Genomic DNA, 121,116 nt, shown 5'->3' with positions numbered 1-121,116 from the left:
GTGCCTCCTCTACCATCCCTGCAGCAGTCCCGCAGCATATTTCACCCACTGCAAAGAATCAGAGCAGAAGCCCTCTCCCAGACTCAAGAAATAGCACCTGGTTCCCAGACTGAACTCTGCTGGGACACTGCTGTGCTAGCAGTGGAGGAGAGCAGGACACTGAGGGCATGCTAGCTGAGCCTGCTGACAGTCTGGCTGCGGGTGGCAGCTGAGTCAGGGCCCACTACTGCTATGATGCACTCTATCCTTGGCCTGATGCTGTTGCCAAAACAAATTCCCAGTGGGTTTCCCACTAAAGTTTAGCTTTTACCAGGCAGGTTTGTACTGCAGGTTATAGAATGGAAACCACCTCAGAGGTCTCTGTCACAGAGCAAAGTTCCAGATTCAGTTCAAATCCACTGCTCCTTTCATTTTCTCCTCAGGGCCATCCAAAGAAAAGCACTGTCAAAGTTCTGCTGATTTCCTTTCCAGATTGCCTGCTGGCTGCATGCTTCAGGGGGTCAAGTCTGAGGGAGCATTTCCCATTCTGCTGAATCCATATTATTCTAAAATACGGATTTCAGAATCCATCCTGAAAGCACTCCTATAGCACTAAATCCTGTAGGGGTGAGCAGCCTACATGGCAACTCATTTGTATGTTTGACACCATCAGACGTAAAAAGTAGTGCGTGAATATCTGCACCAGCTGTTGTGTAGGTCTGGGTAAATACGGAGAAGTAAAATGGACACAATGTATTTAATTGAACATCTGTTTGATTTTTTTGTTTTTTTCTTTTTCAAGGATCTGTTGAAAATCTGTGTTACTCTGTATTTAATAGAGTGGTAACTTTTAAATGTATCACATGTTGAGAATACCGCACAAAGTTTTTGAAATTCTGTCACAAGCTCTAAAATAATATTTTCCTTTCCACATAAACAAAACATCAGATCATTATCTTTGTGAAACAGAGGCAGTGTTGTTTGCCAAATATAATTTGTGAGCTATTTGGCAGAATATGCAACTGTAAACCGATTCTATCATTATGACTGTAATGTCCCACCAACAGTCAAGAGACCCTGGGAACAAGAAATAGTGGTTCTCAAGTTCTTCTAGAGTGATATAATGTGTATATTTGTAGAGTCCAACCAAATAAATTATATGCTACATGGTACTTTTAAAAAAGGAAAAGGATTTTGTGGTTTTATTTTAATTGAGGCACTGTATACTTGAGATGACCACAAGGTTTCCAATAATTGTCAGTCTCAGTTCAGAAGTCTACAATCCAGTATTTATCAGGATTAAATGATGAATATATTTACATTACAGTGATATTTACGTATCAGCAATTTTTGATTCTGTTTAGCTCTGGGTAACTCAAAATGCCTTTAAAAATATGTATTTATATATACACACACACACATTCTTTGGCCATAATTTTTAAAAGACCAAGCTTACTGTTTCAGCATTCACATTTTGGATATGCAGTAACCGGATTTTCAAAACTGATAACATTCAGTAGCTTTCAGTCAAATTTCTAGTAGTTGCTGGATGCTAATGACTTTTGGAAAGTGAATTCTTTCCCTGTAGAGCTGGAAAACCGTTTTCAGCAATTCTCTTTATAAATCTATCAGACTGAAGTAAGTACTTTTATCAAGTACACTCTGGATTTCTTTGTGGAATGAACAAAGTCTCCAAGAAGTTGTGATTTTCAAGTGTTTTTCTCCCTAAGAGCTAATTCCTGGTATGGAGGGAGAGTGGGGTGTTGCGTCTAACTCAAACTGAAACCCCCCAGGCTTATTTGCCTGTAATGTTGAAAATCTAGCCACTAAGCTTGGGTCTCCCTTAACTATGTTTAGCTTTTGCCAGTGCCATATATTATCATTACATATTATTAGTTTGGTGCCTACAGACTTTGGTCATGGGCCAGGATCCTGTAGGTCAGATGCTATAAAGACACAGCACAAAATGACAGTCCTTTCCCTACATGCAGCTTTAGTTCAAGAAAATATAAAACAACTTCTGTCCTCATGTATGAGCAGCATGCACAAGTATTGGTCATCCCATCCTGCCTCATCCAAGGCACAAATAAATGTGATACCTGATCTACATGGACAGGTAACACCATTTCTCACACAAAATTGCAACTGCAAGGACGGACTGTGCTCTGACCGAATTCAAGGGCAGCTTGCATTCCCACTTCTGAATGTGCTTTAGGAGCCCAAGACTGAAACAAAAGCCCATGCTCTTAAAGGAAATAACAGTGTACCAGACAAGCTAACCTGTAGGCCTAAGAGTCAGCCAACTTTACTGTTTGAGCCAGATTTTTCAAGGAAGACATGCAGAAGGCCTGCACCCCCAGAATTCCTATTTCTACAGTCAAATGGGAAGGTCACCCCTTTTCATCAGGTTTGCAAGGCTGTCACACTCAGGGCAGCACCAGCTGTTGTGCTCCTCAGTCTCACCCTGTCCTATCCACTGATTCACATTTACTAAATTCAGAGGGGTATGTAGAAGCAGAAATTCTGTCTCTGCCTGTCTTGTAGGTTGGGGGCAGGTGGATTATCAAAGTCAGAAATCAAGCATTTCATTAAATCAAATGAACTGGGCAATGCTGAGTGAGGCAGTCTGTTTCTGTGTGCTGGAGGCTGCAGAGAAAATGCCAGGACCTGAGCTCATGCTTTGTGGATGCAGGCCTTGGTTTGCTCTGCCCAAGGCTGTGGGCAGAGTCCTGGGGTGTCCCAGTTCCTTCCCAGCTTGTCCAGAGCAAGCTGCGGGGTTAATACAAAAAGTGACTTTAGTTACAGCTAAATACAGCTTCTCTCCTCCCCATCCAAGGGAGCCTGATCTCAGCTGAGGTCTAGAGACAGTAATGCACTATAAAGAGCACCAAAGTTACTTATGTTTGTTCTTTCCACTTTTCTTCAAAGATGTGTGATGCTTTCTTGTCAGGCTCGTTAGCAGGAAAGTTCAACATACTAAAAAAGCAAACAAAAAGCCTCAACTTCATAAGAAACTGCTTAAAATCCCTCTGAAACCATGCTTAATTAAATGTCTTTTGTCATGTTGCATAAGTGACTTTTTTTTTAATCTCTGTTAGTGGTTTCCACAGTTCTGTGCATGGGTGCCATCCCAATTTAATGACCTAGAATTATGTCTAATTGCTATTCTATCCTCCTTTCCCACACCATGTGGGGCAAGGAACTTTTCTCATGACACCAGTGCCTTAGGGTTTTTTTTTTTTTATATTGTCATTTTCACTCATATTCTTTTATGTCCTGATCTAAGGCCTCTTAAAATGAATCTGTTCCATACTATGAAAAGAGAAAGACCTGGAATGTTGCACAGTGAGAACACAGCTCCCCGAAGGATAGAGTTTCCTCAGGCTGATTAGATATCTGCAAAGCAAGTGCCATCCAAATGAGGTGTCTAGACTCCTTGCACTCAGTAAGGGATCAGAGCAATTCCTGGGCACAGGAGGTGTGAATCTGAATTTGACAAAGGTTAGGTAAATCACACCCTAAAAATACTTGGGTTTTCCCTCTTTATTGTCTTATAAAGGGTGAAGATAGAAAACCATAACACAAGCACATACCCCAAATACATGCTGAGCAGAGGGACATGGACCATGTCATTGACATCTAAATTGTAACAGTTCTAGTATCTGAAGGGAGCTATGGCAAAAGGAAGTACCAGGGGCAGAGGTGAATAGAAAGAGGCAGAAGGCCCTAGCAAAAAGTACACCTAACCTCTCATGTAGCTCAAACGTTCCACATCAGGCATTAGGAGAAAAGTTTGCATCTGTGTGAGTGTTAGAGCAGCCTAGTTTACCTGCATCTCAGTAAGCAGCTCAGAAAACTTTTCAAGGTTCTGAGCTGAAACACTTGCTCTGCCAAAGCATAATCCTTGAATTGTGCTTTTTGGCAACAGCAGCATATGGACCATCAACATATGGACCATCAATTAAGCTATGTTATTCCAGCACCTGAATATCCAGCAATTCCCATTTTGGTACCAAAAAAAAAAAAAAAAAAAAAAAAAAAAAAAAAAAAAAAGTCTTTCAGAAAGTGTCCTTTTGCTCTTTCTATTTTTGACAAATTTAAACTGTCACACGTAGTTCCTATGTGAAAAGCAAGAGCTCATGACAATCTGAACCCCTTTTTTATTTTTGACACCACACACTGCAGAACTGCATTCCACATAATTCCACTGAAAAAAGCAGCAGCCCAGCCAGCTGACTCCTCGCCTGCCAGGCTCCCAGAGCCGCTCAGTTCACACTTCTCCGGGCCCACACCAGCTGTGCCTTTCCCTTGGACACTGGCACTACAAAACCAAGGGATTTGTTATATATCCAGTGCCCCTGGGAGAGAAGTGGTCCCCTCTGCATGTCCTCTCCCCAAGGGTCTGGTAGCTGGAGATGTCGGATGAAAGAAAAGAAAGAAAGTGTGGAAAGGCACCCCAGGACCCCACGGTGCCCACTCCAGAAAAACTGTATTTGTTACCCAGCGTGCCACAAACCAGTAATTACACACCTGAAAGAGACATTGCTTATTCTCTCCACAGCTCCCTGGAAGGAGCTTGTAGCCGGGTGAGGGTCGGCCTCTTCTCCATGGTGACAAGTGACAGGACTTGGTCTTAAGTTGTGCCGGCATAGGTTTAGGTTGGACATTAGGAGGAATTTCTTCACTGAAAGTGTGATTTGACACTGGAATGGGCAGCCCAGGGAGGTGGTGGAGTCATGCTCCCCGAGGTGTTTAAGGAAAGGCTGGATGTGGCACTTGTCTGGTTGACAAGGTGTTCGGTCACAGACTGGACTCGATGGTCTCAGAGCTCTTTTCCAGCCTCACTGATTCTGATTCTGTGATTTATTTCAGAGTGCACAAGCCCAGGTGGCGCCCCACAAACCCGGCGCGCCGACTATTACAACTTTTTTCCTGTGTATACATTTTGGCAAACAGCGACATTAGTGTTCCCCGGCGCAGTTTGCTAATTACGACTGTCAGCGCTAACTACGACGCTCGACGCCCCTCGGAGCCCCCCCGCCATGGCGCCCGGCACCGCCCTGACGTCACTTCCCGGGGCCGCGGGGCCGCCCCTGCCGGCCGCGCTCCCCATGGCGGCGGCTGGGGCTGGCGGGGCGGGCGGCGGTGGCGGCGCCTCGGCGGCGCTGGGCGACGGCGGCGCCATCGACTACTCGGTGCACGAAGCGTGGAACGAGGCCACCAACGTGTACCTGCTGGTGGTGCTGGCCAGCCTCGCCCTCCTCGTCTACGCGCGGCGGTGAGAGGCGGCCCGGGTGGGGCGGGGCGGTGGCTCCCGCGGGGCCCTCACGTGGAGGGGCGAGCGCCCTTACCGCCGCGCCCTCACCGCCGCGCCCCCCTCCTGCTCGCAGGAACAAGAGGAGGATCATGCGCATCTTCACCTTGCCCCCGGCCGCCGAGACGCCGCCCGAGCCCAACTTCTACGACAGCATGAAGAAGATCCGCTTGCGGCAGCAGCTGGAGATGTACTCCATCGGTAAGTTGGAGGCATAACGGGGATCCCCCGGGCCTGCGGGCTGCTGGGGGCCGTCCCTAAAGGGGCGGCCTCGAGCCTTGCGCCGCGGGAACGCCCCCGGTCCTTTGGCACCCTCTGAGGAGCAGGGCCTCGGCAGCAGCCCGGGCCGCAGGACTGTTGCGTGAGGAAGTACGGAGCGAGGGAGCGGCTGTGCAATTATCCTAAAGCACATGTCAAAACGAATCCCATGTTACACTTTGAAGGAGCTAGGAAGGCCTGGGTGTTGTGAAAACCTGGACGGATTTGTAAAAGTTGAGAGGACTGTGGAATCATGAGTAAGACAACCACATAAATTGAAAATGAATTAGAATTTTACTGTACCAACAAGTGTTGCTGCTCCGATCTCAATGCTGATGATCAGGATGGAGGCAGGAAAGAGCCCCTTGCCCCTGATATTCCAGTGGTCCAATTCAGAGAAACACAGCCTGGCTTCACATCTGCCCTACAGGCATGCCTAGAGGAAATACCGCAAAAAACCCCATAGTGATCTGAAACCACCTTTTAAATGCAAAGACTTGATGTAAAGATTCTTACACCAGGCCATTGCATTCTGTAGGAACAAAATTGGATGTTCTTCCTACAGTGGAATGCCTGCTGGCATTTGCTGATGGTGTTTGTACCACTGCATACAGCTCTTTGATCTCCCTTTGCCTTGCTAACCAGATTCATTTTGAAGTCAGTGTAATTGTTAGCTTGTGGCTTGTATATTGTGGAGGAGATGAGAAATGTGGACATCAGCCTTGTGACTGTTGAGCTGTTCAGGTCATCGCTAATAAAACTGCTGAAGCCATAGCCTTTTATTTATTTATTTTTATTTTAATAAAAGAACACGAATGAAATCATAGTTCTCTGTCATTGATTCACTGACATTTTGCTATGACTCTACTGTTCAGCATTTATAAGGCCATACACCAAAGGTTAGTTCCACATGGTGACTGAAACTTCCCCTTGTGTGGCTGAAATTAGGTTCTCTGATGCTATGTCTGTTTCTGGATTGTCGTCATAGTTACATGAATATATATATATAAACATATGTGTGTACATATATATATATATACATGTATGTAATAAATAATACACTAATAGTAATGATAATATAAAATAAATTGTATAATTGGTGTTGATTGGTGTTTCTTTTTTTCAGCAAGGAAGTATGAACAGCAGCAGCAGCAGCCACCAAAACAGACTGAAAGTGTACAGCTCTCAGTGGAATGAAGCCCACAGTTCTGTAGGAATTTAGGACATATATCCAGTGCTGATTTTAAGAGTCAATGTGGAGCTATTTTCAATGCTTTTTAATTGACACATAGCTGAAGGCAAGGGGGAAAGGGAGGGAACTGTCCCTAAAAGTTTGTTCTTTGTAGCTTTTCTCTGAGCCCTTGTGAGGTAAAGCAAGTGCCCACTGGAACATTCAACATGAAAGTACCCAGCACAGGGCAGACCTGCTCAGAGGAACCTGAGGGTAGGGAAGTGCAGTCTTAGCAGTGTCTGAAATTATTTTTCTCTGCTAGCACCTTGGAAATCAGCTCCTACCTTCTCTGACAACAGCACCCTGGAGAAAGCAAGGCAGTACCTGTCTGCCTGGAAAGCCTGGTGTTCCCTGATGATGAGATGTTGAACTTGCTGAATACAGTCAGTAAGTGTGAATGAAGGCACTGTGGCCATACTGCCTGGTGGAGGTGAAGCTTTGAGAGCCCAAAGTGTCACTGGTGGTAGCGCAGAAAATTCTGCTCTCTGTTTATTTGGGAGTTGTGTATGCAATACTGTGAACCTTTCCTGGAGAAACTTTGAGAAGTACACAGTGAACTACACATCTAGAAGACACTTAAAGCCACTACTCTAATGTTAATAGCAAAGGTGGTTAGCTTAATTTAGTCAAATTGCTGTAAATAATGAGTCTGTCTGTAAAAATCGGTATAAGCAGGTCATAGCTTGTCCAAAAGAGACTTCACACTGCAGTTACTTTTTCTTTCTAGGTAAATCTCAAAATCAGATAATTGAAAGGATTCTGCAGAAATTACTTTTTAATAAAAGCATCTAATAATGAAAACTATTTGGAGACGTATCATGCTGTAATTCCTAAGGTTACGCAAATTGAGTTGGCCAAGCGGTGAACAACCAGCACAGTGCTGGGAGTTTCTGTCCAGAGGTTTTCACCTATTCTGTGCTGAAATCTATTAAGTCTTGGAGCAGCGGTGAGCACCACTGCGGTTACATTTGGATATTAAGAAACTTGGCTTTGAGCATCAAATTTTACTATTTTGAAATGATCTGTACTTCAGTGTCTGTAGGGACTGTAAAACGTGACCTGGGCCGAACTGACAGTGGCAGGAGGGGTTTGCCCCATGGAAAGGCTCCTTTGGGTGAAGGGTGGCCCCCTGTAACAGCTTCCTCGCTGTAAGGAACCGCGGAAAACAGCGGGGTCATTCCGCGGGGCCGAGGGCTAGCGGCCGCGGGGCCGCCGGTGCCGTGTCCTCCCCACGTTACTGTGCCCGTGTGATGACCCCGCTCCGCAGCGCATCCCCGTCATTCGGCGGGGTTTGCGAGGCACAGAGATCCACGCCCGGCAGAGCTCTCCGTGCGCGGGGGAAACCTTCGGACCGCGTCCACCTCCCGGAAACGGCGCCGCTTCCCCTTCGCGCGACCTCACTTCCTCCGGCGCTTCCGTCTCCGGGACGCGCCGGCTCCCGCTGCTGCCGCTGCCGCCGCCGCTGCTGCTCGGAGGCCGGAGGCGCCCGCCGGGCGGTGAGTGGGGCCGCGCCGCCTGAGCCCCCGCTGCCCCCCGCCCCGTCCGCGCCGAGGGGAGGGCATGGGGCGCCTCGCCGAGGGCCATGGCGAGGCGGGAAGGGGCCGCCCGAGGAGAAAGCACGGTCGGGGGCGGGGAAGGGGTGGCCGGGTCCGGCTCCATTCCCGCGGGAGGGCTTGGTGCCGCCGCCGGGCCGGTACGGCCGTCCTCCGCGGGAGCGCTCCCCGCGTGTCCCGTGCCGGCGTTCGTTCCGCGGGCTCCGCAGCGATGTCCCGCATGGGGTCCGGACAGCTGAGCCCTCCCTACTTCCCACCGGCCCTGCCCACCCGGGCGGGCAGGCAGGGAACGGAGCCTTTCCAATGGCGCTTCTCCGCCGGCGCCGCTGCCCGCCGCAGCCCCCGCTGCGGCGCCGCTCGCTTCAATGGAGCGGCGTGGCAGAGAATGAACCCGCGTCCTCCCGCTTACCCAGCACAGCCGTCTTTCGGGCTGCAGATAATCATTTCACGGTTTGCCTCTCAGCTTAGCTGAAAGCACCGTGAAGGGCTTAGAAATCTGGAGCAGCTTGCGGCTTCGTTTGTATTCATGGACCTGGGGCGGTGGCAGGAGCATCTCAAACTTACTTGTCCAGAACAAAAAGCTTGTAAGGAGAAGTACCAAAAGCAAAAGGTTTTCTAAGGCCTGTGCCTTTTGCGTGTGCTAGGGTGTTCGAAGTGTGCTGCTTGAGCCATGAGCAAAGGGCAGGTCGTGGTTTGTTTTCCCGGCAAGTGCAGCCACGGGAGTTCTGTCCCAGTGAAACTATACCCTGTTCTGCAGGGGCGTTTATGTTTTCCACTGTACAGTACAAGTATGTGTTGGGACAGAAGGTGTAGTCAGCTTTTGAAATTTTACCTTAAACATCTGCACTGATTTTTACCTGTTAATTCATAAAGCAAAGACAGATAGGGTAGAGAGACAATAGATTTTTATTTTTGTTTTTGCATCCATTTTTAGTAGTCAGGCTTATAGGCATGCACGAGAGCAGATTCTCAAACTCTCATGGAACTTAGTTAATGCAGAACTTTGGATGTCTCAGATGGGGAAAGTTTATGACCTAACAAAAATTGGGCCAAAGTTATCTTCAGTTACATTTATTTTTGAGAATGCTGTACAGAGGGAACTGTTTCTAGCTTACCCAATACTGTTTAAAAAGCTGTTATGATGTGTAGATTTAGTGGCGTCTGATCACATGAAGAATGTGAAGAAAGGCTTTCTAAGCAGTTAAAACTTTACATCTGTAAGATACTGCAGAAAGTCATTAACAACTGCTCTCAATTATAACTCCAAAGTTTTTGAGACTCTGACCACTCTGTTGTCTCCATGTGAGCTGCTGAATGTCAGCAGCTTTGTAACTACATTCTTCAGATGGCATTACAATCATGCCTCTATAATCTTATGTGAAAACTATAATCTTCTGTTAAGTGGTGGAAAAGTCATCTCTCTCCTCGTAACCCAAAATGTGGCTGGCTAGGTTTTTTACTCAGCACTGCATAGAAGATCAAAGGTTTTTTGATAAAGCTGTATAAATTCTATGACAAGGCTCAAGAGGATCTTAAATATTTGAGCTATGAGTATGTCTGTGTTTAAAGAAGACGTTGTAAACTCTGAGGGCCTTGTAGTGAAAATATCCTCCCCTGTGCCACGAGCATTTTGAGTTTCAGTCCAATGTTACATGCCCGGATAGTATGAACTGGTATGTGCAAGCCGAGCCCAGATGAGAACATATCCTGCAGCAGCTGCCATGATGCCTTCTAGCCAGCCACAGGATTTAGGAATTTCAGCAGAGTGATGCTTGAGTGGTCCTAAACTTGCTCTCAGACTTCCCTTCCAAAACTGCTTGACCCATTGACAAGACCCACAGAGGAAGCCTTTGCTGTACCACTAGTACTGATGATGCCGGTAGAAGCTCTGAGAATGGGGAGAAGATCCCAGTGCTTTTGTCTGAGGACAGTTCGCAGGGAAGCTTCTTCAGTGCAATGCAAAATTATTAATTGTGAATATTCTAACCAGTGATGAATCTTTCTGTAATTTATGTTTTGCATATATGATTAAGCAGCATTGGCCAAAAGCCTGGTGACAGCACAGGGCTCTGGAATGTTTCCCTGTTGCCTGGGCAGTTTATTCATGTTAGCTTACTTCCGTGAGCTTTAATCGCTCCTTTTAAAGTCCTCCTGAACTCAGGAGTGCCCATGCTATTGAGCAAGCTGAAATTATACACGCTGCAGGGAGAAAGGTGGGGATGTTGCAACTTAACATCTCTTTTGGAGGAACTGAAAAGATTTTGCCCCAGCCCTAATTTCTGCATTAAAGAAATTGAAAATGTCATTGCGTGCCTTCTTCAACAGGGAAGCAGCACGTTGTTAGAAAAGTTGTTATTAAATCTATGATGTCTATGGCCTGTTATGCCTAAAGAGCAACAGCAATTGGAGGAGGCTTGCTGACAAAGTGGAGTCTTCAGTCATGGTTGCTTATGCTCCAGATCAGAAGTAGTGATCAAAAGGCATTTCCTTTCCCCTCCAAACACTTAAACTGTGCTTTAGTCATGGTAAGGAACCTGGGTGTTCTTTATGAACGTAGTCACTCAAACAAAAGGCAGCACTCAGTTTTGTCCTTGAGACAGGGGTGCTGCTGAAGAGCAGAAGGTTTCAGTGCCTCAGGCCCTCGAGAATGGAGGTAAGATCCTTCACTTTGCAGCCCCGTATCTGTTGTGGCATGAGATGGGCTATGATCCAGTTTTTTGTAGTCTAACAAGCTCTACCAGAAGTTGGCATTGCCTGGGTCGAGGGGCCTCCCTGCTGGCTAAGGGAGAGATATAGAGGATGACCAGAGGTCCTGACTGCTGGCAGAGCAGCCCAGAGCCAGCACAAATGTCTCATGAGAAATCTGGCATCAGGGAGTAGAAATTGGTGCTTCTTCTTCTTCTTAACAGAAGGCAAGAAGAGAAGAAAAAAAAAGAGACACGTACTGTTAGGAGCAAAAGGCTCACGATTTTTTTAGGCAGAAAAATCCTGCCTTAATTACTTTTTTCCTCAAGTCTCTGATAAAAAATGGCTGATAAAACTTCACAGTGCTCAGCTATCTTTCTGAAATCTGTGTTTGCATTGAAAAGACTAAGAACCTTTTTAAGAATGAAGGTGCTTCGCCTTATTTTTGAAAGAAATGTCTAAGCTTTGGGTGTTACTTTAATAAAAATAATTCCTGATCTTTTTATGGAATATCTAAACTCTGGGCGTTACTTTAATAAAAATAACTTCAAACTCCAAGATTAACAGAATTGCTAAAAGGAATTAGTTCTCAATATGAAAAACAATAAACTAACTTTGGAATTTCTGAACCAAGCCCTCAAAGGCAATTTGTGGCAAAACTCCAGGAAAAAAAAAAAAAATCTCATTTTTATAAAATTATATCTAGGCACTGCTTCGAAAAGTGATTCTCCCCTTGCAGATGCCTAGGAATGAGGTGTTTTAAGATAATTTGGTTTAATTTTAATCTAGCAGTGAAATGAATTAATCTTGAAAGGGGGCTGTTCAGATTTGGCGTTTACTGAAACTGTAGTCTGAGGAAATACTTTACATTTGCATATCTGAAGAAGAACTTAGATCCTGAGTCTGCGAAGGAGTAGTCCCCTTCAGTTTCTGCCAGGCTGTCAGACTTGCTGGAACTGGCTTTGGACATCCACGATGTATAAAGTGCACAGGTGGATCTGCAGCTTGCTCCTGAGAAAGACCATGGTTTTGATAAGATGGTAGCAACATTTGTCATTTTCGTAATGGAGTAGAACAGGTATTTTGAAAGACTCAGCCAACAGGAGGGCTGTATTACTTTCCAAAATATCCTCTGGATCATCTTGGAAACATGGTTTGTAAATGCTCTTGAGTGACAGCGAAGGGTGCGAGGCGTGAATTCCTGAGCAGGGAAGATGTATGTGGGTTGTGCAATGGGAGACTCCATGTGATGTCGTTATTTATGGCGCTTCTCTCAGATGTCTTTCTGGGACTTAAACAGCTGCTGTGAACTTTACCCAGCACTGAGCACTAGGTATGTTTGAGAGACTATTTTGCTGTTGCTTGGATCATGGTGATAAGCAATACAGAGCCAGGTTCTGTGACGCTGGTTGAAAGAACAGAGCAGAACTTGTACTGGTTGATGAAAACCTTGTAGAGGGGAAAAAAAAAAGAGATTATCATCTTCCATGGCTTTGGTTGGTGGACATCAGGGAGTGGTAGTTGAAGACAGCCCATTTCTTTCTGCTGTAATATGGAAGGAAGTGTGGACTGACAGAAGAGGAAGAGTTGCTTTTTCAGGGAAAGGTTGGAAGGAGAGAGGCAAAGATGCAGGTTTTTCAGTCTTACTTCTTTTCTTCATGACTGTGTTGTTAAGTAGCAGAAACCATTGTTTGCAGGAACTTTTCCTCGCTTTCCTAAAAGAGGTGTGGGTTGTCATGGGTTTTGATATGTGGCAGTGCTGTTGTTAACAGATCCAAATCTACAGTCAGATAAGGCTCGGAATAATTGATGTTTTTAGCTCAGCTAAATAACTGGGTTCACATGATCTGTAAGTGGCCAGCAGATTTTTTCTTAGGCAAAGTATGTACTGCTTGTATTGTACATTTATTTAAAGCTAATTTTATCACATCAGATTGAGAATTCTAGCAACCAAAAATACCTGAGTTGAGTCCGTTAAAAAAGTCTCCTTACCCTAAGTCTGCTTTTGTGTGTGACAAACAGAAAATATCACTTCTTTTTGACTTCAAAGTCAGTAATGACCCCAAAGTGGTGAAAGCATTGCACTCTGTGCCTCTGAGATTACTTTTGCCACTGCTGATGGGAGAATTGTTCTGTATCATTATTGTCTTCCCTTTCAACCTCAGCACATTCTGGAATGCCAAAGGCAAACCACTCCCTGGCTGATCCGAGGTCCTGGCGGTGCTGGTATGGCAGTGCTCTGAGCCTTGTGGCTTGGACCACTCTTTCAGCATTGCCCAAGATCATCGTACAAGTACCCAGCTCAGTGTATTGCCTTTACACATGTGAGACAGAAGAACAGGAAAACCTTTATGACCTCTTGGAAAGAAGCCATCAAGATCCTTGCTCTGAAACAGAGTTTCTAAGACCTGTGTAACTATTAAACGGCATGGAGAGGTCCTTGAGAAATATGCAGAAGGACAATTTTACTGCCATTATGAGTCTTTATTGACTAATCAGTCTCTGATACTCAAATAGAGAAAAAAGTTGCATATGTTTGGATTATTTAATGAGGTAACTGTTGACAAAGTGGGGCCTTTTACCAGTTCTGTTAGTGCTGTTTTGATCATTAAAGAACTTCATTTGTTTCTGAACCATAAGCTGGAACAGGCTTTTTCTCTCACCCCCTTGCTCGCCTGAAGGTTGTTCTAAAGAGAGATGAAATGGTGTAATTTTCATTTTGGTTGAGGCAAAGAAGTATTCTCTTACCATAACTCACCAGTTCCAAGCCCATAATCACAACATTTGTGGTCAAACAGTGATGACTGTGTGGTATTTCTCACAGATGCTGTAAAAACTCTGTCATCTCCTTGGGAGGCCATCTTCCCATGAGACACCAGCCTTTCTCTCTTTATTTTCTGAAGACTTTGGACTGAGAACCTGTGGCCTGGAGTCCAAAGTTTTAGCTTCAAAGGCTTGGAGAAGAAAATGCAGCCCAAGTAATGACTGAAAGCAGGTCTGTGTTTCGGGGAGACAAGAGGATTCAGAACGTCAAGTGTGCTTTAAGAGTCTCCCTTTCTTGTCTGCTGCTTGCATACATATTTTTTTTCCCCACCAAGCTTTTGTTGAATGAAGGTGTGGCTTTATCCATTGATGGATAAATTGTGTAAGCAGAACCAGCAGAGAGCACTGGAGCTTTAATAAGTACTTGGCACAATAATCATGATGAATGTGCCATGAGCTCATCCATGAGGAACCAAAGCAGCAGCATAGGCTAAAGTTATTGCGCAGGGGAACCTGCAGCCCACAAGAGCATCAGCCAAGAGCAAAATGGGATTGGTGTTGCATGGTTGGGCCCTGTTTTTCTTTATTCAGTTATGGAGATGAGAGGGCAGTTCTTTGTTCAGAGAGGTTCCTGTACAACTCTCTGTTCTAAGTAAATTTATCAGAATCTTGACGGGGGGTTTCAAAGTGCACAACATAGAGCAAAGCATCTTGCTTATGAGGGTGGCATCCCTGGAGTGGAAAACGACATGAAAGTGAGCTTGCAAGATCTAGAAGAAGGTAGGGCCTGCTGAAGTCTTGGTGCAACTGCCAACTTTCCTGCAGATCCCAGAAGTGTAGCTTAAATGTTGCTAGATATCTGATAGAAGTTGCTCAGTAATTTCCTTGAAGATCCTCAGATTGTGTCCTGTCACAGGGCATAGTGTGGCATGGAAATTTATGCAAGGCAGGCTGGAGCTCTTGGAAGGGGAGCAGAGGTGGTTAATGCTATGCTACTTCCCATAGTGCAAGAACAAAGGGATATTTAAATGACATTAGGCATAAATACACCACACAATATTACTGAGAGCAAAAGTTTACTCGGATTCCAAGCAGACTTGGGCATTTATATATATAATGACAATGTCCAGAGTTGCTGTAAATAGGATTAAAAATAAATTAAGCACATAAACCTTCATGTTTATTGATGAGGTCAGGAAGGAATTTCCCTTTTGGGGGAATTACATCATTGCTCACTACCTGAACTGTTCTACCTTCTGTAGCATCTGGTCCTGATCACAGGAGGCAGGATTCTCAAACAAATGGACCAGCAGTCTGACCTGTTGTGCCAGTGCTTAGCTTACCCTGCCTGGGTAGGATCTCGTTGAAAGGGTTTGAAAAGCATTTTTTTGGGGGGGGGGTTTCTGAGGCCACCTGTGCTGCAGTGTATGTCTGCTTTTCCAGATTCCCATTGGTGAAACAGGACAGCTGTTGTCCAAGTGCCTTTAATGCATCCTGAGAATTGCCTGTTGACATGTCAGCAGCAGCCCACATAGAGATGGAAGATGTGATGGGCTCATAAGGCATTGCTGTACTGCTCCATAGATTCAAAGGTAGCTCTGTGAGCAGCTGAACTAGGGAAGATAAATCTTTCCTGCAGCTCTCTTGGTTTTGGTGGTGCTGCCGTACCTTACACATTTTTCCTTCTTTCTCTCTTTCCATTACACAGGGTGCTGTTAGCATCCCTGATTTTCCCCACAGCAGTGTCTGAGCAGCTTTTCACTGCCTTGTAGTTAGTTCTTGGGTATATTTAATCAAAACATGCTGTCTCCCTGATGTTTGAGAACCAGACCTTTTGCTCAGGGATCTGCCTTGGTTGCTTCCTTTGCAAGTCTGCTGTAGGAATTAAGCACCTCTGAAATCTCCTAGCTTTTGCATAAGATTAGGTTGAAATTGGCCTTATAGTTTACATTTCTGTGCATGGAACAATCAGTGGGGTTGTATAACCATTGTTTCTTTGGGAAACAAGGAACACTTTCAGTCTTTCAAGCAAGTTACTGAAGAATTTTTTTTTTCTCTCAAAGCAATTAGGTGAATGAAGAGTTACACCAAATAATTGAGGCGTGTGTACTTTTAAAACATGCACTGTTTAATCTTTTAAGATTTTCCCCAAGGTACAAGGGGAAGGCTTCCTTGCCAAAATACTGTTATTGAGTTAACATTCTGGGAGGTTTCTGTGTTTTGTTACTGAGCTACAAAGCTTCAGAACTTCTGTTACTGAGCTTCTGCTGGTGTTGGAAGGAAGGAAGATCAAAGTTAGAAGTACCAGCCTGCCAGTAAATTGTCTCTTCAAAAGAAAACTGAAAATTCCTCGGTTGTTTCAGGTGGCAGCCAGCATCAGACCTTTTGGACAACTATTAACCTTTTCCTGCAGTGCTCTTTCTGCATGCAACAGTGAGCAGCCTGGATGTCTTGTAGCCTGTATGGTGTATAAGCTGACTGTAGACATCTGATTAACAAGTGAAGATGTCAATAACAGATTGAATTACTTGTCCTCAGGTAATTTCTGCTGCTCAGAAAGAATATGGAGTTATGATGACTATGGAACAGTAAAATTATGGTTTCTGCTTCTTGTATACAGTGATCATCGCGATAAAAGATTAAGAATCACTGTGGTATAAAATAATTGGATGGTATATATATTATAAAATAATTCTGGATGTCCTGACAGCTGGACATCTGTGATTGCCTCAGCTTTAGTGCTCTTGAAAGCTTTTAAGCTCTTGAAATCTGTGATATTTACCTTTCCTGAGTAGGCAGTAGCATGTCTCAGTAGCAGGCATGATCCCTGAGGCACGAGCTTTCAGGAGTGTTTGCCTTCTGAGCACTTTTGAGGGTAAGGACTTAATCAAGAGTTCAGAATTGGGGGAATATGTATTTTTCTTTGACATGTAATCCCAGCACAGCAAATACATTTCTGTCCAGCTACTTAAAAGATGTTTTTCCTGCAATAGCCAGAGCGCTCTCAGAGGGCTTCTTGCTTTGACTGTCTAAGGTACAGTTATCTTCTTGACTGTGATGTGCAAGAAGCAAAGCCAAAACTTTGTGCTCTGGTGGGACTCTGTCCCTACAGCTGTCCCTCATTTCTGCTGTAAGAAAGCCAAAATGAGCCCTGTTTCACAGGGAGGAGTTGGGAAAGGACTACACTGTCTTTCTGATTCATGCATATGGAACACGTTGCTGTCAACTGTTTTTGCAGAATAAAGAAGGATTTTAGATGGGATGTGGAACTCTGAGAAGTTTAGGTGATGGCTGATAAGATGTAGGGTCTGCTCTGCTTCTAGTACAAAGAGGTTTTCATGCTAATGTTTCTTTAAATATGGCCTTAACCCTAAAAGGGAGAGATAAAATGGCTTTCATGCTTCTTTTTCACTGAGAGCTGGCTGGCAGAATGGTTTTGGTGCCTGCTTATCTGCTCTGAAGGCTTCATGGCTGGGGAGGCTGCAGAAATAATTCTCCTGTACCCCCTTATTCAGCATTCAGGCAGAAACATAAAGCAGGCAGATGGTTTAAGTTGCATCTTTGGACACAAGAGGGTTGTGTCTCCCTTTTGCAGATGAGTCATCCCTTTGCTGTTTTGTTGTTAGACTCTAAACATTTCTGCTCTTGGCTTTGGGCCTGCTTGACCCCAAGTTTTGGATGGCAGAAAAAGGCAAGTGCCCTCCACCCCAACATCAAATTTTATGGTGGGTTGAAAATACCTTAGGCTTTGTCACCTTGTAGTTAAGCTGCTGTAATGCAGAGAAAGCTTTGTCTTCTCTTGTACCTGATAAGTATATAAAACCACAAACTGTGTGCTATGGAGGTTGTGCAGATTAGGGAGCAATGGGAAAAGTAGAGGAGAGGCTTACTCACATCTTTGTTTTTCATCTAACTCATGGGCTAGAGCTCTACTTGGACAAGTGAGTCCTGGGTAAAGATAACTGGCATTGTTTTCAGTAGCGGGTAAGTCAGCAGATGGGTCAGCAGTTTCTTTTAGTTGAGCTGCCTGCCGCAGACTAGTTCTGCAAGCTTGGCACCAGGTCATATTTTCCACAGTGTGTAAGGCTAGCTGGTACAGGATTTCTCCTGCTCATTGTGCAGGAGGTGCAGATTGGGAGATTGGTTACCCCGTTTTTGGCACGCGATGTTTTGCCAAACTAGGTTTGTAAGCTTTGCGCTTGTCAAAGGAACTCTGATTTCCTAAAAGGAACTTGAATGAAAGTTGGGATTTTATTAAAGACACAGAGGCATATTATTATTCATCTTTCATTGCTTCATCCCTGTGATGTTTCCTGTTTTGCTTCTTGAGATACAGGTGTCATGATGAGGAGCTTCTCAGAAACAGAAGTGGATGATGAGTGGAGATGAAGAAATCATACATTTAAGAAGTTGGCTCAAGTTTCCGTTACAGGCATGGAAAGTTTCTGAGACCAAGCCATGCGAGAAGAACATGAGTAAAGAAGAGGGAGATGTAGACCCAGACTTTCTAGAAGGGATTGCAGGATTTGAGAGGACGCTGCACAAACGTCACGTAGTTTTCTTGCTTATTCATTTACCTGCACCCCTGAACTGTAATACTTTGTTTGCATGTCTGTTTGGAAGTTGAAAAATCCCCTCACATCTGTGTCTTTAATATAATCGTGGCTTCAAGCTTGTTTTAGGAAGAGCAGAACATCGCTGTAGTTTTCATTTGTGGATGAGATAGCCGCTGCTTTGTACTTGAAATCAATTTGGGGTTTTTCTTGTTGAAACATACTTTGAATATGGAAAAGCTCAGACCATTACAAAATAGGAAGTTAGGGGTTTTGCTTAAGTTTAATAAACAGCCTTTGCATAGAAAGTATGACGACAGGTGCATAGGTAAAAGAAAAACAAATAGTGCTAGCCCTCTAATTTGAGTAACCTTATAATGTATTGTTCTTATGGTGTCCTTAGGCAGATGCCAGAATCAAATATCAATCAATTTTATCTTTTCTATCTGACTGTTGATCAGAAAAATGTTCTAGGTAAGATTTCTTGCCAGGGTTGTAGGGTTATAAGCGCAGATTACTTAGTCAGGAGAGAGCTTTTTGGAGAGATAGTTTTTGAACATCTTAGCTGTGCTGGGAAGTATCTCGAAGGAAGTACTGGCCATGCAGTCCAGCAACTTAATGATGCTGCGCACAGATTTGATTGTAGTAAGTCTCTGATACAAAGTTATTAAGACTTTGATGTATATGTATTTAAAATTTTAAAAGTAAATGTGTTTTCCTGTATTGAAAAGTATTGCTGGTAGTGGCAGGCAAAGAACATCTTTATTTTTCTTACGAACTCCTATCTGGTGTCTTATCCTTAATAAAAGGCTATGGTTATTTTTGTATACTGACTGAATATTTGGCCTTTAAGAGTATATAATTAGATAGAAGAGTAAAAGCAGTTGTTAAAGGACTGGGTTTTTTAATGAAAATAGTTTGAAATCATATAATTTTAGTTTCTTCCGAATAGATGTGATTAGTGTGTTGGAAATAGTTTTACAGTGGATATAAAGGGAACAGTTGAGAGGCAGTGGCTGAGAATGTGTCCAGCTATTTATGTAGTTATATTTTTCCAGTTATATTTTTTCAGTCTCTTTACTTAGATATTTCCATATAATCAAGCTTCTGCATCACAAAGGGATACAAAAACTATTTGATCTTTATAATATTTACCTTTTAAAATAGGTTTTATTGTACTAATTGATAAGTAAATTGCAATGACTGTGAGAAAATCCTAGCCTATTTTATTACTTTGATAGAAATTTGAATATGGGATAGTATTGTCTGTATCATATAAGAATGTTTTCTTGGATTTTTAGCTGCTGAAACTGAAATCAATAAACTTTAGCTACTGTTGTTGACTGGAACAAGTAAATCTGCACATTTGTTTTCTTCGTGTTACCTGTACCCCTGTGTTCACCTAGTATTTCTCCCAGCGTTACTTCTTTCATGGTGTTGGCCCATGAGGCACACTCAGTATGGGTTCCTGCATGTTCTTGTGGAAGACTTTATGAAGAACTCTGCATTCGAGTCTGTGCAATTAATCTGTTTTCTGAATAAACCTTAGAGACACTCAGTCAAAGCAGAATCCCAAGATTAGAGTAGCCAGTGGATGAGTTTGGAATTTTTTTTCCAATTTTAAATAGATTTTTCAGTAATTGATGATAATGTTTGCAAGTAGAGAATGGTCTTTTGCGCCCCTGAATTTCACATATGATTAGTGCATCCCATCAGCGTGTCCCAGATGGAAAGTACATTAGTGAATAATACAGTCCAGGTTCTGGATTACTTTGGAGAATGGAAAATACTTTTTGCTTAACTGACAAATTTTTAAAACTGAAAAGATTGTTTTTCTTGTAAAACCATAGTACTTTGGATTTGAAAGAAACAAACTTGTAGTATAGACCAAATTTATTGTAATCTATTTAGCTATTAGTATTAAATTAAATGGTTAAGATATCTTCATGCCTGCTGAAGTTTTAAAGAAAAAATCAAATTGTGAAAGATACCGGTTAAAGGCTTGGAGACAGTGTTGATTGAAATATTAAGCCCATTTTGGGAGTAATGTATTCCACTGTTTCAGAGCAACTTTTTTCCTCACATAATTTTATTAATTGGATTTAATTAAATATCTGCTTAATTCAAAGTGGAGAAACTGATTGATAGTTGAAGAAATGGCATAATTAATTTTCCCCTTTTTAATTTATGTGTAGAAGAGATGGAACAGGAAATTATTTATGTGACTTCTGAAGGTCTTGGTGACAAGAAACCATTTTTTATTAATTATAGGTTCCTTAATTACTTCCTTAAAGGAAAAAATACTTTATATTCTTTTTGCCTGTGTATTCAGTGTTTTTTGTTTATATGATTATCTACTTGCTCATTTGTTTTATGGCTAACAGTGGGTAAATTTTCCTTATCAGTATGACAGAGATAGACTTTGATCCTTTCCAGGTCTTGCAAGAAATGTACTCTGCATGTTCTTCCATATTTCAGAGGACTCTTGACACGGTGTGATTGTCGTGCGTGGCTGCCATAGACTTAATTTTATTTATTTTTGGGGGTTATTTTCTCCTTCTCTGCTTGATTTTTTCAGCTGATTCAGGAATTTGCACCCTTCCTTGCAGTGGTGTGTCTCTTCTCGCAGTGTTTGTGTGGAGCAGAGAGGTCTGTGTCAGTGCCACTCCCATTGTTGGGTTGGTCATTTTCTGCGTGGGGGGTGCATAGTCTAGAGAAGTCCCAGCCTGAGCCATGGTGGCCACAGCAGGATCCTGGCATGGCCAGCTCTGGTTCTCACACCAGAAGGCAGGGAGGAGGGGAGGGTTCCTCATGGAATCCCCTTTGCTATTCCTGACCTCTCAGCAGCATCCATTCTTTTCTCCTCTGGGCAGCCATGGGGCTTCTGAGATATGTCACTGTCATCATGGTGGCTTAGCTAGGAATGCCTTATCCTGAGGATGAGGCACAGAGGCCACCGGCCCTGTTTGCTGGTGCCAAGTGCTCAAATACATTCTGCTGCCTAATAACTTCCTCTTCCCTACAGCCTGTGCGTCAAGCAGAGAAATTTTAGTTGTTCAAGCTCTCTTGGAAGATGAATACGCTCATCAGTCCTTGTGTCCTGTTATCTTGCCCAAACCTTTAGGAAGACTCTGTACTCCACCTGGACATTGGCATTGGACCACTGGCTTTGCTCCCCGGCCTTCCATGGGAGATAAAGCCTAACTTTTCTCAACCTGCTTCATATGACCACACACCCTTAGTAAGTCCTCTTGGAGGTGTTTGCTCAGCCAAGAACCCAGCTGTGGGACACTCTTTGGCATGTTGCATTGACAGTCATTTAATCTGTAGCCCATGTCACAAGTCTGTTGGCCACTTCTTTGCTTCAGCAGTATTGTCAACCTACGGTGAAGCTACCAGGAGGTTAATGCTGCCTGGTAGGTGGAACTCAAGCTATTTGCTTCCCCATCATGCTCCTCATGCCTCTAGCAGCAAAGGCTGCAGGAGACAGATGTGGATATTGCATGGACTCAAGAACAGAGATCAGCAGCAATTGGGCTTTGAGGGGACAACAGGCCTATTAATTGGCAGATGCCATGCTTTGCATGGTCACCAGGCAGCATAAGCATAAGAATATTTGGCTCCGATTCCTGTGAAATGAAGCCAAGGTCACAGCTTTCATTGCTGTTTCCCCCTTTATGTCTCTATTACTGCAATGCTCATAAGGGAAAAAAAGGAGCAGCAAAATTTCCAATTGCCAGAGTGTACTGGCTTCATCTATTTCCATTTACCCCCATAACCCTGGTTGACACCTCTGTGAGTGTTGTCCCTCCTCTGTTTGGTTATAGCCCTGGTCCTTTCCTCCTTTTGACATTCAGCTAGATCAGGAGTGCTTGGTCTTCTGTCCTGCAGGCCACACCGATTTTGGAGGTTGGCAGTGAGAGCCAGATGGTGTGGTTTGGCATATTGATAGCTACTCACTCACTCCAGCTCTGTTTGAAGAGAGGGGGTTGCTGGACTCAAGGGAGCTCCAGCCATCTCTTCTGGCTCAAACAGAAGGCTCCACAGTGGTTGTTCTCTGAAACCCAAACCAAAATGGAAATGGCAGGCAATCTGGGGCTGGACGTGTCAGGTTTCCTTTATCTGAAAAATTTGCATTGTTGACTTTTGGCAACCACACTCTGGCTTTTCACCAAGGGCATCTTTACATATGCCTCTGAATTTGCAAAATGCATGTTTTTGGATTGCCTCAGGAGTGTTTCGTGGGCAGTTTTTATGTTCTGTGTAAAGTCGGTACAGGTCTGTTTTAGTATTTTTGGATAATGCTCCTTGAGCTGTCAGCAATAGCCAGGGCTTTTAGAGTACTGTGCCCGTGCTGATTGCTTCTTTTGGATATGGGTCTGGAGAGGGGAAGGTTAAGCTCAGGGTCGCTGTGAACAGCAGCTCACCCTTTTCCTTGGTCTTAGTATGGACATGGGTGTGCCCTAGTCTCTGGTCCATGGGCTGGAGTCACAGGCGATCCAAGTCCAGTTCCCAGCATTAACTGGGAATGGACCATTCCCAGCTTGAATCAGCACTGGCCAAAGCCTTGCTCCTTCAGAATTGCTTTGCTGCCTTTGAACTCCTCCTGGCTGGACATGGGCTTGTGCTGTGGTAGGGGTTGGAGTCAGCATGGCTCTCCCAGGCCACACAGCACCCGGAGCCTGTGTAATCCTCTGTGCCAGCCTTGGCCTCCAGCAGTTCCACTTGTGGGTTCCTTCCTTTCATTTCCCAGGGCTGGCTCGCTCAGTAGACAAGTGTGATCTCAAGCAGAGTCACATGCTGTAACATGGCAGCTCTCCATGCATGCCTGTGCAAGCACAGCTAATTCACCTCGACCACTGGGAATGGAAGTCCCCTGACTGGGGTGGGATGTCCTCTTTGAGAGCCCACAAGCTTGCTGGAAAAAAAAAGTGTTTGGATGACAGGGTGACAGAGTTCAGAACCACCAAGAGAGCTCATCCAAGGGGTTTGATTCCTTAGAGCAGAGGAATTGCTCCATCCCTGAATGCCAAATGACTTCTTAATTCTTATGTTTACTGCATTAAATTTTCCAGAGAGTCCCTGAGATAGTTTTCTTACAGTGAAACATGTATGCATCTCTTTTGGAGATTATCCTGATAGATAACAGAATGTTTCAGAACTTGCTATCCAATATGCAAAAGCAGATGTGCTTTTATTGGGTCTTTTAAACTTAAACTGTGTTTGCAGCTCTCTGCAGAGCAGATGCTCAGAGTTTTGTTGGTATTCATTGAACATAACAGAACTACTAGACCTCCAAGAAGAGGTGCTGTGTTTGGTAGAGCAGGTTTGGTTAAATCTCTTAGTCTGAAGGGCCCCAGGGCTGATTTCCAGGTAATGATTGGCCTGTGGTGTCCTTCAAGGCTCCCATGGTGGAGATGGTCATGGGGGCCTTCAGGCCTTCAGTACCAGAGAGAAGAGGGCTGGAGATTTCTTCGAGGTATGATGGGCTGCCATCTGCCACCCGTTTTTATTCCTCCTCATTAATTTAATTTCCTTTGTTTATAGATTGAGGGGGAATAAGGGTTCCCAGGCAGGGTCAGGGTCTCCAGTTCCAGGTGCTTGTAGCTCCCAGTTTTAGAGTACCAGCAGGTATGTAAGAGCCCAGAAACTCCTGTAGCTGGTCACTAACCTTGCAGCTTTTGGATGTTTTTGTTGTATTTCTGTTCACGTGTAAATGCATTTTACAGGCATTCAGGTTCCAATTCTTAGGGGTTTTTATGTTAGAAAATTATACTCATCCCCCATTATTTTCTACTCAAAATGTATGTGTTTTGAAATATGAATAATCATTTACATATGTAGTCTTCCAACCTGAATGGCAAAAAAAGCCAGTTACCTTTGATATAAAAGTTACCCTTGGTTGCAAAATTAACTTTGTTTTAGTGGTCACTGGGAAATGAGAACCTGGGCATCTTTCAGAAAATAGCTAATGCAAAATGCAGAACAAAGGGGGTTTAAAATTAAATATTTAAATTGGCTTGTCCTATTGCTTTATTTAAGCCTGAATATAAATCTGCCTAGCATGAGTTTGTTGAATCAAACAAGGATCTATCAATTGTGGATTTATCAAAATAAATTACAAATAAAACCAAATTATGATATCTGATGGAGATTGTAATTTATCATTTCTACAAATATTTGATTTGATGGGAACCAAACTGGTGCTGCCATTTCCAAAAACCAATCCTCGTAATTTATTCTGTGGTCTTATAAATTTTCCTTTGCTTGCTTCTTTAGTGGTGTCCCAAATTATAACTCTTTCTAATGGTCAACCTATCTTGGCTTGAATTTTCCCATGCCTGAAGTCCACAATGCTGATGTAGCAGAACAAAAACTTTGAAGATATTTCCTTTTCTCTGTGCTGTTTATTATATCCTTTGCTTTGCGTGTAGACCGAGCTCTGAAGCTTAGGTCAACAAGAAGCCACCGTTGTGGCCAGGCTGGTTCGTGGGAAGCAGCACTCAAATGGTTCCAGTTTGCAGCTCTCCTGGGTCTGAGATGCTTCCCACAGGTCAGGCTGGCAGCTTCTGGGGCTTGAAATTGAAGTAGATACCTCTCAGATGACACGTGCCCTCGGCAGTGTTTTTACCTGCACGCTGGTGGTGGTTGCTCTAGGCTGGGGAATGGTCCTTAGCTGCTCTAAAGGAGAATTAGGATGGATTTAGTGCTTACTGGGAGCGTTCGGGTTGGAGGCAGACATCAGCTATAAAGAGAACATGGAATAATATTTTGCCCTTTTTTTTTCCTTTTTACTTTATAAAGTTAAACAAGTGCTACAAGAAGTTTCTGTGCTTATTTATTCACTTTCTTAAAGCTTTGGAATCCAGATCTATAAATACAAGCTGACTTAATGTTTACGATTATGGTCGCTCTCGCTTGAATTGATTGATGCTACTTGTTAGGAAAAAAAAGTTAAAAAAGGTATTAAGATACATAATCTGCAGGAAAATATTAACATGCTTGTTGTTAAAATATGTTGCTTTTGTCCATAAGGGAAAACCACTGTGAAAGTCTTAGCCTCTCAGTTTTCTAAAAACTGGAAGCCTGTTTGCCAGCTATTACAGAAGCAAAAGGAAAGACATCACAACCAGACTTAAGAGATGTAGCTTTCATCAAGGTAGCAGCTGTATCTCAGACTTAATTGTCATAGGGTATTGACCTTAAATAAAGAATCACCATTTCTTAAAAATAATCATGGCCCAATAGGTATAATTATATATATTTTTTTGGGGGGGGGGGGGTGGATTTTAGTGTCATTTCTTCATTGCAGATTTCTAGTTAGAGTTTTGCCCTAATTCTTTTTAGAAGGCGATGTAGGCTTTCTAATTCATGTGAGTTTTCTTAAGAAATGTAAAACACTTTTCAGTTTTACCAAATAACCCATGCAGATGTGCAGCCGAATTTAACCAATTCAGAAAACTTTTGACTTCTTGTTAGGAAATATTCTTTATTCAAACTTGAACAAATAGATCAGGAAGGATTATGTTTCCAAGTCTGTGTTTACAAATCTGAATTAATTTGGTTTTTCTCAAATGTTCAGGATGCGGAAAATTTACAGATTTAATTATATTAAGTTGTAATATCATTACGCACATTTAAGTGACTCTGAATGGAGTAAAACCTAGCAGATAAATTTATAAGCCATAAATGTGTCCAAATAAATTTTTGTCAATCAGATTTTTAACTGCGACAATGCAGTTTTGATTTTAATTCCTTTTTGCTGAATATGATAACTTTAATGCATTATATAGTCTTAAAGCAATTATTTTATATAAAGCTAAGCTGGGTACTTTTAGGCAAACATTAGTTTTGCCTTGACTTATGTGCAAAAATGTTTCCCACTTAAAGCGGTTGAAGGAATCTGGATTGGGTAATTTAGGCTGAACTGTTGAAAGTGAAGTTGTTTGCTTAGGCATCGATCCAGTCAAAACTTGTGCACATCTTTAACTTTCTGCAGTCTGTGTAGCCTGTGGGACCTCTACTGACATGGATAAAGTAGCAGGCGTGCAACATCATTCCCAAATTGGATGCACATACCCTACTGTCACATGCACTTGAATTAAAAGTGCATTTAAGTGTGCTTGCAAATAAAAGGTGTGGGACTCCTCAGAGATTACCTGGTCTCACCAAAACACCCAACTGACAGTCAAAAATGAGATTTCCTTTCTTGTCTATGCCTATGCCTGGGGGTGGGGAGGGGGGAAGGGAACGTTTTGTTGCTTTTAATACAAGCTTCATTGGATTGGTTTGTCTCTCTGGTGCAGTCGTGACGCAGTGTTGTGTTTTATCAGTGCCCACCCCCAGCAGAATTCTTTGCTTAAGAGGAGGCAGATTTTCACCTACTGAATAAGAATCTGGACTCACATTGATGCTTCTCAGTGTTGTCTTGTGTGCTCTCCTGTGCCGGAGTGAATTTTATCCCCGGACTGCCTGGTGTAAGTTACAGACCTCTTTCTACCCTCTGAAAGTTTGCATGCTCAGATGTGACTGTGCTGAATGATAGCATGTCTATTTTAGACTTCAACCTGTAATTCTGATCAGGAGGGAAGGTTGCTAGAAGAACTTAGCTCATTTTTCTCTTGAAACAACTTTTAAATACTGGGTGAGTTTTTAAAGACTTCTCTGCATGGTTTTCTTTTATAAAACATGTTTTCTGTAACCATGAACACTTGTTTTCCCTGAATGGATCTTGAAAATCCCTAGTATTGAGTCATAAAAGCTACTTGCCTGTGAGAAAGACTTTATTCAGTCACTGAAGGATCAAATTGTCCTTTAGTTAGAGAAGAATGTTTATCAGCAAATGCATGAGAGTTTGTTGATACTTCACCTTTCTTACTTGTTTGTAGAATTGCTTAAAGTGACTGCTGTCTGTGTTTTTAGTGAATGTTTTCAGCAACAAAATCTCTTGCTAGATATTTTATATCCATTTTTGACCTTTCAGTGGTGGGAACAGAAGGTTGATAGGGACTAGGAAAAGGAAGCATCCTCTGGAAGTTTTGAGAGCTGACAGTGACAGTCCCTCTCTGCAATGTTAAACTGGACAGGAATCCTTGGAAAGCTATCAACTTCAGTCTTGTTTCCATATCAAGTAGCAGCATGAAGTATGCTTAAACACATTGTGAATGTGTTAAAATAGGAACTGATTGATACAGAACCTGCTTCTGCCGATGTGGTAATTGATTTTTTTTTTTATAGTAAGTTCAGAGTGCTTTTTGTGTACTGGAGCATTAAACTTGCATAATGTTTGGCCTTGTGACAAGTCCTGTGCATGTAATTTAGAGCCATATAGGGATGTTCTCAGTCTGGAACTGCTGGATTCAATACCACCTTTCATACCGTGAATGTAGCGTTAGTAATTGAAAGTAAATAATTTGTGAGCCTTGTGGCCTGAGCATGAACTGGAAATGATAAGGACTATTGATAAGAACGATGTTAGTAGCTCTGGTTATAAACCAGGCTTGGTTTCTATGCAGTGCTGCGTTCAGTACCCGGAGACTGGAATGCCAGATCTGGCCTGAGTTTATACATGTTGGTGGGAACCTGACAGATTGGTTTTATATAAAAAGCACAGACAGAAGTAGAGAGGATATGGACTAACCTCTTAGGAGCTGCTGTCTGGTAAGCATTTTAGACAGACTTTTCCCCCACTGGTAACTAGAAGTGAACCTGCCTGTCAGTACAAATCCAGTGCCGCTGTCAATCATTAAACATCTACTGTTTTCAACACGGCAGAGGAAAAGAAATTGTCCTCCCTTGTCTGCCTTGCCATAATGCAAAGTGGAGTAGTCATAAAAATTATTTTGGGAAATGCTACACTAGCCGCTGTCCTTTGATTTTTGTTCATACTTGGGCAACAACAAATCAGTTAAATCTGGGATGTTGCAGAATCTCTGTCCCATCCAGAGCAGAAGAAAATTTTCAGCTGCAGCATGGGGGAACTTCTGAGAGTAGGAGAGCTGCATGCAGCATGATTTATATATGGTATGAGCTGCATACCTTTCAGTGCCTCACAAGTGCTGTAGGTTCTTCCCTAATTATCAGTGAAGAGAATATTAAAGGACATTTATGGGATCTCTGTTTGTTCCTTTATGTCACACAGTTGGATTGCTAGAGGGTAATGCACTCTGACTACTTCCTTAGAATTTGAACTTAGTCCTGAGCTTTTATTTATCCATTCATTCCTGCTGTTTGGTACTTCTCTGTTCTCATTAGCAGCAATTCTTTCAGCAAAACTAAAAACCCCCAAACCCTGACATCTCTGATTTTCAAATTTAGTATTTTTTTTTTCACTAACACTTGTCTAGGCTCAGTAGTGTACCGTGAATAGCTTCCAGGAGACCTGTCTTAGTAAATGTCCATATATAAACATGTCCTAAAATGATCTCATGCTTAACACGAGATCCAAACTTTTTCCTGAGGATTCACTTGTCATTGTGCATGAATTGAGGTGCTTTTTTACCTAGGTTTTGTTCTCATCTCTCCCTTAGGGAAGAAATAGCACTCTGTGTTGACAGAGTTTATAACAAGCTGTTTAGTGAACAATAAAATACAGTCCGAGGAGGGTGTCTGGATCATCTGCCAGTGAGGCAGAGGGATGTGCTTAGCATTTCCAAAAATCAAACTTTTCTTGCTGAGGTGCAAGCTTCTAAGTCCATTTAAAAGGCTTCAACTTGAACATTTTAAGTATGGTCCACTGACTATGGACCATAAGAAAACTCTGTTAACTAAAAAACTTGCCTTAATGCAGAATTAGCTTCTTCCAGCTTGAAATGCCATCTCTATGCATTTCCCTCCAGCCATCAGAGATGCACGCTCCAGCTTCAGGTCCTGACACAATTCCTCTGCCCTGCTAGTGCCCAGGTGTGAGTTTGCAGCATGGCAGAACAGGTTGGGCTGGTTCAGGAAGAGTTATCCAAAGCCTAAATAGGAAAATGTACATTTCCAGAGTCTGCTGTGGTAGCACAGCACAGCTGACTGCACAGGAGGTATCAGTCCCAGAGGTAACTGGGAGGATCTCCCAGCACCCAGCAGGTCAGGTTGAATTGCATTTGGGTTGCATCGAGGCATGTTGGTGAAATATGAGAGCAGGAGACACGGGCTGGTGACTTCCAGGTGTCACACATGGAGCAGATCACCTGCCATTCCCTCCTGCATGTTTTTTTTTTTTTTTTTTTTTCCAGTTTCTTTTTCATCCCAGTAACAATATGATATATCACAAGCTCTTGGGTTACATTAGGTGATGAGGGGCATAGTTCAGCATGTCTGAGCATGCCAAATGTATTTTGGGCTCTAGAAAGAAGCAGACTAAGATTTAGTCTGTATTTAGTCACTGGCCTGCTTTGCAGGATATTTTGCATTTCTGAAAACTTTCTCAGCAGAGATGTGCCTTTTTTTTCTTTTTTTTAATAAGCATTTAAAATCTTTTACCGTTTTTTAAGGCTGAAAGTAGTAACACCTAGCCATTCAAAGGCAGCCTACATGTTAATTTTCAAACATGTGCTTATTCCTTTTTTCCTTTTGATTTCCATCTTGTTAAAGACACAGATTGGCTGCTGCTTGGTGCTGTTGCTTGTGCCAGCACAGTGGACATCAAATTGAGCCTCTCAAGTTTTGGAGGAAGCTCTGTTTGGAACCATCACCTTGCATAAAATGACAGGAGGGGTGACTTCTTCCTTAAGACATCCTTTTCTCCTGAGGCCATGTATCCTATTTCACAGGGAGGGAGTTTGTGTAGCTGCCTCTCTGAGCCCTTTGCCAGAAGCCCTGCTGACAGTCTCCTGGAGGCTCTCTGGCCTTACGAGGCGATTTAGGAGCGCACATACGCACTCCTAAAGTCTTCATTTCTTTGGGACCATCTGGAGGAGTTCACCCCACCCTCTCCCAGGGAAGCTAATAAAGGCAACCTTGTGACTTAGTGGTTTATTTTGGAAGCTGCAAGAACTCGCCGTGGCTGGAGGAGCCAGATTTGGCAAACATTGTTGCACGGATTCTGTTGTGGTGGGGGAATGTCACAATCGCCCTGCTCTTTCCCTCACTCCCAGGAATTGGGTCACCAAATAAATTGGTAGGTTGGTTGATAAGTGGAGAAAATACAGATCTCTATTGGGAATAAGGGTGTGCTTTTATCTAGCTGGTCCAAAGAAATGGGTCTTGTACAATCACAGTCTGTGGATGCATGCATGGACCTCAGTCTGCTTTGCCCGTTTTCAGGAGAAGAAACTGGGGCACTGAGGCTAACTTGGCAAAGGTACTGTGGAAATCCATGCAGGATGAAGAATTTAATCATTAATCTCCAGGATCAAGGAAGGACCCTAGTCCAGTACTTCATTTCCTAGCAAAAGTCTGATGTGCACAAATGCTTTTAGTGGGGTTTTGTCTTCATTCACAGGCAAACAAGTGCTAACTGTTACTGTTTCTTCCAAGTATCATTAGCCTGTTTCAAATATCATTTTCTGTTTCTGTCAAGTCCTTTTCCACTCAATGGGCTGAGTGCTCATGAATTATAAAAAAGCAACAATTCTTCAAACAGAAAATGTGCTTTGGTGCTTCGTTTTCTCATGTTATCTCATAGTATAAAAATCCTTATACAAATGTTTTTAGCCATTAAGACCTTCTGAAATGTTATTTTAGAGTGTAAGGCATTCAAGGATTGATGTCTGCTCCATGTCTGGAAAAGACTGGAGCAACAGTTGTTCAGCCAGTTTGGAGCCTGCAGAAAAAAAGAGGGACATCTTTTTTTGCTGAATATGTTTCTGTAGAGAAAGCATCAATCCTTGACATCAATTTTAGAGTTTTCTAGGAAACACTCATGGATAGATGTTTTATTTTCCTCTTGGTTGTTCTCAAGGATCCAGCACCTCAGGAGTGTGCAAAATCTCTTTTAATTTTTTATCTTTGCTGTTATTTCAGGGGTTTCAGAGACCCTTCCTCCCTGCTGCTGCAGGACCCAAATTGCATTTGGGTCATTGAAAGAAATTAAGCATAATCTTGAAACTGTCCATGTGGGAATATTGTATTGAAGTGACTTGGGGAAATAGAGAGTGAGCAGGAGGTGGGCTCAGGGCTTTAATTTGACATCCCCTGCTCTCTAGAAGTGCTTCTTCAAAGAGGTGGAGTTGGCTGATGCACATTTGCTGCTAAATGTTCATTTAACCCCAGGATGTCTTTGTGGTGGACAATAACAGAAGAGAATTGGCCCTTGGAGGAGGCAAGTAGTTTGGGAAAATTTGCTTCTAGCTTTTGGCCATTTTCCTGTCACTGTTATCACTCTATTTAACAGTCTTTTGGATGATGAAGGTTTTCTTTTTTAAACTCCCTTTCTCCGTGTCCATTTTTTGCTTTGAAGAAGCTTACTCTTTTATCGGACTAAGAAAGATGTAATTCAAAAGGCAGTCATAAAACTGAAACTGTCAAAATAAATACTCAAAGATATCTGTGACAATAGTTTGAATATAATAACTGTTAGTATTGGTAACTATCTATAGGAAAAAACAGAGTTCAACGATTTCGTTGCACCTTTTTCATAGACTTCTCTAAAACAGTAGGGATACATGGAAATATTGAAATTACTGTGCTGTTTCACTGACTGAAAAGCTGTAAGGAAATTGTATTCTTACAGCATGGGATGTGATAGCAGCAACAGATGAATATTAATGTTCTTCAGAGTAATTTCAGTGGTATTTCCTAGACAGACATGCATATAAAATAATTTTTCAAAGGAGCATACCCAAGGCTGCAGCTGATAAAATGTTGAGAGCTCTGCTGAGGTCAGTGGAGCCAGGTGTTCTGTATCAGCCGGGAGTCAGGCTGTGTGGTGTGGTCCATGTACCCTATGTCTTATATTCTCTGGGTGCATAAAGCCAAGAGGAATCCTCCTGCTAGAAAGAGGGCTTATTGCTCTGCTTGGTAAATTCAACACAAACAAAATTGTCACACTTTCTAAATCCTTTTAAATTGCTCAAAAAATTTTCTTGGTCCGTGATATTGCAAGAAACATTTTGCTTTGGAGGTGACCTAATTTGAATCTTTTCTGAATTGCTTTATGATTAGAGCAGTCACATGCTGAGGTAGGACCCTATTAGTGGGTTTAAATCATCTGTTTATTTCTGAAAACACGCGTTGTTATGAGCTCTGCTGAGTATTCTCCCCCCCCCCCCCTTTTTTTTTTAATTTTCTTTTTTCTTTTTTTTTCCCTCTGTTGCAGGACAGAACATCGCAGTCCTACCGGTTTGGAAGCAAAATATGGAATGTGTTTCACTGCTGACCGAAGGCAGCCAAATGAACAGTATTTATAGTAGTTCGAAAATCAGCAGTTAGCAGTTTCTTCACATTCTAACACTACCCAGCACTTTCCAGAGAGAACTCATTGTTTACAAGAAATCTGCTTTCCAAATCCGTTGCGGTGCCCTCCAGCCTTGACTATTAACTATTTGCAAAGGGGAAGCTAATCTACAGTTTGGGGAAAGATGGCAATGGATGAGTACCTGTGGATGGTCATTGTGGGTTTTATCATTGCTTTTATTTTAGCTTTTTCGGTCGGTGCGAATGATGTTGCAAATTCTTTCGGAACGGCCGTGGGCTCTGGTGTTGTTACTTTACGCCAGGCTTGCATTTTGGCTTCGGTTTTTGAAACCACTGGCTCAGTGTTACTGGGAGCAAAAGTAGGAGAAACAATTCGGAAAGGTATCATTGATGTTAACCTGTACAACAAGACTGTCCCACTGCTGATGGCAGGAGAAGTGAGTGCAATGGTTGGTAAGTAACACTTTCCTATTCCAAGTAATGTTTGGTCTGTATTTGTCACCCTGTTAATTGTGAGCATTGTTAATTCGGTCTTCCCATCTTCTGGACCTGCACATCTGTTTTTGTGTGAATGTAGGGGCCTGTATTCCTTTTTAAGTCTACTATGTTTTTTTAAAATGCTTCTAACAATTTACATTTTTCAGTAGTTCAGCCACTTAACTAATAGACAAAAAGAAATGTTTAACACAATGGATCCTATATGTGTATAAGACACTGAAAAAATATTTTGGTGATTTTTATGATGGTAAATGGAAATTATAAAAGTCTAGCATTTGTGTCAATCAGCAGTTTGCAATGTGTGTGTATGAGAAGGAATCCTTTTTAAAAAAGTTTCAGAAAATCCAAACACTTGTGTAAACTGATTGCCCGGCTGAGTGACTGCAATTAGTCCCACATTTCACCCTTGCCCACGGCAAAACTAAGGGAGCACTAAAGAAAATCACACATTTAAGGTCTTTTTAGTTTTTCTGACCCAAACGGCAGCAGGTCAGCCCTTAGAGTCTGCCCCCTTGCTTGTGTTTGTAGCTAACTAAAGCTCTGTTCAGAACAAACAGCATATTCTGAGGTAAGTAACAATAAGCCACGGAATTCACTCTTTGTTTATGTGCAAGAGGCTTTGTGAGCTTTTAGAGAGCTCCCTCAAGGAGCAAACCTGCTCTTAAAGGGCAGGAGGCAGCAGGAGGAAACCCTTTATCTGTGGGAGAGGCAGCCCTGGCAAGGGGCCAGCCCTCCCACCTCAGCTTGGCAGCTTGGTGATTTACACAAGCATCGCGGCATCCTCTGCTTGAGAGGGATGTTCCACTTAAAGATTTTCTTCCTTAAACCTACTTAAACCTGACCTAAATATTATTTCCACCTATCCCTTCTAATCTCCTCCCACTTTTTAGGCCTGCGCAGGAGTTAGGTGAGTCTGGGCAGAGATTTACTACATGTGGCTATTTTCCTGGTTCCTTTGGGAAAAGAGAAAATTGAGTGCCTTTAAAAAAAAGTTTCTTTTATTTTTATGGTTCGAAATGGACATTGGGTGCTTTGTGTGCCTGAGAGTGTGAAGGTAGTTCCTTTGGTTCTGTGGCTGGTTCTGAGCCTCCTGAAGATTGGCCACCTTTCCTTGCCCCAGGGGAAGAGGGGTTGGTTCCCAAGAAATCACTGGAGCGGCAGCTACTTCCACAGATGGTCCCCTCTAGCCCACCCCAAGTGCTCCTGCCCCCCCACCCCATCGGTTCCTCTCTCCTGATACCTTGCAGGGTCAGCTGTAGGTGTTTGCTCTTCCCCTCAAGGTGTAGGGTGGCTTTTTAGCAGCATCCCAGTTGCATCTGTTATCCTTGTGCTTGCTGAGATGGCTCTGTCTCTCCCCATGGGTAAGCCGGGAGCACTGCACACCGCCTGAAGTGTGAGTGACCCGCGTGTTCTTGAGTCCCTTTGAAGGAAGGGTCCGTTTTCTTTTCTGGATCTATTTCTGGTATCCTGATCCTGGCAGGGCAAAGTTTTAAGTCTCAGATACCCCCTGCAGAGGCAACTGGCCAGAAGCTCAAGGAAAACAACTTATTTGCATGCCTATTTACATAAGCCTGTGTGAACTTCATGACCAGTTGCATTCCCTTCCTCCAGTAGGGGCATTAGGAAGAAATTCCACATTATAAGTCTCAGAATTAAGCACAAGTTACAAAGTGCAGATTTCAGTTTTTTTTTTTTCTCAAATCCATCTCCAGCTTTTCTCTGGATGTATGATATTTTTTCTGTGTTTTCTCTTAGGTTTTGGATGTTTACTTTTCCTCTTTCTGCTTTTGCTCTGCATTTTCCCCCATGCAGAAAATTCTGTTCTCTCATACCTTATGATCATGTTTTTGCAAATGGATTTAGCTTCTGAATTTCAATGAGGCTTAAATGAGTCAACAGTCTGGGAGAGACCAAAAGTCACTGTATCCTCTTTCCAGATGTTGGTGGAAGATCCTTTGATGCTTGCAGCAAACAGCAGATGTAATTTTCAGGTCAACCTTTTCTCCTAAGAGAAAAGGAAGCGGGAAGTAATGAGATTAAATTTTTAATATGTAGCATTTTGTAGTAATTTGGAGCACATTAAAATGTTGTTTATTAGGCAGATGAGAAGTTAAGGACTGTTGCTCTTGGGGGTAGATTGTAGTACTTGCCCAGCATCAACTAATTGTCAGGTTATTGTCGAGACTTGCCCTTGTGTTGCTCTAGAGGTTCTGGTGCAAGCTGAAGTCAGCAGCTGATGTGACTGAGGAGATGCCACCAACAGAGAGGACATCCCAGCCAGGATTAGCAGAGCCAAGTACTAATCTAGTCCTGCAGGTGACATGGTGTTTGCTGTGGGCTCACAGCTGGCATGGAGCACTGGAGCCTCAGGAGAAGGAGGTGCTCTCGGCGGCAGGGCAGCGTGAAACACACCCTGGCCAAACGCTGGTGCAGGCAGCTCCTGGTCCAGGCAGTCTGCAGCCCTCTGTCCTCAGGAGATATTAACCCAGAGGAAAGGGTGTGGGCCACGGTGTCCACAGGCATGAAGGGTCTGAATTTGGGACTCTGTGACCCGGCCTAGTGAGTCTCCTGCTTCCTAAGTTAGTTTGGCGAGGGTAAAAGTCAAGTACATACGTTTTATGTTAAAGAGGATGTAAAGCTTTGTTGTAGGTAGTTAAAGCACTGCAAGACCCAGAGTAAAGTCCTGCTCTGGCTTCTTTTGTATTTTCTTCTGTTCTTTAACGCTTCCTTAAACTTCTTGAGATAATGCATTGTCCCTCTCAGGCCATCCATTGGTCCTTCACCACCTGTTTCTTTCTCTACTGTTTGTTTTCAGTTGGGCAATCTGCTCTTGTGGAAGGTGTCCCTGCCCATGGCATGGGGTTTGGAATTAGATGATTTTTAAGGTCCCTTCTAACACAAACGATTCTGTGATTCTGTGTGTGATCTATGAAGTTAAATAAAGAAGAAATAGTTCCATACTTCCTCTATTTCCCCCGACAACAAACCCAGTCCTCACCAGACATTTGCAGTGCAGCTGTAGCTTGGTTGCATTTCCCCTGTTTTTTGTACTGAGTATTCTGTAATTACATATCTAGGGGTAGCTTATCTTTTTATTTGGCTTCTTTCAGATGTAGCCATCTGATTTCTCCTTCTCCTCACTTCCATTTGCTGGTCTCTAAGTTCATGTCAAAGGTTTCAAAGTGTTTTTATTTTTATTTTTATTTTAGTCCGGGGGAAAAGAAGCCAAAAAATTAAAGAGCAGGTGTTCCTTGATTGATCTAGAATTTCCACTAGCAAGAGAAGTAACAGTTGTTTTGGGATAGTACACCAGGAGAGATCAGTTTTACAAACTGGTTGACTTCCAAATGCAGCCACATATGATATCTGCAAATCACTGTTTGCAGATGGCTCTGTTTCAAGACCTTCAAACCATCTTCTTATGTTGGAATTGAGGATGGAGGTTGAAACTTTGGGTAGCCTGCCAGCCTATGTTCAGTGACCTTGCTTTATCACCATATCTGCTGCAGATCTGTTAAGGGGAGGTGGCTGAGCCAGAAAATTCAGGATCTCTTATGGCAGTCTGATTGCTGCCACTGGTGACTCAATACATGAAGATTTAGTCTTAAGGCCATGAAGTATGACAATGAGAACTTTGTAAGAATTCTCTAATATTAGGGGAGGTCCACAGAAAGCTGGTGTCACTCTCAAAAGTTTTTTGGTGTCCTGAGGTTAGTGCCACTGCAAGAGGAGCAGGGATCTTGTGTCTTTGCAAAGTGAAAAGGAGTCAGAGCATGGAGCTGCGTGCTCGAGAGCTCGGTGGCCATCTGTGTCTGATCTACCTCCTGAAAGAGATGCTTGGGATACTTTTTTTCCCCTGCACTCTTGGCCAGCATCCTTCCTGGATGTCTTGCTGGAATGCCAGACGTTGTATTTACTTTACAGACCATTACCCACTGTCCCTTAGATAGTTTGGGGAACTTATTTCCTTATGCAGGGTATCTTTGGCTACTCCATGACTAACATAAGCCTTTTCAGCAGTCTTGAATTTCTCCTTGATTCCTTCTTGAATTTCTCTGCAACAATGAGCTGCAGATGAAGGCAGTGAGAGAGTCTCTGCTCTTCCCTCAGTCCATTTTTCCTACAGAGGGCTGGATGGCTGTGTATCTCTGAGACGAAGCATGAAATCTCTCTGTCCCACAATATGAATACTACTTCCTCTGGTAGTATCCAAGTTTAGGAGCATGGGTAGTTCACTAGTGAAATGGTGAATGCCTCCTCATGCTGATCACCTGGAGGCTTGCAGGGTCAGCCCTCAAGAGGGAGGTTTTCTAAGCTTGATGTACACTGGGAGCAGTTTGTGTACTTAATCAGACAGGCTGTAAATACTGAAAGCAGAACTGTCGTGGATTGTAGGGAGCAGTTAGTCATAAACAGTCATAAGTAAGATGTAGCATTCAAAGCTGCTATTAAACTGTCGTAGTGTCTGCTTTTAGAGACAGAACAGGAACAAAACCCTCTTTAGAAGATCTCTCTTATGCATGAGGAGTGTAGGCAGCACTTGTAAAAGAACGTGGGCACGTGGCAAAGAATTTTCTGTGTTACATTATTGTTGTTGTTGTTGTTTATACCGTATGGTTCATTTGTTTCTAGGTTCTGCTGTTTGGCAGCTAATTGCATCGTTCCTGAAGCTCCCAATATCAGGGACCCATTGCATTGTAGGTGCTACGATTGGGTTTTCTCTGGTGGCAATTGGCACGCAGGGTGTGCAGTGGATGCAGCTTGTCAAGATTGGTAAGTGCTGTCTCCTTTTATGTGTAGGGGTATGTGAAATAGTGTGTGCTGCCTGCGAGAAACATTCCCAGAAATCTGCTTTGTGCTGATAGCACTCCCTTAAATAAATTAATTTATTTTCCACCTGGGTTGTGTCATTCAGAAAATGCACTGGTGCCATGTTCATTAAGGGCTGCAGTGTCTCTGGTGGAGAAAGGGGTAAGGCAAAAGTTGCACTTCCCCAGTGGAAAGCTGGGGACACATTGTCCCTCAAGAAACATGCTTCAAGGTGACATTCCTCCTCTTCTAATTCTCTTTGAGGCAGCTCATACTACCCTGTTCTTGCTCTCAACAATATGAATACTATCATGTGAATGCCCACAGTCATGTTTCTCCACCCACCACCTTCAGGGCATACAGCACGTTTAACTCACAGCTTCCCATTGCCAAGAACAGTGGCACATCCAAGCAGGGATGTGATGGATGTCTTATTGTTTTGGAAGCCTTTGGAACTTGAGGTGCAGTCTAAAGTCTCTATTAGAAGGAAGGCATGCTGAAGGCATGGTGATATATTAGAACTTAAGCAATGCGTGTGATTTTTTTTAAATTCTGTCAATAGTGAAAGAGTTTTCAGTGACAGCAGAATCAATCTGTTAGCCATGCTGCAAACAATAAATCACTGTGGATGAGATTTCCAGAGTGCTGCCCTAATCCAGTTTTATTGAAATCAGTGGGAGCTTTGCCACCTACTTCAGTTAAATCATCCTGGACACTTGCAGTGCTGGCCTGCAAAAAATGTACCCGCATCATACGTTGCAGTTGATGCTTCTGTGGCATTTTGGAACTCGAGACTGTTACCCTGGGAGCAGCATGTCATCCTGCTAGATGCAGTTGCTTTCTGCTTGCTTGCAACATTCATGGTCATGGTGATTAGGAAATTACAGCGCTTTCTTGGTCTACTCTGATTCAAACTACAAGAAACTTTCCTGAGGAGTTTGGTTGCTAAACTTGCAAAATTAGCAGGAAATGCTTTGGCTTTTGTTTCTGATATGGCTTAGCATTACTTTGACTTTCATGAGTGTCCGTGGGCATTGAGTTGCACCAATTGTAAGTAAACATACAGAGCATTCATTCCAGTTGTACAAGAATTGTTTTAAATTTATTGCTCATTAACAATGTACTTAGCTATTATGCAAGAATACTGTTTATTTCAAGTTTCATTCTTTCTTCAACACAGTTGCCTCTTGGTTTATTTCCCCACTGTTATCTGGCTTGATGTCTGGAATCCTATTTGTGCTGATCAGATTCTTCATTTTAAACAAGGTAAAGAAATCTCACTGTTATAATGAGTGCTTATTATGAAGGTTGTGTTTTAGCCTCCCGTTTGAGTGCTGCCATTTCCATAGTTGAAAGTTTGACTTCTTTTTGGACAAGAGACCAGTTATTTTTTTAACAGCCATTTGAGTTATACTTGCTCTTAGCAGTTCTGAAAGCTCACAGTAAGTAATTTGACAAGTATTTGAGGCTTAGAAGGTGCTATGTGATAATTAATATTGTATATTCTGTTAGGTCAGAGGATGGTACATTGGGGCTGGTTCTATATCAGCACAAGCTTGCTGGCATTGACTTAGCCTCACAATTGCTGTTTTGACTGTAATTTAAACAGAACAGTCCTCCCTTGGAGATACTCTTAATTGGTATTTTAAAGTCAGGAAATTTTAAGCCTTGGTTTTCCAGCACATCAGACATTAGAAGATGGGCATCTGCCGATTTTGTAGATTCTCAAGAAACCTGAATCAGAGGGTTTCAGTGACCTGAGGTAACATTGCTCTGTGTATAACCAGTGCAAAAGATGACTTGACTGCCACCCAGCATGGTCTGGAAACCTGAACTGCCTTTTCCATTTCTCTCACACCATTCAACTTGCTAAAATGGGGAAGTGAAGAGCATGACAGTGACCTAAAATAAGGGACACTATATTAGCAGTTATACAGGGAACTTAAATAGATGAGGGATTAATTCTTTTGCTATAAATAACACCACCTGTAACCTCAGCTTCATCGTTCTTTATTTCTGCTCTAAATGAATGTCAGTGATAAAAACAGATGATAGATTTGATCAGATTCAGCTTTGAATAAGAAATAACTCAAGTTGCATGAAAGATAAGGAAAGGTTCCACTATTGTATTTAAAGCCTAGCGACTTAGGAAATTAGCCATCAAAATCATGTGAACTCTGGTATTAAAGCCATATATTTAAGCATTCAAGAGGCAGAAAAATTCAAGTTCAGGAAATTGCCTCCCAACTGCTGCCTGTGCCGTTCACAAAGCAGTAAGATCTGTAGAGCTTCTGACATAAGCAGGTAGTGACTTGTGTGCATGCATAAAAAAAGAGCAGCTTTCTAGTTTGTGGGTCTGTGGCCTGTTATAGGGCTCCATGCCCTTGCTGGGGATGTCAGTGAGTAGCAGCTGGCCCTGCAAACACAGCCCACCTGCATCCTGCTTGGGGACCGGGCACAGCACAGGGTGCCCACTGCCTTTTCTCAGTTCCCTTGTACAGCTCATGGCAGCAAGAAATAAAACCACATTAGCCAGCCCTCAGCTTTGCCAGGCTCTTTGCAAACACGTGGAGCCCCTGGAAAGGCCAGAGCAGTCCCTCACAAAGGCTCTGTCCGTGGCTCACACGCTGTGTTTCCACTGCTCTCTCAGCTGAGTCTTTCCCTGTGAGTGCCGAGAGCACGAGAGCGCAGCGGGCAGCAGACACAGTGCTGTGCTAAACATTGCCTGCTCACTTTGTGTGTGTCACCTGCTTAATGCAGCCAGACACCTGGGATTTCAGAGATTTCTGTTAGCTGGTAGGCTAACAGTGCCAGGCTGTCTTGGTCAAAGAAGAGAGCTTGGGAATGTGGTTTGGAGATGGATGCGTTGCACTGCTGCTTGTAGCACTGGTCCAAAACATCAAAGCCCTCTCCTGCTTGGCACCCTTCAGTCATGCTAAGTGAAAGGGTCTCCTCTTCTTCAACACAAAATAAATAAGAACACATCTGTAGAAAGAAACCTGCCCCCAGGTCACTCAGCAGCTGACTGGAAAGTATAACATGAATCCCTGGTTCCCACTAACAGTGTCAAGCTCCCCCAGAGTGCTGGTACTTGCCAGGACCAGCATTGTGGACTTGGTGTAGCCAAGCAGGTCACTATCCTTTCCTTGACATCCAAAAGCTCCATCTGCCTGGCACTGACTCAGGAGCACGTGTTTTCCACCTGGAGGTTCATGCTGACATGAATCTGGTGTGAAATGCAGCTAATGTTTTCTTTTTTCTGTGGTTTCTCTGTAGGAAGACCCCGTGCCCAATGGTCTCCGCGCGCTGCCGGTGTTTTATGCTGCTACCATAGCTATAAATGTGTTTTCCATCATGTACACTGGGGCACCAGGTGAGTGAGCGGGGGAGGCACGGGAGGGAGGCTTCCCACTGTGTGTAAGGATGCTCTGCCAGTGTCACCCAGACACCACAGGGTTATCTCCTGCATTAGGAGTTAACAAGGGCAGGAGTAAATCATTCACCTCCCCACACGCTTCTGTTTGTGTGTGTGTTTTTGTGACACCCTCCTGATTGCTCTGGTTAGTGGAGAAGAGCACAGCTACAAAAAAAATCCCTCTTTAGAGGAAGGGAAGTTACTGGAAGGCAGCTTTGGCTTTGTAAATCTGAGGACATGCTGAGCTCTCAAAGGTGTTCTAGGTTTGTGCATCAGAGAGTGAAGGTTCAGAGCAGGGTGGGAGAGCAGGTGCTGTTTGCTCTCAGTGTAATACCTTCACTCCTTCACTGGCATCAGCAGAGTCGCTGTTCTGGTACGTCTGGCTCCAAGACTGTTATTTAAATTTAATTCTTTATTTCCCTTTAATGATAAGAATCCCCAAACCTCTTTCTTCCTTGAGTGCATCTCCTTTCTTTGGTGTTGTGTTTTGATTGCAACTCAGTAGAAGGAAATTAAGTTGAAGGACTTTATTTATATTTTTGTATATTTGTATATTTTATGTGCACTTACATGTTTGTGTTTATTCATATATATTTATATTTGAATTTTTATATTAGTTGAATTTTTATATTGTTGTATTTATGTTTGTATGTTTATATTCTCACATTTTATGTATTCGCATTTATATTTTTATAGTTTACTGAAGTAGTGTATGCTTAAACACGCACTTCTAGCAAAAGGGTTCAGAACAAAGATGTTCAATGATCTCAACTACTTTGTTGAAGACTCATCATTAAATGTTATCTTTAGGTTAGATTACTGTCCAAGAACTATGAATGAAGAGGCAATTGAAGATAGACTTCTCTGCATGGCCCTGAATTAAGAAAGTGACCTTTTTTTAAATGGAAATATTTCTCTAAAATCCAACACAGTAGATGTACTAGATAAACACAGTTGATAGACCCTACTCCATAGCATAACATTACTGCAACTAATAAAAACTTAAGACATTTCCAAATTTGAAGGTAACATTACTATTTCTCTTAAGTCTAATTGGCATTGTAACCAAGATGTTTAACAGTAAATCAGCTGTATAACTCACTCACATTTCCTCTTTAGTGGTACTGCAGAAGTAGGTCAGGCATTCTGCACTGACTCATTAAGCAAATAAATGAAATAAGAATCTTAATGTTCCCTCTGTTTCAGCTTAGTAGTCTCTAAAGTGTGTGAATAAAAAGGTGGGACTCCATTTTTGATACTGGGGAAAAACTTATTTACTCTCCAAGGCCTCTGTTCTGGCAACATTTACTCACAAGGATGAATTAATCATGTAGGTTTCAAGATAGGCAATGTATATATGGGTTTGAAAGATCAGAGTCCAAGCTCTTTCTTCATTGAGAGCCAGATTGTTTCGTTGAACAAGTGCAAGGATCTCTGTTGGGGGAATAATTACAGAAACACGAGTTGTTAATGTCACTGTGCATTGCAGGACGAAGCCTTGGCTGCATTAATCTCATATTGCAAGCAAATAAGGGCTTAGAGCAAGCTAAGCATCAGGCTTTATGGACCAGAGCAAAGGTCAGGTAAACACTTAACCCTAGTGGGCAACATGGTTTAATGTGCATTCATTTATAAAAGCACTGCAAACTTGTTTTAGCAGCTCTGATGTGGGGCTCTTTGGGAAATAACATCACACTGGGGCAACAGGAAACTGGAAGACTAAACCTGCAAATGTTTTCATGTCAACGTCATCAGCTCCTTCATGTTGGCTTTGAATACACTGTGAACACTGGCTTTTCTGCAAAAGACTGGGATAATTAAGTCATGTTAATTAATGGCTTGCTTTGGTTTTATTGCTTTGTCTTTACAGTACTGGGACTGATACTGCCAATGTGGGCCATTGCTCTAATATCAATTGGTGTGTCCTTAGTATTTGCTGTCTTAGTCTGGATTTTTGTGTGTCCCTGGATGAAGAGAAAAATAGAAAGTAAGTAGTTATTTGATGAAATGTGAGTGATATAAAATCGTAGAATATTACATTTCAGAGGTGGAAGTGCCCTTGAGGGGTCACCTAGTTCAGTTCCCACCCACAGGCAGGATGTGCCTAAACTATTCTTCATGTATTTGTTTGTGTAATTTGCCCTGAAAAAGCTGCAGTGGTAGAAATTCAAAACCTTGTTAGGCAACCCATTTCAGTGCTAAGTTCTGAAGTCTAGCAGAAACAGCAAAATAAAACCTGGAATATAATCTGGTTTCTATTTTGTTAAGAAAAAAATTAAAGAAAACCCCTGTCAGAACGATCATCTTTAAGTGACTGTTTTAGCTTTACAGTAAGTTGAGCTGATCACAGCTTTAGTTGCTTTGGTGCTCTCAACAAATGCAGAGAAAAGTTTCAGGTTTCATTAACAGATGAACAGTGCAGTGTTTTACTTCAGTTACCAATTTTGGTGACTTTTATCAGAAGAAACAAAGATGTTCTAGAATTTTCACACATGAACATAGTAGAGTGTTAGAAATAAATAGTGTGTGTATGAAACGAATCTTGGTTATTGCAGCCTAGTTAAACCATGCTGTTGATGCAAACAGTGGAAACTCAAGTAACAAGAGGTATAGGCTGGGTTTAAAATTACAGTACTATTCTTTCCTTAGGCCGGTTAAAGAAAGATGCTGCACTGTCAAGGATATCAGATGAAAGTCTTGATAAAATTCAGGATGAAGAAACACCAGTCTTTAAAGAGCTTCCTGGTGCCAAAGCATCTGATGAGAGCACGATTCCCCTTACTGGCTCAGTAACAGAAGCTGCTGGGGCATCAGATAATATTGCAAATGGAAACCATCCACGTGTACCCTATGGTAAGGAGCTAAGACAACTTGGGGGGTTTGGTCTCTTCTTGCTTCAATGAGCTTTCTTAACTTCAAGTAGGTCTTTGCTGTAAATAGTAAATTGGGGGTTGGAATTTCCATCTCTAATCCTTTTTCAGTGCTTGTTTGGAAAGATGCTCATTTACAAGTGACATTTGCTGGAGAGGACGTAAAATCAATTGCATTTTGTTTGGCTGGATTTCAGTTTTAGAGACAGCTGAAAAAAAATGACTTGCCTTTTTGCGTTGCTTTGCTTTGTATTCTTAATGGTGTTTCCATCCTACCAAGCAGTGGAAAAATACAGAGCACACAGATTGCTGATGTATGAAGGTTAAATTCAGCATAAAGATGATTAGCATACTACAAAAGGAGATGAAAAGATTTGGACGTTAGTTGATAAATGTGTGACCATTTGGAGTGTGTCCACTGGAAAAATGTCACACATTGTTTTCTGAACATAGGTTTGTAAGAAGTAGACTTGTGCATAAAGCTCTTTCTGTTCTGCCACGTGGTGGGAACACCCCCCTCCACTTAGCAGTCTGCTGACTTTGATATCACTTTGCTGACATCTACAAAGCCCTGTAATTTGGTTAATAAATGCCTAATATATTCAACTGATTCTTACAAAATCAAATAAGTCATGACGTGGAGCCCTTAGAGTGTGTGCTTCCAGTTTAAAAATAGCTAAACCCAGTTCTGAATGTTGCACAGTGAAAATCCAGGAAGTCAGGAAATGAAAAAGACAGTTTCTTCAGAAGTATTACCTGTGATACGTTTTGATGTGTGTCCTGAAGTGTATGCTAACATTAAATGTATACAGTGGGAATGTGCATCATCATGTTCATAGAACTAGTATATAGAAAATGTTGCAATAGCTAAGGAAATACTTCTGAAGAACATGAATTTTTTAATTTTTTTTTAAAATTATTTTTAAAAGCGATGTAAATGTCTCCTAAACAAATGACTTCAATTAAATATCTCCTAAACAGATAAGTCCCAGTATGAAAATGCAGTAAACCACATTTCAGAAATCCTAATTATTCCTATTCAATGTAGACAAAAGCTCAGAAAAAGCAGAGCTTGCTTTACAAGAAAGGAATTTAATGGAAATTTATACTTTCAAAGAACCTGAGGATTTAACCATCAAGTATCACATTCGAATAGCTGATCCCAAGTGACTTGCATGTCTGGGGAGACTCAGCACTGGAACAAAGCTCTTCTTGCACAGAAGATGAGAGACTTTATTTTGCAGTGAATTTAATCTTGGCTTATTCACTGCATGTAGCGCAAATTGGTCTTCGTTGTCCTGTATTCTCAGATGCTGCCCACATTATTGTCTGGTGTTGGAGGAAGGGGGCTTTTGTGTTGCATTTTGTGTAAACAAAACCTCTGAATCTCTGCCTTTTTAGGAAGGGCATTTTCGGTGACGCACACCTCGGTGAAATCACCTGTTTCCAATGGCACCTTCAGCTTCGACGGCCACGTGAGGAGCGATGGCCACGTTTATCACACTGTGCACAAGGACTCAGGTTTATACAAAGACTTGCTCCACAAAATACACCTGGACAGGGCCAACGACGAGAGGCCCACTGCAGAAAACAACTACAAACTCTTACGGCGCAACAACAGCTACACCTGTTACACTGCTGCTATCTGTGGCATGCCCGTGCATTCCTCCTTTAAGGCTGCGGATACATCTACTCCAGAAGACAGTGAGAAGTTGGTGGGAGACACTGTTTCCTACTCCAAGAAGCGAGTCCGCTATGACAGCTACTCCAGCTATTGCAACGCAGTGGCGGAGGCAGAGATTGAGGCGGAGGAAGGTGGGGTGGAAATGAAGCTGGCCTCTGAACTCGCAGATCCTAACCGGCCCCCCGTTGATCCTGTGGAAGAGGATAAGGAAGAGAAAGACACCTCTCAGGTCCATCTACTTTTCCACTTCCTCCAGATCTTAACAGCCTGCTTTGGATCCTTTGCCCATGGAGGCAATGATGTCAGGTAAGAGGAGGAGATCTCACAAGCCAGTAATTTTACAGTTCAAGTACGTGGAGCAAGGTTTACCAGCTTTGCTGGTTGGAAAGCACATTCATTTTTGCAGGTAGATGATCATCAGGGCTGTGTATCATCAGTGTCCTCAGTGCTTTTCAGGAATTGCACTGCTTAGTCCATGGTTTCTTTTCTTCTCAAGGGTAAAGTCTTTTTTATTTGCTGCTAAATAACTGTGAAGTAATTAGTTTAATTTACCTTTAATTTTGGCAATCTTGGAGGCATTAGACTCCACCCAGCAGGCCAGCCACTGTGAAGGCAAACAGGACCATCCCAGACCTGCAGAATTTGTAGTCTATTTTAACTACAAAATCAGAAACTTTCAACAGACAAGAGGTTTTAGACTATTTTTGCTATTAGATAAATTTCATCACTTGTCACACAGCACCTCACCATCTCAGTGTCATGTGGCTGAAGAGCAGTTTGGGTGGGTTTGCTGTGCCGCTGGGAACACTCTGTATTTTTCCTTTAGGATTTGGCTGGGCTGCTTCTTCCCTAGACCTGGAGCAATCCATTTGGTATTTAATAGATGCTTTTTCCGGTATCATGACAAGGTCCCCTGAGAAATTCTCTCAAGTGTCTTGTTGGAGCAGCTATCCTTATTTGAGTTGTGGCTGGGGCTGTACTGAGTCCCCTTCCTACAGGACCCTTGCTGTGTCAGCCATGCCCTGATGGTGTTGGTTTCAGTGTTTTCAGCAGGACTTTACAGCATTCATCATTTTCATCGTTCTCCTTAGCCTTCTGGGCACACCCCGTCCCACTCTTCAAGGACAACACTTACTGCTTCTTGTTCTTGTCAGCCTCCTAATTTAACTTGTAACCCATCATGAAAACACTTACAAACATGTTTCTTTGCTCCCCGTCCATCCCGCGTCCTGGGAATTCAGACCAGGGCTTTCTGAAAAGCCTTTTGTACTTCCTTGGTATCCGCAGGGATCTGGCTCTGGGAAGGAGTCCAGAGGCCCCTCATCCTCTGGATCAGAGGGCAGTGGTGTAGCTCTCTTTCCTCTCAGATGGTCTCTGTTGTTAAAGACCTTTGCTCTGAGCATACTGGCCAAGAGCAAAGACCCATGGGAGTCAATATCCAAGCTCTGCAAGTGGCCAGCAGCGAGTGCTGAAGGGAACACAGGGATAAGGACAAAGGCTGCTGATATTTCTTGTAATGTTTCCTGGGAAATACCAGGGTATTATGCAGAAAGTTCACAGCCTACCTCAGCAGGTGTCACAGCTCCTTTATTCCCTGCAGGTGGTGCTTATACATACTCCTCAAGGACTCACATGTTTATGCATGCATCACTTGCATGTTATGTAGGAGAAAAGGGTAGTCGATTTTGTTAGAAGTGATCTGTAAGGATGCAGTTAGTTCAGAAATCAGATCTGCTGTTGACAGGAGCTGGTCAGGATGAAATATAAAGTTCAGACTCTGTGCTGTATGTGTTGTTGCATCTTACAGCCTTATTCCCTTAGAATTTTGCATTTGGACTAGCTTGTTACTGTAGCAATATCCTTTCCTGAAAATTCATATGCTTTTAGTGTTTTTCAGATGCCTAGTTCTGTTGGTGATCCTATCAAATTTGCCAGGAAACGTGTTTTTATTAAATCCTGTTTATTCCAAAGCCTCTCCTTGAGCTGAATTCAAATAATTGCAAAACTAAAGAACAAGTTGGCTTAATTTTGTCAAAGCTGGTAGAAAAGCAAGGAAGTGCTCATGTGTCTAGGATTGTTAGGAACCCATCCTTGCAATTGTACTGAGTTCCAGCTAAAGAATAAAATGAAAGACCCCTTCACATGCCTAGAAGAGTTATTAGATAAAATTCTCTGGGAATGCCAAAATCTGTCCTGTGGCTCATATAGCAGAGATGTTTTGTCAGTCTTTGTCTAGTGGAGCAAAAGATGTCTTGGCTCTGACACATGTTGCATGAAGATCTGCAGAGCTCAAAAGGCAGTACATTGTTTAAAAAATGATGCAGTAGAACCTAGTGAGTAGCACAGCTTTCTGTTCACATTTATGTAAGAAAGTAAGCACTGGCAGTCCACCTTCCACTGATGACTGCTGTTTTTTCATCTCTCTCATTCATACACTTTCCTTTGGCTCATTTTAGGTGTGCTGCTGTCAAGCTGTTTCTCTAATGTTTTTCCTCAGCCTTTAATCCTGTTGTTAAAATCCTGCTTTCCCCTGCATTTGGTTTTAAGCTCCTCACTCATGTATTTAGGATAGCACCTCCATTGTCCACATCTTTTTCTTTGGACTCGACTGCAACATTTTCTTTCCATATCCTGGAACTTATTCTTGTGTCATGTTTTCTATTTATTTTCCATCAGGCTGTTTGCAGGAGCAAAGAGAGAAAAATAAAAAGCCAATATGAAACTTAAAAACTGCAGGTGATAGCAAATTGACCTGTTTTAGAGCATATTTAAGCATGGGGCATATAGTACATACAGAACTGTGATGTGGCTCAGAAAAACTTCATGGATAAGAAGTGCCCCATATAGTTTGATGGACAGAAGATTATATGGAGATCTCTTTTGTTTAATTGTCCAGGATTTACCCAGAGACCTGGAAGAGTTAAATCAGTATTTTTCCCTCGACTGCAGAACTAATTCTTAACTAACTCATGGGGCAGTTAGACCCCAGTTTCTTCTGAGATGATGCTTTTTATATTCATAACAAAATCAGCCATGTTTGCTGTGGGAGCTGATGTTTGTAGCCATCAGAGCTTGTGTTCAGGCTGACATCAGCAAGGATGCAGGCTGGGGCATCTGTGTGTTAACAGGAGAAGGCAGTGATGGTAGCTCCTTATTTGGGTGACTGTTTTGTTCGGACCATCCTCTCCTGCCCTGCCTCCAAGCTTATGTGCACTGTGTCAAGGGTGCTGGAGCCCTTCCAGGGCTGGGACCAGCTGAGCCGGGCCGAGAGCCTTGTGACACCACCATGCACATGGACTGAATGAAATCTAAAGAATTTAAAATCCCAAATAAATGTGTTGGGACAGAACCGCTGAAAAAAAAAAATGTTGTTGTTGAAGTTAATTAGCGGCGCCAAGTGAGCAGGTCCCACTGGCTCAGCAGCCGGGCACAAAGGGAGTGAGTCAGGTCAGTGCAAGGGCAATGGGAGAATAAAAAGGACAGGGTGGAAAAAAGACCTGGGCCAGGAGCGTGACACAAGGAGAACTGCCAGCTTCTAAATGCTTGTTCAGAGCCAGCTTTCCAGAGAGGCCGGGAGGCTGGGCTTTGTTGGCCAGCAGGGATTATATGCACCTATGGCTGAGTTGGATTGAGCTTTTTTTTTTTGGTAGATATGGGCTGATTCAGCAGGAATTGTCATCTGGAGCTTCGGTGCTGCAGCCACAGCAGCCTACCTGTGTAAGAGCAAAACAGCAGAACAGTTGCTGTAGCTGCAGGGTTTGTGCTGTGTTTTAAAGTCTGAAACATGTCTGAATTAGCTAGTTCTCAAAAACAAAGGCAGATGGGCAGGCTGCTTTGGACATGGCTAGAAAGGATTGCTAATAAGCTAATATGAAACTTAAAAACTGCAGGTGATTGCAAGGTAAATGATTGACCTGTTTTGGAGCATATTTAAGCAAGAGGTATACAGTACAGACTGAGCTGTGATGCAGCTCTGAAAAACTTGATGGATCAGAAGTGCCCCATATAGTTTGGACAGCACTTTGGTGGGCAGAAGAGCATAAGGAGGTCTCTCTTATTTCTTTGTCCAGGATTTACCCAGAGACCTGGAAGAGTTAAATCAGTATTTTCCTCTCACTGCAGAATTAATTCTTGACTAACTCATGGGGTACTTTAGACCCCAGCTTCTTCTGAGATGATGCTTTTTAGCATCATAATGAAATCAGCCATGTTTGCTGTGGGAGCTGATGTTTGTAGCCATCAGGGCTCCCTGTTCAGCAGGGATGCTGGCTGGGGCAGCTGTGTGTTAAAAGGGAGTCATGGTTTCTGTGGTGCCCAGCACAGCAGTGGCTGTGGCTGCTCTGCTACTGGGCTGGGAATGAGAAAGCTATGAGCAAACTCTGTTTGCCCCACAGTCCTATCCTAGCAAGTGGGAAGATGCTTTTGTTGATTGCTCAAGCAATCTCTGGAGCTTGTTATTCCTTGAATTCTTGCAGTCAAAGCAGGATGACCCACAGAGAGATGCTGTAGGTCAGTGTGAGTTTTGCTGATTAAAATATGCTGTTTAAGCTGTGAGGAAAGCCTGAGCCTTGTACTCCTCCACACCTGTCTGTGCATGTGTTCAGTCATTTCTCACACAGATTCCTTCTCCTATAAATGGGCAGCCTCTTCTGTCCCTTACTGCCCTCCTTCTCTGCCTCAGGCCATCACTCCTGCTGTCCCAGGAGAAGCCCTGGGCGTGTCAGAATGTCCTGTGTGCCTTGGCTGGTGTGAGCAGGCAGCTACCTGGGCCTGTGGGCTCGGGCCATGGAGGAAGGTTGATTTAGTGCTCTGGCAGTGGCAGCGTGATGCTGCAGCTGAGCAGGGTGACCAGGGACTCTGCCACCACCCGTGTGTGTCTGTGCATGCCAAGGGACAGGCAGTGCTGAGGTTTGGCTGGTAGATGCTGTAGGGAGGAGAAACCTGCCTGCAGTCATTTCACAGGATCTCAGTTTTCCTGAGTTCCTGCTGCATAAATTGTTGGAGTGTGTCTGCTCTAATTAAATTTCCTGTGGAGGACTTCAGGACTCCCCTTGCGTATTCATGCTTAGATATTAGGAAAAAGGGGTCATTGGAGTTAGGGTCTGCAGGTAATGTCATACAGATTTGTAGCACAAGTTTGAGAAAGAATGCCTGTCATTATCCAAACAATATAGGCTATGTGACTGATTGCAGGATTTGAAACCATTTCAGAACTATAGTAAAAATATTTGATATTTTTAATATATTTCTACATATTCTTCCAGTGGTTTTAGGGAAGCTGACTGCTACTAGATAGGGAATTAATTTCTTAGCAAAACGGTTTGAGAAACTACTCACATGTCTGCTTGCCCAAAATACATGGAGAAGAGCTTTGTCCTCTCACCTTCACACAGATTTCACTGGAGTTTAGGTCAGAGCACACTAACAGCAGTAGGATTCACCTTTTCCCCCTCTTCCTAAAGAAAAGGCAACGGGAGTAAAGGAGGGAAGGGCCAGAACATTGCCAGTATCTCACTGCACACGGAGAGCTTAGTGGGATTCAGCCTCTTGGCTAAATAAGGAGTCTAAAGAGCTATAGTAAGGCTGGATTACAAAACAGGTATTTCTTATTTCCTCCCTGAGAGCTGCAGTCAAGATCACTTAGAATATTTAGGAAGCTAATCTGTCTGTTATATTTAGTGAGGGAAGCCTGATTTCTGATTTCTTCCCTTTTTAATAATAGTCCATCCTATAAGTCCAGCCTGTGCCCCAGGCAGATGTGAATCTTCATTTCTGTCCTTAATTGTGCAGGTACATGACATTTTTGTTGTACCATGCAGGCAAGTCAGAGAAGAGCAGCAAGAAACAGGGTCTCCAGTGGGTGTGGGAATCCCTCCCCATCCCTCTGTGAGCAGGGCTCATGGCTGGGCTTACCAGGGGAAAAGCTGATGCTGGTGGGCACAGACCCAACCCTCCAGGGTCCAGGGTGGGGGTTCAGGGCCAGCATTTGCAGGACACAGAGGTGAGCTGCAGGAATAAAAGCATGTCCAGCCTGACTCATTAACACACCCAAAGCTTGCACTTCACAGGGCACAGCTCTGACACACTTTTATTGTGCTGTGGTAGATGTCAAGGCTGTCCAGTTATTTGAAGTAGGATAAAACTCTTCTGATAATCTGATAACCTTGGAGATTAGAGCATGTTTTTTTCCCTGTTGCTACCTACAGATGTATCTGTCTTTCACTCTTACTCAGCTGGGTGATGTCTCAAGACATAACTGCAGCCTATTTAGAAATATCATTCCACTGATTTTCCCAGTGGAAGGTTTGTTTGTGAAATCCTGGTTTGGGAAATAGTCAGATGGCTGGACATTTTGTAATTATACTTGTAATATTGGACACCTAATACAGATTTTTCAGATGGCTGTTTTGTTCGTCATTCAGCTTTAATTTGTGAAAATGTACATTTCAAGGTTCTTTCACTCAACTAGAAAAAAGGGCTAAAAAGTAACCTCCTTTTTCAGGTGGCAGAGAATCTAAGCGTGGTCATCAAGGAGTCTCTACATTATTCACAAAGCATATTCAGAGTGTAGTTTTCAAATGCAGTTAGATTTTCTTTTTGAGCAACTCACTACTCCACTCAAACAGCAGCCAGGAAATAACAATGTTGCTGCTTCATAACATGTTAGCACAAGTTTGATGGGGTTTGGGGAAAAAGCCCCTTGTTTTTTACTTAAAAAAAAAAAAAGAGTGTTAGTCCTTATTTCTCCAGAGAAGGTCTTGGACTTGTGACGTAAAGGTACCTAAAAATTTCTGCTTTTGGTGTGTGTGTGTGTGCGCATGGGAAACTGTCATTTCTGAGCCTGTCTCATGATAGCTGAATGTGGGGTGGTTATTTTTGTTGGTAATACTATCTGTCTCACAGGGGAGAGGAGAAGCCAGCTCTATTTATAGTTCAGATTCACTGTCAAATGCTATCTTTCACAACAGTTTTATAAATGCTGTGTGACAGATTCTAAACTGGTACAAGAAGAGAATTGTGCCAATTCACGTTAACTGAGAGTGCCAGCAAACTCATCACGAGGGTCAGGCAGCACTTCAGAACCACGGAGCAGCCCTTCAGTGAGCCACCATGAAACACATCTGCCAGTGCAAGTGCTGCTGTGGGTGGCATTAAATCCTGCACTGCACCTCCAGGGAAGGCAAACAGGCCCTGTGCAAAGCCCTGTGCCCTGCGAGCGATCGGGCTGGGGGAGCCCAGCAGAGGTGGGGGAAAGTGCTGGATGTGGAGAATACACTTTGCAGCAGGCAGACTCAGGAGATGGGCTTCTTATGCCATAACATTTTATAAACTCATCCTAAAATTAACTCCTATTGGCCACCCCCTTGTGCTCAGTGGGAAGGTGTGTATTAGGTGTGCAAAATTTAAGTAATACCATGACAGGAGCAGCTTATTTTCTGTTTTAAACCCAACAGCTAGATAATACAGCAAATTCTTTAAAGCACTTCAGTTTCATAGGAACCTGAGGGCAGTTTTACATATAGATAGATGTGGATGGGGGTTCAGAGCCCCTATGTGACCATCTCAGGTTTTTTCTTCTCTCAACTACTGTGGATAAGATGTGGAGCTCCAGCACAAAGGAGAGTTAGTTAAGGTAAGTAGAAACCTGTGTGGGAAAGTAAGAGAAAATAACTTATTGAAAATAGACTTGTGAAATGAGTCTTAGCCAAATGCATGGAAGATTTGAGGTCTGCTTTCCTGCTAGTCATGTCTTGAATCAACTGAGCTAGAACCAGTGGGAAATACTGTGAAAGCCACATCCCAGTCTAGCCAGCATCCTTGTGGTTCATCTGGTTAGTCACTCAGCTGTAGGAGACATCTGTAAAGCAAACTGTCTTATCTAACGATGCCTTTTTTGTTGCTGGCGTTTTTTTATGTGTTGTTTCTCTCTTGCCCTCTCTTACTGTGCTGTTGGGAGTGGTTGTCTTCTACCTCTGTGCAGAACCAAGATCATAGTCTTTGCAGTGCCTGAGTCAGGCCCATTTGCTGTGAGTTTTTGGCAGTTTCATGGTGGGACAGGCCTAGCAGCTTCTTCTAGAGCTGTTTTCCATTGGCACGGGGAGCATTGATACCACAAGCCCCTTGGACTTCACCTCCTGGACAAGTCTAGAAGCTGAAGGAGCCCCTTGGAGAGCTGTTATGGTGCTAGATCCAAGCCACTGTTGCTGCTGTTCGTAGCCACTTGCAGATTTTCAGGCTGGGAGATGCCACTGTCCCTAAGAGCTGAACATTTAAGTCACATTGAACATGATTTACTGGGAGAGGAAAAATGTCCCTCTGGTATAGATAACCAGTGATGCAGACACCCACAAAGGAAAATGAGGTTTTTACCTTTTTACCTTTCCAAGCCTATCATCATGCTGCCTCTGTGAGCAGCAGTGTTATCTCTTTTGCTCTGTGGGGCAGAATCAGCCTCTCAGATTCTCTGAGGCTGAGCGTAAGTCAGCAGAGTTTTGGCTTGTATTCCCTTGCCACGAATAAGAACCTTTTCCTCAAGAATTAAGCTTTGTTGATTCACAGAGGTGTAGCATTTGCAAATAATTAAAACTGTGTTTGATATGGAAGAGCACAGTTTGCTGCTGCAGTTTTGGAAGCCTTTTCTACCTTTTCATTTATGTTGGGACTGCCAAATACGTATGCTTAATCTCTTCAGAACAGTCAGGAATCAGTGCCTGATTTCACTCCAAATGTGGCTGTTATTTTCAACAAGGGAGTTTTTTTCCATGTCACACAGCACTATAAAAAGGGATGATCAGTTTTGCCTTTATTCATCTGATCAGTGTATTATTTGCCTTTATCCAACCTTCAGCATCCATCAGTTTATTGGTGTACCTTCGTACATTGAATTACCCTTCTTTTTCTGTGCCCAAGAAGGCATTTAAATGTGCAAGTAATTTAATCCACACCTGGAAACATTGGAAAAGCAGTTTCAGGCTGATTTCAAAATATTAGAAACGCTTCAGCCAATAATCTCTTCTTCCATGGAAGTAAAATAATTCTTGCATTTAAGCCCTAAGGACTTTTCACATACTGTCCTTCCAAAACTGAATGGATTGAATGCTTACTTGGGCACAGTATCAGAACAGAATTTTAAAGTGTCTTAGCTAGTGGAAATCACTCTTTATTTAGAGCCTTTAGTTCTTCATTGTACTACCCAGTACTACCCAGTGTCTTCAAGTCCACTCCATTTTATTATTCATGTTAGCTCACTGATTTATTTACAGGATCTTTCTCAAAATCCATAAGAATTAGTAATTCTTTTTTATAGCAAAGAGCATTTTTAACTACTTTCATTTCCCTCACAGCTTGAACGTTGCTGTGTGTGTTTACAAGGGAAAAGTTTTTCCTTATTACTGTGCTTCAGGATCACTTCTCAGGGTTCAGAGCTCAATTTCTCAAGGGCCAGATGAAGGCAGGAGGGTTCTGTGTTGCTGAGATGTGCCAGCTTTGGGCTGCTGGTGACCCTTGTCTCCTGGCAATCACCACTCGGTCCCTGGTACCTCATATCTGGTAAAGACAGGATTCAAGGAAATTATTAACTGGCATATGCAGTGGCCTGGTTTGCACAACATTTGACATTAAAACTGGCCCTTACTCCATCTGTGTGCTTTGGAGTGGAACCAGGAACTAAATTTAGCAGGTCCTGGCTCCAAGGCGAGCATGGCTGTCAGTCCTGCCTGCGGTGCTTGCTGTGACCTGCTTTCCTATTGGTTTACAAAGAGGGGAGCTTCCCTGATAGTTTTCAGATTTTTGGAATGACATTGGTCAGGTTTGTTCTGCTCTTCTCACTATTATTTAGACATAAATATAGCACTGCTTTACTAGTTACGTGGTGAATAAATGCTGCTCGGCAAGGCAAGCAGCTACTTGGTTTAGTAAGAGCTGAAAACAAAAGGGATGTTGAAATTCTTATCTGCTTTTTAGTATTTAAGCCTCCAAAGTAATTGGATACTGACTTTCAAGTTTTTATTCTAGCTAGAAGTTTCTGTCTAGAAACTTGATGCTTTTTTAGAATAAACAGAGCCAGAAGTCTGACTCTGGACACCAGTATCGGATGACCTGTATTAAGAGTGGGGACTTCAGAATTGCTGACTTCCAATGTTTTTCCAGATAGTAGCAGCAAAAAGGGCTTACTTCAGCTCTGTGTCACCAAAGGCTCCTCTCTGATCCAGTCCAACTCACTCTACAACACCTTTGAAGATAACTAAGTCACCTTCCCAGCTGCACTTGGATCATATCCCAAATGTTACAGGCTGTCAAACTAGATAATATTTATTTTTGTCTGTGATGGTAATTTTGCTTGTTGTTTTCCCCTCTTTGATTAAAGCTGATTTGATACTTGAATTTTAAAGAGGCACAGCTCCTGAATTGGTAAATCTTGAGGTATTGGTAAAATTGGTAAATTTGAGATTTCAGGGTGGTACTGAAAATACTGATTTTTGTCACAGAACAAACATAACAAGGTACTTCCAACTCTGACATTTCAGGAAACTGTTTGTAAAAGAGAAATTCCTTTCAGGCCTTGCTCTGGTTATCAGTGAAGAAGTGACAACTGAAAAAGCAACGTGATAAGAGTCTCCTGCTGCACCCTTTCCAAGTGAGAAAGGGTTTTGCCTGTAGGGTCAAGTCAGAGTAGTGCTGTGCCCATGATGAAGAAAAATCACGCAGAAAATAACAGACTTCTTTCAAGGCAGCTCTGTGCATTTTTGTGACTCAGGTGACACGTTTCTATTTCTCCAGCAATGCCATCGGTCCCCTCGTCGCACTCTGGCTAATCTACGAGCAAGGTGCCGTAATGCAGGAAGCATCAACTCCCATCTGGCTGCTGTTCTATGGAGGTGTTGGCATCTGTGTGGGCCTCTGGGTCTGGGGAAGAAGAGTTATCCAGACTATGGGTAAAGACCTCACTCCAATCACACCATCAAGGTAGGTCCACAGGTGTCATTGTGGTTGTGTGAACTTTGTGTGTGAGCCAGTCTGAGAAATTGCTGTTCCAGTATTTTGTTTGTAATGTAATGCAGTCTGCTGGATTTGCTGTGCTTTGATTTGAATGATAACCTGGCTTTGACTTCTCTGTCTTTCTAAAAAGAAAAATGAAAGAAATAAGCAAAAAAGGAGAAAAAAAAAGCATGAGAAAAAGAAAGAGAGAAAGGAATAAGGATAACCCTGTAATACCGAATGTGTTTAAGGCATAGAGGTCTGCATGAACAGGCAGCAGAGTCTTCTGCTGATGACCCTAATTAGCGTGGTGGAAGTTGCATTTGAAAATGGCAAGATTACAGTGGCTTTCCCAGTGTGCTTGAGACCATTAGACCCATATGTATTCATCACCGTAATTTTCATCTTTAATGCGTACTCGACCTCTGCTGGTGCTTAACCGAATTACTAATTAGGCACGATCCGCCGCGGCGCAGAGCAGAGAAGGTCTCTGACGCAGTGAGCCGCGCAGACGGGGTACTGCAGATGACTAGCCTGTGCCCTTCCCATTGTTCAGTCCTTTCTTGTTCTCTTGACTTACTCACATGACCAAAAATCAGTTGGAGATAAGAGTCGAAAGAAGAAACGGGTAAGACTTTGGCACGCTGCATGGTATCAGTCCGAGCTGATGCAAAGAGTGATTGTGAAGTGTTTTCTTATGCTTCCCGCAGTGGATTCACTATTGAGTTGGCTTCGGCGTTCACAGTTGTGGTAGCTTCCAATGTTGGACTTCCTGTCAGTACTACACACTGCAAGGTATGCCTTTGCCCAGTGACTGCAGTCAAGGCAGTCTGGACTATTCATCTTAAAATTGTGCTGCTCGAGCCAGGGATAATGGCACGGTGAGGGGAAAACAGCCGCTGACAGAGGATGGTTAGGTAGGGGTGCCTCAGCACATCTTGGTCACGCCAGCAATGTAGGAAAGTAATCAGGCTTCCAGAAAATGCGTTGGAGTTGTCACATTAAAGTCACTGGAATTGGCCACAGCATAAACTCTATAGCTGCTGGTGAAGAAAAATAGTGCTTACAAAAGCCTGACCTCAATTTTAAAGTGAATGATTGCGAGGAAGAGCCTTGTTTCCTCTGACAGTGCCATTTGAACCTGGTCGGGTAACACTTCTCCCTTGTTCAGAGGCTGCGCACCATTCATCATTTATACTTGACTTTCTTGATAAGTGCATGGCATGGGATTTCCTGCATATAACTCTTTTACTACAGGTTTTCCATCTGTCTTTTTTTTTTTTTTTTTATTTCTTCACAGTGGATTTTGCATTGAAGTAATGTGTGCGCTAACGGTACTTGTAGCCTCAAATGTGGGTATTCCAATAAGCTCCACCCATTGCAAGGTATTGGAGTTTGCAGTGATACTATCAGTAAATCACATCACTAGGACAAACCATAACAAAATCTGGGAGATACCGACTGTTGCAGATTGCCTTCACTGTGCCATGCCCTGCAGACCGTGACCGCAAAATAACGGGGCCCACTTTTAAAGGCAGTACAGCCAAGCAAAGTCAGCATCGTAACTAATTGCACAAAAGTCTGGACTGTCTTTCACCCCCCTACATGGTTGTATTGAACTAATATAGACATGTTAAAATAACGTAGATTCGTAGTCTGTGTGAACCCAGTTTTGTGTATTTTAAAACCACCTGTATGAAAAACACTGCTACATCATTAAGCTAATATTTTAATGACTCTCTTCTTTTAAACCAACTTGTCCTCACTTTTGTGCATTGTAGTACAGAATCTGGCCCTTGTAATTAGTCCTTTGAACAAGGTACTTTGCTTTTTTGTTTGTTTTTTTTTTTTAAGAGCACTTTGTAGTGTAGATACAGGCTGAGTAATGAGCACAATTTAATTGTGTCATGAAGAGATTTATATAGCTTGTACGCATGAGGGAGCATGTGGACGTTTACACTCCTGGAAGATCATAGTGGGAATTTGGAATTTTATTCCCTGGGAAATTCTCAGGTCAAATATCCTGTCTTTTTTCCTTTGTTTCTCCATGGACTCTCAGGCTCCTGGACATGCAGAGCTGTTTGTTTCTTTCACTGTCTGGCAGGATGTGGGGAAGCCCCTCCAAAATCAGAGACCCCAGAATGGCAGTCCCTCTGCGTCATTGCATGCCACCAAGACCAACTCCTAAAAAAAGACAGTCCTTGTGGGATTTGCTGCTGCACCCTGGGGAGCTAGGAGCCCCTGGCTGGGGCTGGGACAGGCAGGTTTCCGGGGATAACTGCTCCATGGCATGGCAGGCAGGCTGGCAAAGAAGCCTGGCAGCCTTGCCTGTGACATTGACCTGCTTTCCAGTAAAAGAGTCAATGAAATCCACACATCCTGCAAAATGCCCAAAGTTGGTTCAATTGGCCTTTTTCTAGTGCAAACCATTTCTTCAGAAAACCTTCCTCTATTGCAAAATCATTTATTTCTTCTACCCTGGTGCTCTTTGAGAAGCAGCCAAGACCGAGCTGCTCTGAAAGGCTGTTCAGATTTCCTGGCATTGACAGAACTCTGGTTCCTCTGAATCAAGCAGGGAGGGGAAAAATAATAACAATGTTATCCACTTCTAAAAATGCTAGCCTGAAACCACCTCCCTTTAGGCTGACTGGTATATCAAATGCATGATGAAGAATTTGCCAGGGAGAATAATACAGCTTTGATTATCCCTATTGCGTGCCTGAAACACTTCTAGCCAACTGTTGTAAAAGAGAAAACATACTTTGGTCCAAACAAATAGACTGAATTTAAAAAGAAAATGTCTTGGGAGCCAGAAGCTAATGAGAGGGGTATTCATTCACTCAATGCAGCTAAAAGCTTGGTCTTTTCTAACTGCAGAGCAAAATAGTTCTTTTTAAAAAATACTTCCATAAAAGCAGCTAATGTGGTTAGTCTGTGTCTGCTCCCTGTATCTTGCTGTATCTCATTAGATGGATCATTCTTAATGGGAAGATCCACTTTGCAATAGGATTAGACTGTTCCAGGGATGTCATGTTATTATAACTGACTCTGTGTTTCAGCAAAATGAGATCCTGAGTTGAAAGATCCTAAGTGAGCAGTGCAAGATAAAGCAAACACTTGTAACTGATGTATTCTTGTATTCCTTGCTTTCTTTGAGGGCCAGGGAGGGAATAAAAGAATTGTTAAATATCATTTGCTCCATGTGAAAATGCCTCGTTGAAAGTGCTGTCAGCCACTGAGTCAAAAATGCCTTCTTAAAAATCAGCAGAAAAGTTACTTTGCCTTAGAAATCCAAAAGAAAACAGGTTTGAGGTGAGCCTTATCTTTGGCCTCCAGCATTAGGGATTGGGAATTATTCTTTTCCCACTGCAAAATAGCATTTGCTTTAGTGGAAGCCCTACTGCAGGGGTGTCAGTCATCTGAATGTGCAGCAGCTGGATAAACTGATGAGGCAAATAAGGAGCAGCATGAAACAGATGAGGTGGAGAGAAACCTTTTTGAGGTGAAACAGTAGACTGTAATGAAAAATGGAGACCAAGTATGAAGCTCTGAGCAGCAGTTTTCAGATCTCGTAGCAGATGCAGTGGCAAACTGGAGGTTGGTAGCAGGAATAAAAACATTTAGCTTCTGAGGAAGGTTTGTCAAGCCCTCTCAGATCAGAACCTGCCTTTGGTCCTAAACCAGAGACTTTGGTCTACAGGAGGTGGTCACTGGCTCATGTGCCTGTCCCACATCTATGGCTAAGCAGCTTTTTCACTCTCAGTGCCTGCTGAGAGCCTGAACTGCACCTTCATCTTTGCTACAGGTCCAAGGGGAGAGGAAAGACCCTTGAAAGCCTCCAAGTCAAGAGGGCTTGGAAGAAAGACCTAATCTTTTGAGCCTCCAAAGGAATTTGTGTGTCTGAATGCAGTAGCCCCATTGCTCTGGCTGCACCAGTTCAGCCTCCCTGGGATTTAGCACTGAAAAGCCAGTGTGGTGGGAATGCATACCTTCCCCTTCTGCTGCCCAGGTGGGCAAATGGTCATACTGAGTCTTAGAGTGCCTCTTATTTGTTCTCAGATTGAAGATTTAGAAATAGGCATTTCTTAGCTGTAGCAGAGTGTGTTCATGTAAGATAAAATTAGAGTGCAGCAGTTAAATGCTTTTCCTCTGCAAAAGTGACTTTGCTGAGGTCATTCTGTCAGCTCCATTTTGCCATTATGATTTTGCGGTTTTGAAAAATATTCTCCGTTGCTATGATTGAATTATCATGTTCTGTGTGTTCTTATTATACAGCATTGCACAGGAACAAGAGAGCCAAAAGCATTTCTGTAATGCTTTAAGCAGAGCATACTGAAGGCAAACTGCACTGGTTTCAAACCAATCTCAAAGTAGATACCATCTGAAATTCTGCAGAAGGTGTAGTGTGCCTACACCCAAGGATTAGCTACTCTCCTAACCTCTAGTCTATCAAAAATCACTATTAATAAACTAAACTTTAATAATGTTTAAAACAGATTGCCAATGCCATCATTGCTGATACCATTTAAATTTCAGGAAAGACTCAAGGATTAGTGTACGTAGACTGCAGCCTTGCCCAATGAGTAACACACACCAAATGTAAAGCTGAGCCTAACAGCTGAGCTGCTGAAAACCCAAATACTGTTTCCTTGGGTTAATGCTTTGATGTAGTCACAAGTGTGGGGTTCCTCTTCACCTAGATACACCTCCACCTCCTAAACACACATACTAATTGTAGAACAGCATATTTTTCACTCCAGGAGTATTCAGATGAAATAGTATCTAACAAATTTCCTTATTGGGTCAAACTTTCAACAGAGACCTTATTGGTCATAGAATATCGAGTTTAGCTTTCCCCTGTTCTGTCACAGGCACCCTAGAGTTACAGGGTCTTCCACAAGTAACTCTTCTCCAAAAAGAAATGTTAAGCAGTTAGAAGCTAAACAGGTGTTAGCTAAGCCTGCAGATTTTATATCCCCAGGGAATCTTTCCCTGATTCCCTGTACTCCTGGCATGTATCATTTTCCTGGCTCTGTACAAGGGGAGCAACCCATCTTTTGATCTATAGGCAGGGACTGATACTCCCATTAAGAAAATAAGCAGGGAGGCAGGGATGGCACTTCAGGGAGCACATGCCCAGCTGTGTCTTGGAGTTTCCTTACCTTCAAAACAGGATATTTCTTCCACATTTCTTGCTGCTTTACCGTACACTTTGAATAGATTTACACTGTTTTTGCTAACAGCATGGAAAGCACTTCCAGGGCAGAAAGAAAATGAAGTCTTTCTGAAATTTTTGTATCATTTTTCATTGAAAATGTTTTTCTCAGTCCAGTTTTTTTTCTTAAGAACTGATATGCTGGGTTTATACCTGAGTTTATGAGCTGAAAATATCTTTGAAGGAAGAAAAGGTTGCAGCTTTGCCCATAACGCAGTGTGTTTTGTCTACAAAACCACTGACCTACCCAGCTGCCCTGGTAGCAGTGTCTTTGAAGGATATCTTGGTGTTTTATCCATTCCCCACCATCTTCTTGGTGTCTGCACAGTTAGTGCCCCATAATAGAGTCTGGTGCCTTTTTCTGCAAGACAGGATTTTAGTTCTGGATGCTTTGCTTGGCTAGCTGGTCCAGAAGGGCTGGTTTCCCTCACAGGGCTCAGATTGATGTGTTTGATGGTCTAAGCCTGCACTGCCCTTCTGCCCCTGCCAAGCCACCATCACTGCCACAGGGTGGGCTCAGCTGCTTTTACCTCGCCACTGCCGTGCTGTTTGTAGCCTGCAGTACTGGAATATGGATGTGGTGTTTTGGTGCTGGGCTGTGAGCTGCACAGAGAGGCTCAGCAGCTGCTGGGAGAACAGGCAGGGCACCCCAAACCAGCAAGAGGACAGGCAGTGGGATGGGATCCATACTAGCTGTCCTGGCCTGCCCCATGTGATGCTCTCCAGCAGAGCCTTAAAAACAGCTTTCCTGGTGTTTCCCTGATTTAAACTGCAATCAGGCCAGAGTCACTGGACACTTGCTGTCTCCCCCGTGGACTGAGTCTGGTGGAGGGCTGCCTCAGTTGCACTGAAGGCTCATGTAGGCATTAGCAGGGCAGAGAAAAACTCACCAACGTAGTTTATTGCCTTTGGCTGACCCCAAGACGCATGAAAAACAGGACAACATTGAAAAACAAAGGTTTAAGTATCCTGGAAGTGTCACCCTCCTGCCACCACACCAGAACAGCACCGCTGTGGTCCTCAGGGCTCCTTTATCTCAGGGCATCGCTTGGTATCAGCTGACTGGCATTGGTGTGGCCTGGGCATGTTACAGGTGCTCAGACCTACCCCTCACTCCCTGTCTCCCTCTCTCTTCCCCACGCTCCCAAGGTTGGCTCCGTGGTGGCCGTGGGCTGGATCCGCTCCAAGAAAGCCGTGGACTGGCGCCTGTTCCGCAACATCTTCCTGGCCTGGTTTGTGACTGTGCCGGTGGCCGGCTTGTTCAGCGCCGGCGTGATGGCGCTGCTGATGTACGGGATCCTGCCTTACATCTGAGGAGCTTCCTCTGCTGGGAAAAGGGGAAATGGCCGAGCTACTGCCGATGGGAGGAGCGTTCCCGTGAAAGAAGCAGTCAGAGAGGATCCATCTTCCATACCTAACTTCTTATCTACTGTACATAACAATGTGTCATATTGGTGACATGGTGATGTGGTGCCATTTCTTATATATTAAAGAAATATATATGCATATAGTAGGTAACAATACCTAAGTTATATCATCAGTGGGGTGAAAATAATTGCCTAGAACTTAATATTTAGTAAAATTTGTACATAGTGTATCATTTTGGTGGCTATTTTTTAATCTTTTGAAGAAGAGTATGGATTAGGAAATGTTTCTTGTCCATTTGATAAAAGAAGAAGCGAGGTACAGGACTGCGTAATACATGACTTTTTTAAAGCTATTAAGATACTGGAACAAAATAAAATGTGCAGAAGTGCTTTTCATAAAATAACTTTGTTCATATCATATTGATTTTTGTGTATCATAGCGTGATGGTTATGGCTGTGTAAATACTTATGAACAGTAACTTTTAAATGGTGCATTTCCCTTATATATTTTGGATAAGAAAGTTTAGGAAGTACCAAAGAAGCAGGGGAATAGCTTGCCGATACTATGTTGTTGTCTCCACGTGTGTTGTGTTTCCCCACCTCTGATTCAACGTTGTTTCACCAAGCCCCGGCCAGTGAGCCTGGGACAGTACTGTTCATGTCTTAATGTAACTTTAAAAAAAAAAAAAGCGCACACAAAAAATTAGTTCTCGTACTTAGTAGGCAGCCCATGGCTCTCCACATTAGCTGATAGTAGACTGACATCATCTTGTGGGTTGATACTTGAGTATCTCACTGCTCACCTTCTACCTTCCCCCTTCGAGTCTCAGCTCCCGGTTGCCCTGCTCTCAGTTCCTGCGGGAGGACAGAGCGCCAGCCTCCCTCCTCTCTCCATGCAGACACAAGCACACACTCTCAGGTACAGGAGCGGGGCCGTGGAGCATCCCCGTGTGCAGAAGTGGAGGGCAGCAGCGGGCGGGAGAGGGCTCAGCCCTGGATTTGTGCCTGGAGGTAATGGGCGCCCACGGGAGTGCTGATCCATGCAGGGGAGGACGTGAGCAGGTGCTGCCTCCCCCCTGGCAAGTCCCACGCCAGCCACAGCCAGCCAGCCTCCTGCTGTGCTGCCTGCAGCAAGGAGGGGACGGGAGCCTGGCCCTGTGTGGATGGAGGTTGAATGGTAACCAGCATTTGGGATGAGATTTTTTTCATGGCAGCTCAGGGGAGAAGGGCCAGCTACACCCCCTGCACGCCTTTGGAAAGCACATTTGAGTGAAGGTTACTGAGTTATGCGTGGGAGGCAAAGGGCAAGGGGTGCCCAGAGGAGGTTGGGAATCTATTACTGTTTAAATGCTGCTAAAATTTTGATAAAATGTTCTTGGTACTCCATTGTGATTTTTCCATTGGTCATTCATACCAAATTTATAATAAAATGATAAACAGCCCCTGTAACTGCCTCTTGAGTTTTTGGAGTGTTACTCAGCTGCAATGGGAAGGCTCCCCAGGCAATTAAAGCCTACTCCTTGGCATCTGCCGCCCTTTGTCCTTTGTGTGCTGTGGTCAGTGGGATCAAACCATGCTCTGTGTGGCGCTGACAAAACCTCCCTTTTCTCCCTGCTGTCCTGGCAGCCCCGGTGCCCAGCCTCGCTCTGCCCAGGCTTGGCTCACAGGCGTCTCTCAGTCGAGCTTTGGGAGCTCGTGGGCTGCTTCAGACACATTCCCTGGGCACTCGCTGCCTCCAACTGCCTCCCTCACCCTGGCTCTCTTCCTGGGGCTCTGGAAGCATCCCCATTGCCATGGCACCGTGCTGCTCGGTTTCCAACCTCTCTGAAACCCTAGAGCTGTGGTATAAATAGTGCTGGCACCATGGGTGCCATGGGTGGGCAGCAGCTGAATCACCAGAGCGGTCAGTAAATGCACAGAGAAAATCCAGGACCTGTGGAAAAGGGTGGAAGAGCTCACCTCATCTTAGCACTTGCATAAAGAAATGCCTGCCCAGTGGCCCAGCAGCTTCCCAGCTTGTTTTATCTACAGAGACAATCCAGAGTTCTCTCACTCCAGTGTCAGGGACTCAGCTGCAGGCCTGCCAGACAGGCAGCAGGCAGAGGGCTGTGCCAGCTCTGGGGGTGTGTGATAATCCCCCAGCACACACAGCTGGGTCTGTCAACACACACATATATAAATAAAACTGCTGTGAGGGAAACGGCTGGCAAGGAGGGACCTCCAAAATATTCCTGCCCCAGCTACAATAACCTTCACTGTGGAAGGAGATGGAGAATCCAAAGTGACTTTCTTCACACCACAGAGGTGTCCTTTGACACCCCAGAGAAGCAGAATCTGCACAGCTGGTGAAACATGGTGCAAGTATGGGCACAGTTAAAACTCCCTTTGCTCAGGCAGCAATCAAAATAGGTCTGCAGCTCAAGGGATGGTGGGGGGTTTGCATTTTTTCAGCAGCATCAGAGCTCAGTGGGGCTGGAGAGCTGAGCTTGTTCCGCCAAGGCCTGTTTAACAAGCAGATGCTGATAGACCTCGACAGAGACATGGGAGAGACATGGGATCTTGGCACCCTGCAGGGCTGCCCTGTCCCCTGACAGAGCTCTTCCCACCGTGGTTCACAGCCACCAGGGCTGCAGCCCTCCCAGGCAGCACACAGGACAGCCTGTCTGTCACCAGGCTGACCTTGCTGCCTGCTGGGGAGGAGTGTGCGCAGGCTGCTGGGGCTGCAGGAAAAGTGAGCACAAGAAACAGGTCAGTAGAGACACAGAAGGCTGATGGAAATATTTATTACAAGCAGAAAGTGTTTTAGCCAAGGCAAAGCAGCCTGAATTTCAGAAACCAAGGTGTCTACTGGGCCTCATAGACCAGTGGTAAATCTGGCTCGAAGCAGCCTGAGGAGAACCAGCCGGCAGAGTGGAGGTGCTAATAGACTAATTACCCTCATCAACCTCTCCTCCTGCCTCCACCTGTCACCCCACTACCAGATTTCATGGTTTGCCCTGGGAGTTGCTTTGCCTTTGCATGTCTGATGGTCGCTGGGATGATGCTGGGACATGCTATTGCCACTAGCTCTGCTTGTGCTGCTTGGCTGAGTGCCCTGTGATGGTGAAGTTGCTGTGGCATGGTGCCCTGTGCATCCTGGTCTGTCCTCTCCTGCAGAGCAGCCCTGTTTTGGCAGCTCCCTGCCACTGGTCTCCCACCTCCAAGGTGAGTGCCCTGCGTGCTCATGACTGCTCCGAGCTCTGCCCGTGCCACAGGCACTGAGGTTTCTTCTGGAGTTGGTCACTAAGTGCTCCTTGTGGGGACGTGTGAGGTGGGAGAGGCCAGGAGATGCAGTGGGGAGGTGCATGGAGCAGGACAAAGCAAAGGTACAGAGCCCTTTGTTTGTGGTAGGGAGACCTGGCTTGCTTTGAGAGATTTCCTATCCTAGGACCTAGGTGCTCCTGGACTGCAAGATGATGCTGATGGACAGATCCACATTTTTGGAGGGGAGAAGAGTGTTTGAATTAGTGTCCCATGCTTTTGCTTCTCTAGAGAAGGTAGATGATGGGGAAAGTGGTTTATTGTGGTTTTGGGTTTCTTTTCTTAAAGTTTAAGGACCCTTGGTTTTGTGTTCCTCCTTTTGTGGAGCTTGCTTTAGTGACACTGATGGTTGGTTTGATGGAGCATTGACTCCACCTGCTGGTTACCAAAAAGAAGTCTGAACTGGAGTAAGATTTCTATGGCCAATGTGAAGCTTCGTGAGCCTCCTTTTTCTAAGCAGTAAAGCAGAGCAGAAATGAATTATACATAACAAAAATGTGGGTTGTGCTCTTTCCAGGTGAAAATTGTAAATACAAATATTTAATTATTTGTAATTTAGTTATTACAAATCACTAAATCTTGCACACTCAGTTTTATTTCCAATATCTTAGGTTCTAGGAGAAAAAGGTATTACTGTTGCACTGAATTAAATGACATTTTCACACTGATTGATACAAGAAGACTTTTCTTCTCTTTGTCCTGCAAAAGTAACCAGTATGTCACTTGAGTTCTTAAAACTAGGCTTTTTTTTTTTTTTTTTTTTTTTTTGTTTTGTTTTGTTTTTTTCCCCTTCTCTTTAGCACTGAATTTCAGCAGTGGGGCTATTTCAGCACTGTACTGATGAGCAAACACTTTGTCCAGGGGTAGCATTGGTCTGAAAGATTTTATAAGCATATTACACCACTTAGTCAGCTAATTGCAGTTTTCAAAGAGTATAATTTTTCCAAGGTGAAATAGTATTTTTATCTTGTACAAATATGCTGTGCTGCTGCCAGCTTGCAGGTGCAGAGGTTTTTTGTGTGAGAAGGTGAATGTGAATAACAAAAGCTTGTTTCCTTCCTTAACTGCAACCAGCTTCAAAACAAAGTCAGAGCGTGGAAACCAAGCACAAACAACGTCTGAGTTTCGTGGCTCCTTACATCTGCCCCAGCTGACAATAAACACCCGACTTCAGGAAGATGACTTCTCATCTGATAAACCCTAAGTTCAAGGATGTGACATGTGCTACTGCAGTGCAAATATTTACTGTAGATCATTATTCATTGCTGTGCTTCAGGAAGAGAAAAAGGAGTGGCAGGTGTCCAGCTGAGGGCCAGTCCTTTCCATTGCCCAGTTGCAGCCAGCCCCTGGATGGATCATCCCACATTTTGGCACAGTGCATGCCAGTGCCTTTGCTGAGAGCAGTTCATGCAGCTTACAGAATTCAGGTTGCTGCTGAAGAGCTTGTTCCTGGTCTCTCATTGTAAGGACAGCTGGGCTTCTCTGCCTCTGAAAGCTGACTTTGTTCACTAACTAGGGATACCCCACCAGCCCATACCCTTCCCCTGGCACAAAGGGACAAGCTGCTTGTACCTGCAGGTCAAGTTGCCAGTGTCAGGGAAAGGCGAGGAGGGTGTAGTACCCTGCTCTTACGTGAAACAGGGAGATGGCTCTGAGTGGAAAGCACTAAAGCATTTTTGGATGATACTAAAACTGCTTTGTGACTGTGAGAGAATTTATCTCTCCTTTTTTGCTGGAGGGGAAAAATATAGGAAATTTAATCTGAAAATGTTACCTTGCTATCTTGATGTACCTTGTAATGGACCATCTTCTCTTGATCTTGCAAGACAATGTTGAGAATCCTTTTAATTCCTATGGAAAGCAGGCACACCTGGAACTGCCCAAAGTTCCTGGTCTGAATAACTTTCTGTATGCCTGATTTTCCCACTTATTCTTGCTTCTCATGGAATCCTGGTGATCTCTGTAATGGAAATTGCATGTGACATGTCTTTCACACTCATGGGCTTATCAAGGTAAAGCTGACAATTCCTCTCTTCTCAGTCTCTGACTTTGCGTGACAACCTGCAGGAAGTCTTGGCTCCTTTCTGACAGATGACTGCTTCTGTTTCCCGTGAGAGCAGAGATGCTTTGTTGCACTGATAAAGTGCCTGTCAGTGCTGGGGTCAAGTGCTGCTCAAAATACACCAAAACCAATGTGGAACTGGCACAAGAAATTATGAAAGGGAGAAAGAGAACTTGAGGCTAGACCTGAGGACCATGAAGGGCTTGGTCACTTTATGGGGACAATGTCACAAATTCAGTTCTGTGGACAAGCTTTGGATAGTAGACAAAGGTGAATGCACCTGGATTTTTTAGGTCACAGCCATGTGCTGCTTTTGCTCCTTTCCAAAGCTTTAGATATTTTTTTTTCTGAACACTTAGAACAATTTGGATGCAGAAATCTGTGACCTGAATATTTGAGACAACAGTTCAAGAGCTACATTACGTAAAGGTCAGCTAAAAACCTTTTCTTATATTTGGATTAAAGTTTCTAAGCACTGCAGAAAGAGGTTAAAAGGCTTTATCAACTTGCAGGCTGTTTTCTTCCATAAAACACTGTCCTTCCTATTCCTATCCCAAATAATGTTCATTAAGGCAGTTTCCTTTCCTTTATGAAGGCTGGAGTAAATGCTTTTAGACATCTTTTGAAGAAAATCTCCTGGATTCACATCATTTGTCATATGTATTTGGCAAAGACTTACTTGTTTGCTTCATCCTTTCATTTCTAATTTGGAAGAACCAGTAACAAATATGAGGAGTCTGCAGATGGTGTTGATAAAAAGCACAAGAACCAGGATAAACAGAAAGGATAGAAATAAATGAGGTGGGAAGGGCGTGCTAACAATACCAAAATAGCCTTCAGAGATCAAGAGGTTGTGGCTGAGACAGATAATGGCAGAAACACAAGCTGCTGATCCAAAACCAGAAGAGGAACATTGCTACAGAGATGCTAATGGCCTTCCTCAAAATTCACCAGCTTTAAGGGGCCTCTGTTAGAGTAGATTCAACTGGCAATCTGCTGGTTTTATTCTCATTCCAACATTAGCTCTAGGGCAGAGGGGGCCACTGACTTTTCAGATGATGTGGCACAGAGAGATGGTCACAGAGCAGACTGAGCAGTCTAGCTCCTGCCCTCGTTATCCTCCAACCACCAGGGTGCTTCCTCTTATTCTGCTCAGCCACTTTCAGAAGCAGTACTCAAGGACTAAATTTCCACTTAATTTAATTGAGAAAATGGCTGTAGGGCTTTTCTGCTATCATTGTTTAGCAGCTATTTTTCCTGAAGCTGTAATTATCACAGGCAATGCCATTCAGTGGGTAATGGAGGAAGTCAGGACAGGAAATGCTTCAAAACCTCTCTCTGAGAGGCTCTCACTGGGAGATGTTGAAGTTTACATCCTCCATCAAGATTCTGCATATAAAGAGCTAATAAATATTTTAATAAAATTTTCACAAAGTCATAAAATCCATCAGACCAGCAAGCTGTTCTACCTGGTCTGTAACCATCTGCAGCATTTGCTGATGTATTGATAACCCTCCAGCAGTACCTGGCAAATGTGATTCCTTAGATGACCTTAAAGGGCCCTTCCAACCCAAAATATTCCATGATAACAACATGCACTTTTATATGGCCCCACTGGAGTTTGTTTCTTTGGTATTTAGTTGGGCCATAACTGTATTACCTGGAGGACAGATATCAATTTCCATTTACAGTTTAGTAACAAATGCAATTGACAAATCTGCTACAAACCTTCTCATAGAGGGCAAGGAAAATTTCTCATCCTTGGGAATCAAGTCTCAGTAAGGCAATGACAAATTTCTTACCAAATCAACTGAAAAAAAGCCCCTAATTATCCAGGATAAAAATTGCAAAATCTGGGGCTTTTTTTGCATAATTATCTTGTACACCCTGCTTATTTTTACTCAATATTCCAGTGTTGGATGCTTTAATCAATTGAACAGGTGTGTTCACGATGCAGAAGAAACAACTTTGGGCAGGATGTGCTGGTTGACTTGTGCTGCCTTCAGCCTGCAGAGTGCTGATGCAAGTGTGCCATCAGGTGGTACAGAAAGAAAGGATTTTGCAAAGCACTGGGCCTCCAGCTCAAGCCCATGAAACATAGGAGACCAAGTGTCCACTAAAATGCCACCTTTTCATCCATCAAAAATGAGTGACAACTATTGATGTGCCACCACAACACTAAGTGGGAAAGAGCTCTATGGCTGGGCTTGCTGGGGCTGTAGCTACAGGGACAAATGTCTGTGGATTCAGCAGGCTTTGAGGCTCTCAGGCTTGTATAACAGTTTACCCTTTTCAGTCTCCCAAAGACCAATTACCACGGAGAGAGGTGTGTGTCCTGCCTGACAGAGCCAAGCAGCTCCCTAATGAGCCTTCTGAGGATCAGCAGGACCTGTTCCTGCAGATGATACTGATTTAAATGCAGCTCAATTCAACCCAGAAGGAAAACTGCAGCTGTCACTGGGACATGCTGGTAGTGCATGGTTGGTGGAAATCTGTACACATCTATGGGGACACCAGGAGGTCCTCCATCCTCCCCCTGCATTGCTTCCAGCCGTGCCAGAGCAGGTGAATTTGGCTCAGAAATGTCAGATTGGGGTCAGGGATATAAAAGGATACAGCCAGGCTGTGCTGGCTGGTCTGGAGTTTGCTGCTAGTGGGGTTGTGTCAAATAAGGGCTGAAGGCAGTGTTGGAAGCAGAAATCCCAGTGGCAGAGCAGCAGCAGGATGGACACTGCCTGCCTCTCTTCACTGCCTTAGAAATTATGAAGTTGGCTCAGATGAGGTTTTAATTGAATTTACCTTTTCCTTTCATCTGCCCTGAGGCAACTAGTGAGGCTCTTCCAAACTGGCTGGGCTTAGGGCTTGGAAACAGTAAGTTGGGAATTTGAGGGGGCTTGAAAAACAAAAGAAGTCTTGTGTTTCACAAATTTGAAACCAGACTCATCTGAGGCAGTTTAAGGTTTTGAAAGCTGATATCAAGTACTATGTTTTACTTCCTGAAGTCCTGCATTGTTGGGGCTTGGAAACTGGCTCATTTGGGCAGTTTTGGGATTAGTAAATTGGAGACCAAGTTCTGCACTGTTGAGCTTGGAAACAGACACCAAGTCATGTGTTTTTTGGGGACTTGGAACTAGACTCATTTGGCCAACTTGGAGGCCAAAAAACTGCGGCTAAATCCTGTGGTTTGAGAAATGGGGATTAACTGGTGCAGCTTTAGGGCTTGAGAGGAGGTTCGTTTGGTCAGGTCTGGGGCTTGGAACACAGGAGGCCAAGTCCTGTGCTGCTGTGCTCAGAAGCATGGACAGAGCCCTGTGCTGGGATACAGCTGGAAGTGCCAGGTTTTGGGTTTGATCCCTGAGTGGGTCACTCACTGAAGAGTTGGACTCCACAGTCCTTGAGGGTCCCTTCCAACTCGGAATGTTCTGTGATTCTTCTTTGAGTGTGGAAGCAGGACTGTGCTGCTGTTCCCAGGCTGGCAGCAGAGTCCTGACCCTGCGTGTTTGGGCTCAGGCCTGAGGCTCCCTGGCTGATCCTGGGGAGGTTTGAGGGCAAAAGGCCCTTCCCAAGTCTCCACACAGCCCAGTGCCAGCGCTGCTCCGATGGCTGGAGGAGTGGGGGGCTCAGGGCAGGCCTGAGCAGATCTGAATCCTGGCAGCTGCTGCCTTCCCCAAGTCTTTTGTCATCATCATCATCATCATTGTCCCCCCCACCCTGGACCTTGTGGTGCTGCACTGGGGAGAAGAAACCATGTGGGAGGAGGGACCCTTGTGGGAGGGGTAACCGGCCAAAAATATCCCAGAAGGTTATTAAAGAGTTAACAAGAGCAGTTGGGTGGGGAGATCAGCTGGACAATTTCCAGCTGGAATGTGGTGCTTCAGGGACTCCCATACTGTCACCATCATATTTTCTGAAAAATCCTCTTTGCCCAGGATTCTTCTCCCGGGAAGCTGAGAAGCCTCAGAGAAGAATGAAAACAATAATTATCTGATTGCTTCTCCTGTTTTTGCTGCTTTGGAATGTGGTTGGAGAGTGTTTATCCAACAGGTTTGATTGGTTTCATGTGAGTTGTTTTTTACTTAATGACCAATCCCAGTCCAGCTGTGTCGGGACTCTGAGGAGTCAGTCACGAGTTTTTCATTAGTATCTTGTTAAGCCTTCTGTAAGTATCCTTTCTCTATTCTTTAGTATAGTTTTAGTATGGCATTCTATCATATCATATCATATCATATCTCATATCTCCTCATATCTCCTCATATAATCTCATATCATCATCGTGTCACATCATCATCTCACATCATCATCTCACATCATCTCGTATCATCTCATATATCTCATATCATCTCATATCATATATCATATCATATCAATTTCATAATAAATTCACCATCTAAGAACATAGAGTCGGATTCATCAGCTCCTCCTTCGTCCTGGGGGCCCAGCAAATACCACACCCATACCCTGCTCTGATTCCCTGCTGGTGCTCATGAGGCAGCCGTGGTGGTAGTGGTGAATTCTTGTGTGTTTGTCGTCCTCCCCTGCAGCACCAGGGTTCCACACAGACAGGTCGCTGGGCAACAGAGCCCTGCCAGAAAGTGTATTTCATTTAAAAAAACCTGCCCTTATGGAATTTGGGCTGAGACAAATATTTTGTTCTTTATGCCTAGGACTTTTATGACCAATTTTAAATGCAGTAAAGATTTTTCAATGGAACAGGAATTACTGTCTTTACACCTTTTGCAGTTAGTAAATAGCAAGCACTAAGAAATAAATACTCTCTCAGAAATGACTCTTGGCAACATGTGTCATTTCAAAAGAGCCAGAGAAATGCAAATTTGAGGATGTGTTTGATTTTTTTGTCCTGCCTGATTCACTTTGAAGACAGAAAGGAATCCTGCTAGCCATACTCAGTTGTCTTTTGTAGCATTCGCTGGGGGGCAGCAGCGATGTCAGATGTGATTAATGAAGGTGGTGTCAATTAGTTTCACCTTTATATAAACAAATGGTCCACTTAGGTTAAGCCCTCAAGCTCCTGGAAAGCTCTCTGGGCTATTTCCATCGCAGCGTCTGGGCTCCCCTGAGATGGTAACACAGCTCAGCGCAGAGAGCTGCAGCCATAGTCGTGATGACTTTTTAACAAGGCACTGAGGTGGGACAGACGAGCCCCTGCTGTATTCCGACAGGCAGTGAACATCACTTGTTTCTTCAGTCACTTGAGGCAGATTTTGTTTTACTTCATGCCACACCTGCCGGCACCATTTCTTCATTTATCTCAGTCACATCCCACAGGCTGATATTCGAGGGTGTGTAGCTTCACCTAACAGGGCATCTTGGAATTCAAGCTTGTTTTTTTGAGCAAGAACTGTGTCTTTGAGCGAGGCTCCCAGGTGAAAGATAATGACTCACCCATTAGTGCACTAAAACACTTAAGTATAATTTCTAGGTGTTCCCACTGGACAACCTGAAACGGCCAACATCGTGGGATGTAGTGATCATGGGATCGAGAGCTGTTGGATGCTTGGGAGCACTTTCCTACAGAGCTTCTGGCATTCTGCTGGCAGCTGCCCAGGCAGGGAGAGTTCAGGCTGTACATGCCCAGTAGGTTCAGCAGCTGAGTGGGAATTTTCTAGTTGGGATTGTTGGGGAAAACACACACCAGTAGAAAAACATATTTTTCTTACTGGAACTGAGACCAATACTTTGTTACTGAACTGAGTTCAGACTGGTCTCTGATGCTTTCCCACATTCTGAAATGGCTGCTTGAAGAGTGGGCCTCCAACAGAAGTGGGAGTGGGAAACCAGAATGGGGAAGTGTGAGACTGGACCTCTGCAGGGCCATGCTCGGTTTGTCTCAGCACCCAAAGACAACCCCTCTGTACCTCCCCGAGAAAATCACTGTTTTCAACCCTTTTTTCATTTCTTACAACAGGATTTTGCAGCATCAGATGCATAGAAGTTTGCAGGTACTAACAGAAAACAAATAATACCATATGCTGCCTTTGTGGTAGTAAACTCTGCCCCACGGGAGATCCCTGATCCTATGCTGGGATCTGATGTATCAGATTAGTTACTGGGATGGAAATTTCTTAAATGCCACATTTGTATTGGCATTTTTTTCACTGCATTTTCTTCAGGCCCAAGGAATGTATGTCCATGCTTTTAAAGAGAACATTTATGTTTTAACCACACCTGCCATCAGGCTTGGAGTTCAGATCCGCACTACTGTAGTATGTTTTCCAGGGAACTTTGCACTTTGAAGAGCACATCATAGTAATGGAAAGCTATTCTATGCAGGTTGAAGCAGTATAAACTTGCTGGTCTTGCAATGTCAATCCCACATTAGGATAGCTTTGATGATCCCTTAAATGATGTTCCCTTTTATTTATGCCCTTCTTCCTTTCACCTTCACAAAACAGACAGTCACCTTCAACAGAGGAAAGGAGAAATTAATCCAAGTTATATGGAAAATTTAACCAGAGTTGTAATCTTTGGGCTATCCCTTTTTTTAAAGTTGATGTCAGCTCCATGTTTCCATAAGCCTGTCTTTTTTGGCTCACTGGATGAAGAAGTACATCGAGCAATGCTGCCTGTGGCACTTGCTCTGCGGATCAGGGCTTTACTGGCTGCGTTTGAGTCATCTTGTCCAGCTGCAGAAGCTGTGCAGAAATCCCAGAGGTGATGGCAGTTGTGGTTTTCCTGCTGGCTTGGTTAGCCTAGAGTCCTGAGCCCCAGCTGGAAAGGTTTCCCTGTGCCATGGCTCCTGTGGCATCCTGCCCAGGCATCCGTGTGCTGCTGAGCTGCGTGCGGAAGGGCAGGAAGCGCTGTAGCTGTTGAGCAACTCCCGTTACACTGGGAAGGGAAGTGCTGCTCACATCACTGGATTATCAGTTTTTGTGGTCACAAGTAATTAAATGTCCAGCCCGGGGTGCTGGGGGCACATTGCTACAATGTATGGTTTATTGAGCAAACCAAATGCAAGCAAGCAGAATTGGGCAATAACTGAAGGACATAACCCAAGGTAGCTCCTCTCTTTCTTCCACTTCAACGGTCTAACATGGACCATTATCAGCTGGGTTGCTCAATAGGAAATAGTATCACTTCTGCCTCCAACCTGGAGACATCAGATACTTGGAAACAGAGCAGTATGATCAAATATAATCTGTGTTGTTATCTCAGACATGACTCCTTCAGTTAAACCAGGCTCAGTGGGAGCAAAGACAAGGTTAGATCATCTCTGTGACCTACCCCGCTATGTGCTCACAATCAAAACAGGAAATGAGCAAAAAGGCAATCTCTGCAGAGGACTTAAAAGGGGTCCCTTGCACTGATGCTTCTGGAAGAGGGCAAGTGAAATAGTTCAGTTTTTATTTGTAGCTGTACCAGAGAACTGGAAGATATTTGCTGAGTCTGGTCTTCTACTCTTGCAGAAAACCATCCCATAGCAACTCTTTTGGAAACAACCAGGTTTTATCCTAAAAGCTTTCCAATTCTTGTTGTCACTGATGTAAATCTTTCAGAGTCTTACTCAAATGAGAGTTTTGCCTAATATGTGGACTAAACTTACTAACAGTTTTTACCCAACTACCCTGCAGCCAGCATTACCCTGTCACTTAGGCTTTGCCCCATGACTTCATTTTACATTTACAAACAAGCCACCTTCCATTAAGATTTTAATGAATATGTTTGAAAATTTCTGTACCACATTATATTAAAAATAAGATTTTAAAAATATCAGTGCAATGCTATGTCTGGTAAAAATATGTCCAAATATGTCCATCCTAGGATTATTTTTTTCTGGCAGCCACATCTTATTCTTGGCTCCTGTTCTTCCAGTGTGCAACTGAAGCTCCAGCTATCCCCTGTCCCTTTCAAGAGATGAGCTCTTAGGGTGCCTTTTCATGAATTCTCAGCTACATGAACTTGCACATCATACTACTGTAAATTTTTTTATTGTAAATTTACTATTGTAAATTTAATGTTGAGGCATTTTGCATAGTCTTTCCTATTGCTTTTGCGAGTTTCTTACATGCCTAGTTCTTGTGCTGCCATCACCACTACAAATATGAACAAGGTAGGTGTACAAGACCTCACTGGGAAGAGTTCTGCTGTAAAACTTATTCCAGTCTCACAGCTTTTCTTCATTTCCCTTGTCTCAGTTGAAGTTTGATTACACTTTTCTTCCTCTATTGTATAAATACCTTACTGATTCAGAGATTGGCTATGTCTGCTGCATCAGTCCTGCCTCTGCAATCAGTTAGCAAAAGTATATAGCTCTAAGAAATAAATTCTATAGCTCTAAGAAGTAAAATGGGTTTTTAAATGTAGTTTTGTACAGAGGGGTAAGTTTTCTGGTATGGAAATAGGCAGCCTCCAGTAAGTAATTTTAGAATAGTGCGGCAGTTCCCTGCTAACTTTAAGGAGTCCGCTTCAGGTGCTTCATTCAACAATTTCACTGTTCAAAAGGCAAAATAGGAAACCCAGGCAAAAGCTACAAATGTGCTAAACTTCCTGGAAAAGCCAAATACAGGAAAAGGCTTAAAACTATTTTTATTTAATTTTTTAAAGGAGAAGATTCATCTATGAAAGTATCAAAGGCTTAAGAAAAGCTGAGTTTGCTGAAGATAAGCTCAAAAGTAAGCCACGAGGCACATAAATAATTTAAATTCTTTTTTGCCTCTCAGCACAAGTTAATGCTACTGCAGAGCTTGGTTCCTGCTTTGCCCTTACCCACAAAGAGGCAGGAAGTCCCACTCGAGAACAGAAATAACATGCTAAAGCAGAAACATGCTTCAGCATGTCAAGAGTCCAAAAGTATTCAAAAAAAGCTTTGCAGCAGGCAATTTTTGGAGACAATAGTGATTGAACTGGTGCAGACAGGGCACTATAAAGGACTGCAAGAGAAACAAGAGTTTCTCAGCACCAGGACACATTTGCAGTTTGGCTCACACATGTCCAAGCCATACATTGCTGGGAAGAGCTGGAGATCTCTTGAGTGACAGAACACAAACCAAATAAAAACTCAATTTAATTAAACAACCAACAGCTCTTCAGGCTGTCTGAAACTCAGGAGTCAGTCCTAGGCAGTCATCTACAGCTGATTCTGTGGTAAGCTGGCACCCAGGTACCTACTGGCTTCCTGATGCTGATGCCTTTGAGTGCTGAACACCCCTCTTTGTGACCCTGAAGGGAATTTGGCAGCTCCTTCCCATCTTCATGTGAGCTTTAGTTTTGTGTCTGAGACAGTTTTCCAGAGCAGCATGTTATGGGGCTGATGAAGAGAGAAGTGCAGAGCCCCCTACTTACTGTGGGGCTGGGGACCAGAATGGGAGCCAGGGAAGTGCCAGGCACAGCTCAAGGAAGGAGGGCCCTGCACAGATGCTTAAGATGAAAGACCTAAGTTTCAAGACACAAGAGTCTACACAGATTTAAGGTACTGTGTGCAGTTTGTGAAGACTTTTTAAACTGGGTTTTGTAGCATCAACCTTCTAAATAATACAGTGGTTTAATTTGTGTGTGTATTATTAGTAGCAGAACAGGAAGAGGACCCTCCTGAAAGGAACAAATCAAACATTTAATAATTTTTTTACTGTGACAGCTCGTTGTCCAGCTGGGAAGGTAACAGATATTACAGACCTGTGAACTGCAGTGCTACAATGGTTTTACAAATTTCTGCTGCTAGTAAAGTCATTGAAGCAGGAAGAGATAACAAAGATAATCATCCCAATGTGAGGCTCTATTAACTGTGAAATTTTTCCATGGAATGCTTCAGTGCTTTTTTACAGTAAAGGCATGGACCCTTGTGCCTGTATACATTTCTCATACAGTAAACTCCATTTCTTTTCCTCATGATAAAGTGCTTTTGAATTCAGCAAGTAAAAAATGTTGATTCAGCAACACACAGAGGACACCCACACACATTCAGCTGGCATGGTATCTGCTGAAACACAGCCACCACAAGGAAATAGGCTGTGGCAGGGCTCTTCAGGCAACTGCTGGGACATATGGAAACCCCAGGATGTCCTGGGAAGTGAAACGGGAGGACTCATATTTAAAGACTCCCTGTGTTTTCATTTTACAAAAGAATAGTTCAAATGTCACTTCTTTATTTGAGAAAGAAATTATTCTATGTATTCCTTATAAAAAGCCCCAAAGGAGAAAATCAGAAACCTACTCTTAGCTTGTTTTTAAAGCTCATAGCCTGTTCTATTTTAGTCCATGCAAATATGCACTTGGCAGAGGATTCCTCCTAAACCATCAGTCAGAAATCCAAGCAAATCCTTTACACTCCCAGAGAGAGCCAGACTTATCCTTGCCCATGCCAGGAGGGGCAGCACGTGCCTGCCCTGTTGAAGGTGACTGGAGATGGAGGTGGCTCCTGTCACAAACCACGTTATCCTTCACAACAGAGCTGCCATGAAACAGCCCTCATGGATTTCCTCCTGGGGTGCTAAAAGCCAGGATGCAGGGGTGCTTCAAACCCACCATGGAATGAGCCTTGCTGGAAACACACCTCGGGCTCCAGGCTGACACAGGGCAACCCAAGGATATTCTTCTGGGCAGGGCTAGAAATCCCCTGTCAACAGCAGCATCTAACAAGCTTTCAGCTCGTTATGAATGACAATGGATTGAATAAAAACATAGAGGAAAAAATGTCAAGAATGTTAGATCTCAGAAGACAAAAGTTAACTCTGATATTCATTGACTACAAACATGGAAAAAACCCAAACACCAGGAATGCAGGAAACAAATCATTAACAGTGCTGAAAGTAAAGGGAATAAAAGATTCAATTGCTTCCACTATTTAATGGGAAACTCCAGAAAAACTTTTGCATCTTATCAGATCCCATGACAGTTAAACATCTTATTTCTGGCACACATCTTCATGACTTTGGGTTACAGGGAAGGTTACTGAAGGTTGAAAACTCCCCTTGAATCTTCACAGTGATTTTGCAGCTTTCAGCTTTCTGAAAAAGTCCCCAGGGCTGAATTCAAGTTGGAACGGACGGCGCATCTCCCACACACCAGCACAACTCTTCGCCCTGCTCCAACTGCTCTTGTCCTCTTATTCTTCTTTAATAATTCATCCAGAACCCCCCCTCTCTGCAAAATCACTGTAGACACTCAAAGGGAGTTTTCAGCAGCAGGCCCCAGTAAGCTCAGTCACAAAACTGCTTTTAAATGCGACTCATCAAAACCAGTAAAAGAAAAAAATCACATTTGATACAGGAGCAGAGGTGGCTCTGAATTAAATAGATTCTGAGCTTCCCCAGGAGAACTTTGAAGCACTTAAGAAGGAAAAATCAGCCTGCACTACATCTAAACAGGAAGCAAGTGCCTTGTAAGTGGGAATTGCTAAACTTTTCTTTATTGTTTTTTTCCTCTAGTGTCTGTATTACACAGGAATTTGGAGGGGAAAAAGAAAGGTGACAATCAAGAAAGAAGTTTCAGAACAGGTGGGAGAGGTGTAACATTAAAAAGGATCTGAGCTACCACTCTCAGAACTTAAGTGGAGGACATTAGAATGCACTGAATTTACTTTTTTTAGTAACAAAGGAAGAACAGAGCATTAATGGCAGAACAGTTACTTGTGAAGGCCTCAATTCTGTTTTATAGGATCTTTAGCTCAATTTCTAAAGTTTTTTGGAAAACATTGTCATTACACACATGACTTAGTCTCCTGGGAAACTGGAGCAAAGCCACCAGTTCACAAGCAAATTAGATTAATCTCCAGTCTTAACTGTACTTTAACCCCCCCTCCCCTGCAGCTGGTAAAGCTCAGCTGACAAGATAGGCATGTCTTAACAATGAGGCTGGAAACACTAAATTGTCCAACCACCACTGAGGTACATCCAAAGCAAGCAACAGAGGCTCCCCAAAGTGTGCTTGGTTTTCTTCCTTTAAAAAAAAAAAGAAAAAAAAAAGGCAAAAAAAAAAAAGTTAAGCTAATTCATTAGAACAAGAAAAAATAGATATTGTGAAGGAAAGGTGAAAAATGCAGCAATTTGCATGTATGTGTTGAATACCCTGTTAACTGAGAGTCAAGTTAAACTCTATTGCTAACAGCTCAGCCAAATACTGTCTTATCTCTCTAATCACAAACTGAATGAAAAAAACTAGGAAGCAAAATGAAAAAAAAAAAAATTACTCAAACACTTGCATGCCTTTAGTTCTCTTATCTACAAAGCATCAAAAGTAGACTCAAAGCTGTTAATTTTTTTCCCCCTTTCTGCATCAGGAAGATCCAGAGAAGCAGGGAAATGTTTGTTCCCTCAGTAAAACTGCATCATCATGTTTCTCCTAATCCTATTAGGATGAGGACATGACTGTGGGATGCCAGGCAGTATTTCCATTCTTAGCAGGAAGCAGAGGACAGTAATGTGGGTGCCCAGCTCTGTGGAGTCTGTTCAGCAGCACAGAACAAGCTCAGAGAAATGCCTGAGGAAATCAGGCTAATGCAAGCTCTCATTCAGCACCTAACAAGATGCATAAATACAGAAAGTGACAGCAAAGGAAATGCCAAAATCCTGCTTGAAGGCTTTGTAACACCAGCCAGGTAGCATTAAAGACACGTCAGTCTCACCCTGTGACCTGCCATTCCATATTCACAGGCTACCTTCAGCCCCACCAGGCACAGCTATTGACAGAGGAGTGATTCTCAAGAATTTTGGACTCATATTACCAGCTTTTAGAAAGGACATGAATGAAAAAATGGTTTAAAACAATAAACAGGTAAAATATTCAACATGAAGATTGAATAAGCCAAAGCACTGACTCAAATTTCATTCAAGTCAAGAAGAGACTTCCTGTTACAGAGCAGGATTTTGGCTGACAAAGAATTCCCCTTAATTAATAATTCACTTCCTTGCTACAGACTTCTTGCACCTAGGAAATATGTTCCAGCTAGCTCGAGGAAGATTGCTACAATAAAAACCAGCCAATTAACTTGTGAACTAGGACAGAAGAATGGTCACTTTTTACCACTCATTCTGGACAGTATGCAAATCCACCCTGTACATTCATCCCCCATACATCAGTTAGCATCTTTTTCCTCTGAAAGGAAGCCCTCAGCAGTGTGCCAGAGACTAATTTGGCTCCCTTCTCACAGATATTAATTAAACCCTCATCCAAACGAGGACTGGAAGATGAGCCCTTTTCCCTTGTAATGTTTTAAAATGCAATTAAGAGTAAATGGTGCAACTGAAAGATGCCTAGACACACACAGATGGGTTCCAGAAGCAGAGCAATTTGCCACAAGCCAACATTCATTCCAAACACAAGGTGATGGCACCAGGACAAGCCAAGAAAGAATGGGGCTTCATTAAATTTCATTAGAAGAACACAAAATCTTGATGCAGCACTCTCTAACAGCTCTGTCTCAAACACTGCCTGACCAAATCCCTCGGACTGTGGTATAACAGTCCTTCCCCTTCCATGCCACTGGGACTCCAGGTATTTCAACAGTATGGCAGCCTGCTGTACCCTGGGAAGGAGACAGTGACCCTGAGGCTGCAGCAAGAGCAGCTCCAGTCGCCAGAAGGGTTTTAATCCAGCCACACCCCTCCTGCGACTTGAGGAGAAAAAGAGGGTGTGTAGTACTCAACAAATTGGGAAAAACATACATTATCCCAGCAGCTTCACTTTTGTACTAATTAGATAATACATATATAGGCTGGGAGGAGATAAAGACTTGTGACAACTGCACACAAGACACAAATATTATCTGGACAGGACAAGAGCAGAATTTGAAAACACCAGAAGCTGGCATGCAAGTTAAAACTCGCTATTATTAGTCCAATTCCCCTTTCCCATTCCCTTTGGCTTCACTGTGAAAAACAGAGCTGGTGAAAGCTCAGTTTTCTTCAGAGTGAGACTTCTTCAGTAGAAGGAACACTGATGATTTTATATGCATTCTGAGATATTCCTGGAACAACCAAGGCATTGGCAGGAGTGAAGGGAAGCTACAAGTCCACCTGCCTGCTTAAGCTTGAAACAACCCTAAGCCACATGTTGTTTGACCTCTCCAGTCTCAAAATCCTGGTGCCAGCCTCCCAACAGCTCCTTACCCTGCACAAGTGCAATGCTCTCTTTGGTGATTGCAAACCACAGTTTGGTAACCATCATCTAAACCAGCAGAAAAGCACTGTAAAAGAGAAGTAACTGACCAGCATACACATATTTTTTAAAAAATCCTCTATTTTTTTCCCCACTGGTGCTAAGCAGGCACATAGTAAAACAAACAAAACACCAATCTGAAAATAGATTTTCTGTCTAGGTGGCTTTAAATAAGACTGAGTGATGAAAAAGCCTGAACCTTTGGCACAGAGAAAGACTGTTTAAAAGTAAACACCCCTAGAGAAGGAAATGCCAGAGTTAAAGGAGGAATGGACAAAGCAGATAAAGCTGCCAGTTCTGGCAGAGGGGAGAGGCTAAGAAGTTCCTAAACCCTAGAGTAAAGCCCAGGATGGAAAGAATCAGTCAAAGCCAGGCTGTTCTGAGTTTGCATGCACCCTATAAAAGACCTGACAAAGATACTTTAACTGAAATAAAACCTGAAGGCTTGAATTTATTCAGGAATGAACCTTATTTCTTTTGTGCACATTCACCAAGAGTTCAAAGGACCAAAATTCAACTTTGCTACTTTAAAAAAACATAAATTCCTTAACTCACTGAGCATCCTGAGCAACACAGGTACACTGAAGTGTCTGCTGGATGTGGCAGAATGAACACCATTCTGATCTACAGAAGCAAACCAAAACAACAGCTTGAAGTAGATTTGTTTTGAACCACATAATGTTCTATGTGTATCTAAAAAAAAAAAAAAAACAACTGAAAACACCCAAACCTTTCTGTGGCACAGCAATTGTCACTTCAAAGGATTTTTCACACCCCTGACTATGTCTGGTTCCCTTCAGAGGCTGCTCTGGATGCAAAAGAGATACGCCGTGACATGAAAGCTACTTTACACCATAACATTGAAATTATTTGTTAACATCTAGCTCTACTATTTATTTTCTTCTAGGTTAGCGTAACTTGCTGCATACAACCAGAGAGACCTGATGCAGTTTACTCAGCTCTTGTGCTGCAGGTTTTTTCTCCACCAGCTGCAAGTTAACTGATTTCAGTGGATATCTGAACACTGCCCTATTTTATCTGGGCCTACCATGACATTTTGGAAGGACCCAAGTAACTCTGAACAAAGCACCACAAAGAATTCATAGATCTCATTGATGGAAATACTTTTTATTAGAAAGAGTAACAAAGTGCTTCCCATAGGATTCATTCAATACAGAGTTTTTAAGAAATAAGATTTTTCTTTTTTATATGGACAGTTTTGATGCGATGATGTTTCAGCGCCAACAGGGTTCTCCAAGATTCTCCTGCAGAGTTTCTCTGTACACACTCTTTCAAATATTTATGCATTTGGCAGCCAGGAAACAGCACTGAAGAGTCCATCCCTTAAAAAATGGAGGTTCTGTAAAACGCTTGCAATGCCACACTGGCCAACAGGAATTATATTGTCTGTTGTTGTTTAACACAGATTTAAGGGACATAATTCTTTCATACAGTCCTACACACAGATGCATAAAGGTGCTTTTAGTTCTATCAATAATAATAATAATAATAATAATATGTAACAGCATAAATAACATTACCAATTTTTACTATACAGACAACTGTGAAATTGCCTTTTTTTTCTTTTTAAAAATTAACCTCCTGCTTTTAAATTAGGAACATCCTTTGAACATTTGGTGCTTCCTTTGCCTTCCTACTACGTCTGGATGGAATAAAGAACACAAGCAAGGACTGCTCACCCATTTCCCCCTCACTTTTGGCACACATTTATGATCAGATTTCTTTGGACACATATATGCATCATTTCACCACATTCCATTTTCCACTCACTATGTCTGATTCTACCCCAGTTCCCCTTTTTCCTTAGCTCCTCCTGCCTTCCCTGCAAATGAGAGTGAGATAGTACAGTAATAGCACAACATTTAGGACAGACATTTCAGTACAAATTTATATACAAGGGGATGTATGAAACCAAACAGGAGAGGGGGATTATCCACGCAATGCATTCTTTTTCCTTTTTCAGTCAACCTTACACCACTAGCACTGTTTTTTCAGGTTGCTAAAAATGCAAAACTTCTGTAAAGGACAAGACATAGTTACCCTTAAGAGAAACCACTTAAGACATCCACTAAACACAGTATCAGCCCCAAAGCTACCCTACCTTTCCCCAGAGTACATGTACGCAAACATGAACATCGAACAAACAACTGAACTGAATTCATGAGTGCAACAGTCACAGCTCTGCTCACACTGAAAGGTCACATGCATATAAACAATGTCCTCACTGAAGCCATTGGTCACACCCATGGTTCACTGTTCCCCCTTCCTTATGTACAGAGCACAATCACCACTTCAAGGAAATACCACATGCCATCTCACAGCACAGCACCTTTACACAACAGAACTACTGCAACAAGGGTAGCACAGATACACTTTTTCCCATGGGATGAAGAGGATTAGATGAGATCCTCTGTACAGTATCTGCATTGTGAGAAGAAAGAAAGGATTTTTTTTTTTTTAACAACAGGATGCTTTTGTAATACAGCCTTTGTACAGGAGGAGAAAACACATAACCCCATCATTCTATCTATACACATCTGCTAAGATGTAAACAGATGTTCTCCTTATAGGGGACTTGAAACAAATCCAAAGCTTAGCCCTAGGCACTTCTGAGTACAGAACTCCTGGCTCTGAGTTCGGCCTGTACTTGCTGTCCAAGGTTTCCCTGCCACCAGCAGAACTATCTAACCAGGTGCCAATCAACACAGGTTGCCATCTAACTACACAGCTGGGCATCAGTCCAGTGCCCTGCAGTCCTGCTGGTTCAGCAGAGCCTCCTGAATCCACATGCAGGGTCATCTGAAGATCCAGAGAGGTGACCTGCCTCCTCAGAAGGATACTACTTGTTCATTGGAAAAGTACAGAGACACGTCTAGAGATGGCATTTCAGTATAAAAGCCCAGCTCCTCTAGAGGCTTTTGTATCACCTAAATAACAATTATTTTCCTAACAGAAAACTCTGTAAGGACTGGGGCCAGGAGTCCTGGAAACAGCCTAACAGAAAAAATAATCCATGCATAAAGCTGGGCTTGAGAATCCAGCTGCAGGAATGGGACTATAGAGAACCCTCCCTTAACTTTAAAAGTCTTTGAATAAGACAGCATCTTCAACTAATTTATTGAAAAAAAATTTAGGAAAAAAGTCACTGCAAAAAGTTAAGTAATTTTCTGTAAATTTCATATCTCCTATTACATCTCTTTAAGCAAATATGTAATTTCACTCTACCACAGATGAAACCAATTTTGCAATTAAGTTTCTGGCTAAGAGTAATGTACAACAAATACTAAACTGGTAGCCTGTTCAGCAGTAGTAGTAAAGTATAAGCAGTAAAGATTCTGTCCCATTTTTCTGTTTCTCTTCAGGAGAAGAAGAGAACTTGGAAATACACAGCACACCCCTGGAGTTGCTACTGGGGAGCTGAGTGAATTTTGCACCCACTCCTGAATCTATATAACCAATTCTCTAGTTTGTGTGGCCCATGACATATACCTATAAGTAGGCATTTTTGCTGCCTCGTATGGAAAGGAACCAGTTAAGACTACTAAATAAAATGACCACCTGGTTTCAACTCCATTCTTGCCTTGCATGAGGAAACAGGTCCAGTTGGCTTAGGTGAACAAAGCTTTAGCTTGTGTGGGCCCAGACTGCAGCAAATATGGGAAGCCTTGAGAGATCTGGTCTGATATCTGGCTGTTCAGCCACTTGACACACCACCCAGAGGAAGCAGACAACATTCATGCTGTCTGGAATGGCAAGTGTCCAACACTGCAGCTGGAACTACCTACAAACTCCATGAATTATCCAAATATTTATCTTAAGAAGGAGGGCTGGGGGAAAGAGCAAGTACAAAAAATAAAGAAAGAAAAATAGCAGCAGGAGCTGAGTACATTTCCAAAAAACAAGGCAGTGCTACACTAGACCCCTTGGCCAATGCAGGATTGCAATTTCTCCTGAACAACAGCTGAAGTCTTGTGTGATGTCACTAATATTAGTATAAGGGCATTTTGGTGGTACAGCTTGTTTCCTGGGGGAGAGCTTACTATAAACTACACTACCCAAAGCTGCTTTTGTGTCTGGAAATTGTACTCATCTTATGAATGCAGGTTGGTTACCAAACCTCCCTTGCCCAGATTTAACTTTTCAGCAAAACACTAACAAATTATGCAGACTCAGGGAACAAACAGCACATGAGCCCTCCCAGCAATGAAATAGAGCACTCACACCAAGTGTCCTCTGAAAACCAGACATGAAATTTTCACTATACAAGGCAAGATCACAGGGAGAGTGGAAGGGAAAATGAAAAGCCAGTCCTTTGGCTAAGGCCCCAAGAGTGCAGGAAACAGTACATTTCACACCATTACATTACACATATCTCCTGTCTTCCTCCTAAAAGATGTAGTAGGGCAGTGCTAATTTGGTTTAATATGTAATTTTAGTCCCCCTCATCAGAAGTTCAGCAATTTGAAGCACTGCAGCTTTTGATATACCACCCATTTACTTAAACACATAAATCCACTGACATAGTGACAGTGTTGAAATATGTCATCCAAATAGTATTTAAAAAATTTTACTGTTGTACATAAATAATGACAAGGCACAGAACAGCCACCAGTCCAAGAGCTTGTAGGCCAAGAAACCAGAGCATAACCCAGAAGAATATAACTATCACGGGTTCTACTATCCGTTCTCCAAAGTACATCCTTGTGAAGCCTATTCTGATAAGGCTTTTGTTGAGTTCTCCAAACAGAGTCCCCATCTTTTTGTAGTCATCTATCACAGGTTCCGTGGCGTGGTTCCTTTGCTCTTGGTGGACCTGCAGGCAGAAGACAAAAAGAAGAAATACATGGTACAATTTTATTACTGTGATTCTGAACAAGTCTCTCATCTGTTTCTATCTGAATGCATGAAACTAAGATACACATGCAATAAATCTACTCCTTCAATCAAGAGATTGAAAATGCTACATAACTTGTGACCTTGGTACAATGGTAAGGATGTAATTTGTCCAAACCTGGGACATCTGAAGTAGTGCTACAAATACATTACAGCCTCCCTCCCATCCACATGCCACTCTAGAGGAGGTGTAAAGCTCTCCTGCAGGTCATACATCTTACCTGTCTGTGAAACCTGCCTGTGGTTGTCAGGGCAACCACAATGGAATGAGATGTCTCTAATTCTAGGGAGGGGATTTGGCTGAACTATTTCCAGAACATCTCCAGGACTACAAGAATGATAACAAATTATTAAGCATGAACTATGAAGAATCTTGCACTGAAGGCCAGGGAACTGAAGGGCTGCTAATCACTGCTGAAAGAAGGGCACTGGATCTGACCAGGAAACTGACAAACATCTATCCCAATGTTGGTGTAAGAAGCCATACAAGTCAGGCAAAGGAAGACAGACCCAAGGACAGACCCAAAGTGGTGGTATGAAAAAGCAAAGGGAAGGAGAAACTAGCTCTGGACTTTTTTTGAAATAAAAAATGGCAGAGCAAATGCACAGGAAGGCAGAGATCCGTCTTTAAATGAAGATGCCATAGGTAAGTAAACATCACCACAGAAAACGGGAATGTTTCACCACATAAACTGTAACTAGATTAGAGTTTGAGATCCCATCTCTCTTCCCCAGTGTCCACAGATTCTTTGCACAAAACCTTATTGCCTTGTGTTTGGGTATGACAGGGCAAACATGTTTTCAAGATGATGAACATGAGTCTTCTAATGCTTCCATTAGGCATCAGTGAAAACACATACAGCAGGTGCTCATAAATAATTCAGTCGACTGATCAATAGGTCCTACAAATTGCCCACAAGCTCTATGTGCAATTAGTCAACTCCCAGATTCAAAGCAAACATGTTCCATCTTCAAGGATGAATACTACTCTGCATCCCTTCTTCCATGGCATGCTCTTGGTAGAGAAACAGAAATTCCCTTTCTCAGCAGTGCCAGGCTCTCCAATGAGAGAAAATAATAAAGTGAATTACCATTCTTACAGAAAAACATACAGCAAAGACCAGCGGAAGCCAGTATTGTTTCTCTAGGTCAGACTTTAGGCCACCATGCAGAACCTGCTGGCTGAATGCTCTGGGTAAAGCCCAACAGCTGCTCCTGAAAAAAAACCAAAACCCAACAGCCCCTCAGCTGAAAGTACCAGGATTTTTTTTTCTTTTTAAAATTTACTTACTCATAAAGAGTCTGGTTTAAACTTTACTGAATCCCATAAAAGGGCAGGTGCAGAAAGCCTAAATAGTGATGTGTTCATAACTAATTCATAACTAATACTTTGTTCAGTCTTTCCGTGGTTCTACAGAACATCCTGAGTGGGGAGAACTGCAGTACTGGAGGTTATGTACAGACACTTGCTTGCCTCTTTCCAGCCCACTTTGCAGGCCCAAGTTGTTTTCTCCCCTTTAATGGATTTTCTTCAGCATATTAGCTTTAACTGTGCATTATTTAATTCAAAGAAACATTGACTCATCAATAATCCAAATATTTCAAGATCAGTCTCTTCTAGAAAAGCAGAGCCTCTTGTGAACCCCTGTAAACTTGGCAGGGCTGGGAACACAATGGAACTCTTATCCCTCCATTCCCAAAGAGCACAGGGAGACAAACAGACAGCCTACATGTATATTGATCACAGCAACTAGGGGAAAAGAGAAGGGCTGTGCTGGGAAGGGAAAATAAATTTATTTGCTTCCTGCATGAAGAGACCAGAGGGAGCATGTGACAGATGATGGTGGAGAGGATCAGAGCACAGCTCACATCAAGCAGTGCAGAGACCACTTCTGAGAGAACAGCTGAGAAATCACGACATTTTCTAGCCATGGCCAGGGCAAGCAGGAAGGGGAAAACATGCACACTGCTTCTTTACCCCTGGCTTGTTAGTGGTACTCAGCAAGGTCCTGGAAGCCTTCACACAGAGCAAGTGCAGCAATGGCCAGGAGGCTGCCAGCAGGCACAGGTCTGCAGGTCCTCTGCAGCTCCCACCGGGCTAAGCAGGATTACCCACGCGTGTCCATGCCAACAATGCCTTCCCTGGCATGAGGAGCTGCAGGACGCAGGATGGCACTTGCAGCCCCGCTTGCTTCAATAAGCTAATGGCAAGAAGTCGCACGCTGTCTCTTAAACAAACACAGTAAATTCCACCTCACTTCGATTGTCCAGGTATTTTTTTTTTTTTTCATTACCCCTCCCTCACCTTCTAAAAGAAGAGTAGATTCATGGATTCTAAAACGATTAGACACAGGGAGCTGCCAGGCACAGAGACTGACAAGTGTATGTTTAGCTACACAACAAGTGTCAAGTTATTTTTCCAAATATTTTTCAATAGCTTACAAAACCTTTCAAAACGATCAAGGAAATTCTCAAGACTTCAAAGTCTGCTTCAGTTAATTCAGGCTAAGTATATCTTGCTTCAGGCAACTCAGCAATAAGCAATGAAGCTGAGAACAGATGATCAGTCATGAAACACTGATGGCATGTTTTTCTTTACTGTTGTGTAATATTTCACATGCTGGACAAATACATTTCTTCAGAGGTGTAGCTAAAATAGGATTAGGGCAAATGCCAGTAATGTTACAATACTCCAAATTGCTAAGGAATAATATATAAGCTTTAATACTGCAGCTAGAATTTCTCTCACTAACTTTCAGGGCAACAATAAAATGGCATGCAGCCCCATATATGTGCCATAGTTCTAAACTCAATCTCAGAACTAAATTTTTTTTCTGACAAAAAATACTTTTCCAAACAATTTTAGAAATTGGCCGTCTTCAGTGAACACACAGTTCCCAGCTGACTCTTGAATTTTTACTGAACTATTTTCATAGGGCTATTTTCATACTAATCTTGCTGAATCAGCCTGAAGCTAGACAGACACTACCATAACAGACAAAATGTGGAGAGAGAAATGTACCCATTCTGAGCAGCCCACCCCTTGCCTCTGCAAAACCAAAGCTTCCTCGTGTAAAAGCAGAAGTTTCTGCTTCAAAGTTGCTATTTTAAAATTCAACATCCCAGCCTAGGTTTTGTAACTTTTAAGAATCAATTGTGTATCAGGAGGGAGCAGAGGGAATTTCTTGATCTGCACTAGCCCCAGCGAAAACATGCTTTCCAGGCTTTTCCCAGCTGCTCTTCCCCTGGTAATTATGTGCCATGCAGGGGGCACTCCCAGACTTCATCTGCTACAGTTCAGGAGGGAATGCAAGAGAGGGCCACTTCACTCATTTGTTTGCCTTTTCCTCACTCTTTGAAACACAGGAGTGGTGACGAAATTCAGAGGGACTGGGGAACAGCAGGGCAGCCAGAGATCTAGATGGATGGATATAGATTAATACATGCCCAAAATATCTCCTGAAAAGAGAGGAACAGCAGCACCGCCTCCCAGACAAGAATCCTCTTCCCCCCTTCCTCCAACTGGCTGAAAGACACTCACCAAATATACACATATGGTATTATACCTGAAGGAGAAAGAAGAATGAGGCTTTCCTAGTGAGTAAGTCTAAACCAGAACGTATTAGAAATGGTGATTGCATTTGTTTCCTAACCTAATGTTTCTTATCAAATTACTGTAATGAATTACTTCTTACTGTAATTTAAATTAATTTTACATCAATATAATTTTATTTTAGACTTACTGGGATGACTTAGTCTGATTTCTGAATCTATCCTCTGTCAGTTTGAAACTATTCCCCCTTGTCCTATCCCTACATGCCCCTGTTAAAAGTCCCTCTCCAACTCTCTCCTTTTAGGCACTGCAAGGTGCTATAATTGCTCCCTGGAGCCTTCCCCAGGCTGAACAGCCCCAACTCTCTCAGCCTGTCTTAACAGGAGAGATGCATCTTCATCATCTCTGAGCACCTTCATGGCTCTCTTCTGGACTCACTCCAGCCAAGTCCATGTCTTTCCTGTGCTGGGGACTCAAGCACTTACAGCACTCCATACTCAATTTCATATTTGGTTTCTAATTTTTTTAAAAATTATTTAAAGTGAAAAACAGAGTTATCATACAGAAGAGAAAAGGAAACATCTGATCCACTCCACTGCTCAGCATGCACAAACAATGTCCTTCACAAAGCCATTGGTACCTGCAGGTTCCCATCAACCACTCCATTTCCTCTGGTCTTTTCAGATGTTTGGTGTTTTAGAATTTCCCTCCCTATTCAAAATGGCAGATTTTCATCAGCAAAGCCATGGTCTGCTGCCTCCCTCTGTTTACTGGCAGAAAGAACTTGAAAATCTTTTGAAAAGATCTGACTTGAAAAGCTTTTATAGTGAAACCTTGAACAAAGTTTTCCCCTCTGTTAAGGTCAAATCCTTAGGGGCTTTGATGCTTCAAGGAGAACCATGACAGGCTGTCACAGATGTGATGCAGGATGCCATAAAATCACCTTTTTTCAGAATGAAACCCTACAAGGAGGTCACAGAGGAGCTACTCAGTGCCAAGTTCGGTCTGCTTCCAGAACAGCTGATGCTCCTACATCACTGAAGTGCTTCTGGAAGAAAATCCCCCATGTCACTGAATATTTTCCTTGACTAGCTTTAAATCAACAAAGAAGGTAAAGTCCTACTCATCCTTCTGAACCCAACTAACATCCGGTTGTGGCTTTTCCAGTTATGTCTGTCATCAACACAACACAAAATTCCCTGTGTTCTGACCACTAACTACCCCTGCTTATGGCAAACTTCCTCACATTCACTGAAACTCACTGCTTCCTCAACTCAGGAAAACGCATGGTATGTCACGAGCAGAGGCTGCTCCACAACAGCCTGACAGGACAATCTTTTTCTTGCTTACCCCTTCCTATCAAAGGGGTAGGCAGTGAAACATGAGATCCCATCAGAACATCCTGCCCCCAGAAAGAAGCCATCTTTGCAGTGAGTCATATGCTATTCCCTAGGAGAGAAGGATAAAGTTAGCACTGAACTCTTCCCAATGGCCTATGACTGATCCCTGTCTGCACCTCCTGTGTGTAATGTAGCCAATTTATGGTCCTTCCCCTCAAATTGCTGAGAGCACACAGCTCCTGCCCCTGACCATTTGCAGATCACACCAAGAAAGTCTGCCAGGCCCATGGAGGATGCAGAACACAAATGGATCCAAGAGAGACACAAAACTACCCTACACACTTGGGAAGTTATTTTCATGTGTCTAATCAAAAAGAGCGTGGGAGCACAGGTTTAACATTTATTTTTTTCTACTGGGAGGACTGAACAGCTCTAAAGTAACCAGAAGTTTAACCTCACCCCTGATGTGGCCTTGTGGAGAACAGGTATAGTTATGGTTTTTCAGGCACTTCATCTGCTGAAGCAGCAGCTTGATCCACAGTTTTCCACACTTAGCCTAAGGCTCTTGAGATGATGTGCTTAGTTTGGGATTTTTGTGTGTGTGGAAAAGGCCTGCCAAGTAACTGACTTGATTGAAATAACTGGATGAAGTTCAAAAGCCTTTGTTTTGTGGGAGGAGGGAATAGATGAACACAGGGAACCTGCTCCACATGAAGATTCAGGATGTTAAAAAAAAAATCCATTCAACCACTCTGAAGAAGATCCATTCAAGCAAAACAAGTAGCATTCTTGTATTCGGTCATAACTAATGAACAGAAGAAACCTCAACAGTTTTCTCTTGCTCAAACAACCTGAAAAATTCCCACCACAGACTTAACAACAGCACCAGACTGAGTACAAGTCTATAATTGCCTCTTTTCTTGCATCTACTGCCTGAAAGGGCATTAGATGAACACTGAACTCCAACAATGGAGGAAAAAAGGCCAATGAATTGGGAAAATAACTTCTCTCCATGTAGTACTCTCCATAGAAAGTCTATAATTTTACAGTCCAAAAAGTGCTGCGGGGCAAAGAAGGCAATGAGAGAGGACACAAAAGGTCTACACAATGTTCACCTCCAACACAGAAAAGCAGCAGTGTCTCTAAATTGTGTGACATGCCTCCAATCACAATTCTTCATACGTACAGTTATAAAAGACAGAAAAGGAATGGCATATTTAAGACAATTATTTCCACATTATATAGAAATCACTTTTGAGTACCATTGCAAGCACATGTTAATAACATCTAAATGAGACATCAAAAAAACCCTGTAATAAAGAATGCAGAGATGACTTCTGAATGAGATATTTAAAAAAACGCAATCCTCTAATAAAGAAATGCAGGGATATCACATTTACACACTCTGAACATTTCTCTTTTTTCTGAACATTTCTTTTTTTTCCCCAAGTAAGAAGTTTTCCCTGCAGTATTTAACTGCTCACTATCTATTTTACTCCACTCATGGTTATTTTTACTCCAGGGAACAGGTGGTGTGTCTGCTATCTGAAGCCCACAGACACCTAAATGTCAAAAAAGGCAGTGAGATATGACTTTAAGAACAAGCTTACTTTCAAAAACATAGGAGTATTTTTCACTAAGTTGGGATGTTAATGTTGCGAAGAGAGTGCCTCAGAATTACCTTTTACAGAAGATGAAAACTGAAACTGAAAATACTTCAGGACCACTCATAAAGAAAATAATAAAAAAAGAGAAGAAAGTGAGCAGATGACAGAGACCATGATGGAAGAAACCACAAGTTCTCTCCCCTCCAGAATAAGAGACAAACTTATCTGGGTGCAGAAAGAGACACACCAGCCAACATGCAGCTGCAAATATTTAATAGTGGGGTAGCCAGCCATGGACATTCTGAGGGAAGGAATGATCCAATCTCGCTGGTACTCAGCCATGTGTGGATTACCATGGACAGGCTCTGGAGATTTGGAGCCAACAGCAGGTTCCCAGCTGGTGGCCTCCTGTCTGTGCAAAGCACAGCCTCACCCCATTGCAGGGCACTGGCACAAGCCCGGCTGGTGCACTGGCCAGGTGGGTGCTGCCTGTCTGTTTCCTACTCCTCCACATATGCAAAACAGTTTCATTACTAGTAACACCTGGCACCTGATCAGGATCTCACCCTGCTTTCTTGTACTTAAAAGATACCTTACACTTAATTAAAAGAAAGTGAAATTTGCCCAAGAAGGGCAAATGATTTTTTGGCCGCGTTTCTGTTTTTCTTCCTCTTTACTACAGGAAAAGACTGATCTCCCTTTGCATCCTTTGCTAGCATAAAATTAACAATCAGTATTTAACCTTGTAAACATAAGCAGTAAAAAGATCTTGATATTGAGCCAACAGACTACAAAGATAACAAAATTAATTTCAACTGTCTGGAGAAAAAAAACCACCCAAATAACCAATGAGCTTAATTTCTCTAGGCTAATTTTAATCTAATATTTAACTATGAAAAGATCAATGTATTTGGAAATGAGGAAAAAAACCCCTCTCAATTCCAGATGAAAAACAAGACAGAAGAAACCAAGTTTAACTTCTTCCTCTGGGAAAAAAAAAGCAAATGCAAAAAAAACTAGAAAAATTCTTAATACCAAAAGTAGTTTATAGCAGCTACCAATAAAAGTGACATACTTAGAGGAAGTTTAAACAGAAGATTGCAAACCAAAGCTTGGACTAACATTCATTTTACAGCAAGAATCTAGAAATCATTTATAAAATTGAGACAAGATGTTTCTATAGAAACAGGCAACAACATAAGAAAAGCAACAGCTCCGGATTCCCTTCAGTCAGCTTTTACAGCAACTCAAGTTCAGAATCAACAGTTGCTGGAACAAACTCTGAAATACCAGGAGAAGTTTTGTGTTAAAGAGATGAAAATGCTTTTTCAGACACTTTGTGTATGGGTGGAACAGAGACAGCTTCAAAAGAATAGAGGCTTCCCTTGATAAACACAAAAAATGTCCCATAATTTCACAAGTAAATTCCCCACTAATACAGCACCAGATGAGAAAGTGTGAAAGACAGGAAGCTGGCACAGGAGGGTCCATGGGAGAGGAAACCTGCCATGTCAAGATCTACTGCCTCACTCCCCCACTTTAGGATGCTGTTTATACTCCCCGCTCCTGCTACTGTCCCTGAAACTTTATCCCACCTGTACTGTAATTTTACAGAGAGGCTAGATCAAATGCAGTGTCTAATCCATCTTTTCATTACACCTGCAACATTTAATTTCCATTGGATTTCATTTATCAGGGTCCCCTACTAAAACTGGTCAGCTTGACTCAGCAAAAAGGTTTGCAACCCCTGTATTTTCAGTGTGGTATCAAATGCACTGGCATGCTGAAAAGCAACAGCTGTTTATTTTGCCTTTTAAAGAGAGGATATTTCTATTCACTTCTATCTCCAAAATACTTTTTTCTTTAAGAAAATGGGATCTTCCCATCATTCAAAGAGAGCATATTATCCTATCTATTGGAGGTTCTACATATTGTAGGTATGTTTGAACGGTTGGGGTTTTTTTCTTCAAATGCTGTTAAACCCCAGAAAACTTAATAATGCTTTTAAGAATGTTATTATCATCTATTATTTTATAGTTACAAACTTCTGCAACAGAGTTAATTTATCTGTAGAGCCACAACAAATTTGGGATTAAGTCCTCCTTGTCAAGCATGACTACTTTCGGAAACAAATTCCAACAACTGTGGGCAGGAGAAACCTACAATTTTCAGATTATCTCAGTGTAGAAAAAATTAGAAATAGGTTTCCAGCCTTAGGCATTGCAAGTTCCACATACACAAGTGTACTTTAGATAATTCTTGATCATTACTGACTTATGACTGAAATGATGCCATTCTGAGCAACACAGCACACAACCACCCAACAGTGGAAGATGAAGATTTTACACAAGGCATACCACAGGTCTACTGATATTATTCTCTAGTTCTGTTTCTGCTCATTCTCCTCATTCTGGAGAAATACTAGTGATACTGTTAAGACATTCAAAAAGTTTGGGGCTTGAACTCAATTGAGACACCCATACCTCCTCAACAAAACTCTCAATTCTCAAAGCCCTTTTGTAACAGCACCTCTCAATCTGAAGCCATCTATTGGAAGATAAAATACTCCACTTACAGCCATAAAACACTGTTCAGAATAATAATAAAACAACCCAAAGGCTTACAAACTCAGGTTAATGAAAAGGTGATAGTCTATGCTAATAGATCTACTTGCAAATACAAGTATCACGTATTAACTCTGAACTTAAACGTTTTCTAGAAGCCTTGGTTTTTACACTTGAACAGCACTATGGATTCTGTGTATACCAAACCAGCATGGAGATCCTGGCCTCACTGAAGCAACTGGGAATTTTTTTATTGCCTTCAACTTTGATTACAAGGCACTAAACCCCATTCTTGCCCAGATACGGAACTGCCCACAGCTCTCAGTACAGAAGGCAACCACAGGAGCTCCACTGTGACACACAGCATGGCTTCAAAGTCCCTCTGGACAGACAGGAGGCTGAACATCCTGCTAACAGCACCTCATGCCCTGCTGCAGGGCATGTGCAGGATGCAGGCAATGCAAACGCAGGACTTCTGCATCAACTTTTATTAATACACACTCACGCTTTCCTGTTCTTATTTAATAGTTTAATTCATAGGCGTTGATGAGATTAGAATGCAGTAATGCAACAGTGGCTAACCTATTTTAGGAAGTAGGTTAGAGAAGGAGGTTTGAGGTCCTTATCTCTAGTGATGTTGAAAATACAGGACAATTTATGTGTCTGACTAATACCTATCAACAGTTAGGAAAAAAATGTGATCTTGAGGGGCAAAGGAGCAACCTACTCCCATGGCTTCAGGAGCAGCTGAATCTTTGGGTGCTTTCACTTACTACTTCTGAACCCCAGCACTGCAATACAGGAGAGGTGCAAGAAACTACCAAGGTCCTGCAGTGCTTTGAAGACTAAAATAGGTATAATTACCTTTGCAAGCAGACCTACAAAGCATACAAATCAAATTATCATCCAGTTCAGCTTTCAAATCTAATCACAAAAGTAGGTAATTCTACAGTCTATTGCAATAATGAATTTCAAAGGCTATGTACAACATTTAGTTATGTATCCATCCATTCGGAATGGATGGATATGTAACCGTCCATACAAACACGTACCTGTCAATAATTTCATTAAGCATGCCTGTGCTGACACAATAACAAGCTTCAATAAAAAATTAAAGCCAGAGGGTTTGGCATTAAATGGATTTATTTCCTACAGGGTGTTCTTTCTTTAAAAAAAATAAAAAATTAAAGGGTGTACTCATTATTACTTAGGTCCTGCTTGTCAGGAAGGCATTCTTTTAGTTTTCTGTTACAGGGTATGAACTCAACACAATAAACTGTGTTTATTTTGCAGTAAATGGGAAAAACCAAATCACACCCAGGTTTGAAGTGCCAGATCCTCACCTAAAAGTCCCTCTCAAAAAAGGCCTAAAGATTTTCTCTCATGCAGGCTTTACTTCACACCAGATGAGAGAAATAAGAATTTATACCAACAGCAAAGCAGATTTTGATTCCTTTCTTTCGCATGGCACACATGACTAAAGCAGCGCACGTGCTCATAGTTCAGGAGAGAGCATGGAACAGGAAAACACAGGCTGAGGACCAGAGTCTGTGTTGGCAGTGCAAATACCCTCAGCAAACACAGCGACAGCGCTGGGCCTCCACCAGAGACTCCAACAAGGACCTAGCCTGGAAACAGGATCCCTGCCCGCTGGAACAGCAGAGGTCAGCAACAATTCCTCCATGAGAGCAAAAAAGGGAGAGGGAAAAGGATTATTTTAAGAGAAAACTGAACACACTCAAGAAAGCAAAAAAGGTACAGAGTGTTACAAGGCTTGGTGACACGAGAGCTCCTCCAAATCAAGCTACAACTTTGTTCTTCTCTTGAACAAGAGAATGTGAGACTTTCTGTCAAAGTTTGCAGCAAGTGTAGGTACCACCAACTCCTTGCGTCCTTATGTCTTCCCTACACATAAAAATAAAATAATACTGCTTATTTATCCAATTATTATTATTTTTACTGTTACTTTATCCAATATTTTAATTCCCTCTGTATATTAAATATAGGCAAGTGATAATTCTTATTTCCAAATCTACTTTACTATTTTCCCAGCTGACTGCACCTCAGTATGCAGAAAAACTGCTCTGTGTTATGACAGTGAAACAGATCCAACAAACAGGAAGGATTTTCTCCTTTTTCCTTGTAGTATATTTAGAATCCCTACTATCTCTACTATCCTATTGTTACACCCCAACTTGTCAGAAAGGGCCAGGATCACTACCTGTGCTTGAGAAAAGTGGAAAGAGACTTTGTCAGCCAAGTGTGGCTGCGGGCACCCAAGCAGTACATTTACCAGTTTCATTTGAAAACGTATTTAGGCATCACTGAAGGCAGTGCTTCAGCCTGCACCATCCCCTGAAACCACAACACACCCGTCGCTAAGAAGCGGCTGTAAACTGCTGGGGAAAGGTCCTTGGCAAGGAATTACAACTAGTTTGAGAACAGTAATGCATGAGATGATCTGATGCAACTTTTTAACCTCTTACCAGGAAGGAGAGTAACCAAAACCAGCAAATATTCCTTACTTGCCTCCTGTGACATCCTGCAGGAGGCCTTATGGACACGGAGAGAACTCTGAGCCTCCCTGGGTGCATTTGTCCTTACCCTACATTCGGGCATGTGGTCTGCCCCATTTTTCTAGAGAAAGGGACAAGAAGATGCTCTGACATACGTAAACGTGGCGTAAATGTGGCTAAGTGAATTCTCAAGTACCAGAATCTTTCAGAGTGGCCCGCTTCTAGATGTCATGTCAGGCAAGTACTACCAGACACTGTCCAATATTAAACTATTTCAGCTGTGACATGGCTCATTTATGGTTAAGTGCAGAGCATTTTATAAGAATTTTCGACAAAAATTATTAATGCAATCAAAACCATCAGAAATTACTTATGGATGTGCTCCCGCAGCTCTGTTCGCCCCTGTTCAATCATGAGTGCTGGGACATTTCAGGGCAGATCATTGCATTCTACTACAGTGCATGAAAAAGGTTGTGTTCTTTCTTCCTTCAAATGAAACATCAATAAAGGTGCATTAAGAGCACTGCCTTTGTCTAAACACCGGGACGATGCTGTCTGCAAAACAAAAGAGTGCCTGGAAAGGCAGTTTATAGCTAACAATAGGAAAACGGCTTCTAAGCAAAAAGCCCACGTCCATGCCATAAAAAATATAAATCCTAAAGCAGACAAAAAACAAAAACAAAAAAAAAAAAAAAAAAAGAGTTGGTGCTTTCCTCCAATTACAGTATATTACGTCTCCTAAGATATACAGACACTAAAAGCTTAAAATAGTCAAGTGAACGAACACAAGAGCTGAACTACCGGGGGGAATTCCGGGGATGGCAAGAGCACCCTGGTTATTTCCAGGGAGATACATGTGGATGCCGTGCCGGGACTACCCTCGTACATCTGCTCCCATTTTGCTCCAGGCACACTAAGCGTCCCGGAGGGGAGAAGGAGGGTCAGGCGGGCCCACTGGCGGGATACCCCAGCACCAGGCGTGGGCAGCCCCACGCAGGTTGCATAAGCCCCGCCGCAATGGAGCGTTACCCGGGAGCGGCTCGCACGGGTGGGCTGTACCGGGAATGCCATGGGAGAGGAATCAGAAGCGTCGCCGCTTTTCTGCTGTCGCCCGGCGGCGGGAGCAGACCTGGAGCCGCGGCCCGCCCTCCCAGACCCCTCACGGGCGGGCACCCACCTGCTCCTCCGGGCGCCGCCGCTGCCGGGCGGCCGCCGTCCCCGCTTCCCGCTCGCATTCCCCGAGCGGCGCTGGCGGCGGGAGCTGCGCCGCCGAGCCCATGGCTGCTCCGCGCCGAGCAGTGCCCGCGCTCCCGCCTGCCGGGGCGGGACGGGGCCGTCACGGGGTCCGGGGGAGCGGCGGCACGGAGGGAGGAACGGAGGGAGGGCGGCGCCGCGGGTGCGGGGGGCGGCCCCTGGCAGCGGCCCCGCGGCGGGGATGGGGGGCCCGGGGCGGGGAACCTCCAGCTGCGGGCTCCCGCCTCGGGTTAGGCGGGAGGTTGCTGCTCGTTGGAGCGAAAAATAAACCGCCCCGAGCACCCGATTTCTAAAGCCTTTGTTCAAAGCAGGAAGTGCCAGGTGTTAATAAAGCGTTAATTTTGGCACCACTCCTCGTTGGTGTGTCCCTGGGGAGGAACGGCTGCTCTTGGCAGTGTGAGATGTGGCATTCTATGTTCCTCCCTCGGGAAAGAGGAAACACTGGCCCCGCTCTTCCGAAGCTGCTTGGATCGTGTCTTCTGTTCTTTAAAAGGAACTAATACACACCAGGAAGAAGGAAACGCAACAGCAGACCCCGAAAATAAGACTTAGTGTATGGGCAATGCCAGGGAAGGTTTAGATTGGATTTTAGGAAAAAATTTTTCACTGAAAGGGTGGTCAAGCGTTGGAACAGGGTGCCCGGGCGAAACCACCATCCCTGGAGGTATTAAAAGATGTGTAGATGTGGCACTTGGGAACATGGTTCAGTAGTGAACTTGACAGTGCTGGGCTAGCAGACTCAGTGGTCTTAAAGTTCTTTTCCAAGGCAGTCTCCGATTCTGCGCTAATGAAGTGCCTCTCCACAGGGTGTGCCTGGCTCCCGCTTTGAGCACCACCCTCCCTCCCTCTGTAGGGAGAGGCCTCGCTGCTGCCAGCCCTGCGCGCCTTATCCGTGCTGTCCACCCCAGTGCAGGAAGGACAGAGTCTGAAAGTGAGGCTGGATTTCAATGTGTGGCATTCCCAAGCTGTGGTGGGACCACTGTTGTCATCCTTATGCATCTTTTCTCCTCATCCAGTTCATGCACTATTGGGGGCAGGTCTGCTTGGTTCAGTTTTCGTTCCATAAGCAATTAGTGGAGGTGCTAACAGGTTGTGTTAACAGCAGATTCAGTGGAAGTCAGACATCTGGATTAATATTATATGGCTTTCTGGTGGCTGGGTGTGGATCCCACTGTCATTTGGAGCACTTCTACGTGCTGTTTGCTTTTCCTATCATTACTGTTGGGCAATAAACAGCAGTAGCTGTTTTTGTAGCACACCTAAAACCATCACAAAAACCACTCAGTATGCTGTGGCACAGTCACACCTTCAGGCTACAAGCAAAGGTTCTTCGTAAGTGGGGGGCAATACAAAAGCCACTGCACTTGCCAGTCCCTTCAGTTTGGCTGCAAGGGCTGAGGGCCAGCACAGGGACAGCTGGGACTGAGCACTGGGCTCCTGCTCCGCCCGCCCTGCTCGGCTGTGGCTCCTCATCCTGAGGAACAACTGGCCCAATCTGCTCCCCAAGGTGCAGGGTGGCCAAAAGCAGTTTGCCCTGAAGGCCTGACTAACCGCTTGAGCAGAGCTCTCATCCATGACCCGTTTGTTTGTTAGTATTTTTCTTAGGAACAGAGAGAAGCTTGAAGAAATATCAGACAGTTTAGACAGTGACCATAAACTATTGCAGTCCTGCTGGCATGCAAAATTACTGGACAGAAGAAAAAATCCTCTGGCACTGTGGTGATACATCTCCGTGCACACTATGACTGCTCAGCAGCAGTGTAGTAAAACATCCCTGAGGCTCTCTGCTCTGTGGGCGATTTGTGAAGAAGTGAAGTGCCGCACATAGTACCGACATTCTGTAAAAGCCCTCTGGAAAAAAAAGTCTTAATTTAAGCATAGATTAGGTGTCTGTTTCAGTGAGCTTTTCAGTACATTTACATCCATAAACATTTGCTGGATTGTGGATCACAAAAACATGCATTAGAAATTTTTTAGAAAAAGTTTATGCTGAGGCCGCCACAGTTCTTCACAGCACAGCCTCTGACCCCACTGCCTCCTGGGGAGCAGTGACCATCCTGTCAGGAGTACTAAAACCTGTTGGCTGGCTTGGTGCTGCTCTTTCTTCCTCACATATCTGCAGTCCCACTGGTTTGATGTTATCTCCCTGTAGACAAAGATTTTTCCATTAATTCTGCAGTGAAGGAAAGTTTGTCATATTTCTTAAAAAGCCACACTCCTTCCTACTGCAGCTGGCAGCCTTTGACTGCTTCTTCACATTGAGCAACTCAGTGCAGTGGAACTGCCTTGGGCTCCCTGGCACTCTCCACATGTGAAGGCAATTCTGGGATAACAGATCCGGTGCTCAGGGAAAGAAGAGGGACTCAGAAGCCCTCGCTGAGATCTTTTCAGTTGCATTCACCATTGTAACCTGTGCAACTTCACTAACCTTAAAGAAACACATTCTCCTTCACAGCAAGTGCTCGCATGGCAACCTTTAGCTCTTCTCAAGGTGAACTTTCTGAGGCTTCATGTGCTCTGTGCACCGGTGCCTGGGTCTGTGAATGCAGCTGAGCTGCTGCAAACTGCTCTGATTGCTTCTCCTTTGTCTTACTGAAATTTGGATTTTTTCCTGACATTTGGAAGTGTCTGGTAATTTAATAAAGATCTAATCACGAGCTGAAGGACCTGTCACCAAAAGAGATCCCCACAATTTAGCAACTTTCCTTTCAAGATCACTGTCTGAGGGAAGTTCCCCATCTCCCAAAATTCTCTGGACATGGCTGACCTTCTTCTGGTGGCGCCTTCTCCCAGTAGTGATACTTTTAGTAAATGCAAGGATAAATCTCAGTGTAATTTAAGTGGTAGGCAAAAAAGCAACATGCAAAAAAAAAAAAAAAAAAAAAAAGGAAAAAAGGAAAAGCAGAGATAGAAGCTAAAGGGCAGATTCTGCAAAATAATTGTTTCGCATGGGGCAACTTCTAGTTGATTTGTAAATGCATGTACAGAAAAAATATCTCCCAAGGAATAAAAAGAGCTCACCTTGCACAGCTCTGTTATTTGGGGGTCACTAAGGAGAGTCAGACGCTCATGCTAAAAATCTGTAATTAAAGGGGTTTTGTGAAAAACAGGTGCTTGCAGCTGGGGGAAGACTGAATGTTGCAGCTATGCTGAGAGGCAGGACAGGCTGAACCCTCTGGCCTTACTGAGACACCACTCTAGGCTGCAAACCATAGACACAGCTGGAATGAGTGGGACTAAACTCCCTCTATTTGGGTCTGACCAAAGCCTATAGTCGATGGTGGGGAGAGAGTAACAGATGCTGCAGTTACAGATACTTCTTGAGAGTATTCTTGTGGCTTCCAGTAGTCTGAGGTTCAGAGACTTCCTGATCCTGGATGCAGTTGGGTAATGAGAGCAGTGTTTTAAAGGCAGCAGAGTGCCGTGCTACCACAGGGATCACATGCAGCTGAGTCACACAGAGTGCTTCTATTGGTCTTGTTGCCCAGGGAAATGTATCCCATTCACCCTGCACTTTTATTTTCATGCCCATGGCATTCAGTCATGTCTTCTTAGGCTGCTGTCATGGCCAAGGCAGTGAGCCCCCTCTCTAGGGACGTCAGCTGCTTTTGCCCTCAGGACTTGCCCATCCCAGCTACCTGCCTAAGGGCATGGAGGCAAAGCTGAAGCCTGCCAGAGTGCAGGCTGTGGTTTGAGGATACAACAAAACCAGGTTTTGGCCATTTAATTCCAGATCAAAAAGGACATCACCATGTAGCACACAGACTCCTTCCTGATTCAAACAGGTCAAACATTTTTGATGGATTAGCACTGTGTATAAAAGTCTAATCCCAGGGCAGGCACTGTGTCCTCTCTCCCACCTGGTAGAAAGCTGGCATGAACAGCCACCACCAGCCTAAAATCAGGCACCATAAACCAGCCAATCCAACAGACACAAGTCTGTGTGCCTCCATCTGCTCCAGACCAAGCCTTTGGAGTTATTCCCAACACAAAATTCATCCTTGTGGAGACTCGGAAGGAACAGGAATTAGATATAGTGGATGTCCAGAGTTCTCACCTGCTTGCTACCTGCCACTTCCTATCGGTGGCAACTCAGCTAACTTCCTTTGATAAATATGTGGTTAAGAACTTCAGAAAAAAAAAAAAAACCCGACAAAGAACAACCAAAACTTTTTCCCCTCTTTATATGCATCCAACAGATGTAACTGACTTCAGTATGAGATTCACTCAGATTGCTGACTGCACAGTTTAATCCAAATCTTTTCAATCTCCAGAGTTCATCTAAATATTAAAAGGCTTGGAAAAAACAGAGGTTCTTTAAAGCTCGGTTAATGGAAACTTTTGTCATAACTGGTAAAAGGTCAATGTGGTTTTATACAGTATAATGGATTTACTGATGAATGGAACATTTCAAACTCTCTGATGGGTTTTATCTACTTTATATTCCAGATGTTAATATAAGTAAATTCTCTAAACTCACAGACAATTTGTCCAGTATGACCATGCAGCTTATGATGGTCATTGCAGCTCTTACATGGATTTTTGAAGTAAAGCTGTTAAATTTTGTAATTTCCTTAGATCCTTCAAGCATATTAAGAAATACAAGAAAGGGCTTTTCCAGCACCGGATACAAAGTGAACTGGAAGAAATTGGAATTCAAAACATGAAAATATATTAAAGGATACTGAATAAAAATGAAATGAAACAATTAATTTGGTTCCTTTTTCTTCCATGTATAATGACAAAAGGACACTGAAGATCACTTCACATTAGCAATCTCTTTCTCCAACAGTTGATATGTATCATGAAATCTCATTTAAGGGTCAAAGCAAAATATACATGGGCTCATATACAGGGGTTCAGAAAGGCAGAAGCAAAACAGTAATGGAGAAGTTCCATTACAAAAGGTCACCTGGAGCACTCCTAGGCATTGCAGGGTGGTTTTCTGTAGTACCTTTTCTAATACATTTGCCAGTGTAATTTTTTTAAACGTTTCAAGTAAATTCTGCCATTTCCCTTGGATATTATTTCACATTATAAAAAATATGACAAAAGGCTCTTTCCTGGCTATCAAGTCTAAAAATTTCCTTTTTATTTCATTCTGGTTTTAGGTGAGGCTAATTTATCATCCTTGATGAGAGGCTGATTTTCTGCATAGCATGCTTGAATGATCAAAATTTACCTCCACCCTATTGGAATTAGTAGGCTTTCAAAACAAAATTTTAAAACTTAAATTTGCTTACTTTAATTGCTCTGATCTTTTGTGATTTATTACCTTACTTCTTGGCTACCACCTCCAAAGTGAGTTTTGATTTTCTTATCTTGCCATGAGCCTTTTAAAGGCATTTACCCCGCTGCAGTAAAGGCTCAGAGCAGGCAAAAAATATTTTGAAAATGTATAGACAGTCCAAATTCACAGCAGGGTATTTATTTATTTATTACTTCAGGAAGTGGGAAGTATAGGTCCAGTTTGCTGCTTGCTGCTACTCACAAAGCTCTTGTGCTTCCAGCAGTTTTCCACAGGAATAGAGCCCTTTTCTTTTTGCAGTCCTTTTTTTGCTGCGCTCCATAGCAATAAGAATTTTCTCTAAGTTCCTCTGGAAGCTGAAATAAATCTGATGTGGTACTAATACGATGCTTTATCTTTACAGTGCCACCACACCAGTGTCACAAGTCCCTCCCTCTGCCCCTCGCTCCCTCATCCATCCCTGTGGCCCATTGCCCTCCCACAGCTGCAGGTGCCTGGAGAACCCTGCTGGAGGGCCTGGAGAGAAACATATCGGCCAAGTATGACAAAGAGCTTGTGATCATTCCTAGCCCAGTCCCACAAACAGTTTTGTTGCCACGAAGCCAGGATGGAGCTTTGAGTCATAGGAACAGAAACAAATGGCTCAAGGCATGAGAAAGAGAAGAGAGAGGAAAACTCTTAATAAGGCACTGGTGCTGAACACTCCACACTCTGAATCTCTGACCTCATCCCCAATATTTATTTATGCTTGCTCTCCTCCACTGAGAATCTCATTTTGTTTACATGAAAAAAAGCCCTTTTTTTGGTTGTGTTTTTGTTTTAAGGACAAGGATATTCAGCCAGTGGGTACTTTAATAAGTATGGACTCATAACACAAAATTTGTTAGGCTAAAATAAACCCTTAGCTTTCCTTAATGTGCTGTCATTTGTCCAAGTGCAAGTAAGGACAGGCCAGAATAGTAGGCTGCTGCTTGGGGGGTTTGTGTGTGCATGTGTGTTAAGTCTCATGTGGACAGATGAATTAGGGTTTTGAGCAATTCTGAGCATATAAAACTAGACTACAGAAAAAACCAAGGGGATATGAGCCAGCAGAGGAGGCCTTTTGGTTAAAACTGGGAAAGATCACATTAATTCCTGATTAAAATCTCGAGCACCCAGGCAAACACAAGTGATTGTGGTAGTGTGGATGCCATGGGACAGGGAGAGAGAAACGGCGTTTCTCACAGCGGCTTGTGAGAGATTTTAGGGAGTTGGAAAGATGTGATAACTTGTTGACTATAAACAATTTGCAGGTGGTGTTTTTCTACCTTGTTTTTCTGTTCCTCTCAAGGACAGTGCGTGAGAAAGACGTTTCTGTTAGTTAGCCAATAGAATAGAATCTATCGTACCACTCTATAAAAACTGCGCGGTTCGTTTGAATGAAGCGCTTCTTCGCCTTTGCTACGATCCTGCCTCTCGCCTGTTCCTGCCCCGACCCTGGCGCGCGAGCGACATGGTAGCATGATTTTCTCAAAGAAATATCAATGAATAAATATGTGCATGATAAGGAAGAGGGATGGCCTTATTCAAAGTACTTCACTGAGAAGGCTTTCTGGCCCCCCAGAATGGGCCAGAAAGGAACATGATGAGCAGACATAGGGAGAAAGACTGGCAGAATCCCCATAGAATTAATGTTTTGTTTTCAGCCTGGCAATAGAGACAGTATTTTATTTTCTGACAATAGCAGCCTGTGAGAAAGCTCCATGTGTGTGTGCGTGTGTGCAAGAGTCAAGCTGGGCCTGAGGAGTCAGGGCTATACTTGGTGGTGACTTGAGTTTATGTGGCCCCAGTTTCATTTGCTGTAATTAATTTAATGGGACTACAAATCTGACAAGGTTCGTTCAAGAGAGTTATTAAAGATTCAGAAAGGCCTAAGTGATTTGATTTAAACTTGATTTTTTTTTTTAAATAAAGCCTGATTATTTGAAGCTGTCACGTATTCTTGTGCTTCAGGGAAGGGAGTAATAAATTAGGATTTTTATCTTGGACTAATTTAAGGCTTTCCATAAAATTATGTGAAGAATTCACAATGGATAATTTATTTGATTAATTTTACCGCTCTTCTTTGCTAATTGTCCCCAAGCAGAGCAAATTTTTCTCAAAAGTGTTTGTTACTAAAATTTATTTGCGAAGTTTTTCCTTTAAAAAAAGTTCTGGATCTGCAGTTAATTCATAACTAGATCTCTGTGAATACCTGACAGTCATCCTGTGAGACAGGAAGGTAGAGCTGGACACATTTTCCTGGCTAAAGTCCCTTGTTTACTGAATATCCAGTCCCTCAACTGGGGACCCTCTCAAAGTACTTTGGGGGTCTCTTCTGACTTGTGCAAGGTGAGGAGAAAGCTAAAGTGATAAATACCTCATCTGGTCAACCTGAAGATGTAGCTGGGAAGTGAACTGCATCCCAGTTGCACCCCTGACTGGATAAAATGTCTATTAGGAAAGGTAAAGACTGAACCCATTGGCTGTTTCTGGTGTATTTGTCAAAATATTTGCCTTGCTTAACATTGCTATATCCTTGAAGAGAGGATGCAAGAGTCATGAACTAAGTCAAAGAATGTTTAGACAGCAAAGGTTGCAGATACTGCAACATCAGGCTTTTCAAAAGTGACCTGAGATGTTTGTGAAAGTGCCAGGGAACACCTACTGGTACCTTTGAGCACCTAAATAATCTCTGAATATGATGAAAATTAATATGAACATCATCCTTCAGAATTTTTCTGCTTTTTTTCAAGCCTTAACTACCTAAATTTCATTATGACTGAACCAGGCCCTTCCTGAGGGCCAAATTATAACACTTAGTTCTTGGACAAGAAGAAATGATTACAAATCAAGTCTTTAATAATTTAAACTACAGAGAGTAATAAAATCTGACATTTCTCTATTGGTTTAAAAAACAACACAAAGCAATGCAACAGAGACCTGCTGTGATGACAGGCTAAACTTCAACTAAGAGGCAAGACTTAATTACACTGCCCCAGCCTGGGTTCAGAGTAAACTAAAGAGTGCTATATGATTAGCTCCTCTGTGCTTTAGTAAGAAAAAGGGAGATTGCAACATGGAAGCATCTGGCACCTCTCAGAACTTAATTAAGGAAATGCAAAGAAGCTACTATTGCTATTACGATTTCTCCTTGGGGCAACAAAAGACAAATGTAGTAAGTAGGAAAGGAGAAACTCTGAAATATGAAGGAACCTTCCCAAAAAAAATACTGAATAACTGAGTTTTCATGGCTGTCAAGCCTTCTGTTCCTTATCTCCTGAGCAAATTGGCTTAAATATTATATACTAAATTACTGAGAATACTGAATGAGTTCTGCTTTGAAATTGCTATTTTTTTTCTTAACTTTGTTTTTTCCTTTCACATCAGTGTTGGAGAGTGAGTGTAAAATATTATTATGCACCTACATTAAAGCAGCAGCTGTTAAGTCTTTAAAGCTGCTCAGGGATCGTGATTCGGCTTCAGCGAATGCCTAGTTGAATTATTGCCTAATTATGGAGAGCTGGTGTACTTAATAAAAAAATCTAACTGAAGTATTTAGCTTTTAAAATACCCTAGGATTTTTTTTGCCTTATCAGATTATTTTTGTACTTCATGTTCAGGGAGACATCCAAACAGAACAGAGCAAATTTATTGTTCCCAAAGAAGTGCAAATCTGTTCTGGTACTGCATGACTGTTAAAAAAGAAAAGAAAATGGCTAATCCCAAAGGGAAAAACAATTGAAAAGGAAAGTTACTAAAAGCTTGTCTAAAAGCTGTTTCATGTTCCTGTTTGTTCTTGTTTGTATCCCCATTCCTCCCTTTTTAATTACTATAACTGCAAGTTGATAACTTTTAAAAATATCAGAATATAGTAGTGCTGGAGTAAAGCTATTTTATTTAATTTTAATGGGGTTTTCACTCTGAGCAGTTATCCTGGAATGTTCATAGTAGGACAGCTTAATCCAGACCAATTTCACAGAGACCAGCCCATCAGACCAGCTCTGCTCACCTAACAGATGCTAAAATAGCTGTTCGATTTAGACAGACTCAGGGCAGTGATTCTAAGAGAGAGAGACGCTCATTAATTTAAGATACCTGGTCAAAAAAGAGTCAAGCTGTTGAACTCATGCCTGTTTTGAATTCAAAGGTTTTTTTTAAAGTATATGATGACCTTCTCTGGACAAATTTAGCATCCCTTAGCCTTTCCTCCTAAGCACAGTTCCAGTAGGACCCAAAAGGCAGCTTTCAGGATGAAATGTGCTGCTGGTGCTCCACGTGGCTGCAGCAAAAGCAGCCAGGGGGTGCTAGGAAACAGCACAGTGTGTTTGGAGTGGGTTTGTTAGAGAGGAGAACTGGCGCTAAAAGCTGCATATGTCACACAAGGCTGACATGACATTGCCTTTGACACTGATCTTTTGAAATGTGCTACTTTGTATGCAGCACTACACCTGGAACCTCAACCTGAACTCACTGACTGTAGAAGTTCTCGGTCAGCTTCATCACTATCATATGAGTGAGGGTGTGATCAAGCAAAAGAATAATAAGAACATATGTTGCTTCAAAGCAGCAAAGAATGATTGTGTAAAGCAAAAGTTTCTTTATTTTTTATAGAAAAGGTTAGAAATTTTAAGAAAATTTAAGTTATGCTGAACTGCTCCTAAGTATATTATCTATTAAAGCTTCTGATCTTTAATATTTGGAAATGCAAGTTCTGGGAAATTAAACCAAACCCCATTCAAATTAATATATTTGTGCAATTCAATGCCTTTCCTGCTTATTTTCTTCATTTTGAGCTCCTCATCAAGTCATATGATCATCAAATTTTCAATTAGAATTTCCCATCCTTCCTGTCTGATTGGCTTTTTTTTTTTTATTGCCATATGAGAGATTTTGTAACTCAATGAACTTTATAGAGAGGCACTTCTGCAAACCACTGTATAAAATCATGAGGTTGTGTGCTGAGAAGCTGCACTGAATTTTGACTATGGTCATCATTGTTTTGTGCTATTGTTTAATAATTGCTATGGCAAATGTGTGAGTCTATGAAACCACTGAATTCTTTAAAAAATCAATGAAATAGTGCTTATCACTATAAGAAACCCTTTGCTGATCAAGGCAGACAAAATTATAGACATTATGAAACTTACTGGTGTATTGTGCTTACAGATGCACAATATTGACACAACTCTAGTTGTGTAAAAAATGTATGTAAGCTTGAATTTTGCTTTTAGTCCTTGCCTCATCATGGAAAAATACATTGTCATTTGCAGCTTCAGGACTGGAGTTGGAACCAAGCGATCTCTTTTCTTTGAAGGGAGATCTGAAAGAAGAATACCTGGAAATAGATGTCAAGAAAATTGGTCTCTGATTCCTCCTTAGTGGTTCCTCTGATGTCCTGGGCCAAGAGTCTAGCACTACCATTAGGAGTAGTCTCAAAACATGAAAAGGACTGCCTGCTTCTCATCACCTTAAAATGTTTCTGTATGCCCATGTCTTAGCCTTATCCTCATTTTCCTCATTTTCTTGTAACCTGTTCTCCTTTCTCAGTAGGAGCACTGGCTTTTTATTCCCTGGCTTTTTATTCCCTCCTCTTTCCTCTTTGGAGAAACAATCATAAAACTCTCAACTACTTAATTTCTTTTCTTTTTCATGGTTCACAGATTGGTGTTTTGCAGTTATCAGACCCCTGTTCAGGAACCAAGTTCTTTAGCATATCAGAAATACAGACTGAAAAATGGCAGGGGGGGGGAGGGAATGGCCTAGTTTTGGTTACCATGGCAGCAATGATAAAGTATAGTCTTATTCTCAATTTTAGACTACTGTTCCTGTAGTACTTTTTGGAATTTATTTGGTAGAGGCAAGAAATTTTCCCCTCTAATTCCTTTTGTAAAGCTTTCTAATACTAATTCTGCGTTGAGGGAGAAGTAGAAGTAGGGTGGAACTAACAAGAAGGGAGGTATGAAGGGAGGCAGAGATGACAGCAAAGAGAAGGTTAGAAACTGTTCCTTTGTGGAAAGATTTGACATAAGAAGTTCCTCTGAGATGTACACTGAAGATCTGTGCAGAGGCTCTCAAACACTTTCAGTGTGGCTGGATAATTAGAATAATACAACTCCATTGTGAGGTTCCAAGGCATTGCAGGTAGAGCAGATTTTGGGAGAAGTACCCTGCCTCTGTGGGCAGGATGAGTGCCAGTTTTCATTATAGTGTTTGTATTTAACAACTCAGCTAAAACTCATCATGAGCACCCTAGCAAAATGTTTCAGATCAGAAATAGCAACAGCATGATTCCAGGATGCTGTTATGTTTCTGGGAATTGCTCATTACTGGACCTGCTTGTTTCTATGACTGCAAACTAATTGAACCTATTGTTTCCAGTTGTGTCTGCTTCCAGTGATGGTACAGGGTCAGGCAGATTCCTCCTGCATGGTGAAGATTAGCACACAATTGCACTTCCTAGAACAGCCAATTTAGGCAAATTCCCTGGAAAGAACTTCCCTTAACAGAAACAAATGGGAATTTTAAGTGAGTTTCATGCATTGAAAGGATGAAGCCTTTTGTTCTTTCTAAGAAAGACAGCTAGATACCTCATGTACTGTTTTCTTGTAAGTGCTCTTACAATCATTACTTGTCCTTTCTCCAGTTCCCTTACAAGCTTTTCAGCAGAACTAAACTAGGCAGGGTTGAGGAAATGTTCAATAGTTGTACATGTATTTTGCTAAGGAGACAGAAAGTTCCCTTATTTTAACAAACAGTAAAGAGTATAGTGAGGTCTCTCAGAAGCCTGGAAATTAGATGGACTAGCAAACCACAAATGGTTCTAAATGACCCTTGATGGAAAATGAACAGAAATATAAGGCCAAAAAGTGGATTGGCTGGTCAGGAAATAAAAGTTCTTCTCTAGTGACGTGTCATCAACACAATATTCCATAATTACCAACTGAAACAGTGTCACAGACCTGTCCTGCACAAAGGCCTTGGCAGCTCTTCTCTATGATCTCACTGTGCTGCTTTTGGGAAAGTCATTTCTGTAGAAAGCTAGGAAAGAACTGAGAGTGTCTTGTGGTAAGATCTGAATTTGCCTGTCCAGGACTGTACTGGCTGGGGGTTCTGCTGTGCACTGGCTGCTGACACATGAGGTGGATTTATTTCACTGGATAAAGAGATTCAGCTCCCATCACTATATTGCATGTCACTTACACCTGACATTTACCTAGACATACTCATATTAATCATGCACAGAATAGAATAAAAAAAAAAATATTAAAAGCTTTCGACTATACTTGTTGCACAGATGAGTGGCAAAATAACAGTTTCCAATCTCCAACTGTGTTGCCCTCACCACAAGTAATTTTTTCCTCACTTATGCCATAGAGCTGTCTTCACATTGTACCAGTTCCTCAGCCTAACTCTAAGCTGGTATGGTGGAGAAGGGACATCGAGCAATGGGTGTGTTGGATTAAAATAGTATGAAAATAAAGGTTTGTGAACTCCATGCTTGGGTGTTTTACATCACTGCAGGAAGCTCTGGCAGCATGAATTGTCCTGCTTGTTTGGCTTATTCATTGTCCAAAACTCTGAGTTTGTGCCACTCAGTGGCTGTCACCTTTTCCATTTCCCTTCTCTGTTGAATTACATATAAATCACTCACCATCAAACAGAGAGAAGAAAAATAGTCTGTCCTGCAACACTGCAAAGATATTTTGTTTCTCTAATACTTCCACGTATTTGAGGCTAGGTCACTTTCCTTTTAAGTCAATGACAGAAATTCAACTCCCTAGGTTAAGATCAAAATGACCCCCCCAGAAGAGAGCTGGGTAGATTACATTTCCACAAACAGAGAGATCCTTGCTCAATAATACCTTACAGCTCATATAATCATTACCTGAAGTTTATTTTTGCCTTCACATGATTTTTAAACATAGAAGCCCGATGCCCATGTGCCACCTCGTGGACAAAATGACTTTTTCTCCTGTCCGCCTCTAACCTTGTGTGCTAAAATTCCTCTTCCAGCAAGACCTGAGTTACAGAAACCTCTAGGGAGGAGACCTAAATCAAGCAATTAAATTTTTCTCTATATATCTAGCTCTACATATAGATACATCGGCTTAAAAAAACCCCAAAACCCGCAGCCAGACATAGTCGATGTGCACATCTATTGCTTCTTGCCCCTGATGACTCCTGCCTTCACAGAGAGCTGACAGTTGTAGCAGGAGCAGCGTTGGTGGCAGGCACGCAGGAAGCCAAGAATGAAAAGCCATGTAGTGCAAAAGCTAGAAATTAATTTTCCTGAGGAGGAATCCTGTCCTTCAACTAGCTGTTGTCGCTGTTGGCTGGAGAAATAGTTTTTACTACTACTGTTTTCCTCTAAGCTTCTGCAAAAGCCTGATTTTTTGCTAAGTTGTATGTTCCTGCTAAGATCCATGGCATGGAGTTTGGAGGAAATGGGAAAACCTGGGACTCCTGAATGATTTATTTGTTCAAACTCAATACACTAATGGGCTTTAATTTGTGAACTTAGCTAGGTACAGGAATTTCAGCAGTGAATGTGAAATAGATGGCTGAAGGCTTAATGTATATGAATCTGTTGAGCTGAGCAAAATAAACTATTCACTGCCAAGTCCATGAATGTTTGGGGCACAAGAGCTTTCCAGGAAGATGCAAGACACTCTTCATGGGGCATTTGTAATACAATCTACCCAAAGAATGTTTTTTTTCTGATGATGACAACTGATAGATATCTCAAATATCACAGCTGAAGTCCTTCACTAAAGTCTGTTTTTTAAATCATTCTATCTCAAGCCATAACAACATTAAATGGAGTTCCTGTTCACAGTAAGAGTGTGCTCAATCCCTGGTCGTGCTCAACATGAATATCAGTGTCCTTGAACATGGGAATTTCTCTGCTCTTCACTGTATTTGGCAACACTGTTACTGTGTGGAAAAATATATAATAAATATATAATATATAATATAATATAATATAATATAATATAATATAATATAATATAACATAACATAACATAACATAACATAACATAACATAACATAACATAACATAATATAATATAATATAATATAATATAACATAACATAACATAACATAACATAACATAACATAACATAACATAATATAATATAATATAATATAATATAATATAATATAATATAATATAATATAATATGATATAATATAATATAATATGTAACATAATATAATATGTACTATAATATGTAATATAATAAATTATGAAATATAATTTTTAAAAAGGATGAAAATAATATTAACACACACAACTGTTATGTACCTACCCATATATAAAATGTAGTGGAGTTTCACTGTGACTCCTTTAGAGCTTAGCCACTAGGCGGTAGTATAAGATTAAGTCATGCAACAATATCTGGTAGTTTTGTTTTCATTTTGCAGCAAACTTCAAAACACGTCCCAGCACCATAGGAAATACTGTAAAACACTCTGTTTATTTATCAAATCAGCAAGACTCTGAACAAAAATATGGCTCACAAGATCCACTTAACTATGGATCAAATGCATTATTTGAAGCTGATCAACCACCATGACAATAGGTACACACCACACCTTCCCCCATCTTTTTCCCTCACCTTCTCAGTTTGTCATTAGTAACCAAGTACAGTTTAGTCATTGAGGAATCTTATTTAGAATAAAAAACTACAATATAATCAAACTCTTCACACTGTGCTGTGAATCTCACACTGGAGCTGACTTAGGTGAACTAATCACTGATTCTGTGTGAATTTCAGAGAATCACAGAATGGCTGAGATTGAAAGACACCTCTGGAGGTCATCTAGTCCATGCCTGGTCAAGCAGGACCATGTCCAGCTTGCTTCTGAGAATCTCCAAGGATGGAGACCCCTCAACACCTCTGGGCAACTTGTGCCATTTTTTGACAACCTTGGAGGAAAAAAAGCTTCCTTGTGCTTAGATTTTGTAGGTTTTTTTTTAATCTGTGCTTTATTGTGTCTGGTTCTGTCAGTAAGCATGACTGAAGAGAGCCTGACTCTTTCTTTATCCCCTCTCATTAGGTGTTAATATACATTGAGACAATTTAATTTCAATTTTGCAAGTGTTTCAGATGAATATGGAAATTTCAATCTGGGTCTAACATGACAAATTAATTTTATAGATGTAAAACGATAAAAAGGAAGATTCCATGACCACAGGGTACAATACTGAGTGCATTTTGGGAAGCTACCAGCTGTAATGAAATAAGTCATCCTGGTTTGCTGCATCTGCTGTGTTTGACTTGAGCAGCTCATGTGATAATGTGGTTGGTTGAATGCCTTCACAGACTGCTAAAAAGGATTTGCCAAAGTAAATTTGGGTAAGCAACAAAAAGAATAGATATGCAGCATTTTGGCTGCTTTTCACCCAAATGAAACAATCTGATCTTTCTGCAATACCACCTGGGAGCTCTGGATTCCTGTTTTACTGAGATCCTCATCTAATGTTCTTTTGTTCTACCAGGTAAATATAGGTCCTGCTAAAATACCTGAGGCTAGTGTTTATTGTAGGGCTGTACTGCAATCTTTCTCTTGGTTTTATTGATTTTATTTTTTTTTTAATGATGGGGGAATGCAAGGAGATAATCAGGAAGAAAGTCTTTCTGTAGATTTTCATAATTTATAAGTATTTTCTCTGGTAAGAATAGGAACGCAGTACATTATTAGGAAAACTAAAAATTTATCCTTATTTTAATTTATTCTTATTTTGCTAAGAAAAGACTAACTTTTCCTAGCAGTATATTTTTATTTTTTTAAGGGTTGCCAATATTCTTAATAATGTACATTTTGTACAGGGCTGTTTAGATCCACAGTACTGCAAAGTGAATTTTAGACCAAGACTGGAAATAAGCCATGAAGTCCAAAGTAAAACAGTAAGGTGTTTTAATCTCAGGGTTTGTTTTTAGCCTGTTACACAGAGAGGAGCCAAAAGCTACACAAGATTGTGGCCTCACCCTTTTTGAAGAATAAATTCTATGAATGTTCTCATTTAGCTGGAGTTCTGCCCTTTAAATACAAACAAAGTCATGAAAGTTGATGCTTTTTAATTCTGAAGTCAATATATTGGTATGCATAACCTAGTGAGCATAACAACTGTAATTATATTCCAGCTAAACCTATCTCAGTCTTACACAATCTTTCCCACAGATACTGATTTCTACTAGCTTATTTTCAACCTAAATTTGAACCATCCTTGATCATTGTTTGCCAAACCAACCAGGGCTCTGTACATTTCTTATTTTTGCACAATATTTTTGAATTATGGGACCTGATCTCTTAAGGAAAATGGAAAGACTCCCAGCACCTCTAATAGTTCAGGATGAGGTCATACACACTATTATGTAAGTAACTTTTTTTCATCTCCTTTCATCCATTTTAATCTGATGCAAGTCATGAGTCCTCAAGACCCATTTTCTTTTTCTTTTCTGTTATTTTTGGAGGAGCTTCATGCCATGTACTCTGTTGAACTATAACTTGAAGATGGATACTGTAGGGGAGGGGAAGTCTCATAAAACAAAAAACCAAAAAAAACAAAAAACAAAACCAAACCAAACCAAAACAAAACAAAAAAAACCCCAAACAACAACAACAACAAAAAAAACCTCAACCCCCAAAACCTCCCAAACTGTCCTTTGTTTTTTCTCATGAAGAAATTTCAGTCTGAATAGGTCATGGTATGGACAACAAATATTGCAGATGCTGCAGTTCCTTGTGCTGTGTGATAGTATAGCTATTTCCTGGGTCTGTAGGTATTGATATATTACATAAAAAATGCTTGTGGTTCTTTCCATAAAATAATAACATTAAACCCTTGCATCTTAATATATTACCTTGAAAACTCAAAGAGTCAATAGTTATTTTGGGAGGCTATCCAAAGGTTAACCAGATAAATTTAAAATTATGGTCATAAATAATCTAAACAATGACCAGCCGTAGAAACAGATGGTGCTTCTGGAAGGGCCCAAACCATTTCCACCCTTAATTCAATGTAAACCTCCTGTTTGGAGCTCTGGAGCTGAGGCCCTTTGTGCCTTCCTTTAAATCCTTAATTTCTTCAAAGGTGAGAATTGTGACACAATGTGTGAAGCTTCTTTAATCAGGAGCAATGCCAAGCCCCTGTGTGCATGACTGACAGATTAACTGAGACAGCTCTCCCAAAATCAGAAAGAATGATCATGGAGTTACACAAATTACAGCTGAACATAACAAGCCCATTCAGGCTTAGTTTCCACTGCCATTTACTTATCATTTGTAGCACAGATCAGTTCCTGTTATGGCATTATGAATTGTTACTTTAACGTGCTATTGTGGATTACTCCATGTCTGAAAACAATCAGTTTTGGTACCCACCTCTGATATTTCTATAGTTAGTTTTGGGTTATTTTCAAGTGCATCTTTATTTACTTTGGTTACTGGATTTGGCAGAATCAGATGCTTTGTGCTTGAAAGATACAAAGTTGCTGAGGTGAATGCTCTGAAACACTCACCTGAGCAAAATAACTCAAATAATACAGTTCTGCAGGGGCTGGGTTTTAGACAGCCTGAAGGTTACCTGAATGATGATGAATCCACTAAAGGAGCAGTGGTGGGGAGTTCCATCAGACCTATTCCTAGCTTTAGGGCTTTTTTTAAATGCCAGTTCCTGCCAGGGAAAACAAACAAACAAACAAACAAAAAAAAAACCAACAAAAAAAGCCAAAAACCCCAAACCCCCCACCCCCCAAAAACGTGGGTGTAGGTTTAATGCTAGGATGTGTTCACTAGGCAAGTTCTTGCCAAAAACCCTCTTTATGGAACAAAAATCATTACATCATAATAATTTTAAAGACTTATGTGAAGTAAGTGCAGGATATGCTCACTCCATGTAATTTATTAGTTCCTGTTCTTCATCAATCTTTCAGTCTCTTCTGCAACAACTTATTTTTTATTTCCATGGTACTGAGGTCCTCCATTCCAAAAGGAGGTAAAGGTATCCAAAGTGGGGAAAAAATGTCTGAGAATTTATGAACTAGATACATGGAGACATAAAACACCATTAAAATCCAAAGAATGGTACAATAATTACAACTCTGGGGCAGTGTGAGTTAAAAGCATTTTCTCCTCTTTACAAAATACCCTAGAAAGAAAATTCAAGAGTCAGTTGCATAAACCTGCTTTTGCTCTAAAGTGGTTGTCTTTTTTATGGTTGTCCTTTTGTCTCAGTCAGGAGCCAGAAGACAACTGTATTTATTTGATTGGTTTTACTGTTTCAGGATATTTATAACTATTGATAAAACATGCAAGTCAGTGGGAGGAGATATTTAATACAGAATAATTCCTAATGAGTCATTGGAAAGGAGGAAAAAAATCTTTTTTGCAACTTCTTTTAGAGTCAAGGCAGCATAGCAACATTTGCAGTTCCAGAGACTAGATGATGTAGCTGTGGAGTTTAAGGTCTGTCTCTTGAAGGAGTTGAAAGTAAATACCTTTCAGGATAAAGGAGGTAATATGTTTTACAGAACATGGGAAGGGGAGATGAACAGAGAAAGAGAGAAGGAAAGCATATGTGGAGGAAATAAATCTGTCTAGACCCCTGGAGTACTCTAGAGAAGTTAAGTTTTAAAAGCTTGCATAAGAATAGTTTCCAAATTTTTGTGTCAAAAGCTTCTGTCACTAAGGCACTGAACTTTAAAACAATACTGAATAAATATGTATACCTTCACAATATTTTGAAAGAGAAAGAACTGAGCTACAGGGCCAGTGAAAGCTTGATTTCCATTTCCCTTCAAGTAGGCTTGTACAATTACAGAGTCATGGATGTGAGAGAAAGTGCTTCCTGTCCACAGCAAGAGCAGTGGGAGATTTGAGCAGCCCCCAGCTCCTGCCTGGTCCTGCTTCCCTGGGGGGCAGCTCGGAGTCAGAAATGGGACCCAGCATTGTGTGCATGGAAAGCAGTGTGTCCCACAAAGCCAGAGCCACTGAGTGACATTTCTGTACCCACGCACACTTATCAGTTTGTATTGGCCAATATTATCCATTGCTGTTGTGGCCCTTGTCACTTAAGTCACTTAAGTCACTGCTCATTATCTTCTTATGAGTGAGCAATGCAGAATTACATTCCAGCATACAGCATGAAATACTTGCTGGCCCTCTGAAGCAACATCTCTAGATGAAAACTGGGCTGATCTGATAGCTGTGTGGACAGTGAGCTCCTCTGAGAATTGAATGAGGTGGATTTTCTCTACAAGAATTATTAACTCCCAAAGGCTTCAGGGCAAAATGCGATTACTGTGTCTTACTGCACAGCTCAGAGCTTAACGGAGCATTTGGTGTTCAGAGGATGAGTAATTTCTGTTACAGGAGTGATTTTCCTGAGGGCTCTCTAAATTGATGTGAGCTTTCCTAAGCAGTCTGTGTGCTATTGCTAAGTTTGCCTTAGAGCCTTGTGCAATAGTGCCTTATCTCAAGTTGTAGCCCTGTACACCACTGAAATATAAATATTTCCTAACAAAGTGCTGGCAAGTCAGAATGATTGAGAGCATTGGTGGCATCCAGAGAGAGGGCCAGGCACTCCAGCACCTTCTCTGTCTGTATCCTGGGAGCTGGTACTGAAAGAGTGCCTGGTCTGCTTTGCCTGATTTGCCTCCAAAGAGTCTGTGAGTTCTCTTATTCTTTGTGGTTCTCTCATTCCTGAGGGATGAACTCAGCACAGTTGATCGAGAGAAGGGAATTTCAGTTACTGATGATTTTGCAAGGTTATTTATACACAGACATGTTTATACATAGACTTAAACACATATCACAGGATCACAAAATGGTTAAGTTTGGAAGGGTCTACAATTGTAGTCACCTTGTCCAACCACCATGACCAAGCAGGGCTATCCCAGAGCACATGGCACAGGATTGTGTCCAGAGGGTTCTTGAGTATCTCCAGTGAGGGAGACTCCACAACTTTTCTGGGCAACCTGTGCCGGGGCTCAGTCACCTGCAGAATAAAGAAGTTCTTCCTCCTGTTCAAGTGGAACTTCTGTACATCAGTTTCTGCTCACTGCCTCTTCTTCCATTGCTCAGCCCCACTGAGAAGAGCCTGAATC

General features: G+C 42.5%; 3 protein-coding genes across 9 annotated transcripts; 2 read left to right on the top strand and 1 right to left on the bottom strand.

The window, feature by feature from the left end:
• Positions 1 to 5,077: 5,077 nt before the first annotated feature.
• Positions 5,078 to 19,693, top strand: SMIM19 (small integral membrane protein 19). Of its 4 annotated transcripts, none has more exons than XM_059844291.1 (3): positions 5,078 to 5,257; positions 5,370 to 5,494; positions 18,120 to 19,693. In XM_059844291.1, exons 1-3 carry the CDS (start codon positions 5,091 to 5,093, stop codon positions 18,170 to 18,172), a joined length of 345 nt encoding a protein of 114 aa, XP_059700274.1. In that variant the 5' UTR covers positions 5,078 to 5,090; the 3' UTR covers positions 18,173 to 19,693. The 4 variants fall into 4 exon arrangements, with proteins under 4 accessions (XP_059700274.1, XP_059700273.1, XP_059700269.1 ...); XM_059844290.1 differs by having other exon boundaries at positions 18,114 to 19,693; XM_059844286.1 differs by lacking the exon at positions 18,120 to 19,693 and adding an exon at positions 6,678 to 7,586.
• SLC20A2 (solute carrier family 20 member 2) lies at positions 8,128 to 64,963 on the top strand. 4 transcript variants are annotated; one of them, XM_059844282.1, is made up of 11 exons: positions 8,128 to 8,278; positions 32,582 to 33,132; positions 37,810 to 37,950; positions 39,167 to 39,252; positions 41,263 to 41,359; positions 43,272 to 43,388; positions 44,051 to 44,254; positions 45,673 to 46,261; positions 56,735 to 56,920; positions 58,233 to 58,317; positions 63,297 to 64,963. In XM_059844282.1, exons 2-11 carry the CDS (start codon positions 32,844 to 32,846, stop codon positions 63,459 to 63,461), a joined length of 1,959 nt encoding a protein of 652 aa, XP_059700265.1. In that variant the 5' UTR covers positions 8,128 to 8,278; positions 32,582 to 32,843; the 3' UTR covers positions 63,462 to 64,963. The 4 variants fall into 4 exon arrangements, with proteins under 4 accessions (XP_059700265.1, XP_059700266.1, XP_059700263.1 ...); XM_059844280.1 differs by lacking the exon at positions 58,233 to 58,317 and adding an exon at positions 57,643 to 57,727 and having other exon boundaries at positions 8,129 to 8,278; XM_059844281.1 differs by lacking the exons at positions 8,128 to 8,278; positions 58,233 to 58,317 and adding exons at positions 26,670 to 26,813; positions 57,643 to 57,727.
• Positions 64,964 to 84,092: 19,129 nt separating this feature from the next.
• On the bottom strand, positions 84,093 to 100,821 carry FAM241A (family with sequence similarity 241 member A). The gene is made up of 2 exons (XM_059844274.1): positions 100,657 to 100,821; positions 84,093 to 87,819 (listed from the first exon to the last, which is right to left on the bottom strand). The coding sequence occupies exons 1-2, from the start codon at positions 100,756 to 100,758 to the stop codon at positions 87,574 to 87,576; spliced, it is 348 nt and encodes a 115-aa protein (XP_059700257.1). The 5' UTR covers positions 100,759 to 100,821; the 3' UTR covers positions 84,093 to 87,573.
• Between the last annotated feature and the right edge of the window lie 20,295 nt (positions 100,822 to 121,116).

Source organism: Haemorhous mexicanus, chromosome 4 (assembly GCF_027477595.1).
Source record: "Haemorhous mexicanus isolate bHaeMex1 chromosome 4, bHaeMex1.pri, whole genome shotgun sequence".
In the NCBI taxonomy this organism is placed as follows: Eukaryota; Metazoa; Chordata; class Aves; order Passeriformes; family Fringillidae; genus Haemorhous; species Haemorhous mexicanus.
This window is presented reverse-complemented; position numbering and strand designations above follow the sequence as displayed.

Excerpts from the sequence above, each read along its gene's own strand:
- SMIM19 (XM_059844286.1), top strand. The coding sequence starts at position 5,091 with ATGGCGGCGGCTGGGGCTGGCGGGGCGGGCGGCGGTGGCGGCGCCTCG. Across the intron at positions 5,258-5,369 it reads CTCCTCGTCTACGCGCGGCG|GAACAAGAGGAGGATCATGC; the intron begins GTGAGAGGCGGC and ends TCCTGCTCGCAG. Across the intron at positions 5,495-6,677 it reads GCTGGAGATGTACTCCATCG|CAAGGAAGTATGAACAGCAG; the intron begins GTAAGTTGGAGG and ends TCTTTTTTTCAG.
- SLC20A2 (XM_059844282.1), top strand. The coding sequence starts at position 32,844 with ATGGCAATGGATGAGTACCTGTGGATGGTCATTGTGGGTTTTATCATT. Across the intron at positions 41,360-43,271 it reads CATGTACACTGGGGCACCAG|TACTGGGACTGATACTGCCA; the intron begins GTGAGTGAGCGG and ends TTGTCTTTACAG. Across the intron at positions 44,255-45,672 it reads CCATCCACGTGTACCCTATG|GAAGGGCATTTTCGGTGACG; the intron begins GTAAGGAGCTAA and ends CTGCCTTTTTAG.
- FAM241A (XM_059844274.1), bottom strand. The coding sequence starts at position 100,758 with ATGGGCTCGGCGGCGCAGCTCCCGCCGCCAGCGCCGCTCGGGGAATGC. Across the intron at positions 87,820-100,656 it reads GGCGGCGCCCGGAGGAGCAG|GTCCACCAAGAGCAAAGGAA; the intron begins GTGGGTGCCCGC and ends TTCTGCCTGCAG.